Source organism: Mirounga angustirostris, unplaced genomic scaffold (assembly GCF_029215605.1).
Source record: "Mirounga angustirostris isolate CCGP_5_RB_7025 unplaced genomic scaffold, mMirAng1.0.hap1 SCAF_4, whole genome shotgun sequence".
Lineage (NCBI taxonomy): Eukaryota > Metazoa > Chordata > Mammalia > Carnivora > Phocidae > Mirounga > Mirounga angustirostris.
In genome coordinates, this window is record NW_026991712.1 from 167,890,023 (window position 1) to 168,033,801 (window position 143,779).

The window sequence follows — 143,779 nt, forward strand, 5'->3', positions numbered from 1 at the left end:
CCAGAGCGGCCAGGTGGGCACAGAAGCCGAGTGGCTGGAGCCGAGTGGGGCTGCTTCCTGGTGGGTTGGTGTGTCGGGGAGCAGGGGTCCTGCAGGCTGCCGGCCCCTTCCCTGAGGGCCAGCTCCTGCCTGGGCGTCGGGCCTGTGGACGCGGCCTGTAGGGGGAAGCCAGAGACTGCAGAAGGTAGGGGGAGGCACGGGCCTGCCCCAGATCACCAGGGAGCAGAGGCAGAGCCCGCTCCGCTGCCCCCCACCCCGCCCGGGGCTCTGCACGGCAGCTGCCCCCCTGGGCACACCGGCCAATTAGCACTGGGTCTCAGGGCTGCCAGGAGCAGATAAGCAGGATCCAGAGGGAGGAGAGAACAAGATTTTCCAGGGCTCCCTTACTGAGCCTGGCCTGAGGCCGGGCACCTGCAGGAGAGAGCCTGGGAGTACGGCCACTGCGGAGGCAGGGGCAGTGGGGAAGGGGGTGGCCTGTCCAGGGCACTAGGCTTGACTCGTCCCTGCCCTCGCTGCACACCTTCTTGATGCAAACATTTAACACCATCATTTGTTACATGATTACCATGTGCCACCATCCATTAGAACATTAATTACTGAGCACCTACTGTGTGCCAGGCACTGTTTCAGCACTCGGGATTCATCAGAGAACATTTGCTTCTCAGAGCTGGAAACAGGCCTAGGTTCCTTTTCACAGATGAGGAAACTGTAACTCATGGACTTGACCATGTCACTCACCTGATAAGTGACAGGGTCTGGTTCGAACGCAGGCCGGGCCCATCATGGCCGGGGATGTGAAGGGCCTCATCAAGTAGCAAGTCCCTGTCCTCACCAGCTGGGGGCCTGGGAATTGCCTCTAGTGGGGGAGGGGAGGTGGGGCAGGAGCTGGGATTGGCCCAGTGGGGGCGGGGGAGAGGGAGGCTGTCATCCACGACAGCAACCGGAGTGCTGGTGCTCGGGTCTTTCCACAGAATCCTCACGGCCATGCCGAGAAGCACGCACTGTCATCCCTCCCGTGTTACTGATGAGGAGACCTAGGCTCAGAGAGGTGAAGGGACTGGTCAGAGGTCACAGGAAGTGCCAGAGCTGGGGTTACCCAGGCCCCGTCTGACGGCCTGGTCTCCTGATGGTCCTCTGTGTTCTGCCTCTGTCTTCTCTGACTCTGCAAGCCTTCCAGAACATTCCCTGCATCCGTGCCTGTTCTCCCTCCTAGCAGAGCAGGCTCAGGGGGCCCCAGGACAGCCCAGAGGATGGGGGTCTGTCACCTCCTCCTCCCGGACCCTCTCCTTGCATCCACATCACCCAGTGTCGCACCAGCTTTTCCAGCAACCACACCCCCGTTGGCTCAGGGGCAGCCTCCAGCTGGGCTTTTCCAGGAATCGCGGACAAGACGGTTGTCCCGCCCTCTCTACTTGTGCCGTGAATGTTTGACCCTGAACGCAGAACCTTTCCCAGTGTCTGATTGCCCTCCCTCTGCTGACTCACCCTGATCAGCTGCGGCCGGCAGTGTTCACCGTCCCTCGGGCTTCTGTCTTCTGTGGAGCTGGGCGCTTGGTGTGTGTAGTTCTTCTTCCCCGTGAACTGAGAGGCCTGGGCAGGGAACAGAGCCCTGGGGCACACCGCTGGAGACTGCCTTCTAGGCACAGCTTGACTGCTGTCCTCTGTCCACGGCCCTCTGTCCTCCCTGTGGTTGCTGGTGTCTGCCTGTCCCTCCCTCTCTCTGTCCCCTTCCCCATCTCCCTCCTTGTCATGGTCCCTTTACTGTCTCTCCTCTTCCCCCTCCTCCTTCTCTTATCCTCCTAATTCCCTTGCCCCTCCTCACCTCTCTCTCCTTCTCTCCTTCCCCCTCTACCTTCTCTCTTTTGTTGATGGTCAAGGCCACCCACAGTCACAGAGGCTTCTCTTCACCTGCCCCCAAGAGGGTCCTCGGCTCTGCCCTGGGCCATGGTGAGGGTGATGCCCAGAGCCTGCGGGTGGGGCAGGGAGTGGGGGAGTGCTGCTGGGTGAGCAGGGCATCAGAGCAGCCTTGCCATTTACTGAGCACCTGCTGGGTGAGCAGCAGGAAGACGATGACTGAGAGGGAGCGACCTAGAGTCTGTCCCCGGGCTTGCTTCTCAGACCGCCTTGGCTGTGTGACCCAGGGCAAGTCCCTCACCCTCTCTGGGTATCCGCGTCCTCACCTGTAAAACAGGTAAATATCATAGCACTTCTGTGAAGACAGAATGAGATGGTGCGTGTAAACCACTCGGTGCCATGCGGACTCCAGAAAGCGCGCGGGCCTTCCTAGCTGCCATCATCGGTGGGCGCCGGGCCTTACTTTGCTAAATCTCTTCTTTTTTTGATGAAATGTTTCATTTGTGTAAAAGTTCTATATAACAAGTGTATAAATGATGAAGCATCGTAATATAATAAACTGCCACAACGTGGAGCTTGGGAAGCAGAAAGTTTCCAAGGCAGCTGAAGGCCGGCGGTGACCGTCCCTGGGGCACCTCCTCCACCGGCTCCCAGAGGTGACCACTGCCCTGCAGTTTTGTGTTTATCCTGTCCCTCTTTTCTTTGTGGTTTGACTGCCTACGTCCGTGCCACCAAACAAGGAGCTGTCCTGTTGTGCCTGCACGTGATCTTTATAAAAATGACTTCGCTGTGTGTGGATTTTCTGTGCCTTGATTTTTCGCTCAACGCTGATTCTAGATATGCTCGTGGAGATGCGTATCCCTGTGGTCATTCATCTCGCTGGTGCATGGCCTCTCACGTATGATATATGACAATTGGTGTGTCCCTCCTCCTCTCTGGGGATAGGAGTTGTTTCTGGATCGGTTCAGTTTGGGTGTTTGTTTGCTGGCTACGACAAAGAGAGCTGCTGTCAACATTCCTGCACACATGTCCTGACACATCTGCATGGGAGGTTCTCGGAGGGTATATTCTAGAAAGGGGATTGTTAACTTGCGGGGCGGGGGGCGGTGTGTTTGCTCAACTTTACAAGACAGCACCCAACTGTTTTATAATGTGGCCACGACCACCCCCAGCGGTGACATGGAAAAGTTTCCGCTGTTCCACGTCCAGACCCAAACTTGTCAGGCTCCTAAATTTTGCCAGAATTCAGTATCAAGTGGTGACTCTTTGTGTCCCTAATTTTCATTTCCCTGCTTGCTAATAAAACTAAACATATTCTCAAAGGATGATTGGCCTTTGGGTTTCTTCTGTGAAATGCCTACTCATGTCTTTTTCTAATTTTTCTATTGTTTGTTGCTATCCTCGTGATTCTTTAGCAGTCTCTTATCCATTTAGGATACATACAATAGCCACGTATGGACTCCATGCTGTAAATCTTCTCCCCGTCTGAGACTTGTCCTTTCACTTTCTCCATTGGCCCCGTGTGGCCCAGCCCCCACCTCCGTCTTTCTCTGACACCCCACCGTGTCGTGGCACAGGGTTTATGCGAGGCACAGGACCTCACCCTTGCTTTACTGCCCTGTTGTCACTGTTTTGAAATAATCATTTTCTCTTTGAACTTGCGTTTAGCAAATGAAGCCCGCAGCGACGGGAAGACGTGTGTGAGCCGAGCTGAGCCGGGCTTAGATGTGCGCCCCTGACCCTTCCCACCCCATCCGCGCATAATGTCCACAGTGCCGCCTGCGCACAGAATCTCATGGACCCGGGATGGGTGGGCATTCAGCAACCTTCAGTAAGTACCAAGTACCACTTCACACCCATTAGGAAGGTTATTATATATTAAAAAAACAAAAACAGAACAACAACAGACAACAAATGTTGGCGAGGATGTGGAGAACTTGGAGCCCTTGTGCGTTCCTGGTAGGAAGGTAAAGTGGGGCGGCCACTGGGGAAAACAATGTGGCGATTCTTAGAAAAAATTAAAAAGAGAATTACCATATGATCCAGGAATTCTGGTTCTGTGAATGTACCCCAAAGAATTAAAAATAGGGACACCAGATATCTGCACACCCACGGTCACAGCAAAATTATCCACAGTGGCCCAAAGGGGGAGCAACCCGAGTGTCCATCCAAAGATGAATGGATAAAACAGAATATGATATATCCACACGATGGAATATTATTCAGGCTTAAAAAGGAAGGAGATTCTGATCCATGCTACAATGTGGATGAATCTTAAAGACGTGATGCTCCGTGAAACAAGCCAGTCACAGAAGGACAAATACTAATTGATTCCACTTACAAGAGGTACTTGAAATGGTCCAATTCATAGAGACAGAAAGTGGAACAGAGGTTTCCAGGGGCTGAGGGATGCTCAGAATGGGTGTTCATGTTTAATGCGTTTGGAGTTTCAGCTGGAAAGGATGAAAACCTTCTGGAGGTGGATGGTGGAGATGGCCGTGCAACAATGTGAATGTATTTCACATCAACAAACTGCACACTGAAAAATGGTTAAAATTGTAAATTTTATGTTATACATATTTATCATGATTTTTATCTTTTCATTTTATTTTTTTAAAGATTTTATTTATTTATTTGAGAGAAAGAGAGCACGAGAGAGAGCACAAGCAGGGGGGAGGGGCAGAGGGAGAAGCAGACACCCCCCTAAGCAGGGAGCCCGACGCAGGACTTGATCCTGGGACCCTGGGATCATGACCTGAGCCGAAGGCAGACATTTACTGAGCCACCCAGGCGCCCTTATTATGATTTTTAAAGTGAGTACAGGTAAATATGTTACATCTATGATGAAGTAGGGGTAGTCACAGGCCTGAAAAGCCATGCTCTCCATTGGGAATTAGGGTTCTCCAGAGAAGCAGAATCAATAAGGTATATGGAGGGGTGCCTGGGTGGCTCAGTAGGTTAAAGTGTCTGACTCTTGATTTCAGTTCAGGTCATGATCTCAGGATCATGAGATAGAGCCTCACATGGGGCTCTGTGCTGGGAATGGAGCCTGCTTAAGATTCTCTCTCTCTCTCTCCCTCTCCCTCTGCCCCTCCTTCCAACCCCCCCCCCATGCACTCTCTCGCTCTAAAAATAAAAAATAAAGGAATTAAGATACATGGAGACATATAAGAGGAGACTTATTATGGAAATTGGTTACACCATTATGGAGGCTGGGATACACCACCTGCAAGCTGGATAGCCAGTGATAAAATTCACTCCAAGTCCAAAGGCTTGAGAACCAGGGGGCTGCAGGTCCATGTTCTGGAGTCCCAGGCCCAAGAACCAGGAGCTCTGATGTCCAAAGGCAGGTGCATCCCAGCTCAAGAAGAGAAAGAGAAAATTCACTCTCCTCCACATTTTTGTTCTATATTGGCTCTCAGTGGATTGGAGGATGCCAGCCCACACCAGAGAGGGTGCATCTTCTTTACTTAATCTACTCATTCAAATGCTAATCTCTTCTAGAAACACCCTCACAGACACACCCAGAAGTAATGTTTTACCAGCTATCTGGGTGTCCCTTAGTTCAGTCAAATTGATACATAAAAATCATCACACAGTAGAATCAGAACTTGATTCAACTGCAGAAAGAGATCCATGGCCTTCTGAGAAACATGAAGGACCAAGAATGCTAGCATGTCCTTCCTCACTTGTGTTACTTCCTTGCATTATGCTTGTGTTGAAAATGATGGCATAGAAGCAGAGGGAAGGACCTGGGACCTGCAATTCTTTTGCCTTTCAGACCTCCCTTCTCATCCCTGAGCTGAAAGCAGAAAGTGTCAGTACCATGTGTATATTTCAAGAAGTGAAATAAGCACAGCTGAGTTAGTTGTGTGCACCTTCCACCATGAAATGATACACATGTTTCTGATGAGCTACATAATACAGACTAATTTTGAAGACCCTGCATATGAGTTAAATGCTCTTATATTTGCATCCAAACGGGCATTATACAATATAAAGGTGAATAGTAAAATTTATGCTAATGCCTTAAAATTTTAATTGTTTCTTTACCTAGTATGACATTAAGAATCAAATAAAAATATCATGATGAGGCCAGTGTTACTCTAATATCCAAATACAGTAAAGACATTGCAAAAGTGGAAAACTATGAGCCAATGTCTCACATGAACATAGCCACAAAAATCTTCAAAAAATTTATTAGAAATCAAATTCAACAATGTATAAAATGAATTTTACACCAGGACCAAGTAGGAATTATTCCAGGCATGCAAAGCCAGTTCAACATTCAAAAACTAACCAGTGTGATCTACCATATCTATAAGTTAAAGAAGAAAAATCAAATATCAGAAAGGAAAAATCATATGATGCAGAAAAATCATTGGATAAAATCCAACACCCATTCATGATAAAAAAAAAAAAATCAGAAATCTAGGGCTAGAGGAGAATGTTTTCAACTTGGTAAAAAAAACATCTGCCAAGGGGCGCCTGGGTGGCTCAGTTCGTTAAGCGTCTGCCTTCGGCTCAGGTCATGATCCCAGGGTCCTGGGATCAAGCCCCACATTGGGCTCCTTGCTCAGCAGGAAGCCTGCTTCTCCCTCTCCCTCTGCTGCTCCCCTTGCTTGTGCTCACACTCTCTCTCTCTCTCTGTCAAATAAATAAATAAAATCTTGAAAAAAATCTGTCAAAACCAAATAAACAAAAAACCCAACAGAGAGTATCATACTTAATGGTGAGACACTAGACATTTTCCCCCTAAGACTGGAAACAAGGCAAGGATGTCCTTTCTCGCTACATTTTTAGGACTACTAGAAGTCCTAGCTAGTGCAATAAGACAAAATAATAATAATAATAATAATAATAATAATAATAATAATAGGTATACAGTTTGGAAAAGAAGAAACAAAACTGTCTATTTGCAAATGACATGATTGTCTACACAGAATATCTCACAGAATCTCAAATTCAAAAAAGAAACTCTTCAAACTAGGAAGTGAGTATAGCAGAGTTTCAGGATACAAGATCACTATGTAAAAATCAATTGCTTTCCTATACAGCAGGAATGAACAATTGAAATTTAAAATTAGAAAAACAATACCATTATAATAACACTAAAAAGAGAAATACTTAGGTATAAATTCAACAAAGTATGCACAAGATCTACATGCAGGAAACATATAAACACTGATGAAAGAAACTGAAGAAGCTCTACAGTTGAACAATAGAGTATTTGATATAGAAATTTTACTAAATAATATTAAGATTAGATGTTACAGGAAAAAAGATGAGTGCACTTAATGACCTATAATAAAAACTATCCAAATGGAAGCAAGAGAGAAAAAAATGAATGCAAAGTAATGGCAGAGCCTCAGTGATCCATGGGACAATATCAAGAGATCTAACATAAAATGGAAGTCTCAAGTAGGGCAGGTGGAGGGCGGTGAAGGGAGATATTTAAAGAAGCAACCATATTTGGGGCAAAAAGTCTCTAAGAATGCCCTGGGGTTAGAATACACAGGAGTGAGAGGAGGCGGAGCAAACTTAAAATATGCCCCGAAGTCCATGTTCTACAACTGGGGAGGTGGGGCTTAGAGGTGTATTTTATGGATTGCTTTTTATAACCCGGCTTACTTTAGTGCAGAAAAATAAACAGAAGAAGCAGAAACCACCTGTCATTTTACCTGCAGAGATACCTCCATGGGGAGCATGTGGTGCAGGTTTCATTTTCATGTCACTAAATATGCTTCATAGTCGTGATTGTTGCTGGCTGCATGATATTCCATCCTCTGGATCCCAGATAGTTCACCTCTCTGTTCCGCTATTGGACATGTGGGTTGTTCCCAGCTGTTGGCCATCATCGTCCACACAGCAGTGAACATGCTTGTTTGTAAACCTGGGTATTAAGCTTTCGTTGTGCTTTCTGATGGTAGAAGGTTTGGGTAAAAAAATGTAAGCGTTCTTAAGGCTTATGATACATACTGTGGGATTTACATACTCCTAAATTTGGTATCAGGGCAGTTTCACATTTGAGATGTTGCATTTACCCAAGGATAGTGGGTAAATAGTTAAGTCTCTGTGACTTGGAAAACCCTCTGAGTTTGAGACCTCCTTCCTAGATTGTAATCAACTAGTAATAGGTACCTGACTGGTCAAACTTCTGCATGTGAGCGTGTGTGTGTGTCCAATACCCTTCCCATGTACATGGTGCATTTCTCATCCACACTATCCAACCCTCTGAGGTATATGAGGCGCGTATGGCCCTCCCATTGTTCAGGTGAAAAGGCTCAAGCACAGAGGTCGTGTACCGTACAATAGAAAGAAGCATGAGCTTTGGGGCAGACACACCTGGGCTTGACTCCATTCTGCCACTGGGTGAGCTTGGCCTGTGTCTTCCCCTGTATCCCTGAGCCTGTCCCCTTGTATACAAAATGCACACAGAAACGCCTGCCCACTGTGAAGATTAAGTGAGGGGTTGGATGGAAGCTTTTGGCACAAGCTGGGCACAGAATAAGTGCTCACACACTGGGGGTTCTGGTCATTGTTAGGAAAGCTAATTTTCCAAAGTTCCAGAGGAAAGACATGGATGCTGATCTCCTACCCCAAGTACAGAAGAGGAGAAAACTTGGCTAACTGTGCATATGGGGTTATCCGTGGTTGGCTCCCAAAGGTTCCCCAGCTGAAGATGAAAGGAGACAGCTTCCCTGCCCAAGCCAACCTTTAACACAATACAGCCCAATGAGGCCAATGGTAGTCACCTGGTGGCCCACTAGGACTAGATTTTTTTCACGTTGAACTGACCCTCAGCCTGTCTCAGTGTCCTCCCAGCCCCGTACATGACATCCTGCCCATTCCCAGATCCCGGACCCAGGGAACTAGGCAAGATTTGATGCCAGCAGGGAAGAGAGGACCCCTCCTCCACCCAGATCTCTGGGAAAATTATTCCGGCTGCCAGACCAGACCATCCAGGGTAATGGACGGCGTCTCTTTAATGCTCTCTGGGAGATGGGCCCCTCCTTAATCTGTTGCAGTGTCATTAAGACAGAAAACATTTGCTCCATGGCGCTCCTGATGGTCTTTAGAAATTGCAAGTTAAACACCAGCCAGGAAGGGAGGCTCAGAGCTTAACCCTCCCCTTCCCGGAGAAGGCCCAGGCCTTGGCCCAGTGGGGCCACAGATCACTGGCCTGGACTCTCAGGAGCCCCGGGGTCTTATTTCCCTGCTCTTCCTAGCCTACAAGTGAGTGGGTGGGTGTGAGGGCAGGGAAAAGAGGAATCCTTGACACATGAATCACTTAGTCAGGTGTTTGTAGACGGAGGACCTTCACCCAGGTTGGGCAGAGAGCAGAGTGCTGGGGAACCCACCCTGGGGGCTGGTGACTTTGGGCCACTCCCTGAACCTCTCTGTGCTGGGTTGCTACAGGGTGGAGGGGCTGGATGCGCCTCCCAGCTCTGAGGTTCTAGGGTCCGTGTTTCATAGCAAGTGGAGACTGGTGGTCTTCCCAGAGAGGACTGACGTGTCCGTGTCCCCCGGGTCCCTGCACTGAAGCCTGTTCCCCACTGGGGTACATGTTACAGGTGGGGAGGCCAGCCCTGGGGACAGAGGAGAGCAGGTGACCTGGGTAGGCTGACAGAGAGGAGGGAGCCCCTGTTACCCAGCATCCCCTGGGAGCTCAGCAATATGCTGGGACTCCCCCCACCACACGCACACACACACACACACACACACACACTGCCCAGGGCCAGTCTCACAACACAAGAGAGAGAGAGAGGTCTCACCTTGACCCCTCTTCTCCTCCCTCCCTGCTTTTGCACAAGCAGTCTCCCCTTCTCTCATGCCTTCCCCTCCTCTAGCCAAATCCTACACAGCCCAAGGCCTGCCTCCTCCAGGAAGTCTTCCCTGATGTCTCATAGCCAAACCCTCATGGCTCCACCCAGCTGGCCTGGTTGTTTCACTGCCCAACCCAGTTTTAGATTTTGTGCTGTGAGGCCCAGACCCAAACATCAGCCTGTCTCATTATCTTCTCGGGTTAATCGATATTTACGGGGCGCTGGCTTGGAGCCAGGCAGTGTGGGGGCCACAGAGGGGATGAGAATAAACACCCACCAGGCACCTGCAGATGTCCCCAGCCCGGTCAGCCCACGTTGGGTCCGGGCAGGCTCCTCTCCCTGTTGGGAGGATGAGGACCCAGGCCCAGAGACAGGAGGGGTGGCTCGGGTCCCACAGTGAGGCAGTGGCTGAGACGCCAACCCAGGCCAGACTCCACCCCCACCCGCATTACCCGCCCCTGGAACTCTCTAACGCCCTCGGCTGGGGCAGGATTGGTGCTCTCGCCTGAGCTGTCTGGTCATACAAGGGGGGCTGGGGTGGCTACAGCTACGCAGAGCAGGGGGCAGGACAGGGAGCAGCAAGGCGTGGCCCCTAGTGACATGTGGGGCCCTTAGGTGGGACGGAGGACCTTCACCCAGGTTGGGCAGAGAGCAGAGTGCTGGGGAACCCACCCTGGGGGCTGGTGACTTTGGGCCACTCCCTGAACCTCTCTGTGCTGGGTTGCTACAGGGTGGAGGGGCTGGATGCGCCTCCCAGCTCTGAGGTTCTAGGGTCCGTGTTTCACGGCAAGTGGAGCCTGGTGGTCTTCCCAGAGAGGACTGACGTGTCCGTATCCCCCGGGTCCCTGCACTGAAGCCTGTTCCCCACTGGGGAGACGGTGTGTGCGCGTGCCCGCGTCCCGGTGAGACGGTGTGCGCGCGTGCCCGCGCCCACCTGAGACGTGTGTGCGCGTGCCCGCATCCGCCTGAGCCGTGTGTGCGCGTGCCCGCGTCCGCGGGTCTGTGCGCGCGCGGCTCAGGTGAGCACACGGCTGTCCCGAGTTGTCCGTGACCGTCACGGTGCGGGTGGATGCAGCCCGGCCCTGGCTCTGAGCTGGTGCCCCTTCTCGGGGAACTCGCTGGTCCTCAGCTGGCGGCAGGCGGGGCCCGGGTCGGGGCAGAGGGCAGAAAGCCCACTCTCCTTTATTTGGCTTTTAGATTAGGGAACGAAAATTAGATTTAAGCTCTGCAGGGAGGTGATTCTTCCTAATCACCCCCCCTGCTGCACACATCTCTACAACGTGGTGACGTCTAATCAGATTAATTGGGTGGAGTGTGATTTCTTTTCTCTGAGAATGGGAACCCCAGAGAAGGGGCCGTTGGGGGCCGGTGACCCCCTGACCCCCAGAAGCCCTCCCTGGCCTCCCTCTGGCCGCCCCTCTCTCTGCCTCTCTCCTCGTCACCTGCTCTTTCTGTCACCGAGTCCCTCCCATGTCTCTGTCCGCCCCTGTCCCCAGCTCTCTCCTGCTTTGGGCTTCTGTGGCCAAAGGTGTGAGTCCTGACTGTGCCGGGGTCCCCCTCCTGCGCCCCTTCTCTCGGCCAGGAGCTGAACTGGGGGCTTCCCTACATTCCCGACACTGATGCTCCCTCTGCACGAAGAGGAGGAAGAGGCACAGCGGGACTCGCCCAAGGGCACCTTCCCTGGCAGCGGGAGGCTGAAGTGCGCGGGTCACTGGACCTACAGTCAGCCTGAGCGCGCACAGAGGGCGGCCTGCGGGGCCAGGCTGGGCGGCATCAGCTGCGGGGCTCAGGGAGGTTCCGGCTGCGAGAACGGGGTCTGGGCAGTTCCGAGGGCGGCCGGGCCCCCTGTGCTGGGGCGCAGGGCAGCTGAAGGCCCGGCTGCCCCCTCCTCCTGTGGCCCAGGCTGGGCACCTCCACCCGCACAGGCCTGCGGCTGAGCTTCCCTGGCCCCAGACACTGCGCCTTCCCGGGGTCCCGGCCGAGCTCAGCACTTCCTTCCCTTCCGCCGCCCCAGCCAGAAAGCCGGGCCTCCCTGCAGCCCCCGCCTCCTTGCTGTCTCTCCCCCACCTCTGTCCCCTGTCCCCACGGTCCCCACCTAGTCCAGAGCATCACCCTCTCTCCTCGGACACGGCACAGACACCTGGTGTCCTGCACCCTCCCTTCCAGCGCCCAGTCCACAGCTCACGTGGACATGCCAGGCCCCCTCTCAAACACCTTCCGTGGCTCCCCTGCTCTGAGGACAAAAATCCCCACAATTCACGTGAACTACCGGCCCCGGTGGGCTTGCTTCCCAGACCTCCCCAGCCCCATCTCTCCCTAGCCCCGGCTCACACGCTGACCCCCCAGCCCCAGCGGCGTGCAGGCCTCTGCATGTGCGGTCCTCCCTCCTGGAGCTGCCTTTCCAGGCCTGCCCCCGCCGCTCCCGCAGCCCCGACACCAGCTTTCCCCACAGCTTCGCTCAGCCGTCGGTACTACCAGCTGGCATGCGCAGAGCAGTCACCATGCTCCGGGCTATGGGCCCTGTATGACTGTCTCATTTAATACCCCAACAACCCTGGGGGGAATTATTATCCTCATTTTACAGAAGAGGAAATGGAGGTTCGCAGACATGAAGCTCCTGGCCGAGGTCACTAGGCTGGGAAGTGGTCAAGCTGGGATTTGAACCCAGTCCTTTGTGTGATATCGACTCTCCCCGTCCCTCCCACCCCTCCCAAGTTAGGGGCCCCTCCTGCACACTCCTGTGTGTCTCCCAAGCATCTGCCTGACCGTTTCTCCATCCCCTCCATCAGGCCTGGGCTGTGAGCCCCCCCACGGCCACCCTGGGTCACACCTGCCTCTGATCCCCAGGCCCTGCATAGGGCCAGGCCTGGGGAGGCCAGGGTCAGCTGAGTAAGGAACTGCAGTGGCAGGCCTACTGACTTCTGGGCCCCTCCTGCTCCTAACCCTCAGCCCTGCCTGCTGCCAATATCCTCATTCGCAAGGCCTTTAAACCAAATAGAGTTTTACAATTCATTTGAGTTCATTGCAGCTGCCCTTTCTGGAAACCTCTTCCACAAATTGTCTGCAGAGAGGCGGTCTGCTGGCAGTTCTCCCTCCCCAGACCTGGCTCCATCCTAATGCCCCGGACCCCCAGAAGGGGGCAGAGGGGCACCAGAGGACTGCCTGGGCAGTATGGTCACATCAGGCCCAGGACTCCACCAGATCAGGAGGTTGTGACCCTTGTGTCCTCATGGGGTCTCTGAGGCAGAGAGGATTGTTTCGTCCCTGAGCAGAGCAAGAGCCTTGGGATGAGCGTGGTAAAGTCCCACTTACCTCTCAAGCCTCACCTCCCACCAGCATCCCCAGGCCCAGACCCTTGGGCTGCTTGCAGTGCCCCTCCCACACCCAGCCCTTCTCCCCAAATCCCCGTCCTCCACCTGTCACTTGTCTAATTCCAGCTCACCCTTGAAGCCTCTGCTCCATAGCACCTCCTCCAGGAAGCCTTTCCTGACCCTCAGGCGAGGCTAGGGGCCCCTCCTCTGGATCCTCACAACCTCTGGGCTTACCCTGCTCCTAGCACTTCACCACTGGGTTGTGATGGCTGATCTAGCTCTTGTTCTGCTCGCCACTCCCCTACACCTCTAGCCCAGGGGGCTCCTCAAGGGCGGGGATAGCCTGAGATAACCCAGATCCCGGGGTGGAGGCTCCCACAGGAAGCACCCAGGTGCGGGATCTCGGCTGCCCCACCCCCAGCAGCATGGCGGTGGGTCAGGATCCAGAGAGGTGGGGGAGCCCAAATCTGGCATGCTGAGACATGAGCTGGCTTCCCAGATGACCTCTTATTCATCTCTCTTTCTATCGGTATGTCCTAAATCACTAGCTTTTACACCACAAAAGGGATGGTGGAGGGAGGAACAATTCCAGGAAACCTAAACTCTGGCTAAGGAATTCAGAGACTCGGGAGGGACTGGCGCCTGGCCCTCTGCCCCAACTGATCCTGGGCATCTTAATGGATGTAGGTGACCATCAGGGCCCATCAGACACTGTCCAAATAGCTTCAGCAAGCTGTCCCTCACCCTCCCTACTGCTGAGGCCACTTGGCCGCACTGGCAGCCTCACTGCCCAAGCCCTGGATCAGCCCTGACCTGTAGCAGCAGAGTCTGATGGCTCCAGCCCAACCGCTGGGACTCCTCACCAATTCCTGCACCCTAAGCTTCATCTGCTGAGCCAGATATCTTGTATTTGCTATCTCCAGTCTCCCAGCTCCACCCCAGCCCTCCCTGCATTCACCATGTGCTCAGTGAGCTGGGGCCCTGTATCGGGCAGTGCTCGGGCATCAGAGATACAGTGATAAACAAGACAGACAAAAGTCCCTGGCTTCTTGTTGCTGGCATTTCCTTGAAAGAGACAGACAAGCAATCACAGTGGGGGTGGGGGGACGAGGAAAGTTGGAGCGTGGTTGGTACTGGGAGGGAGCAATATGTCCTGTGTCCAGAGAGCTGCAGGCACACAGGTGAATGCCAGGGGCAATGGATGACATTAGAGTAGGTTCTGCAGGACCTTGTACGCTGTGCTAAGACTTCCAGGCCCTACTTAGTATGTCCCTTAACTGTCTTATCTCTCCACATTGACTATACCTCCTTGGGGACAGGGACTGTGCTTTCTCTTCTTTTAAATTCAGGGATGAGAAGATTTGGTTAGGAGAAAAGGCCAATAGAGTTGTAGCCTCACAACAGGACTGCTGGGCCAGGGCTCAGCTGGGACAGCTCATGGGACAAGGGATGACCTGACATCAGGTTGGAACATGAGGTGTTATTAAGAATAGGCAGAACCAAGGGGCCAGGCTCAAGGAAGATGCACCGAGATGGGCCAGAGGGAGATAGGGCTGCATTTCAGCACCACGGAGAACTCTGGGGCCTATGGAAGGCTTTTGTCTTCAGAGTTGTGGGGCCATTCACTGGTTTCTGTCTTTAGGTGGAATTATGTGGCTGCTCAAGGAAATTTGCTCTTGCAAAGAATACTTTGTGATCAGAAACGGGGACACAGATTCCGGAGTCAGACTACCTACACTTCACGAGTTGTGCAAACTTGGCCTCATCTCTTCTATGCTTTGGCTGCTGTCTGGCAAATGATGATAACAAGACTACTTACATTATAGGGTTAAGAGGTAGAGGGTTAAAAGAAATGAGAAATAAAGAACTTAGCCCAGAGACTGGTACATGGTAAGTGCTTTAAATTTTTGTCATTATTATCCCCAAGAGCTTTTCCATATATAGTAACAGGGAGGGGAGGTGCTACAGAAGGCATTCACATCCTCAGGGGTCTGACAATGCCGTTGGGGGATGTGTATGTTTGAGGAGGGACATTGGGATATATCTTACTCAGCTCAGGCTGCTTTAACAATACCATAGACTGTGCAGCTTAAATAAGAAACATTTATTTCTCACAATTCTGGAGGCTGGACAAGCCAAGATCAAGGCGCTGGGAGATCTGGTGTCTGGTGAGAGCCCACTTTGCAGCTTGTAGATGGCCACCTTCTCATTGGGATCCTCATGTGACAGAGAGAGGAAGCAAGTTCTCCCCTGTATCTTCTTGTAAGGGCACTAATCCCATTGTGAGGCTCCACCCTCATGGTCGAATCACCTCACCAACGCCTCATCTCCAAATGCCATCACACGAGGATTAGGGTCTCAACATTATGAGTTTGAGGGGTTCAGGGTGGGGGGGGCGGTTGGGACAGAAGCATTCAGCCCATAGCAGGATATCTGATGGAATAAGAGATGCTAAGCCAGGATCCTGAAACCAGCTACTTTCAATGGCTATGTTACCTGAGATGAGTCATAAACTTTCCAGACTCCATTCCCCTGTGAAAACAAGACTTCTTGTTCAATACAGGTGGTTAGAATTCCTTTTTTCCTTTTCTTTTTCTTTCTTTCCCCCCCTTCTCTCCCTTCCCTCCTTCCTTCTTTTCTTCTCAAAGTATATATTCATGTATTATTTGATCAATTAGAAACAAAACAATATGTTTCTATTCATATGCTTCCATTTGTATTCATATTTTTCATATGTTGAAACTCTAACCCCCAATGGGATGGCATCAGGAGGTGGGGCCTTTGGAGGTAATTAGGTTTTGGTGACGTCATGAAGGCGGAAGCCCATGATGGGATTAGTGTCCTTATAAGAAGAGAAAGAGACCAGAGCTCACTCTCAGCCAAGTGAGGACCCGAGACAGCAGCCATCTGCAAATCAGGAGGAGGGCTCTCACCAGAACCCAACCATGCTGACACCATGATCTTGGACTTCCAGGCTCCAGATCGGTGAAAAATAAATTTCTGTTGTTTAAGCCACCCAGTCAATGGTATTTTTGTTATAGCAACTGAACTAAGACAATGGAGATATTAGACTATGTGGTACAAAATGTCCTTTCTAGTCCTAACCAACCCTGGGTCTTTGCTTCTGCCTTTCCAAGAGCACACAAAGTACTGGGCTAAATGAGAAGGAAGGCCTTTAGGAAGGCCAGGAGAGGCACCTGCTGGAAGGAGTGAGATGTCTTTGCTTTGGGCATGCCCAGTCTCGTAATCCAACATTGAACCTCCCATCGTTTTCCAGGTTATGTTCAAGCTCCTTGGACCCTCTGAACTCACATACACAGACAGTCATCACTTTCTACTTGCTCACCATGTTTCAGCCACATTGGCATTCTTTCATAGACCATGATTTTCCCTGTGGGCCTTGCCATGTGTTTCCCTTTGACAGGAATGTGCACTATCACACAAGATTCTTTCAGTTGCAAAGGACAGAAACCCAACTCAATATGATTTAAATAAAATAATGAAATATAGGCGGGGAGGGGGGGCAGTTCAACTGGCTCTTTTGCCTAAAGTGTCTGATTCAGGTACAGCTGGAACCAGGGAGTCAAATGATATTGTCAGGACCTTTCCTTTCCATCTCTTAACTGGGTTTTCTATTGCATTGGCTTTATTTTGCAGCAGGGTTCTATCCTCCAGGTGGGAGATGGCCACAGGTAGCTCCGAACTTCTGTCATGAGGGTTTATCACACTTCTTCACTGATAACTTAAGCAAAAGCTTCTGGCACTTTCTCTTATTGATCTGGCTTGGATCATCTGCCCACCTCTGAACCAGGAGTGGCCACAAATGGAATTCACTAGTTGGCCAGGCCTGAATGGTATGTTCACTCTGGAGCAAGAGCTTGGGGTCAGCCCCCCCTCACATGGACTGAAGGCAAAGGGGGGCATTGTTGCCCCCCCAAATTAGGGGTATGTTAACTGAGGAAGAGATAAAGGATGCTGAGCAAGTAAAATAAAAAAGTGAGAAACTAGATGCCCATGGCTTTTATTTTGTGTCCCTGTGACTGATTTCTGCTTATTGCTTCAGGTTTCAGTTTATATGACACCTTTTCAGGGCGGACCTCTCTGACTTACTGATCGAAACCAGGACCCTTCAATCTTTTTCTTTTCCATTTTAGGTCTTATTATATTAATAGCTAACATTTATTGAGCACTTGCTATATACCAGATACTGTTCTGAGCGTTTTACATGTATTAACAAGTTTAATTCTCACAAAACCCTAATAGGGAGTTACTTTATGATTTCAATTTTCTAGATGAGGAATTAAGAGCTAGTAAGGTCAAGCAACTTGCAAGAGGTCTCACAGCCAGGACCTGGCAGGGCCAGGATTTAAAGCCAGGAAGGCACACTTCAGAGCTCACCCTCTAGGAAGGCTGTCTGACTTTCTTACAATAATCATGCAACCATCAGACAACAATCCCACAGCTTGCTTGTACAGGTATTGTTGGCGTGATTATTTGCTCAATGTCTGCCTCCTTCACCAGACTGAATACCATGGGGGCAGGTACCTTGTCTGTCTCAACTGTTTTGAGCTCTCAGTACCCATCAGCATGCACAGAGTAGGACTTGGTGTCCTCACTTTTCCAATGGGAAGAATAAGGCTGCCCGACCCTGTCTTCCGTAGGTGGGGGATTTGGAGAGACAGATATAAAACTGGTCCCATATCCACCTCCCCCATTCTGCCTGCTTCCTTGTTCATCACCCCTGTCCTCCTCGCCTCTCTCTCTCTCTCTGTCCCTCCCTGACATCGTCTCTCTCACCATCTCCTGCTTTTCTGCCTGTATCCTATACTCTCTCCTCTCTTCCCATCCCCCACCCTCAGCTAATTAAATGATACCGTGGAACATGTTTCATTTGCATTTGGCTCAGAGGCCTTGGTGCCGTTGGCTGCATGTTCATTAAATGGCTCTTTGTAGAGGGATGTAATGAACTGGTTTTATTATGATCGTCATCTGCCCATCCTGGGAGGCAGTTATGTATTCATTGGGAAAAAAGAGAACTACAAACCTCAGCTGCTAGCGCCTGGGGTTTAGGGGTGAGAATGGGAGTCGAGGGGAGAGCCCAGTTCTGGTGCGGGGAAGACGGTAGGGAAAGGGGAAGGAGAGGCGGGGGCTGGTGTTGCCCCATTACCACAGCAACCCCATAACCATGAGTGGCAGAAATTCCACTGGCTTTGACCAGGGTCCAAAACTTCTCAGGGTGGTTATTGCAAGGGATCCCCACATTCATCTCTGTGCCCAGCACCATCTGCAGACGAGATCACTGGCTTGGCCCACTGGGACCGCTATTCCCTCACCTGTGTGCATTATGGTGGTTGTGATAACAAAGAAATCCTTTGACAAGCATCGAGAAAGCGTTCCAGTGCGCATTTTCCCACCGTATCTCTCCTCACTGCATCAAAGATGAGCAGGGCCAAGCTGAGCTGGGCCCTAGACTTGGTGCTTTACCTGGCTTATTTCATTCAGCCCTCACAACAAGCAGACCGGTTAGGTGTTGTCATTATCCCCATTTTATGTATGAGAAAACTGAGGCCCAGAAAACGGGTATTTCCGAGGCCGCGTAGCCAGGACACAGTGGATTCCGAGTTTGAACCCAGGTCTGTCCACCCCAGAGCCTGCTCTCTACCACCTGCAGCTTGTAAGGACAGCCGGTATAACACAGGAGTGCTACATCTTATTTTATTAATGCTAAACAAGGCTCCTAAAGCTCAAATACCACAGTGGTCATTGGTGGCTTCTGCAGAAGCTTCATCTTCCTCTCCAGGTTAACTTGGGTCGGGCCTTAACAGCATCTGGGTAGAAGCAATGAGTATGTGCCCGTGCGTAAGGGACACGTGGGGCCCGGAGGCCACATACAGACAGCGGGGAGGGAGGAGACAGTCTTGGGCTCTGATCATCTGAGGGGAAGAGCAGCTGGAATCACTTTAAGCCCTGGCTCTGCCTAAAACTTGCTGAGGGACATTCAGGAATTTTAACACATAGCAAATAGTGAGCCCCTGTTATACGCCAACCACTGCTATGGGCTCGGGGAGACAGCAGCGCATAGAACAGACCAATGATCCCTCCCTCAAGCAGCTGACAGCCAGGGTGGGGTGGACTCATGACACGCCATTCCTCCTCGGGCTCAGTTTACCCATCTGTGCAGAGGGCAGGCTGCGGTCTCTGCAGTGAGGTCACGAGCTCAGATCCTAGCCAGGGGCCAAGTAAGGGACACAGTGACAGACGTCAGCTGGTGGGGATGATGCAGGGCCAGGGCCGTCACCAGAGCCTGCTGCCCCTCGGCACCAGTGACAGTCACCGGGGGAAGTGCAGGCCCAGTGTGTTGGCTTCTCTGATGCTATTGTACGTGAAATCTTTAGATTTTTTAATTTTATAAAACGAACCAGAAAATACAACCCATTTTTTTTTTCTTCAAGATTCTATTTATTTATTTGACAGAGAGAGACACAGCGAGAGAGGGAACACAAGCAGGGGGAGTGGGAGAGGGAGAAGCAGGTTTCCCCGCTGAGCAGAGAGCCCGATGTGGGGCTCGATCCCAGGATCCCGGGATCATGACCCGAGCCGAAGGCAGACGCTTAACGACTGAGCCACCCAGGCGCCCCAAATACAACCCATTTTGTAGGCAAAAACCCCTCGCGTCTGTAAGGGGTCTGGCCTGCAGGCCTCTATTTTGCAATGGTCCTCCATCAGAAACAGACCTGGAGCGTCCTTCAGGGAAGCTGGAACATAGTCGGGGGGTGACAATCATGAGCCTCCCTCCCTTTAAGCAGCGGCAGACTGGACTGCTAGAGTCCAAGCTCCAGAAGAGATGGGGCAGCTTGGGGCGGGGAGGGTTGACACAGCCCGAAAACCCCCGCCCTGCACCCACACTGCTGTGAGGACGGGCCGCCCTGGGCAGGGAGAGGCCTCCGTATGCTTTGTCAACAGGAAGGAGCCTGAGGTGGCCCTGCGCCCCCTGAGTCAGGGGCCGGGAGAGAGGGGCGTGTGTGCACGTGTGTGTGTATGCATGCGTGTGTGTGTGCATGCGTGTGAGTGTGTGTGTGTGCATGCTTGTGAGTGTGTGAGAGATGGTGGTGGTGGGCCAGGAGTTGGAGCAGAAGGAGAGCAGGGCAGACCCAGAGGAAACCATGAGGTCTCTAACAGACCTGGGGGACACGAGGGCGGCGTGCAGAGGTCTGGAGGGGCCAGGAAGGAAGATGCTGGAGGGCCCTGGAACAGCAACGGCAAACAACCAGAGCGAAGCTGACCGTGACCACCGGGGCTTCCTGAGCGCCCCTCCGCTCTCCCGCTCTACATGCGCAGCATCTCAGGAAACCCGCACCACCCCTGTGAGGGAGGGACTGTTATTATCCCATTTCACAGAGAGCAAATCAAGGCACAGAAAGCATAGGTTGCTTCTTCAAGTCGTGGAACTGGTGCCCACTGGGCAGGGACCAAATCCAGCAGTCAGCTCCCAAGTCCACAGCTGACCCAACTCTCCTTCGAGCCTCTAAAATATGGTTCCACGTACTGACAGCAGTCCTCTGCGGACGACCCGCTATGTGTCGGGCACCGTGCAGGGCCTTTACTGCCCACACTTACCCCTCGCAACAACTACATGAGGGAGGGACCTCTGCTCCCACTTTATGGGTGAAAAGACAGAGGCTCAGGGTACACAGGGATTTGCTGCTGGGGTTTGCTCAGAGCCAGCCCTGGGTCTCAGGTGTTGTTGGTTCTGGCAGGTTCTGGAGGATCTAACCGCAGAGCCCTGTTCCTCCAGAACAGTAGCACTGTTCCTTGGTTTCTGGTCCGGCTCAGTGGGGTCCTAGTCTGGACTCTTTCCACTCCCTGCAGGGTTCTGAGCCCAGCCCTGCCGCCGGACCCTGGGTCATCTAACAAGGCCAGATCCCCACCAGTCCCTCCTGCCTTCCTAGAAATCAGAACGTTATAGGATTCTGATGCCCCCTGAGATCCAGCAGAACTTTGGACCCCAGAGGCCCCTTACTCTGCCAAGAGCCCATTCCAACAGTGAGATCTGTTACTTGTTAGCAGAGAAGCAGCCATACTCTAAATAATCCCCGAGCATATGAGCCACCATCTGCACCCGGCGTCCTGGGCACGCTGCAGCCGCGACAGTCTGCTCCTACCAGCAGAGCCTCTGGGGCAGGGCCTTTGCTACCAGCCACAGCGGACTGAGGCTAAACATGCGAGATCCACAACCCCTGCGAGCAGAAGGGCCTATGCAGGGAGCAGGATTTGGAGGAAACCTAGGAGGGAGACGTAGAGGAGGTGATGTTCAGGGCAGACTCACTGGACTAGGGGCAAGAACTCAGATTAGCTGAGCACTTACCGTAATGGTCCCTTTTCTGTGACTTCGCATCTAAGCCTCATCACTTTATGGAACAGATATCATTGTTCCTATTTTGCAGATGAGGAAATTGAGGCCCAGAGAGGTTAAATGATCCGCCCACAGTCAAGCAGCTTGACCGGGGTTCAAGGCCAGGCCCCTGGTGACCCCCAAGTCCATCTTCTTCCTCCCAACCACATCGTCTAGGTTAGCTCTTCACAGTATGGGGTCCCTCCACCTCTGCTGCCCTCTTGCCAAAGCTAACAGGTGGCTCCCCCTGGGAGAGGGAAGCCTCAGTAAAGCCTTTGAGGAGTAGTGGCCAAAAGGGTCCTTCTGGAGAAGCAAACATTTTGGAGCAGAGTAAATCTTTGGGCCTCTTAGTAATTACTGATGCAGACAGATACCACCCTCCCTCCCCAGCATGTCTGTAACTCAAACCTTTGACCTGGACTTGCAGCATCTGCTGGGGGAGGTGCAGCAGGAAGCAGGGGAGAAGAGCAGAGTCCCTAGTCAGGCCCTGGGGGGCTTCTTGGCTGGAGGGGAGGGGCACAGCATGGCCACTGAGGGACCATTGCCCCCACCTGTGCCCCCAGGGGGATGGGCCAGATGCTTCCTGGGGCCCCTGCCAGCCCCAACATTCTGCGGGTCCCTGACCCCGTGTTGGGGGCAGCTGGAGCAAAGGGTCTGGGCTCAGGGATGAGGCTGGACAGGGGCCTTGGGGTCGGCAGCATCTCTGAGCTAAGCCCTGAGTGGGGGCGATTGGGAAGAGGGGGCTGGTGGCCGCTGGGGACAGGCCTGGGGGTCAGTGTGCCCAGCAGGGGTCCTGGGCCAGGGCAGCAGGAAGGAAGCCAGAGGGGCAGGACTCCACACCCTGGGCTGGGAGTCAGAGCCTGGGTGGGTTCTGATTATGGGTCTGACCCATTATGTGACCTTGGACAAGTCACATGGCCTCTCTGGGCCTCAGCTGTCTCATCTGCACAGTGGGGATGACCATTCCTGCCCTGGATGTGGGGCTGCTGAGAGGACTGACGGAGGTCCAGGCGGGAAGCACCGGCCAGGAAGGTCTCAGCACAGGGGGCCAGGCCTGGCCCTGCTCCACCTGCCTCTGCTGCCAGCCTCCTGGTGATTGGCCAGGCCCTGGCGTCCCCGCCCCTGAGAGCCCAGCTGATTGGAGGAGGCGGAGCCTTTGTGCAAAAGAGGCTGCTCCCTCCCTGCCCCCGCTGCTCCCCCAAGGCCACCAGCCCTGGGGCCTCACACGTGCTGGCTTGTCTCCCCAGGAACGGCTGGACCCTGGTAAAACATTGGCTTTATTGTCTAAATGCAGGACCTCTCTGGCTGTGTTTCCCCAGGACCTGTGCTGCTCCCCCCGCCCCACCACGACCCTCCCCTCCTCTCCCCACCTCCCCACCAGCCCTGTGACGCTGGGCAAGTCCTTCACGTCTCCGAGCCTCAGTCTCCTCCTCTGTTGAATGGCGATGTGCATGCCCACCTCACGGATTTGTCCTGCTCATGGACACAGCCCTGTGGTCCTTAAACACGCGTTTCTGGGGGGGGCCTCCTGGGTGCCAGCCCTGTTCTGGGAGCTGAGGACAGGGAGGTGGGCAGTGGAGACGAGGCTCTGCTTTCTCAGAGTTCCCTTGGGTGGGTCAAGTTGTACTGCACTGAGGACCTGGCTAGAAAGTAGTCCATGAAGTTGCTGAGAGCCATGACAACGCAGAGTGGACAAGTGACTCACTCAGGGGCACATGGAAGCACAGAGCCAGGGTGGCCCTGAGCATGCAGGTGCCTCCATGCTGCAATGGTATCTACCATGAAGCCCCACTGACTTCCACACCCCACGGCCTGGTGAGCTCTCCCCCTTCTCTGGGAACATCCAGCTCCCGCGCCAAGCATCTCCTGGTCACGGGAGGTCCGGCCCTGCTGGCTCCTTTTGTCTCCATGGGGCTGGCCAGAGGATCTTAGACCAGCCAGATCAGGGTCGCCTGTCAGGTCCCCCGTGTTCCTGTCTCCCTCCACCCTCTCCTAGCCTCAGAACAAGTCAGACACTCTCCCTGCTCCTTGTCCTGTAGCCAGCAGTGAGTGCCTCCCCCTTGCCATTCTGATAAGCAAATTTGTAATTATTATAATTATCACCTGAAGAGTCAGGTTCCTGCCATAGACAATTAAAATGAGATTCAGCGCTGCTTTGTCTCTCTCCTTTCGGCTGGAATCGGATGGTGAAATACGTAGCACACTTGGAAACAAGAGTTAGGGGAGACCAGTGAGGGGAGAAAGGAGTCTGGTGGGTGGGGGATGAATGTGGATGTGACGGCATGTCCGGGACGAGGACCCCCACGTGTGTGTGTGTGCATGCACGCGCCTGTGCATATGAATGCATGAATGCACCTGAGCATGTGCATAGGTGTGTGTGCTTCTGAGCATGCTCAGTGAGGGAAAGGGGGTGACAAGATGCAGGCAGGACACGGGAGGTGGGGTCTGCTGACTGATAATTGTGTAAGGCTACTTGGTGAGTAGGTAATGGGGTGCAGGTGCAGGTCTGTCCCTGGAGGTGTCAGCAGGGGCCCTGGAGGCCAGGGGACCCCTACTTCCTGGTCGTCAATTTCCCCTCTCTGAGCCTCCTTTTGCTCACCCGCAAACAGGGCACAGTGCCGGTTCCTCCCGCACAGGACCATCAGGTGTCAGAATTAAGTGCAATGGGCCACGAATTCAGCACGCACAGGGTGAGTGTTCAGGGAGGGTTAGTTATTAGTACTCACCCAGGGTGGCAGCAAGGGGGACAGTGTGGTGACCACACAGGTGACAGGGTATGACCATGGGTGATGAGGTCCTGAGGTGTCAGGGCCCAGCCCTCAGGCCTCTGGTACTTGGCTTGGCTGGGGACCTGCTGTGCTCCTCAGAGACCTGCCCATCCCCCAGGGGGTGGGCAGGGTCTGCATCTGGCCCCAGGTACCATCATGGGACCAACTTGTGGAGTGGGAACTCATTGGGGAGTGCGCACAGGGCTGCTTGGCCCCAGGCACCTGAGCCAGTCCTGAGCTGAGCCACCCTCTGAAGTGATGGGTGGGCAGTACTGGAGGAGGCCACGGGGAAGTCTGAGGACCCTTACTTATGGGCTGAGTGAAGAGAAACTTCTGGAGCAGATCTGAGGTAGAAGGTAAGAGGAGAAAAGGTACCCTGAGACCTGTCAAGCTCTCATTCTACACCCCACTCAGATCTAGCCAGGGACCTCTAGGCTCCAGTATCCCCCAGTGGGAGCTTAAGACCCCACAGGCCTGCCAGATCTCACCTAGGCCCTGGGGGGGAGCCTTCATGCCCCTCTTCTTCTCTAAGGGGTTGGAGCTGAGGAGAGAGTGTGAGCAGGGCAGGCAGCCCCTCCCTTCCACCATGTGAGGCTGGGAATTCAATTTGCATTTTAGGTCAACCACTTGCAAGATGAGATTCTGGGTTTGTTTCTCAGCAATCTCAGCCCTGTGGCTATAGGAGGTAACAGTCCCTTCAGGCAGACTAGAAGATTTCATGTCATTTATAAGGCACTTGTGCTGGGAATTAGAATCCCTGAGCTCATTCTTTTCTTTTCCCACTTTGTCCAGTGACATTAGGTGCAACCATCCAATCTCATTATATTTATTAGTTTAACAAGACTGTTCAAATGTATCTTATCCGTGGTCACTCAGATCCTTGCTTTTTATAAGTGCTCAGTTAGGATTATCCAATGGTGATATTTTGCGTATTTCTATTGCCAGATCACACCACGGACTATCAGTGCTATCTTTAATAATGACTAGAGTCATTAGTGTCTTCAATCAGATTAGAAAGCCAATTCCAGAAACCCCAAAATTAACTCAGAAAATAATTTGTCCTTAAGATTCTGCTCCTCTAGAACCACTCTCAATACCAAAACATGCATTAGTCAGGGTTCTCTAGAGAAAGAGAACCAATGGGATGTGTTTATATAGCAAGAAAGAGAATTGTTAGCAGGAGTTATGGAGACTGCAAATCCAGATCTGCAGTGTGGGCCAGGCAGAGACGCAGGATAGCCCATGATGCAGGTGGAGTCTGAAAGTATTATCTGGGGTAGATGTAAGAATGTAAGCCTATAGCAATAAACAAAGTTAAAAAAAAAAAAAAGCTTCAGGGTTTTGTTTTGTTTTAGCAAATCCCAGGCACTCATAGGAAAAATCAAGGAGATTCCTCCTGAGAGAGCATCCTTGAGGTGCAGGCTAGGGAAGGGGTGCTTCCTACTGCAAAAATCCACCCAGGCCAATTTTCTCTAAGGACCATAAACCTTAATCTGCAGGGCAAAGAGAAACAAAAACTGTTGCCTTAGGGCACTGGTGGAAATCCACTGCAACTGAAGAAAGGAAACAGGATAAAAATAAGTACTAGCTGTGGGGAGGGGCAGGAATGTATGCTTAAGATAGGCAGCTGGAGGCAGAAACACTTGTGAAGTCCACACCTGAAGACACAAGGCCCTAGTACTTGCCTAAGACTGAAAATTAATCACATCAGAAATATACCCTCTCACACTCCTCCCACACTGGCTAACAAGCACTGAGTAAAAATAACAATGGAATATGTCTAGGAGAGCTTTAAAAGACAAATCATCTGTATAGTGCAGCACAAAGGAAAGACCCAAAGTCAGGGACCTGGGGAGCAGACATTGGAAACTAACCTCTGAAAAAACAGCCCAAACCCTAAATACAAGGTGTCACTAGATGAATTTGAAGGCTGTGGTATACTGAGAATAACCATAGCAACTACCGGACCTCAAACTAAGCCCCACTCCTGACTAGATTAACACCTACTTCTACACAAAAGTCTAGCAGAAGAAAAGGTGTGCATATCTCCAAGCATGAAAAAACATTTACCTCAGAATTTATCATCCTAAAAAAGATGTCCAGTTTTCAACAAAAAATTATGAGGCAGATAAAAAGGCAAGGAAAAAACTACCAAAAAAAGAGACAAAGCAATCATCAATGCCAAACTTAGCTCTGACACAGATGTTGGAACTATCAGACAGGGAATTTTAAATTACTGTGATTAATATATTAAAGGTTCTAATGAAAAGGCTGACAATATGCAAGATCAAATGACTAGTTTCAGCAGAGAAGGAAACTCTAAGAAAATATCAAGTGGAAATGCTAAAAAGCAAAAACACAGTAACAGAAATGAGACATATCTCCCATGGGCTCATTGGTAGACTTGAAATAGCTGAGAAAAGAATGAGTGAACTTATAGATAAGTCCATGAATTACCCAACTGAAACAAGAAGGAAGGAAGGAAGGAAGGAAGGAAGGAAGGAAGGAAGGAAGGAAGGAAGGAAGGAAAGAAGAAGGAAGGAAGGAAGGAAGGAAGGAAGGAAGGAAGGAAGGAAGGAAGGACAAAAAAACAGAACAGAACATCCAAGAATTGTGGGGCAATATCAAATAGTATAATATACAAGCAATTGCAATCCCAGAAGGACAACAGAGGAAAACGAGCAAAAGAAATATTTGAAGAAATAATATCCAAAAATTATCCAAAGTGAATGACATACACCAAACTACAGGTCCAAGAAGCTCAGAGAACATCAAACAGAATCAAATCCAAAAATTAAAAAATAAAAGAATATATAAACAAAACAAAAAATATAGGCAAATAAATTCAAATTCAAATAGCTGAAAACCAAAAACAAAGAGAAACTCCTACTAAAGAGAGCCAAAGAAATAAGACGTATATACAGAGGCAACAGGATAAGAATGACAGCAGACCTCTTGTCAGAAAACATGCAAACAAGAAGACAATGGAATGGTAACTTAAAGGTGCTAGAAAAATAACATATAGAAAGGTGTCAACTTCAAATTCTATACCCAGTGAAAATATCTTTGGAAATAAATATTTTCTAAGACAAACAAAAACTTAAGAACTTTATTGCTAGTAGACCTACTCTGATTAAAAAATATTTAAGTTCCTCAGGCAAAAGGAATTTATCAGTATAATCTCAGAACTACACAAATAGAGTATCATAAATGAAATAAATGAAGACATAATTAATTTTCTTTGTTATTTCAATTGTTCTAAAACATAAATGTCTAAAGAAAAATAGTAACCATGTACCATGTGGTTGTAGCATATGGGACATCGAAATACATGACAAAAATAGTACAAAGGGTAAGAGGTAGGAATTGGGAATATATTGTTTTCATGTCATTATACAATTCATGAAGTGGTATGTTATTTTAAGATAGTCTCAGATTAATTGAAATGTATGTTATAAACACTATGGTAACCACTAAATTTTTTTTTGAAAGGAGGTAATAGAATAGATAAAATGGAATCATCAAAAATGTCACTTAAGAGAAGACAGGAGAGGAAAAAAGAAACAACAAATGGAACAAATTAGGAAGCAGCTAACAAGATGATGGATTTCAAACCAACCCACCTCAATCATCACCATAAATGTGAAGAAACTAAGCCCGCAAGTTAAAATGTAGTTTCAGGTTGAATTAAAAAATCAAGACTGAACCATATGTTGTCCACAATAAACTCTCTCTAAACATAAAAGCATCAGGTGCTCAACAGTAAGAGGATGTAGAAAGAAATATCTTGCAAACACTAAAAGAAAGCTGGAGTGGCTATATTAATATCAGAAAAAAATAGACTTCAGAACAAGAAATATCATCAGATATAAAGAGGAACATTACATAATGATATGTGGGACAATTCTCCAAGAAGACCTAGCAATCTTAAGTGTATGCACCTAACAAAAGAACCTTAAAATATTTAAGGAAAAATCAGATAGAACTGAAAGTTGAAATAGACAAATTCACAGTTATAGTTGGAAATGTCAACACACCTCTGTCTGTAATTGATAGATTGAAAAAGCAGAAATCTGTAAGGATATAACCTGAAGAACATTATCAACTAAATTGACCTTGCTGACCTATATAGACCCCTCTGCCCAGCAACAGCAGAATACATTCTTAAGTGCACATGGACACTTCATCAATATAAATCGTATTCTCAACCATAAAACACACTTAAAAGAATAGTAAAACAATATAAATTATATTCTCAAATGAGAATAGAATTAAACTAGAAATCAAGCATGGAAATGCAATTGGGAAATGACTAAATATTTGGAAATTAAAAAATATATGGGTCAGAAAGGAAATCTTAAAGGAAATAGAAAAAAATTTTTGAATAAAGAGAAAATAAAAATAAGGCAGATCAAAATTTGGAGGACATAGCTGTATTTGGAGAGAAATTTATAGCACTAAATGTATGTATTCATCTGCTCAGGCCATCATAACAAAATGCCACAGACTGTGTGGTATAAACAACAGAAACTTATTTTCTTACAGTTCTGGAGGCTGGAAATCCAAGATCGGGATGTTGGCAGAGTTAGTTTCTCATGAGACTTTTATTCCTGACTTGTAGACGGCCACCTTCTTGCTGTGTCCTTATGTGGCCTTTCCTTTGTGCACACACACACTTGGTTTATCTTCCTCTCCTTAAAAGGACACCAGTTCTGGGACACCTAGGTGGCTTAGTTGGTTAAGCATCCAACTCTTGATTTCAGCTCAGGTCATGATCTCAGGGTCATGAGATCAAGCCCCGCATTGAGGCCCCCGTTGTTATGATTCTGTCCTTCCTCCCACTCACACTCACACTCTCGCTCTCTGTGTCAAAAAAATAAATAAATAAAATAAGGACACCAGTTCTATTGGAGAAGGACCTCATCCTTATGACTTCATTCCCAATCTTAATTACCTTCTTAAAGACCCTATCTCCAAATATAGTCAGTTTGGGGGTTAGAGCAAAAACATACAGACTTGGGGGGAGGGGCATATAATTCAGTATACAACATTTCAGTACAAAACTAGAGAAAAACCAGCAAATTAAACTCAAAACACACAGAAGGAAACAAATGATAGAGATAAATGATAAAGATTCATTGTCTGCATATCAAAATCAAAGACATTGGAAAGAAAATCATAGACTAATATCCCATATGAACATAGATGCAAAAATTTTAAACAAAATTTTAGCAATTATAATTCAATGATAATATAAAAAAGATAATACCTCATGACCAAATGGGGTTAATCTGAGGACTGAAAGGTTGGTTTAAAAAAATAGAGCCTACTGGGTATGAAGTATATGGGATTTTCCATACTATTTTCACAAATTTTCTGTAAATCTAAAACTATTCTAAAATGAAAAGTTTATTTTTTTAAAATGAGCTGAAACTTTAAAAACTGAATGAATTATTGATGCACACCACAATATGGATATATCACATAATAATTATGCAGATTGAAAGAACCCAGACCAAAAAGAGGACATTCTAAATGATTCCATTTACATATAATTCTATATAATCTATAGTAACAACAAGCAGATGAGTGGTTGGCACAAGGGAGAGATTACCAAGAGGTAAAAGGAACCCAGTTGGGGGGTGATGGTTACATTCATGATCTTGATTGTGGTGATTATTTTATAGGTGTATAAGTTTGTCAAAACTTATCCAATTGTATGTTTTTTATATGTGTAGTTTATTGTAAGTCCATCACACTTCAATAAAAATGTTTTTTTAAAAAAGGCTTATCAATTTCTATGCTCTAAATATAACTGGTTTATTGTAAGTCAATTATACTTCAGTAAGGCAGTTAAAAATCAGTAAATAAAGCCTACTCTGCAGTTTGTGCTTTCCCTAAGTCCCACTCTCTGCCCACATCAGGTAATCTTGAACAGGTGTGGTATACTGTCATCTCCCTGAGGATGTTAGGATTGGATTTTTATGGAGATTGGTACTTTCAGTAATTTTCCAGTAAAGGCAGGTGTTTCCTGTGAGATGCATATATTTGCAGGGTTCCTGTTGGGCCCTTTGCAGGTAAACTCTGCCTTCACCTGTCCCAAGGACTCTGCAGGTAAACTCTGCCTTCACCTGTCCCAAGGACTCTGGATAGGCTCAAGGCATGGCTGCCTTGGTGACCATGGACCCTGCCCTCTGCTGAACGCTTGGAAATGTTAATAACATTTCATCCCCAGCACAACCCTGCAACATTACTCCCATTTTACAGACAATGAAACTAAGGACAGAAGAGGTGAGGGAACACATCTGAGGTTCACAGCTAGGTCAAGGTAGAGGTAGGACTCCAACCCTGATTCCATCAGGGAGGGACTGCTGGAACTTAGCACACCCTATCTCCACGCCCACCCCCACCACCTTACATAGATGCATTATCTAAGGTAAAGCAGTATGTTTGCTATTACAAGAGCAAGCCCTGGCTTCCCCCAAGATGTGCCCCACTCAAAGTCTTCCCCAGTGATTGATTTCAAGGGAGCCTTGCTCCAAAACCTGGGCTCCTCTCCAAGTTGTCCTGGGCTTGGACTTCACAGGTGGACCTCCAAAGACCTGGTTCATGGAGGCTTGCTCTTGTGGCATCCCTGGATGACTTGAGAGTGGAGCTTACAGAGGGGTGATGGCCCCATTGTTTCCCAGGTGCACTGAGAACCTAACCTAAGAACCAATGATTTGAAGGTGATGGTTGGAGGCCATCTCTGAGGACAGGTGGTTGCTCAACAAGCCTAGAGCATATTCCACTCAAGATCTCTCTGAACTGTTTTCTCTTTGACCTCCTTAGGACCACCTTGGGAGCCTACCCCAGTTGTCTCTCATTTCCAACCCAGAGGGCATATTTAGGGTCCTGGCCCTTTTAATGAACTCTGTCCCCATCCCTTCTCCACGGACAGTGAGCAGGAAATGTGGAGGCACAGACTACCAGGCTCCCAGTCCTGCTTGAGTGGGGGGAGGAAGCAGGACAGAGTTTGCACCTTCAATTTGCTGTAGGACACAGGTTACAATGAGGTAAATTGCAGCTCATCAGACACTGAGCAACCTTAATTCTGTTCAGCTGTGGGTTCTGCATTGGCTGCACCTGGACCGTTATTTCAACTCTTCATCTTGTTCTCCTTGAACTGAGAAAAAAGAGAGATCTACATCCCACTCTGATTGGATTCTAGCATCAGTGGAAACTCTGAAGGGAGCATCACTGGTGGGAGCTGGATGTTCCTGGAAGTCATGTAAACTAGAGCAGCTAAAAAGCATAATCATTCCTATTTATGGAACTTCACGTCACCCTGCATACCCACACCAGCTACCTCATTTCACCAGTGCCCCACAGCCACGCTCTGGGACTTGTGTCCTACTCCACTGCCTCCTGGCTGTAGGACTTTCCCTTCCCTGAGCTTCAGTTTCCTTATCTGCAAAATGGGAATCATAAGAGCACCTCCCTCCAAGTCATGCTGAGGATTCAGTGAGATAACCCTCGTAGAGTGCCTGGCACAGGGCTCTTCACTAAAGGTGGCAGGTGTCACCCAGGACTGGGGTGTCTGAAGGGACCTTTTAGACCATGAAGTTCTGGATCCACAGGAGGGTTGTGATTCCTACAACTATCGTTCACCCTGGGTGGACTTTCCAGAATCCCACATAGGAGCCCACAGCTGTCCCACCCCTGATCCCCTACCATCTTGTGTCTCTCTGTCCAGTGTTGACGAGGGCAGGTCTGGCCTGAACTCAGTCTGCAGAAATGGATTCTCTGTGCTCATAAAAGCTGAGGATTCACCTGAGGATCATAGAAAACAATTTTCTTTTCCACTTCATGATGGGAGCATAGACCTGGCAGGGTCCTGCTTTGTGCCTCTACGAACAATTCAGGCTGCACACACCCTCCCCCACTCCCTCCTCATCAGTGAGGGGCTCATCGCTGCCAATTTGGGAAAATGAAGCCAAGCCTTTTAAGACACATTATATAGAAAGCAGTTCCCACTGTACAACTCCTTCCCTTCTCTTCTTCCTTTTCTTGAAATGACAAAATCTGTTGTTCACTCTTCTTCTGTCTTGGGAAAGACCCGGAAAGGAGATGAATCTATAAAATTCATGAATGCCTGGAAGTTGTGACTCTTAAAATTGTACTCATTTGCAACATGAAATACCACTGAGTGTGAGTGTGCAAACCCAGGCAATTTCATGGTGCAGTTTAAATTGTTTGCTGTAGATCTGTCTGTAAGTACCTGCTCCTAACTGGTGCCCATGGCTTCCATTGCAAGCTGTGATGCTCAGGATGGTGAGGCAGGTGTGGCTGGATCTGCCAGTCCTCCCTCAGCCCTGTCAGGAGGCCCAGAAAGGTGCCACCTGTACCTTCTCCCCTGGTTAGGTGGACTCAGGAGGAGGCAGGGGCGAGGGGAATGTGGTTTTGTTTTGAACACTCATCCCCGCGCCCAGACCCCTTTTCTTGCCAACTCTATCTTTGAGGCTCCATGGTCCAGCTATGGTCCCATTTCTTGACCTTTGTATGTGGCCTTGGCATTGAGCCTATGAGTCTTACTTTCCTAACGGTTTGCTCCAGCCTCTTGGGTCCTTCCCACGGCAGAACCAGGTAGATGGCCCAGCAAGTGGAGTAGGGGGCTAGATGGGCTAGATGTCATACCGTCCTCAAACCTGGGCAAGACAGACCCCTGGCCTCAGCCCTGCTCTTTAAAGGACTCCATTCTGGCCCTCTCTGGCTGTGCCTCTCCCCATGGAACATGGAATCTGCATGGCTGTCTGACCTGGGTCCCTCTCCCATTTTTGCTCACAGTTTGTGTACCTAGGATGCCAGAAATCCCTGCTCAGATGGACTGGACCCCACTTTCTGAGCCAAGTGAGCCTCTTCCGTGGATCTGTCCTCTTGAGGGTGGATTGTGGTGTGGGGTAAGCACCCCAGGCCTGAGGGGTACCAAGGGGTGGCTGCTTGCAGAGGCTGGGGGAAGCACTCGGATGCCCACGTGCATGTATGAGGCTTCTGGTGGTGCTGGGTGAATCCGGGGGTGGGAAGACGAGGAACAACCAAGAGCCAGTTTCCCCTGTGCCTCTGAGAGTGAGGTCCCCCGAGCTGGTGGCTCAGTTCAAAGAGCTCAGGGGACAGGCCTTGTGGAAAAAGTGGGAGAACTTTCCAGTGAGTTTCTCTGGCTCTCTGCTTAATGGTGGTAAGAGAAAGAAATTCTGGAGGGACTTGAGTCTGGGACCCAACCCCCACCACAGTGCCGCTGGAATCTGGAAGAGCTACATGCCCCAGGCACTGGGTCTGTGCTAAGGCTGTGGTCTGTGCTAGGCTGCCTCGTGGGCTCCCAGAGAGACTAATAAGCAGTACAAGGGCGGATGCTTTAAAATATCCTGGGGCTGGGGAGACAGATACTCATCACACAAGCAAACCACAGCAGGAACCAATCAGTAACTGCTTCCAGTTAGCTGGACCAATCAGATGAATTCATCTGTTCGGCCAATCACATGTTGAGTGCCACCATGAGTTCCTATTAAGAGACAGGTGGGCTGGCATTGGTGGTGCCTCCAGGTTCCCAAAGACCTAGGACCTCCAAGGGGGTCTCCCCACCTCCCCCAGCAGGGGGCATGTCCTACCTAACACACAGAGAACAAAAGGGCTTCCTGTTGGGTGGCCCACTTTAGAGGCATGCAGGGGAAGGGCTCTTGCCTGACACTCAGTGGCACTTTGATACCCTGGCTTCACCAGGCCCCTGATGATGTCAAAACGTTATGATCTTCCTGGGAGAAGTAATGAGTGGAACCAAGTGGAATTAAGTATAGGCCTGAAATGGGACGTGGGTTCCTGAATGTGTCGCTGGGATGCCAGCATCCCTGCCGACTTTCCCACTCACTAGAGGGGACATGGGCATTTGGGGGAGAAAGTACCTGTCATGTCTTCCCGGGAATGCTGCCTCTGGGTGTCTGTCTCACTCAGCAACCCTAAGGACCTTCAGCTTTGTTTATTCATTCCCTCACTCATGCATTCCCTTTGCTTTGGTTCTATTTTGTACTAGGCACCGTGCACAGGGTGCTTCCTGCCCTCACTGAGCTCATATTCTAAGGAGGTGGCAGAGAGAACTCGACAAACAGATAAGTATATAAATGGAAACTGGGATGTGCACGAATAAGGGAAGGAATGAGACAATACTCAAGAGAGAACAACAGAATCTGATTTGTCAAGAAAGCCTTCCCTGAGGAAACATCGGAACTGAGACCAGACCGGTCAGAAGGAGCCAGCAGGCTAAAAGGAAGGGGAAGAGCTTTCTCGGTGGCAGGAACTGCCTGTGCAGAGGCCCTGAGGCAGGGAGGAGCCTGGGCATCCCAGGAATAGGCTGCCACCATGCCCAGGAAGAGCCTGGGAACCTGCAAGGACCAAGTCAGGTGGAACCATGTGGGCTGTCCCAAAGTCCAGTGGCTTATCCGAGGGCAGTAGGGGCCGTGGGAGCCGTGGAAGCTGGGTTGTCATGCCAGGGATTTATGTTGTGAAAAGCTCTGTGATTGGGCGCCTGGGTGGCTCAGTCTGCTAAGCATCTGCCTTCGGCTCAGGTCGTGATCCCAGGGTCCTGGGATCGAGTCCCGCTCAGTCTCCCTGCTCAGCAGGGAGTCTGCTCCTCCCTCTGCCCCTCTTCCCCTCCCTGGCTTGTGCTCTTTCTCTCACTCACTCTCACTCTCTCTCAAATAAATAAAATCTTTGGGGAAAAAAAAAAGTTCTGTGATCTGCACCATGGAGAGTGAAGGGGGAGGGGCAGGAAAGGAGAAGCCTGTTCCAGGAAGAAGGAGCACGCAGGTAAGGCCTGAGGGGCAGGACCTGTTCCAGGAACTTCTGGGAGCAGCCAGGGAGGAGGAGATGCAGAGGCTGAGCATGGGGGATTTGGGTGGGGCCAGGCTCCTTTCCAAACTGGCAGGAGGCAGTACGTGTGGGGAGGGAGGGGCTGGTGGGGATTAAGTGGCCTTGGGGGGGTGAAAATGCTGGGAAGACCCACTTGTGGATACTCAATCACCCACTCATGCTTTCACAGCCCAGCTAGCTCAGGGCAGCAGTAGCTGATGTAGGAAAGACATTCGGGTCCGAAGCCGACGGCCAAGAAAGAATTCTTGAGACATCTTTGGTGCAAAAAGGTGGTTTTATTAAAGCACGGGGACAGGACCCGTGGGCAGAAGGAGCTGCACCCGGGTCATGAGGAGGGGCCCATTGCATACTTTCAAGTTGGGAGGGGGTTAGAGATAACAAAGTCTCCCAGGTATTTTGGAAACAAGGTTTCCAGGATCCTGAGGGGCTAGCTATTGTTTGGGAAAGGTCATTTATTACTGTTTAGTAAAAACTCGGTCATGAGACTCTTCAGATGTCTATCGGTAGGTCATATGCTTGGAGGATGATTGCCAACATGTATCTTGGGGGGTAGACATAAAGGAAGTTTCCAAAGGAACTTTTATATGTTAAAATAGACTTATAGGATCCTGGGGCGGGGGTGGGGGGGATGGGGGGATGTGAGGCTAGGATTGCCTCTTGCCCTTACCAAAGTATTATTTGGAGGCAACTGAGTCCCTAGAGGAATGTCACTCTGCCTGTTTCAAGGACTTGTCAGTGGGCTGTAAGTAGTAAGGAAATTTAATAATTTTTCTTCTGCCTTTGTTTCCCACATCAGTACAATGGGAGTCGATTTAGAAGGTGTAAAAGTTGGAGAATACACAGCTGGACCTGGGGAAATTGTCTGCCTTGGCCTCGGTTCAGAATCCTGCCTACAGGAACATGGAGGATGGGAGCTGAACCCACACAGAGTAGGATGCACGTGTGAGTGGGCAGGGGGAGGCAGCTCCCTGGTCTCCCAGACGAGGAAAGGAGGGAAAGAGGGATCCAGCAGGGGTGAGGTTTGTCCTCAGTGCTTGGCCCAGGGGTCAGGTCCTTGGCACTCAGGAGCCAGGCCCTCCTGGGGAGCCTGAGGCAGAGGCCCAGAGTATAGGGCCGCACACTAGGGAGTGGGACAGGCCCACAGAGCATCACACCCAGCACAGCACCCCTGTTTTCATCCTCCACCTACACAAGGGGTTCAGGCAGCCAGGGTGCTCTCTACCCTGACCTGGAGACTCAGAGCCTCCAGGTCAAGTGTCTGAATGACATCAGGTGGGGCTCATGGGCAGGAGACCAGGCTGAAATCCTGAAAGACTGCCCTGAGGAAGGGGCCTCTGAGTACAATCAGAGGTTAAGCAGGAAGTTTTCAGAGGTGGGAGAATGTTCTCTTTAGAAGTCATGCCAGAAGCAGGAGGGGCTACAGGGAAGACACCTTACAGCATTGTTTTGGTTGCAGGTAGGCAATAAGCAGCGCATGTCCTGCTTGGGACTAGGGTCTTTAGTTCTTACTATAGAACATTTATGTTTATTATATCCGGCCTTTCTGGTTTCGGGGGAAGCAGCCCACTCTGGCTGACATAAACAAAATGCAGATTCGTTGAAGAGGTCCTGGGTATCCAGGGGCTGAGATGAAGGCCGGGAACGGGCTGGCAATGGCAAACCCAGAAAATGTTCTCCTGGTCTGTGTCCCCGTTTCCATCTGAGAAGCTTTTTTTTTTTTTTTTCTTGCTTCGTCTCCCAGATAAGTGCCCTCTGTCCCTCGGCCTACCTGGAAGAACAAGGCCGCACTTAGCCCCCAAGCATACAAAAGACAAAGAGGGGTCTTACCTTTTCACATCCACCTCCCAAATCCCAGGACGGTGCCATTGGCCCAGGCTGGAACAAAACTTCTGTCCAGAGCGCGGGTCCCTATCCACACATATGGCAGATTCTGAAATGACCAGGCGAACGGGTGGGAGAGAGAGGAAGAGAAAGGTTTCAGAAAGCTGGTTAGGGGGCTGAGCTTTGCTAGTGCTGCAGTTCATCTTCCACAACCTTATTTCAAGGACAAGAGAGGTTAGGTCACCTGCCAGACAGCGAACAGGTAATCAAATCAGCACTAAACCCCAGACCTAATCGAGTGGACAGGGATAAGGCACCTGTCATCTCTGTCATTGGTTTCCTTTGACTGTTTTGATGATGCTGGACTTGGGGCAGGATTTAGTTTCTAGAGGAATCTTCCCAACTCAGCAGTCCCAAAATTCCAGGGAAGAATATAGACAAGTCAGGGTGGGCTCTTTTTTGTGGCTCCTGGGGGTCCTGCTGCTCACTCAATGACCTAGTTACATGGAGGTAGGAAGGGCAGGGGGCCTGAGTCCCAAGGAGCAGGATGTGTGTCTTCTAGGACCAAATCGCAGCCAGCTTTTCAGGGAAGGGAAGCTGGGGATAAGTTTGTGTGCTGTGGGCACATATGAGCTGTGTGGCCTCAGGCAAGTGACCCAGCTTCTCTGAATCTGTTCCTTCATTTGTGAAACGGGCTTCATCATATATAATAACATATGAACACCATCTACCATATCACCTGGCACATAACTCAGTGTATGTGGTTCCCTTCCCTCATTATCAGACCCCATTAATTCTGATGTCTGCCCTTCCCTGGAACATACTATTTAAGTCCCCACTCTTGATTCACCGAGGTTCAGGAACCGGGTCCATGCTAGAGTGAAACTAACTGGGAGTGGCAAAGGATGCCATGGCAACGAGCATTTCACAGTTGCCCTGGGAACCCTCACTGATGCTCTTGGGTCAAGCCACACAAAAATAGGAGGTGCAGTCCCACTGTATGAGCCGGAGGCTCATACAGCAACATTTCGGGCTGTGACAGGTATGGGGGTGGGGAGCGGTAGGTAGTTCAAGAGAAGGATGGAGATGGGCAGGAGGCCATCACTCTTTTTTTTTTTTTTTTTTAATAGACAGATCCCAGTTCGGCACCAGGAACAGAACCTGCCTTCTTGGAGAAGCTTCTCAGGGAAGCAGCCTGAGGAGGATCAGAGAAAGGGGACCTGGTAGCTTTCATACTAATGGCACCACGTAAACCCCAGGTCAGGAAGAATAAACTTCGCCCAGCCTGCAGCATCTAGGAAATACTTTATCAAGACCACTCCATACTTACAAACATGCAGAAAAGCCCATTAGCCTGTCGTGGAGAAAGAACCAGGAAGGAGTCAGGAAGCCAGATTCTCGTCCCTGTCTGAGACCACCGGCTCCCCCCCAAGCCCTTGGGCAAGTCACTCCCTCCAGCGTCAGTGTTTCATCTTTAAAATAAAGATGCTACACCACATGATCCCTGGAGGCTTTTCCAATCAGGACGTTCGATGATATCTAAGGGTCCTACTATGGAAATATGGTTTTTTCCCTTTCAGCTTTCTGGCCTTATAGACAGGGCCCCTGGTTGTATGACTTTCCAACCCATCAGGACAGCATGGAAGGTCCCCTTGCCCCAGCTGCCTATACCCCTCATTCCGGCTGCTCTAGCCCCCAGTCTCCAGTGCCTGGCACAAAGACATGGTGTTGGCCAACTTCTAATGAGTGATCAGCGTTCACACCCTCCCCTCCCTTCTTCCCTCTCTCCCTCATCCTCCCTTCCCCTCCCGCATTGCTCCTTGCTCATTGTCTAACACTGCCAAGGCCCTTGGACTTAAAGGCTGAGATATGAGACTCCATCTCACAGGTGGAAATAGTGAGGGCGCCCTGGCCTCAGGGACCACCTCCAGGGACCTACATCCCACCCTGAGGCCCCCTCCCAATAGTAGATCTGCCAGCCTGGAGGGGAGTGACACGCTTGTTTCTCCTTTACTCTGCCCAGTGCTCATATGTGGACCCAGCTCTCCCCTCAATACCCTCCCCCACCTTTCCAGGGTCTGCCTCCAGGCAGCTGCGCCCAAGGAGCTTCTTCAGGAACCCCCTTGATCCTCACAGCACCCGAGGAGGTAGAGCATCATGCCCACTTGAAAGATGTGGAAACAGACTGTTCTAGATTTTTGGAGCTGGAAGGTCCCTTAGAAATCATATATCATGTCATTTTATAAATAATGAAACTGAAGCCCAGAGAGGGGAATAGACTTGCCCAAAGTCACACAGCAAGCGAGGGGCAAAGCCAGCACCGGACCCCAGGTTCCCTGATTCTTGGGCCAGCGCCTCTCACTCGGTGTCAGGCAGGATCCCGCGAACCAGTCCAGGAAGTTTCTTAGAATCCAGGAGGATTCCCACCCTGCCTGCCCTTCACAAAAATCAGGGGGCAGAGTTGTCCAGGTGCAGACTCATCCCCAGCTCCACCACCAGCATGTGGCATAAACTTGGGTCACCGCATCCCTTCTGCAGCCTTTTTCTCCCTGGATAATGACCATTGGTGGAATGAGGGTGCTGCGTCCGCGTGCCCCAGGCCTCCTGGCTGTGCTCAGAGGGTCTGAAGTGGCCACTTCCATCCCTTCTAATTGTTCCTCTTGGAATCCTCCATGGATCCATTTGAGACAAATACACTGATTTGTTGAAATGATCATTCCTCAGTGCTCTTCTCATTGGCTGCAAACAGATGGCTCTTCTGGGTGCTTCTGGATGAGACCTGAGTCCAGCTGAGACAAATCCATCCCTCTACAGTGACATTGGCTGGGAGGCGGCCTGGCGGTATGTCAGATGATTGTGGTGTTTCATTGCGTTCCTCTCACTTTTCGTCACCGGAGTTGGAAGCTCCCACTGGGGGGCTCGAGGCTCCGAGGATCACCCAGCAGGAGGGTGCCCTGGGCTGTGCGGAGCAGCTTGTCCTGCAGGGAAGGGGGGAGGGGGCTGGAGAGCAGAGTGAAGGGCCCCCAGGACTGGGCGGGCCCGTGGCAGTCGATCTGCAGTTGGAGGATAGCTTTGAGAGGACCAGACTGCCCTCCGGGTTGGCCAGAGGGCCCGGATTGCTTTGAGACTCATTTCTCGTTCATTCAATGGTTCACATTCTCACTCTCTCTATACACCCTTAATAACCGTCTATCTTCCCGGGCACTGTGCTCGGTGGCAGGAACACAGGGACAATAAGAACCTGACTTTACCAAGACGCTCACAGTCTTCACGGGGCATAGCAGGACCTGCTGGGCTCCAGAGAGCACAAGGAGGGAGCACCTTGGAGGTCAGGTGGGGCGGTCCTCCGTCTCGGGGTGTGTACCCCCAAGGCAGACCCTGGGAAAAGAGCTGGGGTTCTGGTGGTTCATCTGGGGCTGCTTCAGGGAGGCCAGCGAGGAAGTGCAAAGCCTGACACGGCAGGGAGACAGGCCACAGGGGGAGCTGAGCGGTTGCCTCTGTGGGTCACGGGACTCAGTCCCCCTGGGGCCCTCTGAGGAGCTTCGGAGAGACACCTCGGGACCATCGTCCTGGTGGCTGGGGGGCCGGGGCCTGGATCCACCCACCCTCACCGCCCACAGTGCGAAGGGTTCAGGGCCCTCCACTTGGACGTCGTGCCTGCCCACGGGGGAGCGGGCTTCCGTGTTGCTGGAGAAAGCACGCAGGCAGAGAAGAAGAAGGAAGAGGACATTTCACTCCCTGAAGGAGTGCCGGGATGGGCCGCTACCACGGGACAACCCGGATGGGCCAAGGGGACACGGCTGAGGGAGCAGCAACCTCTGCTGTGGTGCTTTTAAAGAGGAGACATCGGAGTGGGGTCTGGAAGCATCGGTAGGCACTGTAGCCAGCAGAGAAGAGCTTGGGGAACAGTTTCTCCAGGCAGCTGGAACAGGGAAGAAGCCCAAGCCAGGCAAGTGTTCACCGGGTGGACGTGAAGGGGGAGTCGGGGTGTGTGTCAGGAGACTCAGAGATTGTCTCCGAGAGTGAGGGATGTGCAGAGAGGAGCCCCAAACCCCGTCCCTCACAGCCACAGGGCAGGCCGGGACCCATGTGTGATTGGCCAACAGAATTTGTCCCCTCGCCCTTGGAACACCAGTGTGGAGACCGTCGAGTGCGAGGGAAGAGGGGAGCTACCCTGCTGACCTGGGCCCCACACCTGCCTCTGCACTGGGCTGATTTACTCGGGTCCCTCGTCAGTGCAGACCTGGCCCCCAGAGCTTTGTGACCACACTGCGGCGTGAGCAGCGGGTTCCAACTAGCAGGTGTCTCTCCTCTGCTCACACATGGCCCTTACGCACCTGGACTCAGTCATCCCCTCTGCCCCCACTGGGTCCCCCGCCCACACGCTCTGCAGGAGCCCCCATACTCCGCGGGCCCCACACCTGCCCGTACCCACCTGCCTCTGTTGGGGAGCCGCTTATTTTTCAAAATTCTCTTGGACATTCTAGTCCCACAAAAAGCAGCTGGCTTCGATATTCACCACGTCATGTCATGCAGGTCTCTGCATATCCTCTCTCTCCCTGTCTCTCTCTCTGTTTCTCTGTACCTCCCTCTCTCCTCTCTCTCTCTCCTTTCCACCCCACCTCCCACCAACAATACGTCCGGACGATCGGTCCCCTCGAGCAAGGACAGTCATTCAAGCTGCCTGCGGCCGCACCTTACCCAGTTCAACACTTGTCCAAATCTCTGCACTTGTTCTGCTAAAAACAACGTCCCTTCATGATGGGCCTTTTGTCTTTGCAGGAGGCTGGGGCTGAAGGCGGGGGGTGCCCAGGCGGGGCTGCAGGAGGCTTGGCTGTGGGTGTCATGGCCTTTCTGCCCATAGCCGTGGACTTGAGGGGTGTTACTGACCTCGCAGAGCCTCGGCTTCCTCGTCAGCAAAGGGGGGCGATCACAGCAGCTGCCTTGTCTGGAGGATTCAGGGAAAGGGACAAGGAGCATCAGCACCATGTCAAGAAATGACGGTTCTGGATGGAGGAGCGGATGCCTTCTCGTTTGGTCCTCAGGCCAGTCTGGGAGGTGGGTGTCCTGAACGCATCTGGCAAACAGGAACCTGAGGGTCAGCAAGATGAGCTGGGGGGCCCGGGGCACACTTCCTGGTGACAGGAGACACTGGGACTTGAACATGCTCTATTCACCTCCAAAGCCCATCCCAATGGCTCAGGTGCGTCCATGGAGGGGACACCTGGCCCCCTGGGATGCTCAGCTGCTGGGGAATCCCGGGCCACCATGATGTGAGGTTGGCCGCTCTTCCTCACCTGAGCCCAGGCAGAGGCTGCAGACCACAGCAAGGACAGCTCTCCATCCAAGGGGGCAGATTCGGGACCTTGTGAGCCACCAGGGCACTAGGCTCCTGGTCCTGGAGCTGCTCCCTACTCCCAGGGGGACCTTGGGTGAGAGCAGCCTGATTCTGAGCCCCCTGCATTCCTGGATGAACTGGCGTCCTGGTCGCACGTGGTGTGTTCGCCTCCAAAGGTGAGCCTTCCCGGTCAGGGACTCCCCAAGTTACTGGTGTCGGGGTGGCCGTGTCTCTGCTCTGACTCTTGGGTCCGGGCCCTCGAGTAGGACCCCCGATGGCATCCTGACCTCCCTGCCACTTGTTGGACATTTCTCTATGAAATGAATCCCACGGTGCGCCTGGAGCCAGGATTAACTAGCCTTATGAGGGGTCACCTCTGGATATAGTAAAGTTCCCTGAGTTTTACCTGTTACGGGATTCCCCGCTGGACGTGGACACAGAGCTGGACAGGACCACAGGGATTATCTGTTCAACCACTTTGTTTTAAAGCTGGGGAAACAAGGGGGCCTCTGCCTCAGCCCTAGGCCTGGTCTCTGCATCTCCTGCAGCTGCCGGGCTCCCCCTTGCTGCCCGGGGGCTCCCCTGCCCCACCCAGACCCCCACAGCATCACCTGGTCTCGGTTTTCCGACTGGTCCCAGAGAGCGCTGATTCTGAGTCTTCACCTTTGGGCGTGAATCATCCTGGAAGCGTCGCAAGCCCTTTCTGGGGCCCCGTGTCTGCTCTCTAGTCCTCATGAGAAACAGGTTCCGAGTCGTTAGTCTGTTCACAAGAAAACCGAGGCCCAGCGGGGCGGGCCCTGCTCAAGGCCACACGGGGCTCCTGGCCCACTTGTCACCGCAACCCGATTCACCTGCCGAGCCTCAGTGAGGCTTTGAGACTCCGTTTCCCCGTGGGGGTCATGAGGTCAAGTTCACCGGTTCCCCACCCACATTCTGGCCCCAAGTACAGAGGCATTACGGGGTTTCTGTAGGGCTCCCCAGCTTCCTCTTCTGATCACTTAAAATAACAAACTTCATTGTTTTCAAACTTCATTGTGGTTCATTCTTGCTGCAAAAAAATAACACCAAAAGACAAAGAATCTAAAATCCCTAAAATGCACCCCAAGTAACACTTAACATGTCAGGAAGACTCTCTGCCTGGCCCTCGCCTTCACCACTTGCCGCCCCTGATTCACTTCCACCCGCTCTGTCCTGCTGGGCGCAGGGAGGAGGCCTGGACGGACCGTAGTGGGGGTTCCCGGCAGACTGGCGTTCTTGTTCTTGGACCAGCGGGAGGCCCCCTGGGAGTCCAGATGGCGGGAGGAGAGGGGGGTCAAGGTCTCTCTTCCCTGCTCTGTCCCCACCTCAACCCGCCGCCTGCGCCCTGCCTGAGACCCCCCGCTCCTGGGGTGGCCCCTCCCCGGCTCCCGCTCCCACGGGGCTCCGGGAGCACTGCTTGCTGTCCCCGTCCCGTCAGCCGCGGGGGCTCACGGCTGCCTGGTGCCGCTGCCCTGGGGGTGCCTCCCCTCCCTGTCTGCTCCCTTAACCGCGCCGTCACCTCCACAAGCAGCCCCTGCATCAAAGCCTCTGTGTTTGAACCACCCAGGGTGAATGTGCTTCCTGCAGGGGCTCTGACTGATACGTCAGCCCTCCGCGTAAATATCCATCACTGTGGCTTATCCAAACGAGATCTTGCTGCACCTCTTTCCATGGTAATAAATATTGATGTTCACCATCATTTTTTATGATAATTAAATGTGCTGACTCATATAAAGTATTTAAAGAGAGCCTGAAGATGCTGAGTAGCCCCTCCGGGACCACAAGGACTGTTTCCGCAGGAAAAGCCAAGATTCTGTTAACACAGGAAGGAGAATAGATGCCTCGGGCACAAGCAGTAAATACCATTAAAGAGCAGGACAGCTGCATTGGGTTTTGAAGGATGAATACAAGTTCACCAGATGGAGAAGCATTTGGTCATTCCCAGCAAAGGGAGGAGAATGGTCCAAAACCAGACAGCACAAATGGGCTCAGAGCAAACTGTTTGGGATCATCCTCAGGTCAAGCCCAGGAGATAAGGTGAATTATTACCCACGTGTTTCGGATGGGGAATCTGAGGTTCAGGGAGGTAAAATTTTGTGTCCACCTTGTTATACAAAAAGTGGCCAAGCCAGGATTTGAAGCCTAGTCTGTGTCCCTCCCAAGCCTTGCTCTTTCTCCCGCCCCATTTCCTCTGTCATTGTCACCAGTGAGGCTGATGACTCTCCGCCTGATTGAGTCCACGTGATGGACTCAGGCCTGTCTGCAACGTGACCATGTGTGTTCCCAAGGTGAGCCCGATCAGCGGGGTGGGAGTGCCAACACACCCTGCAATGTAACTTGTTAATAAATTTTCCTACAACAGACCGTCGGGCCCACTGGCTGTCACCCGGGCTTGCAGGGCTGTGCTGTAAGGACTCACCCAGGTCCCCAAATCTCATATTCTGTGGTATTGCCTGGGGGATGAGAGGGACCTGGAGCTTCGAGCAGCACAGGATCTGGTGGGAACTGGGACCTGGGTCTCTTCCTGCTGCAGGGCCAGGCCAAGTCCCCACCAACCCCCAGGGGAACCCTTCTCTTGCTCCACCCCTCCCCCTGCTCACCACCCTCTGCCTGGATCTCTCAGACCTCAGGAAAGGGGGTCATAATTGTATCCTCCTTAGTTCTGTGTCCCAGTGCCTGCAGCATATGGCCCAGAGGATGATGGAATCATTGCATGAACATCCCTTCCGGGGCCCTGATATCTGGGCTTTCTGCCTCAGCCTGGATTTGCAGGCATCCGGGCCCCCCAGCGGGACTCCTGTGTCCTGGATGCAGGTGCTAGCACAACGGGACGTCCTGAGAAGGCTGTCCTCCAAGGGCCAGAACTGACCCCCAACTGCCAACCCACCCTCTCTCCCCACCACCTCTTCCCCAGGCCACCCTTTCTCCCCATCACTTCCTCCCCAGCCACCCTCTCTCCCCACCACCTCCTCCCCAGCCCACCCTCTCTCCCCATCACCTCCTCTCCAGGCCACCCTTTCTCCCCATCATCTCCTCCCCAGCCCACCCTCTCTCCCCATCACCTGCCCTGCAGCCCACCCTCTCTCCCCACCACATCCTCCCCAGCCACCCTCTCTCTCCACCAACTCCTCCCAGCCACCCTCTCCCCCCACCACCTCCTCCCAGCCCACCCTCTCTCCCCACCACCTGCTCCACAGCCCACCCACTCACCACATGCCCCCAGCCCACCTTCTTTCCCCACACTTCCCCCCGACCCACCCTCCACATAGCATAATTATGATTTTTTAAAATGCACATCCCACCAAATCTGTTCAGGGCTTCCTGCCCCCCAGGGCTCCCGCTGGACTCAGGGCCAAGGTCAAATCCTTCTACATGGGCTCCTCAGATCCCTTAGGATACAGTCTCACTGCCTCCTCCGTCTTCTCAATCAGGGTCACCCCCACCCTCCACCACCTGCCTGGGCCACACGGACCCACTCACGTCTTGTTGACCTGTGTGTGTGTCTCTCTCTCCCACTTGCCCTCTCCGGGCCTATTGTACCAGCTGGACCCTCTGCCCTGAGAGCCCTTCCCCCTCCACTGACCATCTACCCCTGGGCCTCCAGGTGTCTACAGGATGTCCTTCATCAGGGAGGCCTGCCCGGACTGTCCAAGCTCCACAGCCCCATGTGCCCATCCCCACCATACAAATGACCACCCAGAACGAAAGGGCCCATTTGTCCTTCTCCCTCCCCACCGAAGACAGAGGTACACCTCACTCCCCTCTGCAGCCCCAGAACCTGGCTTCAGGCCTGTCGCAGTCAGGGGCTTCAGTGCACAGGGGGTAGAGAACACCGGGCTGTCAGAGGACAGAGGGGCAGTGTGCTCTGATGGTTAGAGTCTGTCTGACACCACCCATCACTCATCAGTACCTCCATCTGTTCAGACTGTGGCAAGCAGTAGCTGGGATCCCCTGTTACTTACCTTTGGAGAATGGTTTTGTTTGGCCTAAACCAGCCATGGAATCTCATCTCCTTGGCCAGTGATTGGTCCAGGAGTTGCTGTGTTTCACTCAATGAAGCAGAAGCAAATCCCTCTTACATGAGTGTTCTAGGAAAGATTTCTTTCTCTGAATAAGAGAGACAGACTCAGTTGGTACAATTCTCTTAGCCTTCCCCCAAACCCTTCCTTCTGCCTGCTATCCAGATATGATATCTGGAGCTACAGCAACCATTTTGTCACCATGAGGCTACAAACCCAAAGACAAGAAGCCACATGTACTAAAGATGGTAGAGCAGAAAGAACCTGAGTCCTATGTGGCATCATGGAATGCTGAACCAGGGCCAGCAGTCACCCACATCTGGACCTTTGTTCAGGTGAAAAAAACAGACTTATCCAGAGTCTCTCTTACTTGCAACTAAAAACAGTTGTAACTGATATAGACAGGTCTGGACTCGAGTCTCTTCTCTGCCACTGACTAGCCAGGTGACCTGAGTAAGACAGTTAGCCTGTCCAACCTTTCCAATTTTCTCAAAATGCAGTATCTTCACCTGTTAAAATAGAATTTACAATCCCTGCCTTAAAGGTACATTCCATGAGAAGAGGGGCTGAGTCTGTCTTGTTCCACACAGGGTCTCGTACAAAAGGAAAATTGCTAAATTTATCAAGAACTTACCATGGAACAGGCATCAGTCTCAGCAGTTTGTATGAAAGATCTCCTTCAATTCTTCTCACATTCCTATGAGATAGATATTAATATGTCTCTCTGTGTGAATGGGAAAACTGAGGCACAGAGAAGTTAAATCACCTGCCGTGGGACACACTACTGGTAAATGGCAGAGATGAAATATTAACCTGACAGCCAGATACCAGAGCTCACACTCATAATCCATTGTACTATGTTGGCCTAGCATACAGTAGGTGCTCAATAAATGCCTGCTGAATGTTGCATGACAGATTGAGAGAGGTGCTCGAGGACATGGGCTCATAGTCCAGTTCCTTCTATCGCTGCCTTGGCTTGTGAGGGCCCCTGAGGAGACCCTGGAACAAGTGGGCAGCGAGTGGAGCTCCTGAGCCTACTCCCCCACCTCCTTGCCCCAAAGCTGCATCTTCCTGGGGCTCCTGGGGCCTCAGGTGCATCTCTGGGCTAGGTCCATTTCACAACTCAGGTACCTTCTTTGTTCTTTCTGTGATTGAGATAACACATTTACTTTCATGTTAACTGTTATTACTTATTGATTTTATCTGCCCTGTCTCAGCCATATCCATTTTTATCTGCTCAAAGTAGAAGCCATTCAGTAGGAGAGTAGAGTATAAAATATTATGACCACAGACAAGGACCCATATTAATGGTGCCATTGCTTATGAAGGGGGCACGAGAAAGGGCCCACCCATTACTCTGGCCATAAGTGCTGGCCTGAGAGAGCCTGAGAAGGGGGCTGTCATCTGAGCTCCCATCAAGGGGGTGAGGGACTCCTGGGAGGAAGCCACTCGGTGAAGGCCCGGGTCTGGGTCTAGGATGGGAGTATCATCTAGGATAACCAGAGGAAGATGATGGCCCTGAGGGTAACCGCATCCCTGCAAGGTGGGTCTTATCCCCCCTTACAGATGGGAAACTGGGGCCCAGAGAGGGGGACTAGAGCCAAGGTCAGGGTCACTCCCATCTGGGCTCAGATTGTGCACCATCCCTGCACCTGCTGTCATCCTACCCACTGCCTCTGGGCTCTGTGCCCCCTGGATCACTAATGTCACCAAGCACTGCCTCTAGTACCTCTCAAAATGTGCCCTATGGCCTAAGTCCCTCAGTCCTCACAGCACCCTCCAGGAGGGGCCATCAGCGTCCACAGAATGAGGCGTCACCCAGCACTGACCACCAGGTGCCACCTCGGCTGCGTCACTCTGGTGCCTGAGCTCCTAACCCCGAGCTTCACTGATGCACCTGCTGTGTCTCTCAGTGTAGCCTCCACCAGCCCCACAGCATTTCCATCAGGAAAAATACACTCTTGCTTCAAGGGCCAAACCAAGTGCCACCTGCTCTGGGAAGCCTTCCCTGATCTCCACTCCAAGAGCACCCCATCCCAGGGCAGAGTCCCTCTGTGAAAGCATCCACTTCCCCCTTGCTTAGGGTACATCCATGTGTCCTTCTCCCCCTCTAGACCATGGGTCCCCAGAGTGTGGCCAAGGTGGCATCCATCAGCCCTGATGGGGGATCTCATTGTGTAATAGGAACTGCACGGCCCCGGGGAGGGGGCTGGTTGGGGGTCTGTGGAAAGTGGGGAGAGTAAACCCTGAGCTGCCCCCAGGCTGGGTTGACGACAGGGGTTGGGGGATGTAAGGGATCTCCTGAGATCTCTTCCATCGTGGGGTTTACAATTCTGTTCTTTCTGCAAAGTGCCCATCCGAGAAGAGCTGCAGGGGGGCTATGGTAGAGGAGAGGTGGCTGCAGGGGTAGCAGGGCCAGACCTTGGAGGAACATACACGTCAGGCTGCACAGCCAAGCCAGGCCAGGCCGGTTCTGGAGCGGGGCAGGCAGACCGCCCCCCACCTGACTGCACCAGGGAAGCTGGGGATGAGAGCGGCACCTCCATGCCCTGCGGCGGGCCCAGTGCCCCGGTCACACAGCTGGGGGGAGGCTGCTAAATGGGAACAGCCGATGGGACCTGGCAGGGAGGCCCCGAGTGGAATCGAGCCCAAGGGTGCAGACCCTGGTCCCGACTAGCTGTCTTGCCATCTATATAGCCCTTTGCTGTGTCCCCGTTGGCCCTTGCCACAGCGTGGTCACAGGGGAGGGGACCGGGCCCCGTGAGGTCATGCCAGTGACAACTGGAAGGCCGTGTGTCAGGAGGGGTGACCCATCCAAATGCCAGTCAGTAACATGTAGGTCACACACTGCTTCTTTCCTTCCTGCTTCTCTGTTCTCCATCCGAGCACGAATCCCACTTTCCCACCACCTCCTGTCTGCAGCCACCTGCATCCTCCCTTTGCCTCCCCCAGGACAGAAGACCCACGTCCTTTGGAAAGAGGAGGGACAAACAAGAGCCCACACTCTGGGGACCCATGGTCTAGAGGGGGAGAAGGACACATGGATGTACCCTAAGCAAGGGGGAAGTGGATGCTTTCACAGAGGGACTCTGCCCTGGGATGGGGTGCTCTTGGAGCAGAGATCAGGGAAGGCTTCCCGGAGCAGGTGGCACTTGGTTTGGCCCTTGAAGCAAGAGTGTATTTTTCCTGATGGAAATGCAGTGGGGCTGGTGGAGGCTACACTGAGAGACACAGCAGGTGCATCATTAAAGCTCGGGATTAGGAGCTCGGGTGTCAGAGTGACGCAGCTGAGGTAGGACCTGGTGGTTAGTGCTGGGTGACGCCTCATTCTGTGGACCCTAATGGCCCCTCCCAGAGGGTGCTGTGAGGACTGAGGGACTTAGGCCATAGGGCACATTTTGAGAGGTACTAGAGGCAGTGCTTGGTGATATTAGTGATCCAGGGGGCACAGAGCCCAGAGGCAATGGGTAGGATGACAGCAGGTGCAGGGATGGTGCACAATCTGAGCCCAGATGGGAGTGACCCTGACCCTGGCTCTACTTTCTCTGGGCCCCAGTTTTCCATGTGTATGTGGGGGATGTGAGTCAGACCCACTTTGCAGGGATGCTAGGCACATCAAAAACAAAATAGCAAAGCACTGGAGCTCAGAGCTCCTGACCATTTTTTGAGGGCCTGGAAGCAGGCAGAGCCCCTTGGGGTGCAAAGGGTTTGGGAATTAGTAACAGGAAGGTGATAATTGAAATCTCAGGAGTGGAAGAATCCCCTAGGAGAGAGTGTGGGAGGAGAAGAGATGAAGGAAAAGTTTCACCAAGGGGAGCCCTGGAATCCCTAGCTGAATTCTGCTCATGGACTCCTCTGAAGTCAGAAACAGCAAGTGGACTATGGCTGCAGCAGGGGTGTGAGCAGTTAGACACAGAGAAGAACTTTCTCACCATGAAGACAGAGAGTGCATTGGTTAAGAAGGTGGGTGTGAAGCCCAGCTCCCCCTCTTACTCACCATATGACCCTGGGCAGGTGACTTGTTCTCTCTATGACTCAGTTTCCTCATCTTTAAAATGAGGATAAAAGCTGAACCCATCACATGGGGCTGCCATGAGAAATAAATGAGATAATCCATGGAAAATGCTGTGCTCAGCACAAACCACTAAGTTAAACCATAGTGATGATGATGATGAAGGTGGTGATGATGTTCATCATTGTCTCATGATTGTCCCATGGACGGCAGGGTCAAGTACATGTGCATACACACACACACACACACAACTGGTTTGGATGTTGAATCTAATGATGTCATAAACACACCAACTGAAATATTTTTTTACTCACATAATGAGGCTTTCTGGGGAGAGCAGGACATGTACCCAAGCTGTCCATTTTGTTTGTATAAAGAGAAGGGTGAATGGCTCTGGTTTCTATCATGGTTAAGGGTGTGGCCAGATTGAGAGTTCCGTGCATGGGATATGGTTTGCTTGGTTTGAACTTCTTGCCAGGGTCAAGGGGGGGAGCATGGGCCTTCCTATCAGTTTGTCCAGATGAGAGACAAGAAAGGGTAAGAGGAGTGTGACCCTCAAACTGTCAGAGATCCAACATAAAAATTGGAGTCAAGGTCTATTACTATGGATATGATGGTAATGATGGAGATGATGATGGTGGTGGTGGTGATGATGATGAAGACAGATCCTGTATCCAGGAACTTCCCAGCACCCTCCTCTGTTTTGGCAAGATATGCCCTCATGGTCCACCCTCCTGTCCCTCTCCAGGATTTGAGGAACAAACCTTGTCTCCCTCACAAAATGTGAAGAGGGAGAAGACAGATTTGTTCCTCAAATCTCAGAGACTAAAATTTGGGGAACGGGGAGGTTGAAGCTCAAGAGAGGCTGAAGACAACACAAATGTCAATCTCCTTGACCCTGAGGGGAGAAACCACGTGGATGGTCTGCATAAACCTAGACTGTCACAGGCCATTGAAGGTATAGGAGTGTGAAAAGAAAGCTTGACCTCTTGAAGGAAGTGGCCAGTTTCTCCCAGCTTCCCCAAAGCTTCTGTCCTGTAGATGGCTACAAACACAAACTGCAAGGCCCATGGAGCCCAGATACTGAGTTTTCACACATGGGTCAGCTCCCCCCAGGGGGGAGCTATTTCCATGTTTCAGATGAGCAACCTGGAGCTCAGTTTTGGACTACAACCTACCTAAATTTGCCCTAGTCTGATCTGAAGCCAGAGCTGACACTGTTCTCTGAAGTGCACTGATGCTCCACAAACAGAACAGGTTTTAGATTTTTATCTCATGGAATCTAGTCCCTTCCCTGCAGGAGAACCATTAGTGGAAGGACTGGTGAAAAATGGTGTGTGGAGTTCTGCATCAGGCAGAATTAATTGGAATTTGATTTTTGCCACTTGGCGCCTCTGAGCAGCCTCAAAAACATAGCAATATACATCAAAGTTTAAAATTTCTGTGCATCAAAAGACAATTAACAGAGCAAAAAGGCAATCCATGAACTGGGAAAAGTATCTGCAAATCATATATTCAATAAAGGGTTAACATCCAAAATATATAAATATATAAAGAGTTAATATCCAAAACATATATCCAACCAGATTTTAAAAAGGGCAAGGAAGGGCGCCTGGGTGGCTCAGTTGGTTAGGCGACTGCCTTCGGCTCAGGTCATGATCCTGGAGTCCCGGGATCGAGTCCCGCATTGGGCTCCCTGCTCGGCGGGGAGTCTGCTTCTCCCTCTGACCCTCCCCCCTCTCATGTGCTCTCTCTCTCTCATTCTCTCTGTCTCAAATAAATAAATAAAATCTTTAAAAAAAAAAAAAGGGCAAGGAACTCGAATAGACATTTCTCCAAAAAAGATCTACAAATGGCCAATAAGAATTTGCAAAGATAGGAGTGCCTGGGTGGCTCAGTCGTTAAGCGTCTGCCTTCGGCTCAGGTCGTGATCTCAGGGTCCTGGGATCGAGCCCCGCATCGGGCTCCCTGCTCCGCGGGAAGCCTGCTTCTCCCTCTACCACTCCCTCTGCTTGTATTCCCTCTCTCACTCTCTCTCTCTCTAATAAATAAATAAAATCTTTAAAAAAATAGAATTTGCAAAGATAATCGACATAACTAAATAGGGAAATGCAAATCAGAACCACAGTGAGACACCACTTACACAAATTAGACTACTGTTAAAGAAGAAGGAGAAGGAGAAGAAGAACAACAACAACAACAAGAACAAGAAGAAGGAGGAGGAGGAGAAGAAGAAGAGAAGAAGTCTTGGTGAGATTGTGGAAAAATTGGAACCTTACGCACTGTTTGTGGAAATATACCATAGTGCCGCTGCTAGAGAAAACAATATGATGACTCCTCAAAAAAATAAAAATAGAATAAACATACAATCTGGCAATTCCGATTCTGGGCATACCCAAAAGAACTGAAAGCAAGGTCTTGAAGAGATATCTGTACTCCCACGTTCAGAGCAGCATTATTCACACAAGCTAAAAGGTAGAAACAACCCAAGTGTCCATCCATGAATGAAAGGATAAACACAATGTAGTGTATACATATGATGGAATATTACTCAACCTTCAAAAGGAAAGAAACTCTGATACTCGCTACAATATGAAGGTCCCTGGAAGGCATTATGCTAATCAACCAGTCACAAAAGGACAAATACTGTATGATTCCACTTACAGGAGGAACCTGGAGCCATCGGATTCATAGAGATGGAAGTAGAACGGTGGTTGCCAGGGGTTGGGGCGGGGGCTTGCAGAGTTAGTGTTTAATGGGAACAGAGAGTCCGTTTGGCAAGACTGATGGTGTCCTGGAGATGGACGGTGGTGACAATTGCACAACGTCAATGTATTTGATGCCACAGAACCGCCAACTTTGTAGAGGTTAAGATGGTAACGTCTGAGGTATTTGTATTTTACCACAATTAATAATTTTTAAAAAACAACAATAACATGGCAGCAGATCCACAGTCATAAAGCCCCTGGAACCACAAGACTGAGCGGGATGCAGCTCTGGGCCATGCAGGCTTGCCAAAGCCTCAGACAGCCCAGCCCAACCTTTACTCAGGTAAGAAAACTGAAGCTCAGAGAGGCTGAGTGAGCCCCCTGAGGTGGCACAGCAGGTTGGAAGCAGAATCGGGCTCACACCTTGCCTGTTCTGATTCTACACCAGTACCCCCGCTATTATTCCCAGCCACTTCTAGAAAACATTTACCAGGATCCACATTTATGTTGATATTCATGACTCCTGAACCAACACCCAGAGGTCTCCAGGCCCAGTTGTCCCTGCTGGGCATGTGAGGCCCCTTTCCCATAGTCCTCTGCACACGCCCAGCATCTTTCCCTGCAGCCAGCCCCTGACAGTGTGGGCCCCTCATCTCCCCTCTACTTCCTGCCCAGACCTTGTTCTACATCCCGGGGCTTCCTCCCCGTCTGTCACATGCTACACCTCATTCAGCACACCCTGTGTCCCCATAGCCGCCTGTGGGGAGGCAAGGGACTGTGGGTTCCCAGCCAAGACCCTGCGGTGCTATCTGCCAGCAACAGCAGACTGCAAGCGAACACTCAGGAGTGACCTCCTGGCCACTCAGGAGCTGCCAGGCTCCCTGGAGGAGGCCGCCATCTTGCAAGCAATACTACCTCTTTCCTGGTGGCTGTCTTCCCATTCACCAGCCCCTTCTCCTCAGCGCAGATAGCAGCCTCCACTCTGATGACCTTGACCCAACAAGGGGATCCTTTCCCAGGGTCTTCCTTTTCCCCCAAAATGTTGTGAAAGAATGCTGACGTTGGGGTCAAAGTTTGAGTCCCCACTCTGAAACTCAGTGTCCTCATCTAAAACGGAGACAGAAGTAATGACTGCATAGTGTGTGTGGATCGTATTAGAATAGAAACATGAAGACAAAGCCCTCTGACTCCTAGGAAGGGCTCGGTAAATGTTCACAGTAAATGTGCCTTCCCCCCCCTTCCGTTTCAGGGATGGAAAGAGCGTGGGTTTTGCCATCAGAGAGCCCCAGGCTTGCCTCTTTCCTCCGCCACCCACCAGCTATGTGAACATGGACAAGTCGCTGAACTTCTCTGAACTTCTGTTAAATGAACAAACATGAGTGCCCCGTCATTGAGTCGTTTCAGTGGAGATCAGATGACTAGCTCAACACACCACCTTGACCCCTTCCCCCAAAGCCCCGGCTCCCTGCTTGCTCTGCTCGGGCCACCTGGATCCCACTTGGCCTTTTCCTTCTGTGTCTGTGCTCCTGGCCACTCAGTGGCTTTCACAGCAGAAATGACTGTTTTTGTAGAAGTGGATTGTGATGATGTCTGAAAACAGCGATCCAGAGACCAAAGGTGGCAGATGCTGCCCAGGCGCACATGGCAATGGTCTCTCTCCGGGGGAGCTGCCTGGGACCTCAAGTGGAAAGGGGTCTTCCTTGTCATTGGGCCCCATGCCCTGAGGTCCTATGGGTCCCTGAAGCAGTGACCCTGTCTAGGGGTCATCCCCTGGGGCTTGGTTCCCCCAGAGATGTGGACTCAGACACACCTAGACCCCAGTTCCAGCTTCTTCACCTGCTTCCTATTGACCCATCACCTCAGTCCCCTGCCCTTGGGCATGCAGCTTCCCTCCTTTCAAATGGTGATGCCAACCACAGCCTCCTTCCCCAGTGGCAGGGGTGAGAAACAAGATGGCTCAGCTCATAGAAAATATTCGGCCCAGTAGACACTGGATAAAGGGTAGTAGGTATTATTGGTATCGTTATATAAATCCAGCTTAGCCCCCCCGCATTATGTGGTGATCATGGATTGTCCCTTACACATTCCGAGCCTCTGTTTCACAATCTGTAAAATGAGGATGAAAATCTTAGCCCTCAAGAATGAGACCAAACGCACATAGTAGGTGCTCAACCTACATGCAGTCCCTCTTCCTCCTTCTTTCCCTCTCCCTCCAGAGGCAGCCTATTATACCCCTGGACACCTTGGCTTATAGAAAGTTCTAGAACGTTTCCTCCTTGGTTCTTGGCCTGTGAAGTAGGAAGGAAACCAGGCAAGTGGCCCCGAGTCACAGAAGCCCAGGTGACATGGCTTTCCCTGAGGAGAGAGCGATCTCTTGAGTCAATGTGATGGAGAAGCCAAAGGCTACAAGGGAGCAGTGTCCACGTGATGTAGGGATGTGAAGGTTATCTATAACCTTGACGGAGATAGACCAGACTGTAGTGGGCAAGAAATGATGGAAGGGGGAGGAGGCGCCAGCCCATGCAGACAGTTCATTCAAGCGGAAGGGGGCAGAGAACTCGAGAGGCAGTTGGAGGGGACGTGGGCGTTTATGTTCCCTTTTGAATGAAATATGGGAGATGTTCCCTGCGTCAGCTTCATGGTGATGCTGTGGGGCTGAGGAAAAGGGGAGCGTGCCGGGGCGTGGGTGGGGTCCAGAGTGAAAGCAGAGGCTTGGCCTCTGGAAGAGCAGAAATATGTGCTCTGGGGGGTCTGAGAACTGATGAGACCCGAGTGGGTATAACCCAGAGGCCGGCTGGGGTCGGCCGCTCACAGGGAGCACAGGGTAACTGGCTCGAGTCCAGCCTTTGACACTGTCCCGTCCCAGGCCTGGATCTAGGCCTTTCTCCCCAGATCAGGCCCTGTGCAAAGCTTAGCCCTTTGTCTCCTCCCTAATACCTGCCCCCACCAAGCATTCTGAATTTACTGGTGTTGGAGATTGGTGGGGTCAGAGGGAGGGACACCGACTGGCCAGCTCTCGGGCTTTGTTCTCTCTGCGCCCCCCCCCCCCGCCCCGCCTTCTCAGGAGGAAGCTGATCCTGATTCGCACAGAGCAGTTTTACCTGCATCCCTCCAAACACTTCGTATCAGCTGCTTCGTGTCCTCAGACTGTCAGCGTCTGATCCTCATGGGCATCTGCCAGAAAATGCTTCACTCTCCCAAAGAATTGTGATGATCGAAAATGTCTTCCTCGTGTTCAAGAGGTTATTATCATCACTACTCTACAAATAAAAGAATGGAGGCTCGGAGAGATTAAGTGATTTGGCCTCTGGCACACAGCCAGGGAGAGATTTGGGGGCAGAAATTTCATCTGGGGTGTGATAGACGAGCCTTCGGGCTCTGCAAACAGGCACACCTGGGTCTGATCCCGACTCCGCCACGGACCAGCTAGGATAGCGGCCACATCCCGGGCCATCTGAGTAAACAAGATGACACATCCCAGGACCTAGCAAAGTCCAGGCATGTAGTAGGTGCTCGAGTAAATGCAGCTGCTATTGTTCACCCTGACGAGCTGACCGCACCTGCTGAGTCTCCCTGCCCCAGGTCCTACACCCCACCTTCCCTTCCCGTCCCACGTCTGTTCTTTCTCTTCTTCCAGAAGCACTCAAAAGCTCCCTCCTTGAGGATGTCCTCCCTGATCTACGCCGCCCCCTCCCCTCCCGTGAATCTTGCCCAGCCACTGGCCACCATGTGGGACTGCAGGAAGAATGAGATCTTGAATGAGTCCTGCCCCAAACCTCTCTTCTTTCACCAGTCCCGGGGCCTTAGGCGGGTCCCCTGACAAGCCTCTGCTTCCTCATCTCTGCAGTGGGGCAGCTCTCTGCACTTCCCAGACTTGTCATAAAGCTCAAATGAAACAGCAGGTGTGAAGGAGCTCTGCAAATGCTGACTGGCAAACCCAGTGCATGGAGGCTGGCTTGTCATTTCCACCTGTCTTCCTTCGCTCTGTGTCCCCTCGGCAACCTGGAGTTTGATTTATGTTTTCCTTCCACATTTCGTGATCTCCCTCCATGCAGAAACGGTGCATAAGAACCAATCAGACAGCCGGGGGTGATGGGCTGAGCCCACCCTGTGGAAGTAAGTGCCCAGGCCAGCCTGCTGGATGGGGCGCAGACCCCAGTCTCCCCCGAGAGTCAGAGGGGCAAAGGAAATACTTGCTACGGCCACCCAGGTGAGATATGCCAGAGACAGGAAGAACTTGAACCTAAGCCTTTCGATACCAGTGCTCTATGTGCTGACAGGGAAACTGAGGCACAGTCGGGGGATGGTGGAATTTTAGGTGTCAGGGCAGCCAACAGGGCAAGCTGTTTTCTAGCACCAGCTCAGCCCCATCCACCAGGTCCATCGAAGTTACCCAAAGATCCAATATATTTTTAGTTAAGATTCTGAGCCCAGGAGGGAAGCAGGAAATGATTCATTCTCTTTCTCAGCCAATGTACACAATGGCACATTATTAATATTTACTCAGGGGCTTCTCCAAGGACCCCAAATAGCAAATCATGCAAGAGAAGGGAATGGAAGATGAGCTTTGCCAAGTTTGCTGGCTGCCTACAGATGGAGTGAAGGCGTCTGCTAAACATTTTGCACAGCACGGCACCCGGGCTCCCAGGGGCCTCAGCTCTTTCCGTCCTCCCCATAGAGGGCAGGGGCTCCTCATGGTGACCTAGCAAGAGGAAGCAATAGAATCTGGGAACATGGAAGGATGGGAAGAGCCTGGGGCTGTGAGCCTCAGGGTCTCCATCAGTAAAATGGAGACATGAACACTGCCCAGGCAGGTTTGCAGGCAGGGATAAAAGGACTACGCACCGCACTGGCCAAGAGCGGGTGCTCCAGAAATAGGGTCAAGGGTGAGCAGTGATGAGGACTGGATGTCCACGCCAGTCCCTGCCCCCCTTGTCCAGGGTGCTTTGCAGTGGCTTCAGGCACCCCTTTCAGTGGGAGAGGTCCCCAAGCTGGGCTGAGTGAAGGCAAACCACGAAGTGGCCCCTCTGCAATTCCATTCAGGGCCTCCCTGCCCCGGAGCTAGGCAGAAGCACTCTGGACCCTGCCTGCCACCCCCCCCCAGAAACCCTACCCCCGGCCCCTTCCCAGCCTCAACAAACAACCCTCACCCTTCTCTATGGCCCCCTCTATGTCACTGCCATGAGAAGTGAGGTCCAGATGTCATTTTCTAAATGGCAGGCACCTGCTGACAGCTTCTGGCTCTTGGGGCTATAACTGCAGTTCCCTCTCTCCCCTTTATGCTCTGTTCTGCACAAACTCCCTTCTGTCTCTGCCAGGGAAGTTATTAAATAGTTTATTAAATTTCTCCGCCTTTGCTTGCAAACGTCTCTTTTAGAGATTAAAAAAAAAATACTAAGATCCAAACAGGAATGGTGAACTTCCTGAAGGCCACACAGCTAGACAATGATGGATCTGGGACTTCGTGAGTTTGGAACTCCAGTGTCTCCTGGCCCTTTTGTGACTTCCCTGGGCAAGGAAGGGGATGGGACAGAGGACAGATGCATGGGACCGAAAGCAGAGGGTCAGAACAGGGATCCAGGCTGGTGTAGGAGCAAAAAGGAGGTTCAGAGGTAGGTGGGGACATTGGGGTCCCTAGACTTATTCCTTCCTTCAACAAATGCTGATCGAACACACCTGTAAGAGGCCCTGGCGATTCAACTATGATTCACAGTCCCTGCCCTCAAAGAACCCATGGTCCAACAGGAAGAGACAGACAAGTAAATACCAATGTGTGCCGTGGTAGGTGAAGTATAGGAGACTATGGACATTCATAGAGGAGATACTTAATCTGGGCTTGGCAATCCAGGGAGGCTTCCTGGAGGAAGTGGTGTCTAATGTGAGACCTGAAATAAGTAGGATATAGTTGTGACACCTTGCCTTTTTGGAGAGAAGAGCTTTGCTGGTGATTAGAGTTGTTACCAGAGACCAAGGCCAGGCTGGTATTCGTGCCAGCATCAGGCCAGGGCAGCCAGATCTCCTAGGGCTGGATTTGAGCTGTGTTGCTCTATGATTGCCATTCAGGAAAATTCTTAAGATCTTGGCCCCTCTTCTCATAAAAAGTGTGAGTGTGTTTGTGTGTGTTTATAGACACACATATTTTAGGGACTAGAAAGGTGTTTGAGGCTGTGTAAGCCGTGGGCGGTGGGTGATGCTGTGCGTAGACAGGAAACTGTGATGGGAGAGAAGCAGAAAGGGAGGGGGCAGAGCCTGGGTTCTCAGGTCCCTCCCGGAGCCCCCTGCTCCCCCTCCAGTTGGCACAGGAGAGACCAGGGTCCTCATACTAAACTCTCCTTTCCCTGCAACTAACTAGATTTTGCTCCTCGTGATGGAAGGAGCCCTGATTCCAGCCAGGAGGAGGGACTTCCTGATGGTCACAGGGGTCCAGAGCCAGGCGGCCAGCTGACCCTGATCAGGAGGGAGATCACAGCCGGGCAGGCAGTGCTGAGGCCCCCAGGGTCCCTGCATACCTGGGGCCTGGGTTCCTCAGTGCCTCTCTCTCAATCCCTTTCCTCCCTGCTTTGTGATCTTCCCCCTACTCCCCGTCTCTCTTCCTTTGCTCCCACACTTGGCCCCTCATCGGATCATTCACGCATCCCACAGGCACCCTCTGCAGCCCACCTTGTCTGTTCAGCCCCTGGGCTGGCCCCAGGATGCCTAGGGGGATGAGGTGAGTCCCTGCCTCAGGGAGCACCCACCGCCCCGTCTGGCTGGGGAAACAGTGGAACCCATCACAACCCAGAGTCATCAGTGCCCAAATGGGGGAGATGCAGGAGGGCCGGGGAGCCCAGCGGAAAACCGGACCCTGGACAGCAGTGTCAGGGAGGACCTCTGGGAGGAGGTGATCATGCTGAGACCAAAGGAGAAGGCTGGGGAGCCAGGAGGGTAAATGGGGGACAAGATTAGTACTGGCAGCAGCAACCTGGCACCCGCAAAGGTCCCACATGGAGGGAGAGGGGGGCCCCTTGGAAGTGGCAGGTGGCTCTGCCTGGCTGGGGCCTGGGGTGCAAGGGTGCAAGTGGGGGGTGGGAAGGTGGAGAAAGAGGAAGCTGAGGGTGCACTGGGGTCAGGTCACAGAGGATGGGTGGGCTGGGCTGTGCAGTCTGGACTTCATCCTGAGGGCCCTCGGGAGCCCTGGACAGATGTAGGGAGTTAAGGGACAAAGGGACTGCTCTGTAGTCATGGGGGCCTGTGGGGGGCGGAGTTCCAGGAGGATCTGGCTCCTCCAGCCCCTGACCTGGAAGAAGCCCCTCCTCCCCTCCCCTCCCCTCCCTAGCATTTTCTCCCGTCCCTGCTCTGGACTCCCCGCCTCTCTCAGTGCTCTCCTCCATTCCTTCAGCTCCCCCCTCCCCCCTCTCTCCCTCCCCCGCCCCTCTGCTCCCTCCGGACCCCTCCCCTGCCCAGGCGCCCGCGGGCTCCGGGCGGAGCGGCACTTGCGAGAGCCTGCAGCGCCACCTTGGGGCCGGAGCCGGCACCGCCGCGGGGGCGCCACCCCCGGCGGAGGGAGCGGGTCCTTCTCGGCCCCGGGAGCAGGCGCCCACCCGCCGGCCCCGTCCCAGGGCCCCTCCGCCGCCCGCAGCCCGGGTCCGCTGCTCTGGGGCGGCGCTGGCGTGGACTGCAGCCCGCTCTCCGTCTCCCCTGACAACCCTCATTACCCGCTTGGCTCCTCTCCCCAGAGACCGGGCGCCAGAACTGAGGAGCCTAATTAATGAGAGCATCCCTTCCTCGCACTCAGGTGCCTGGGCCGCGGGCCTAAGGACACCAGCGTTTCCTGTGCTCCCGGGGTGGAGGGGGGAGGCCACAAGGTAGCACACCCATATCACAGATGGGGGACACCGAGGCTCAGACAGGGCAGTCGGGGCGGATCACGCAGGACCTAGACCCTGGCACCGTGCCTTGTTTATCTGCTCCGTAGTCACTCGTGATCACCCACGCTGTGCCACATGCAGCTCTGGGACCAGGGACACAGGGAAGGAAAGACAGTGGCGGAAGTCCCCGCCCCAGGGAGGGGGGTATGTAAGTGATGGTTCTAGTGCTGGGTGATCAGAGATTTGACAGGAATGTATCAGTTACTGTGGGAGCCCAGAGAAGGTGCTGCAACCCGGGGAGGGGCGGTTCCGGGAGGGGTGGGGAGGGGAGGTCTGAACCGGCTTCAAGGAGGAGGTGGTGTCTGAGCTGATTCATGGAGGCAGAGTCCGAGTGTGCCGGGGGAAGATGATGGGAGGACCTTCCAGGCAGGGGAACAGCATGCCCGATGGCATGGGGGCCCGAAAAAGCAGGAGGAGGGGAGTTCTGTGTGACTGGAGAGATGGCGGGAGCCCTGAGGCTGCAGAGAAGGGCCAGACCAGGAAGGGGTTTGGGCCTCTTCCTGTAGGCTTTAGGGAGATGAGGTATAATAGTAATCGTGATCACAGTGTTATATTAATAGTCACAGCTAACACTTACTGAGGGCTTCCTGTTTGCCAGAAATATTCTGAATACCTTAGACATTTATTTCTTTCACTAATCTTAAAAGGATTATTGCCACCTCTATTTTATAGAGAGAAGGAGACACAGAGAGGTTAAGTCACTGCCCCGGGTCATTCAGCTGGTAGGTGGCAGATTTGAGCCCAGCATCTGGCCTGTGCCCTCACTGAGGACATTACAAAAGGGGGTGCAGGGCTGCGGGGGGAGCCGACCCCAGAGCTCTTTAGGCGATAGGGCCATCTGGCTGGAGCCACTGATCAGATGTGGGGGGAGGGCAGGAGGAGGCCTGGCTGACTCCCAGGCTTGCTCTGATGGTGCCATTCAGATGTCTCATTCAGAGAACAAATACTTGCATCACATCTGCCCAGGCTTGGTCTCTGCCCTCAGGGAGCTGACATTCAGCAGCCAGAGGAGCAATGAACCTAAACACAGGCCTAAGGAAGGTAGCCTCAGACAGTGACCCTGACTCTGAGGACAATTGGACAGAGGGGTCCAGTCTGGGAGGTGGGGGGGTGGCAGAGGACCACTCACCCAGGACCAACCTCCAGGGACACACATTGTAGCTCTTCCCTTCCAAGGACCTGCCTCCTCCCCCACCCCCAGGTCCTGTGAAGGCTGCAAGGGGGAGGGGTCCCTGATGGCTCACATCTAGGAAAATGCCCCTGAAGACCCCCTCTCTGCTTTCTGGGCCAGTCCCTTCCTTCCCCATACATTGGCTCCCAACCATCTTTTGGAACATCTCACATTAATGGGCCTAAAATAGCAAAGTTTTTGGCTTCCCCTGCCTGCCTCCAGGGCCAGGGGCCAGGAGGGACAGCTGAGACCTTTGGAAACAGAGATTACCTCTCTCTTCCACAGGAAGTTAAGGACAAACAATTCCCTGCCACACACTGTTTGGTTTTGAATAACCTCCAGGGTTACCTATAAAATATGAGACACAGAGAATCTTAGAACAGCAGAGTCTTAGATCCTTAGACTTAGCATCACATCATAGACTTGAAGGCTCTTAGAATTATGGAATGTTAGAAATAGAACACCTTAGATTTATGGCATCATTAAATTATGGATTTTTAGAATTAAAACACAAGATCTGAAAAATCTCAGAAGCCTTGAACGTCATGGCTCCAACTTTTACTGGCTGATGTCTTTAGGCATTCACTTCACTTCTCTGTGCCTCCATTTCCTTTCTTTTTGTTAAAAGTAGACAGTAATAGTTTGCACCTGCTAGGGTTCTTGCGCGGGTTCAACGAGTTGCTACTGCAGAGAGCTTGGCCCAGTGCCAGGCATTGGTAAACTGTGAGCTCTACTAAATAGTCTTACAACTAGTCCAGTTCACCTGCCCTGTAACGCAGGTGAGCCAGCTGACGTTAGGAGGCCAGCCAGCCTAGATAGATTCCCTCCTGATCTGAGATGGCCACCTTCACAGGAGGCACCTTTGTCCGGCTACATGGGACTGGGTCCCAAGCCTGCTGCCCCACAGTTCTCCCTGCCTTACATGTCCCAATCCTGCCCTCTAGTGATGGAGACACCCCCCCCCCAAAGACGGGAGGGGGGCTTGGCCCACTCAGCACCTTCCCCTGGACAGCCGGGGGAAGTGGTGCAATTTGTCCGGAGCCCTCCCCAGTCCAGCTCCCCTTTGCTGCCTTTCTCAGCAGCCCCTTCAATCTCCAGGTTTCCCAGGTGCTCATTTAACCTGCCTTCTGGGGAGAAAAGCATCCATTCATTCTCCTGAGGTTGGAAAAAACGTGTGCTTTATAAAGGCAACCTGGATTAGTAACATTTAAGGTAAAACCACAACTTGCAGGTGTTGGGAGCTCAAGCAACACCTGGGGGCCTGCGGGACCAGTGGGTTGGATCTGGAAGGAGCACAGAGCCCTGCCTACCGGACCACAGCACTGAGGGGCTGGTGCCTGGGCTGGGCGCTCTGCCTTCCTGCCTGCATCTGAGTGCAGGACCACAGCCCGGACTTGCCCAGATGAGGACCCACATTCTGATCTGCACTCTCGCTGGGATGCAGGTCCCTGATCCCTCTGCATTGATTCAATATCCGGCACCAATAAATCCCCAGCTTCGCCTCTAGGGGCTCCAGGAATGCGCTGCAGCCAGGGAGCTGGGTGTTTGCAGGGCTCCCATCACCAGCCTGAAGGCTTTTTCTGGCTGGGCAGAAGAATGGGTGTAACTCCCAAATTAGGCTTTCAACTGCTCGTCTTTCCCTAAAGGAGACACGGGGGCTGTTTCAGCAGAAACATTGAGGAGAGGGAGAAAGAGAAGTAGAAATTGGTTCCTTTCTAGAAATTCGGTGAAAACAGTCTGGGCTGGTTTTGTATTTCTACATTTTTTAATCTTCCCCCTGCCCCCCACCTTTGCCTCTGATGCCAAGGTCCCGTGAGCAGATGTGGGTTCCCAGGACCAGGCAGCTGGAGCCAGGCCTGAGTGGTCAGTGGGGAGACCCAGAGGGCCTGGGGGAGACCCAGCTGGGCTTGGGGCCACCACCTGGCCCAGCTCTGTGAGAATGAGGGTGGAGCCGGGCCTCAATGATGGGGAAGAAGGTGCCAGGAATGGAGAGAGGCTCAAGAAGGGAAAGAACACCTGTGCTTCTCCTCCCCGCCTGCACCCCACTTTCTGCTGCCCGCAGAGTGAGTGGTCCGGGTTCCTCAGGCCCTGCCAGGTGATGGTCCTTTCCACATGCTGTTCCCCTGCCAGGAATGCCCTTCCCTCTGCTGGAGAAGCTTCTGCAGCCTTCCAGCCCCATGCCCCTCCTCCGAGAAGTCTCTGCTCTCCCAGCCGCTGCCCCTGCTCACCCCACCCTCCCCCACCATTGTTCTTTTAAGACCTTTCCAGCCCCAGACCTTCATGCTTTGGGAAGCTCCTTCTTCCATGGGAGCACACGGGTTAGATGGGCTCCCACATTAACTCCTTGCGCAGGTAAGCATGTGAGAGCCGAGCCGAGCCGAGGGTCACTCTTCGACACATATCAGTGTCAGTGTGGAACTTCCTGTTTGTGTTTTGATCCCATGACTTTGTCCAGACCTTACACATTTTCACAGGCCCCCAGGAGCCCAGAGGTCCCAGCACTGTGGCTGCAGTAGAGCATCTGCTGGAGAAAAGGACCCCCTTTCAGCCTGTCCAAACCCACGCAGAACGGGAGCCTCGTTCACAGTCTCACAGGGTGACGGGATCATCACGGTCTTCACCGGACAAGGCGCACCCTGTCATTTCCAGGTGCCACGTGGCCAGCCCAGGGCCGGCCACAGAAGGATCGGTAAAGTTGCTGAGAAACAGTAAGCAAGCAGATAAGGTCTCCGGGCGATGCAGGCCTGCAGGGGCAGCAGACCAGAGGGTCTGGGTTTTGTGAGTTCGGGAACGCAGGACTGGCCTTCTTAGACCCCACCTCTCAATGCTTGCCATACCAGGGAGCAGATTCCTCTCCCAGGGGGCCAGGTTTTTCTTCCCCCGGAGAATTTGCAGGGATGGGGCATCACTGAGGCCCTCCTAGGAGACAGGGTGGGTGGGACCGACAGTCTCTCCCAGTGAGACTGCTTTTTCCCCTCTCCCAGTGGGCCCGGATGGTATGGAGGGGAGAGGGTGGGGAGCAGATGGGGGCGACTCTGCAGGGCATGGACATTCCAGCAGCAGCTGGGCTGTTTGGACCTGGGTTTGGATGTCCCCAGTCACATTCTATCTGACCCCTAAGGGAGTGATATCCCCTACCATCATGTCTCTGCATCCCTCAAAGCTAATGTCCCCAGACCCACCAGACCCTTCCACCCCCATTTCATGCCACGCTCCCCGTCGCTCACTCCACCGGCCACACCGGCCTCCCCAGTTCCCCGTGAACACTCCAAGCCCACGCTGACCGCAGGGCCTTTGCACTAGCTGCTCCCTTTGCCTGGAAGGCTCTTCCTGCAGATACTCACGCACTTCACTCCCCGACTGCATACCTCCCCAGAAGGGTCTCCTCCTCCCCTGACCGCCCCATCGAACAGAACCCCTTCCTTGGGGGTTGGCAGAAGTTTCAGTGAAGGACTGTCAGCTTGGGAATCTCACGGGAAGAAAAGAGATGAGCCTGTGCTGAGCACCTCCTGTGTGCCAGGCCTTCGGTCAGAGCCGCATCTGTGACCTCATTTGATCACAGGGGTCCTTTCAGAGAGGACCATATCATCTCCCCCTGTTTACAGGTGAGGGAACAGGCTCAGGGAGGGGAAGTGACCTGCCCGAGGCCTCACAGTATGTAAGGGCCAGAGCTGTCCCCAACCCTCCATCCACGGCCCTGGAGACGGAGGCGCGGGGCCCTCGGCACCGGAGGTGGTAGCTGATGCTGTGCGTGCAGATGAGGCTGTCCCGAGGGAGGGTGATGAGAGGCACAATGGTAGAAGTGGTGTATGTGAGGATGAGTTGAGAAGCCAGCAAAGTGGGCCGAGAACAATCCATCAGAGGTGAGAGGGGAACTAAGACAGGGGAAGAGTGATGTGTAGAGAGGGGAGGGGAACAGAAAATCAAGACGTGGGTGCCGGACATGGTCAGTGGCAACAGTGACAGTCAGCAGTGACCCATGGCAGTCAAAGGCAATCCATGGGGTCAGCAGCGACCAGCATGAGCACCGACAGCCAATGGTGATCAGTGTTCAGTGGTGATGAACCATTGAATGGGAATCTGTGGTGGCCCATCGTGGTCACCAGCAGGTGATGGTCTGGGAGGGATCCCTACAGGGCCAAGAGAGGGGACTGAGGGAGAGTGGGCAGAGAGGCAGAGCAGAGCCCCGTGACGATGCACAGCATGAGAACCGAACTAGGGAGAGGAAGCTCATGTTGGGGGAGGCTCCCTATTTCCTATTGTCACCTGCCAAGAGGGTGGCTACTTGGGACAGCCGTGGGGGTGGGGAAGGAGAAAGAGAAGATGAGGGAGAAGCCCAATGACTGTGAAACAGCTAAGGGGACACCCACTGCACCTCACCCCAGCTCTGGCTTTATCAGGTGGCTTATAGTAAGGGAGGCAGAGGACCTCAGTGGGAAGGATTTGGAATTAGGAGTCCAGGCAACATGGTCAGAGTCAGGTTTCACCCCTCACTAGCGGAGTGACCTTGCTTAGCCTCCCCAGGCCTCATTCTTCTCATCCTAAAACTAGGATCCAGAATGCCCATGCTCACAGCAAAGTTCTAAGTTCTTAGCACAGCGCTCATGGTGACGTGGTCAAGAACACGGGCTTTGGAATCAATGTCACTTCCTGGATTAGGTGACCTTGGGCATGAGGCCTCAGTTTCCCCAGAGGCAAAATGGAGATGTTAACTGTGCCTACCCCATGGCGTTGCTTTGAACAAGGCAAGGTCTGTAGGAGCCTGTAGGAGCCTGTAGGAGCTCGGCATAGCCCCCAGCGCAGAGAAGCGCTCACTCGAGACATAGAACAGCAACAGAAGTGCGTGGGGTTCCCTGCCCCCTCTCTTCTGGGGGGATTTTTTTTCTCTCTGCTGCTTCATCTTCCTCTGTGGGTGGGGGCTCAGACTGATCTCGGTACAGTGGGGTCTTAGAGGTGGCAGGGCGCCTGGAGATCATCTCTCGAGTCCAGCTTTCTCATGGAAAGATGGAGCGTCAGGGTCAGAGAGAGATGAATGTGCCCGAGGTCACACGGAGAATTCTGGTGGAGCCCAGCGGGCACTTATTTGATCATCACAGCTGTCCTGGATGTGGCGGCTTGACTCCAAGACCAAGGCCACATCCCCCAAGTTCACTGTGCGGGACCTAGGGCCAAGGACTTGGGGGCTCGCCTAACCCTCCACAGTGGACCTCAGAAACCAAACCAAATGCAGATAATGAAGTAGCTGTTGTGCTCTGAAGGGTCATGTTTCTGGAACACTGGGCTGAGCACGTGTCCCATCCCTCTCCGTGGCCCAGCCACACACAGCACAGGCTGGGTCCATGGCTGAGCCAGGAGTCTGTCCCAGGCAGTCTGGCACTAGAACCCACAAGGCCACTCCCGTTCTGTGTGCCTCAGCAGAGGGAAAGCAGGGAAGTGGGGGGGTGGGGGCGTGTCGGGGAGAAGCTCCAGCCCCTGGATGTCTGGGGGAGACCCAGGCCATGTCTGTCACATGGCAGCACATTATATGAGCTCATGTGTGTGGATGACCCGACCCTCTGTGTTTGACTTAAGGGTGTGCCCTGTCCCTGAGCAAACCCATCTGTCCCGGGGAGCTCCAGGGGAGGGCGCTGGCTGCTTCCCTAACGGAGTGGGCACAGCTCGGGCAGAGGGGCCGAGGGGAGAGCAGCGCCAGACAGACCTGCCCGGGTCCCCGTGTCACTAAGTCTGATCTGCTCAGAGATGAACAAAGCTCCCCGCTCCCCGGCCTCGGCCTCAGTTTCTGCATCTGCAAAACTGGACACAATATAACCACCAGACTGCGGCATTGTTGGGGGATGCAGATGAAGTAAGAGAGCGATGGAGGTTGGTGCTCAGACATGGTAATGTGCCCAATGCTGCCCCAGCTGGTAAGCTCCGAAGCCTGGACCGGAGGCTTTGCGGCCGCCCTCCGTTCCAGTCCTGTGTCGCCCACTTCCCAGCCGTGGGGCCAGCAATTTTATCTTCTAAGCCTCGATTTTCTCATCTGAGGAATGGAGATAATGATACCCTCTTGCAGGTTTTCCTCCAAGGCTTGCAATCTTGTGTTTAATTTGCCTGGTGCCCGGTAGCATCTGTGACCTGGCGGCCGAGATGATGAGGGTGGCAGTGGAAACAGGCGGAATAGAGCAGAATGAGGAGGAGGAGAGCTGGTTAGGGAAAGACCTGTCCTCACCAGGAGAAGGGATGGGGCTGACTCTCTGTTGATGCCCCCATCTGTCTCTCAGCCCCTGCCAGGCAGGAGAGTCTCTGGAAGCTTCTGAGGACTCTAGCAGAGGTGGCTGACTCCCCCTCTGAACATCGGCTGCTGCCCTTCCTCCCAGAGATGGGGCAGTCATGGAAGACATGAAAAGGACATCTGGGTCTGCGGTCCCCTGGGGGCAGGGGCTGGAGACCTGAGGATAGGGGGAGCGGGGGGGCAGGGGGCAGGGGAATGCAGGAGGGGCTCCACCTCTCTGCTTGTTTAGTGGGTGACCCCTCAGCAGCCCTGTCCAAGCCCAGGCTCTTTTCCTGATCTAATTAGCCTCACTGAGAATTAAACTGCACAGCCCTGAAGTGAGCCCGCTCCCCTGAGAGCGTTCCAGAACTAATACTGATTAAATATGAAACAGTTCCTTCTTCAGGCTGAGTCGAGGAGGCACGAGCCAGAGATGGGAGCTGTAATTACTAGTTCTGGTGATGCACCGTGCATGTTTAAGAAGAGAAGGGAAGGGAGGGGAAGAGAGGAGAGGTGAGGAGGGGAGGAGAGGAGAAGGGGGTAGAGGGGAAGGGAGGGGAGGGAGGGGATGGGAGGAGAAGGGAGCGGAGAGGAGAAGAAGGGAAAGGAGGAGAGGAGGGAGGGGAGGAGAAAGGAAGGGGGAGGGGAGGGGAGGAGGGGACTGGCATGTACAGGAAGCTATGTGGGAGGGTAACAAGAAGGACTAACTCAGGGGAATCCAGAGCCTATATTTATGTGGAGCCTCTAAGGGCATTTGTACTTAGTGTTTCCTTGGCCTGGGATGCCCTTCCTCAGATACCCACCTGGCTCCCTCCTTCATCTCCTGCAAGGCTTTGGAAAAACATCAGCTTCTCAGGCCTTCGACCACCCTCATTTTAACCGCAGCCCCCTGACTTCCTTATGCTCCTTTCTCCTTTGCACTTGGCACCGTGGTACATACAAACTACATTAGATCTCCATGTGTCTTGTCCATCTTTCCCAGTAGAAGATAAGCTTCCTGAGGCCAGAGACTCTTCTAGCTGCTGTTTTTCACTGCTGTGGCCCCAGCCCCTGGCACAGAGCAGCGCTCCTGGCACGTGCATTCATGGAACGAGCATCCACGTGACTCATGTGAGGGAGCACGGGCCTTATCCTTGGGGCCAGGAGCCACCCTGGGCTCTGAAGGAGGTGAGCGGCTGGGTCCGATTCAGGAAGATCTTGTCCCACGAATGGAAGGAGCCTAGCGGCAGCAGGGATACAAACTAGTATCTCAGCAAGAAAGATGGCAAGAAGGGACGGGAGGAGGAAGAGGAGCCGGATGAGGGTGACACCCAGGGAGGCTTGGCGCTCGATGGGCTTGGGGGGCTGGCGGGAACGTGGGGTGGGAGACTGCAGGTAAAAGCCCAAGTTCCTGATGATAGCGACCATCTGGGAAGCAAGGTGGCAGAGCGGTCTCCAGGCACAGTGGGCTTCAGACTTAGGCAGGCTGCAGGGGAGGGGCCTGCGGTCAAGTCCAGGATAGCCAACAGGATGAGGACTGAACCAGAAAGGGGGAGCCAAGAGAGGCGAATGGTGTGTTAGGATTCATAGGCTGCAAAAGCACATGAGGACCCATCTCCCTGCTCTAAAACCTCCCTGATTTGTACCAGCAACAAGCAGGGGCAGAGGACGCCTGGGTTTGTAATCACCCCAACACATCACTGGTTATGGACGCCAAGTCCAAGTCGAGGCCTAGCGGTAATGATGGCCTCCTCCTACCTGCTCCTCTGTGACAAGGGTACATTCCCTGGATGGGAAAGCTGGCCCTGAGGCTGTCCCTTCCCACTGGCAAGAGTAGGGCAAGGGGGTGGGGGGAGGGGCCCAGCCTGGCCTGAGGGCTCTGGTTGCCACGGAAACGGGGTGGCTGGGGAGGCTGGCCCTGAGGCAGAGGCCCAGAGTCAGGCTCCAGCCTCCAGAGCCAGGTGTCCCTGAGCCCAGGCAGGGTCAGGGTCGGGCCCTCCTTCTCCCTCCCCACGTCAGAACTCCCAGGGCAGATGAGGTCACCCCGGCTCCTTCTGGAACAGCTTCATCTGTCCCCCCAGGTCCTGCCAGCAGAGATGAGAGCAAAGCTGTGCTCGGTGCCTTTGGGCTGAGACCAGAGCGCTGGGGCTGCCAACGGACTGCTGGGGGTGGGCTGGGGGGCCAGAGACCCGGGCCTGGTCTGCTCCTTTCCTGGATGGGAGAGCTGAGGCCCTGAGGGGCGCAGCGTTCCCACAGTGCCTGGCATGGGCCCGGACTTCCTGCAGATGCTTCTTCCTGATAAAGCCAAAGTCCTCAAAACCTTTTGGGGTCTTGGCCATATCCCGCTTTCCTCCCTAGCAGGTGGGCTCTGGGTTGGCCATGTTGGTGTGGATGCAGGGGCTGCTGGCTTCTGAGTGACAGCCCAGACTCCATTACTCACAGGGTACAATGAACTCCAAACCACCCCAACCCTGCGCTGAGCCTGCTCCCAGCCCTCCCTCCAGGCAGCGAGGTCTGTGAGCTCCGAGGCTGCTGCCCCCCAAGCTCAAGAGCCCAGTTTGGGGGCGGTGGGAAACGGGCAGCACTTGTGCGTAGCCTGAGGTTTTCACCATGTGTTTTTGGTGCCCAGATGCAGGTAATGATGGAGATGCAGGGAGGGCCTCAGCACCCAGTTCCGTGAGCCAGGCTCAGCTTGTGGAAGCCATCCCAAGGCCTGTGGAAGCATGAAGGATGCTGGGCAGGGATCATGGGACTGTCCTGTGTTTGGACGATCATTATCTTGTGGCCAGGGTATCAGTGCAGGCTAGCCCCAACTTGTATGCAGCCCGGGGCCAGAGAAACAGTGAGGCCCACAGACAGTGAACTAAATATCTCAGTTATAAATCAAGTAACAGTCAAATAAAATTAGTTTACCCTCCTATCTTGACAAATTCTTGATCTCTGCACTAGAATGTGGGGAGCAGAGAAAGCTGGCCCCTGACCCCTGACCCAGCCTAGAGCGAGCCCTCCCTCCCTGCCCTCCCTGGGCTCAGCCCCACCACAGCCTCACACACAGTGTGCAGACACCCCAGTCCCCGGGTCCAGGCTCTGGATCCCCACAGACAGTTGCGTGTTGTGGTTCTGAGCACATGCATGCGGGGTGTGCGCTTCACCCTCAGGAGAGCAGACCCAGGGACGAGGCCCATGCGGGCCCTGGAAGCAGGTTCTGGTCAATCAGGAAGGGGATTGTGGGGTTGGGGCACCAGAGCTTGTCCCCTCATGTCCCAGTGGGAGAGGCACCACTGGAAGAGGGTAGAGCCGGGCCCCCTTGCTCAGGTTTTGGGGTCACAAGGTGGATGGACGAAGGGGCAGCAGTGGGGCTGAGGGACCAGGTGAGAGGGTGTGGGGACTTCTGGGCCAGAGATGACCCGGGCCTGACATAGACTGCAGAGGGGATAGGAGGGAGTCCGGAGGTTTGAAGATGTAAAAATGGGCAGGACTGGATGGGCCCTGGGGTGTAAGGAAGGCAGGGTCAGAGATGACCCCCTTGTCTCTGATCTGGTGAGCAGGTGCTGCGGGGGAACCCCAAGATGGGAATGGTGGAGAGGAGCAGGTCTGACAGGAAGCTGAAGGGTTTGGCTTTGAACCCAAGGGGCCGGAGGTGGGGCCCCCCAGGGGGCAGAGGCTACAGGAGCCCGCAGACGGGAAGGGCCGGGAGGTGGGCAGCCTGTCCAGCTCGGCACTGTGTGTCTAGGCCTCAGGACGTGCCGGACACATCAGAGCCCCTCGCTGTGGATCACGGCTCAGGGGACTGGCAGGACACAGAGCCCTGGGGCTGTAAGCACATGGACAGGGATGCACCCTCAGGCTCCGGTGAGCTCACGCAGGGAGAGGGAGAAGACAGGAGGGCGAGGGGGAGAACCTGGGATACCCACCCTGGTTTCACCCGGCTGGGTCCTCAGAGCTGACTGGCCTCCAGGCTGAGGGCAGCAGGAGAGGAGGGGAAAGGAGGGAGCGGGTCCAGCACCTTCGCCTTCCATGCACTGACCCTGCCGGCCAATGAGCATGGCCCATCAGCGTCCTGCCTCTGAGCAGTCAGGTCCACGCAGCTTCCTTCCTTGGGGAGTGTGGAGGGTCTTGGACGGACACCCGAGGTGGGTCTGCCATGGGATGAAGGGCAGATGTTTCTCTCCAATAATGAGTTAAAACTCTGATAAGTGCTATAATCATGATTTAAACAAAATCTGCACAAAACACAGAGGCAGAGGGTGTTCATTTCAACTGGGAGATGAGGAAAACCTCGTGGAAGGTCTGCCTCGGACTTTGGCCTTGAAGGTGTGGGAAGATTCCAAAGAGGGGGTTTGGTGGGGAGGGTGGAAATGCAGGAGACAGTAGGCTGGGGGGTGGGGGGTTGTACAAGTCAGCGGCAATGGAGTAGACTGGAATTAGCAAAAGGGGTCCCCAGAGAAGTGACGATGGGCCAGGGGGGGATACAGATGGAAGATGTGAAGATGAGGGACAGAGATAAATGGTCCCAAAGCAGCAGACAGCCCATGGTGGGGACAAGCCCCACTGATGGAGCGATGGGTCTAGAATGCGAATCTGAGAATCACACAGCTCTGTGATTCCTAAGGAGCCTTAAATGAAGAGAATAACAAAATCATAATATCTTAAAGCCTTAGAATCCTAGGGAATCTTAGGATAATTGAATGATTGGGTCTCGGAGCCTCAGATGTCTCAAAACTACAGCAACTTGGAATCTTAGATAGTTCAAGGTGTCACAACCCAGCCCCTCCACCCCAGCTAATGACAACACGCCTCTCCCCCGCCATCCTCCCCGCCCCCCCCCGCCCTTGCTTTGCACACATCATGTTCTTTTATCTCCATGACAACCCTGGGGATTGGGAACTATTACTTTGCCTGATTTTTCCAAATGAAGAAATGGAGGTTTGGTGAATATAAGTTGTTGCAGAAGATTGAAGATGGTCAGGACTCGGCCCACAGCTCTCAGCCTCTTGGCTAGTTTGCCTCCTTGGAGGTCTCTCTGCTGAATGCTCACCTGTCCTCCTTGCACACCTCCAGAGATGGGGAGTTCATTACCCCTCCCCAGGGCCATGATGCATCCCAACATGTGGACACATCTCTCCTTCACATAGGATCCACCTGTGTCCCCACATCTGCCTTGGGAGACCCCAGAAGTAGACAAACCTTCACCTGGGACTCCTGGCGGGGGGCGGGGGAGGGTGAGCAGCTTACCTGAGGTGCGGCAGGGACCCCACAGGAGGGAAGAGGCTCAGAGAGGAAAGCCCCAGCTGCAGCCCCTCCCTGGTAAGAGAGAGCGGGGTTCACCTGAGGGAGGGAGTCAGCAGAGTCGGTAGGAGCAGGCCCACTAAGGACTAGAGAGAACAGAGCCCCAAGCACCCAGCGGAGGGGTGAGGGATGAATGTATAATACAGAAACAACCCTCCAGCAGTCAGAGTTATGCGGCTTCATAAGAGTAGCATCCTAAGTGCTGTGCCTTTAATTTCTTGGCACTTCTCCCTGAAAACTTATTCTACAAAATCTGCCTGCGCCATCCATCCTCCCAGATGGCTTTTTAAGTGAAGCTGTTTGTTAAGTTGGAGAAGACAAGGGAGGGGCAGGGAGGAGCGGATGGAGGCTCCTCAGACCCCAGGAGGAGACCAAGTGGGAACTGGGAGTAGGGACGGAAGGAGGGGCAGGGAGGGCCCCCGTGGTCCAGGAAAGGCACAGAGCACGGCCTCCCAGTGTGGGAGCTCAGGCACAGCCCAGTGCACGTGACCAGAGTTCCAATGACAGTGGCCAACAGTGTCTGGCCCCACCAATTCGTCCTCACACAACCTGTGCAGTGGGTCCCATGAACATCCTCATCCCACAGAGGAGTAGCTCAGGGAGGTGCAGGCACTTGCCCAAGGTCACCCAGCTTATGAGAGGCAGACTCGGGATTTGAGCTTGGGACTGTGGTAGTCCAGAACCCCAGCTCTTAACCAGGATATCACACAGTCCCTCCCAGGCTCTTAGCTGGAAGGACCGTGGAGATCAGACCCACAGTGGTACTCAGACCCCCAGGGCCTCAGTTTCTCCATCTGTACCGTGGGGCGGTTGGTGTAGCTCCGTAGTTCTCAAGCCTCATTGCACATCAGAATCTCCCAGGGCTTTTCAGCAACACTGAGGTCTGGGCCCTACCTCAGGCAGGTGGAGTCAGAATCTCTGGGAATGGGGCCCATATATCTAGATGTGTTTTTCAATCCCACCCAGACAACACTAACTGCTGGAAAGGAAGCAGAGCGACAGGAATTCTCACCCACTGCTGGTGGGAAAGCAAAGTGGTAGAGCCGCTTTGGAAGACAGTTTGGTAGTTTCGTACAAGGCTAAACATAGTCTCACCATACGATCCAGCAGCCACGTTTCCAGGTATTCATTCAACTGCTCCGAACATTTATGAACACACACAAACCTGTATCTGAACGCTGATAGCCGCTTTATTCATAATTGCCAAGCACAGAAACAACCAAGCTGTCCTTCAATAGGTGAATGGATAAGTAAATCGCGGTACATCCCTACAATGGAAAAGTACTCGGTGGTAAAAAAGAAATGAGCAATGGAGCTATGCGGAGACATGGATGAATCCTAAATGCTTATTGGTAAGGGGAAGAAGGCCATCTGAAAAGGTCACATGGATATGACAATCTGGAAGAGGCAAAATTACAGAGATAGGAAACAGATCAGTGGTTGCAAGGGTCTCAGGAAAGGGGAGGATTGAAGAGGTAAAGTACCGAAGATGTTTTTTATCAGGGCAGTAAAACTTTATGTATACTACCATAATGGTGGATAAATGACACCACGCATTTGTCAAAATCCATAGAACTTGACCATAGAAAGAGCGGCTGTGGGCGCCTGGGTGGCTCAGTTGCTTAAGCGACTGCCTTCAGCTCAGGTCATGATCCTGGAGTCCCTGGATCAAGTCCCGCATCGGGCTCCCTGCTCGGCAGGGAGTCTGCTTCTCCCTCTGACCCTAACCCCTCTCATGTGCTCTCTCTCATTCTCTGTCTTAAATAAATAAATAAAATCTAAAAAAAAAAAAGAAAGAAAGAGCGGCTGTTAGTTAATGTATGCAGATTTCAAGACATTGTCTAGGAGACTAGGGGATTCCAGGATGGGATTCAGACTGGGACGAAAGAATCTCGCCATATTACAAACGTAGAGAACAACCTCAGGGAAGCAGGTGGAAGTAAAAGGTGCTGATCTAGGGAACTTTGGAAATGAGTGGAGCCCGTAAGACAAAAAGCAGAAGGAGGTGCACAGAAGAACCGGACTCTGGTGGATAGAGTTGCTTCCATGCAGTAGGGGCTAGCAAATCTGAAATCACTGTGTGTATACACTGGGAATGAACATTCTTAGTGTTTGGAGGGCAGAGGGTGGGAGCCAGGTTTCTCACTGCTGAGGTAGGAGTTTCCAGACAAACAAAGGGAGAAGGCTAGAATGATCCATGAATTGGAAACCTCAGTAGCAACTCACACTTAGCTGAATGCGATACAGATGTTTATATATATTAATATTTATACATCCGTGTATAGGCATGAATTAGTGTAGCTGTATTTCCTTGCTCTGTGAGCTGACAGGGCCTCGCGGCGAGGATATCCCAGTAGCTACAAGCATGCCTAGCACCCAAATCTTGGTTTGTCATACGATTCTCCAGTAACAGAATCCAGGGCTCCTTGGAGAAAAGGCTGATTCTAGAACTAGGGCAGCAAATGGACAAGATGAGCCTGGCGTACATTTTAGTGCCCGAAAGTAAGGAAGTGCTAAAAAATAAACCTCACCACGATGGGCAAATATCAAAGGGACGCAAGAGCCAAGTGAAAGTGCTTTCAATCGCCAAAGCTGGAACAATTTGAGCAACAGAATAAATAAATTAGTATTGGATTATAACCCAAAGCATAAAATAAATACCTGTGAGTCCAAACTGATAGGAACGAATGAATAAAAAAGACAGATCTCACTTGCAGGAGAATTCCAGATAATTTATGTAGAAGTCCGTGATGTCACCTCTCTCATTCCTGTTATGGTAACTTGTGTCTCCCCTTTTTTGTTTCCTGATCAGTATGGCCAGAAGTTTATCAATTTTATTGATCTTGTCAAAGAACCAGCTTTGGTTTCATTAATTTTCTCTATCGCTTTTCTCCCCTGATTTCTACCCTGACACTTATTTCCCCTCTGTTATCTACACTGCATTTAATTCACTTTTCTGCTTCCAGTTTCTTAAAGTGGAAGCCGAGGTCACTGATTGAAGACATTTCTCCTTTTCAAATGTAGGCGTTTCATGTGATAAATTTCCCCTAAGAACTGCTTTAGCAACGTCCCACAGATTTTGGTATGTTGTTTTCATTTTCTTTTGGTGAAAAATACTTTCTAATTCCCCTCTGGTTAGTTCTTTAACACTACGGGTTATTTGAAAGTAGCTATTTAGGTTCAATATATTTGGAGATTTTTAAGAGATCTTTATGTTAAGTTGCCGATTTCCAGTTGATTTCTGTTGTGGTCGGAGAGCATGCTCTCTACTCGAGCCCCTTAAATTTATGGAGACTTGTTTCACAACCCAGAATATTGTCTCTGTAGCATATTCAGATATGCACAAGGGAAAGAATGTGCACTCCATTGTTGCCTGGTGGAATATTCTATGTCACGCAGGTCAAATTGGTTCATGGTGTTCATCAAGTTCTCTGCATGGTTTATGTCAATTTCTGTCTGGTTGCTCTGTCAATTATTGAGAAGGGGATGTTAAAGCCTCTGACTATTACTGTGCTTCATCCACTTTTTGTTTCACGTATTTTGAAGTGCTATTAGGTACATAAATACTGAGGATCGGTAGGTCCCCTGGATGAATTCACAATATTATCTTTACCTCCGGTAAAAATCGTTTGCTCTGAAACCTCCTCATTAGACATTACTATAGCCGCCCACCCCATGTGTCTTTGCAGACACTGTGAATGTTACCTTGTTGGGTACTGGGTATTTTTGTTTTGCTCTAAATATTCTCAGCTTTGTTCTATAATTCGAAAATAGTGTGATATCTTTAGAATCTTGCTTTACTATTTCTTAGGTGGGACCAGAGTGGCTCTCAGTCTAGGGCTAAATTTTCCCCACACCCAAGGCAAGCCCCTTCTGCACACTCTCCAGAGAGTTCTCTCTCCATGCCGCTCTCCTCCTGGCACTGGGTCCTGCCAACTCCAACCACCCTAGTCTTCTGGAATCTCAGCTCTACCTCCTTGACTCTGGGACCCCCAGGCTCTGCCAGGGTCCCTCCTCCCTGTCCCAGGGCCTGGCAACTCTCCCAGGGCCGGAAGCCAGGACATTTGTGGGGCTCCCTTCATCTGTCTCTCATCTCTCATCTCTCCTTCGTTGCCTGATGTCCAGGGTCTTGTAAACCATTGTTTCATAATTTCATTTTTTGGTCACTTCAGGTGCGTAGGTAAATCCAACCCCTGTCACTCCATCTTGCCTGGAAGAGGAAATCTCCACAGCTGGAGTTGAGAATCCCTGAGCTACACGGATCACCTCATTGTTCAGACAGGCAAACGGGCCATGGGTCACATCACAGGTTGGAGGGTCCAGAACGTGCACCCCTATTGTGAACCCCAAGGTGATTTCTGTTGGAGATGATCTGTTTCCTGGGCAAAATAAAATAAAATGGCTTTGGCTTCTGCTCCTCCCCCAGAGGGAGCAGATCTTTGTCCCAGGGCCCTGAGGGTGACAGGTTCCTAAAATGGAACTGAAGAGTTTTAAGGCTTAGCTTCACAGGAGAGAAGGGTGCGGCGAGTGGGAGGGTTTGCACCCCTGCGCGCTGAGCTGCAAGCTGGTGACTCTCACAGACCCATGTCCCACCCCCAGTCTCTGCCGGGCACCATAGGAAATAGCTTCTGGAATGAACGTGAACGCCCCTTGCGGCTGGGGCTCCCAGGAACACAAAGCTGTCATGCTGGTCCACATTCAGCCTTTAAGAATTCATCAAAATGTTAGCTGTTTGTTCCTTACCGGCCTTGATGGCAGCCGCCGTCTCCCTCCGGGGCTCTGCCGAGGGGTAACGGGTTCTGTGTTCTGCCTCTTCTGAGGGTCTCATTATCCTGCGGATTTCCGTTCACTTGGGTGCCTTACAGCCCCAGCTCCCTGGGGGGTTAAGAAAAGTTATGATTTTGTAGACTATCTGGCTTTTTCTCATTTTCTCTCTTGTGTCTTTTCATATCCTAAGGAGAAGCAGAAATTCATGAGAAGACCAAATAGGTCAATAAAATGCTAGGGCGCCTGTGTGAAGGTTAAAGGCTGCATAACGAGGCAGCAAAGATTTCCCTTTAGAAAGGTCAGCTCGGTCTTAAGGTTTCTTTGACCAATATTTGTTGTATGCACATCATGTGCCAGGCACTGTTTAGACACTAGACAGATTGGAGGGAGGGGCACCAGCAGGAAGGCTACTCTAGTAGATTGATAAACAAAGGCCCAGAGAGAGCAATATAAAATCCCTGGGTCACACAGTGAGTGAGCAGAGCTGGGGAACCCAGCTCTTTGACTCCCTGCCTGGGGTTACCCTGTCACAGGCTGCCTTTCATCACGAGGCTTGCTGAAAGCCCCTGAATGTAATTCGATGATCACCCAGCCAGGAAATAGAAGCCACAGGCCAGGGCTCTGCGTCTCCAAAAGACAATGAAATACAATTTGGGGTCCACGGAATTAGTAAAGACTAAATAAAAAGAGAATAATCGATGCTGGTAAATGTGTGGTGCGACAGAGACTCTCCAGCCCCTGCTGGAAACCTTTCTGGCAGGCAATTAGGTAACAAAGATCTTGAGCCGGAGAAACACCAGCTCCAGGAAGTGGTCAGGGATCTGAGCAAGGATTATGTCTAGAGATGTTTATTGCAGCTCCATGGTAAGATTGAGAAACTGTAACACGTTGTTTACCCAGCCATAAAGGGTAACAAATTAAATGATGGTGCATCTGGATGAGGGACTATTATGAAGCTGTTAACATCTTGCTCTTGAGGAACTTCTAATGATGTGAGAAAATACAATACCGTGATAAGCAAAGAAAGGAAACTGGATGTACAGTAAGATCTCAAGTATATGAACTATACTGTATAGAAACACCTACAATCCCTGCCTATGGAAAGGCTAGGTGATAGTACTGATAATAACGAGAAGAAAAGCTTTTATTGGAGCCCTTAGTCTATGCCAGGTACCATGCTAAAGGCTTTCACCCCAAATGGACCGAGGTGGATGGAAGTGAGGCACAGAGAGGTTAAGCGGCAAGTCCAGAGTCACAAAGCTGAGAGTCCTTACTGGGATGTGGACTCTGGTTTGGAAGACTCCCACCTCTACTGTGAACTGCCGAGGCTAAGGGGGAGGGGGAGCCACAGTCTTGTGTGCCTATCCTTATCCCAAGCCCCTGGAGAATCCACGCGCTCTGTCGGGGAGGCTGTGGGGGCTGCGTGGACTGCCCTGATGACCTGAGGTCCAGAGCCCACCCTGACTGCCACCCACCCCCCAAGCTGGTGCAGGCCCTTGCTCTCGGTCTGGCTGCATCTGCCTGTCCCCCAAGCCCCAGTCCTTGCAGAGAATGGGAGTGTTTCCCCGATGGGCCGTGCTGACGGCTGGGAGATGGTGGAGATGGACAGCCTTGCAGATGTATCTGGGGCCAGGTCCCCACTCATTAGAGCTGCTTCGCACCCATCACCTTCAGTGAGAAGCAAAACCCAGGGCAGGAGGATCTGGGAACCATCAGTCAAGGTCTCCACAAATAGGGAGGGGGGTTGGTTCTTGCCCTGGTTTGTTGATAAATATTTTCTTTAATGCATTGGTTTCTGGGGCCCCAGCCGGGTTGGGCCACCACATCTCTCCCCACCTAGCCCAGGGCTCTCGGGAAATAGATGGCCTGTCTTGGCCTGCCTGCTCACTCACACACCGAGTGGGATCTCGTGAGGCCCTCCTAGACTCAGCCTCCCCTCTCCCGCACATGCCGCTAGCACATCCATGGATCGGGAGGTGTTCTGATCTGAAGCGTGGCACAGCAACCTGAGCAGGGGAGGCTTCCTGGAAAGAGGGGAGAGAATGGAATAGTGCCCCCACCGCCCCCTCTCATCCTGCCCCGCCCTGCCCTGCACCTCTGCCTCCTGCACCTCCCTTCTGCAGGGACCTGGAAAGGCGGGCTGAGCAGGACATGCTGGTGTGTTGGCCTCAGGAGACAGGCTGCTAACGCCTCTTTCCCAGCAGGATTCTCCAGCCAGGCCCCCTCCTGTAGCTCTCAGCATGTACCGTAGACACGGGGGCAAGCAGAGAGGTTGTTAATGAACAACCTCTGTGTGTGTGTATGAGTGTGTGTGTGTGTGCATGTGCATATTTTTCTTTACAAAGCAATCTCCTATCCATTCTCTACATCCCTGCAGGGCCAGAGGATTTATTGGTCCCATTTCATAGAGGAGAAAACCGAGGCACAGAGAGACTAGGTGTTCACCACCCAGTTACCCGCCTGGGTATTGAGTCCCAATGATGGGCATTGGACTCAAACTCCGGTTTGATAGATGCAAAGTCACCGGTTTCCCCTGCGTCACAACATGGATCCTAGAGATGGATTTGGGGGTGAGAGACATTTATTAGGAATCAACTGGGCAAAAGCAGGGGGAGGAAGCAGGGCTGGAGGGAAGGAAGCCAAACTGCGGTGCGGGTCTGACCACCTCTGCCAACCGGGTCTGGAGTGGGGAGCCAACCGCACGAGGCAGAACTGGCCGGGCCCCTCCGCCTCACTCTGCCCTGAGTGGGCCCCCAAGAAGGGAGCTCTCTGCGGAGGAGGCCAGCCTGGAGGAGCTAACAGAGTGAGGCTCTAGGTTGACAGTATTCTCCAGAGCTAGATGGCCAATCCCTCTGTGATGGAGCATCAGAGGTACCCACCAGATCATCAGGGTTCCACACATTTTCCTCCCCACCCCAGGGCCTGGCAGCAGCCCTCCCCTCTGTGAGCAAGAGTAATTGATCTGCGTCAATGACCCTTCTCAAGACAGTGCCCGCCCCCCCCCCCCCGCCACCTTCTTGCCATCTAGTCCCTGGGTACGAGGGACCCAAATCTCCTAGGCAGCCACTGTAGTAAACCAACCAGACTCTTTCTGTGTTCCCGGGCCCATGTGGGTCCTCTGGGGAGCAGGACATCTAACCATGCAGAGCCCAACATTGCAGGGATGGGAGTCACCAGGTCCCCCGGTGGCTCACTAAGTGATAAGTGAAGCTACTTTTACTTCCACCTTAACCCCTTGTATTCTTCTCATTGGGACGCAGCCCCTTATAAAAGGCTTTGATTCAGTGCACATAGTGCATCCTGCAGGATGGACCCTGGTCCTCACAGCATTTCCTCCCAAATGGCATTTTAGCGGGGCCCACGGGAGACCATTCCAACACCCTGTGCGGTTGGCAGGTTCTGGGTGGACCGCGTGGGATACAAACTGGCCCCTTGGCCGTGAGCCTGTTCCTGCCCCTCTGTCACACAAGCAAGCCATCCCCGGGACTGATGCACTGTTATGTGAGGTCCCAGGCCAGCAGATCAAATGCTCTGTAAACCCCCAGATGGTGGTGCCAGTTGAGACCCCACAGGCAGGACAGGCAGACCTCCGCCAGGAAGCTATGGCTACTCCTAGGAGAACAAACCGGGCCTCTCCACACACAAGGGATGCAATGTGGCCAACTTGCCGGTTGCTCTCCTCGAGGAATGGCGCCATTTCTGGGGCTCAGCCATGGTCTGTGTTGCTGGCAGGATGGTTTGCAGAAGCAACAACGCTAGATCATTCTTGGGTAGTGGAGTCGGAGCCATTGTGCCCACGCGTGGCCTCCAACTCTGTCATACCAACACTGGAGTGGCCAGTGGCTGGTGTTAGCCATTGGGTCACTGTATTTACTTGGTCCTTTACTGCCTCTTCCTTGGGGGATGCTCTCTGGTGAACATAACCTATGTGATGCAAAGACTTGAGCACCTATTGAGCCTTTACTGTATACTAGGTGCTGAGCTATGAGCTTTACATCTATTATCTCATTCAGTATAAGAACTCTCACCATCCTCGGTTTACAGTTGGGGAAACTGAGGCACAGAAGGGTCAAAGAACTTGTCCAAGGCTACTCAGCTAGGGAGTGGAAGAGCCAGGTTTAAATGCAGGCATCTGGTTCCACAGCTGGGGTGCTGACCCACTGGGTCACATGCTTTTCTGAACACCCACACAGATGCTGGTCCTGCCTTCTCCCCCTAAAGCACCCCTGACCCAGGGACCCCCAGTAGAGGAAAGTGGACACAGTCTGCACACCCTCTCCCCAGTGGACTCAGCCAGGGCCCAGTCACCCAGAGGTAATTGGCCATGGATCCCGCCTTACAGAGCAGTTCCACTGTGGTCGGAGGAGCCATGTAGCCCTGTGGGGTAGAATCACTGAGCATCTACTAGATGCCAGCCTCTGTACTGGGGATTCATGAACAAACAACAGCAGATCCTCTCTTATCCTCCAGAGTTCCCAGTAGGGGTAGCGATCAAGTTTAAAATGACAGTCCTGGCGGGTCTCATAAGGCAAAGCAGATGGAGCCATAAGGGCCTGTGATGGGGGCTCTGAACCAGTCTGGGTAGTCAAGGAGGGCTTCCTGGAGGAGGCGATGCTGGGACAAGATGCATTCACTGCAACATTGTGGAAGGGACTAGAATGCCAGCTGGGTGTCTGGGCAAGATGATGGGGAAGATCCCGAAATCCTAAAACCCTATGATTCTGACTGAATATTTTACAGTTTTAAGATTCTATTCACTAAAGATTCTAAGACTTTGGAATTGAAGATTCTGGGAGTCAAGGACTATTGGGTTCTAAGGAGCTGGGATTCCCACATGTGAGTCTTCGCTGCTAGAGAAGCACCAGTCCAATCTTCCATGGGCCAGAAGCTGCCTTTCCCCCTTCCTAGGCCCCAGCCAGGCTCATAACATGGATATAAATGTGGCTCTTGCAGTTCTGAGAATGTAAATTTATTCTGCACTTCCAACATCAGGCACTCACCTTATCTGCATGTTCCAGTCACCAGAATAAATATTAGGAGACAAGTGTGTGGAGATTTTCTGTGTGTACACGAGTTAAATCCTCTAGCCAGTGGTTAATCCAGACAGGGATTTCAACAGAAATGCTTTGCTTATATTAATTCAAGGAGGGGCTGGTAACTGGGCCTCTGTTACCATCTGAAGAGGGGCCCTGTCTCCTGCGGAAGGGACTGAGAGGGCCTTTGTGTGCAGGCTTCAGGCCAAGGTCGGACTAAGCAAGGGAGAGAGCATCCCCCAGCGGGCCTGGGCCATGTGGGCGCAGATGGGGCCATTCTCCAACGGGCATTTGGGGTCTCCCGTGAACCCCTGGGTCTGGGCTCACTCAGGCTGGTGCAGTAAGAGCCTCCCCAGAGGGCTGGGAGGGGCAGGGAGGCCCCACCACGGGGCAGACACTGCACTGGGCACCGGGTAGGCTCCCAAGTCAGACAGACGGGGGCAGATCTCAGCTCCCATGCACCAGCTCCACCATGTGACTTTGAAGAAGCCAATTCACTCCCTGGGATTCAATTTCTTCAACGGGACCAGTGGCCCTGATCACCCTACCACCTGGCAGTTCTCAGGATTAGTAACTGAGCATCAGTCCCAACAAATGCTCTCACGATGCCTGCTGGGGGCCAGGCACAACTTGAAGGACTTTACATAGGTTTGTCCTCACCCCAGCCCAGGATGGGGAGCCGTCACTGTCTCCACTTCACAGATGAGGAAACTGAGGCACAGAGAGGTTTGGTAACTTGCCCAACATCATATAGGTAAAAAGTGGCAGAGGCCAGATTTGCAATCAGGCAGTTGGCTCCAAAATCCATGAACTTAAACCCTACAGGTAAATGTTTCCAACAACCTTATTAGCTGGGTTCCCAGGAATTAGCCCACATTTCAGCAAAGGCACCCTAAATCTGACCCTCGTTCTTTTGCTATGATTGATGCCCTGGTTATAACCAGGCAAGAATGAAATACAGTTTATGCCTCCAGGCCTTTGCTTATGCTGTGCCCTCTCCCTGGAATACCCTTCCCCTGCCTTGTCAACCAACATTCACTGAATTTGGCCCCTGTCTTAAGACTCATTCAGGAAGAGAACACCAACACTGATGTTGGTATCATTACCCCCATTTTAGAAAAACTCCTACTTATAAAGGTTTTGTAATTCCCTGAGGCCACAAGCCCCACTAGAAGGTAGCAGTCTGGGATCTCGGACCCCACTCTGGGCTGCCAAGATCACCTTGGGAGTTTAATGGAGAAGCCATTCCATTCAGAGGCTGTGAGACGCCCCCTCCCCTCATCATTGTCAGTCCCTCCTTCCTACAGCCCTGAGCATGGGAAACACACTTCCTTCTACACAAACCACACCACTAATATTTAGTCATGTTAATTAAATATTGATTGTCAGAACATTACTTGAGATTTAAAAGAGACACACTTAAGAGAATGATGAAGGGAGAACATAACAGAACACTTGCTTTGACAAGTTTTTTTTAGAGCTAGCCTCACTAGGAAATTAAGGACTGAATTTTTGAAATTTTTGGTTATTGTCTCTCCCAACCCACTACCCCCAGTTCCAGAACATAAACCCCACGTGGGTGGGAATTTTTGTGCATCTTCTTCACTGTTGAATCCCAAGCACTAGAACATTTTGTGGTGCACAGTACCAAGATAATAAAAATTGCATAAATGAAAAATTAATAAAAATAAAAGAGATACATTTAAGTGCCAGGTAATTAACTAAAAAAATTTAAAAGTATATTTTAAAAATTTTAGAAAGGAAAATCAATTGAGAAAATCAATGAAACCAAAGCTGGTTCTTTGAAAAGATCAATATAATCAATAAGCCTCTAGCTAGGCTAAATAAAGAAGAGAGAAGCCACAACTTATTAATACCAAAAATGAAAGAGGGGACATCAGTACAGATCCCACAGAAATTAAAAGGATGACAAAGAAACATTATGAACAACTCTATGCCCACAAATTTAATAACCTAGATGAATGGACCAATTCCTGGAAAAACACAATCTACCAAAACTCACACAAAAAAATTAGATGCTCTGAATAGGCCTGTATCTATTAAAGAAATTAAATCAATAATCAATAGTCTTCAAAAACAGAAAGCACCAGGCCCACAGGGTTCATAGGTCAGTTCTATCAAACATTTAAAGAAGAAATGATACCAACCCTGTACAATCTCTTTCAGAAGACAGAAGAAAAAGGACTATTTCCTAACTTATTCTATGAGGCCAGCATTACCCTAATACCAAAACCAGGAAACATTACAAAGAAAAAAACTACACTCATGAACACTGTTGCAAAATCTTCAGTAAAATATTAGCAAATTAAATTTAAAAAACCATTAAAAGAACTATACACCACAATCAAGTGGGATTTATCCCAGGTAAGTAAAACTGATCCAACGCTTAAAAATCAATGAATGTATTCCCATCATATCAAAAAACTAAAAAAGAAAAATCACATAATCATATCAATAAATGCTGAAAAAGCATTCGACAAAATCCAGCAGCCTTTCATGATAAAAACTCTGAATAAACTAGGGAAAGACAGGGGAACTTTCACAACTTGACAAAGACTATCTATAAAATCCTACAGCTAACATTATTCTTACTGGTGAGAAACGTTATATGGAGAGGCAAAAAACCCAGCATAGCCGATACAGTATTAAAGGAGAACAAAATTGAAGGATTGACACTCTTGACTTCAAAGTTACCATAAAGCTGAAGTACTCAAGACAGTGTGGTGTTGGTGAAAAAATAGACAAATAGATCAATGGAACAGAGTAAAACACCCCAAAGAGACCCCCATAAATATAGTCAGCTGATCTTTGACAAAAGAGCAAAGATAGTCTTTCCAACAAATGGTGCTGGAATAATAACATCCACATGCAAAAAAAAAGAAAAAAGAAAAAAAGAATCTAGACCCAAATCCTACACCCTTCACAAAAATTAACTTGAAATGGGTTTTGGACTCACATGTAAAACACATAACTATAAAACTCCTGAAGATAATAAGGGAAAACCTAGAAGCTCTTCGTGGTGATGCCTTTTTAAATACAACACCAAAGACACAATCCATGAAAGAAACAATTGATACCTAGGCTTCATTAAAATTAAAAACTTCTGCTTTGTGAAAGACAATATCAAGAGAATGAGAAGATAAGCCACAGAATGGGAGAAAATATTTGCAAAAGACATCTGATAAAGAACTGTCATCCAAAATACACAAAGAACACTTAAAACTCAACAATAAGAAAACAAACAACCCAGTTGAAAAACCAACCAAAGACCTTAACAGACACCTCACAAAAGAAGATATACGGATGGCAAATAAGCATACAAAAAGATGCTCCACATCATAAGTCATCTGGGAAATGCAAATTAAAACAAAGAAATACCATTTATACCTATTAGAATGGCCAAAACCCAGAACAATGACAACATCAAATGCTGGTGAAGATGTGGAGCAACAGGAACTCTCAGACATTGCTGATGGGAATTCAAATTGGGACAGCCACTTTAGAAGACAGTCTTGCACTTTCTTCCAAATCTAAACATGCTCTTACCATATAATCCAGCAGTCACACTCCTTGGTATTCACCCAAAGGAGTTGAAGATATAGGTCTACAGGAAAACCTGCACATGAATGTCTATAGCAGCTTTATTCATAGTTGCCAAAACTTGGAAACAGCAAGATGTCCTTCAGTAGGTGAATGGATTAACTGTAGCACATTAATAATAATAAATAAATAACAAAATGTTATTCGGCGTTAAAAATAAATGAGCTATCGAGCCATGAAAAGACATGAAGGGAACTTAAATGCCTACTACTAAGTGAAAGAAACAAATCTGAAAAGGCTACATACTGTATGATTTCAGTTATATGATATTCTGGAAAAGACAAAGCTATGGAGATAGGACAAAGATCAGTGTTTTCGGGTTGGGTGGGGAGGGAGATGAATACGCAGAGCACAGAGGTTTTTTAAGGAAGTGAAAATACTCAGTATGATATTATAATGAGGATATACATCATTATACATTTGTCCAAACCCACAGAATGTCCAACACCAAGAATGAACTATAAGGTAAACTACGGACTTTGAGTGATCATGATGTGTCAGTGTAGACTCATCCCTGGTAAAAAAAAAAAATGTACCGTTCTGGTGAGTAATTTTTTTTTTAAAGATTTTATTTATTTAGAATGTGCATGAGAGCAGGGGGAGGGGCAGAGGAAGAGGGAGAGAGAGAATCTCAAGCAGACTCCAGGCTAAGCATGGAGCCCAATGCGGGGCTCAATCTCACGACCCTGAGATCATGACCTGAGCCGAAATTAAGAGTCAGAAGCTTAACCGACCGAGCCACCCAGGCGCCTGGTGAGTAATTTTGATAATGTGGGCAGGCTACACATGTGTGGGGGCAGGGAGTGTGTGGGAAATCTCTGCACCTTCTTCCCAATGTTATTGTAGACCTAAAGGTGCCCCAAAAAAGGTCTTCTTGGAAAAAACACAGGCAATAAGTGCAGAACCATATTAATACAATAACTGGCAGGCATCTTTAAATTCTTTTTACCCTTTCACTTTGAGTCTCATAGTGGCTGCCCCAATTCTTACCAATTAGCGAACCTTTACAAATTGACGGCCAGTTGCAATTAATGAGCCACACTGAGGGGTGAATTTGACCCAGGCCAAGAGTTCTCTGGAGCAGTCCAGGTGAGACAGGAATGGGGTAAACTCTATAAAGGAAGGACCAGCCACACCAACACCTGGGGGTCACGTGCCTCAGTGTCCCTCACAGGGTCTCCATCCAGGCCGGGGTTCAGTGCTCGCTCACCTGCACCATGGCCCCCGCCTGCCATCTTGCCAACCCCAAACCCAGCCCCCAGCCCAGCTCTGGGACCTCCTGCCCCACCCGCCCCACCCGCTCTCCAGGCTGTGTGCTGAGGGCATATGGAGGGGTCAGGACAGGTCTCACGGTCGGACGAGAGAGTGAGGACTGTGCACTCTCAGCCCTTGTAGGGCTCCCACTTGCCTTAATTCAAACCATTCAGGGATTTATCAAATCATTTGCCTACCGTATGCTCAGTGCTGAGCAGGACATAGTGGGACAAAAAGACAGTGCACCTCTGAGTTCTTACCCAGGTAGCTGTAGGCCACTCACTTAATCTCCCAGAGCCTCAATTGTCTTATCTATAAAATGGGGATTTGGGATTTAAATGCCCACCTCACAGAGATGGGGTCAGCTGAGACTGTCCTTTACATGTCCAGTGCTGGCACGCTAGCCCTGCCCGTCGCTGCGGCGTCCGAGCCGGTGGGAGGGCCGCGGGCAGCCCAGGGCCCCTCGATCTGGTCCTCGGGCTCGCCGTGACACGAAGCTCTTCGTCTCTCTGAGCCTGGTCTTCCTCGTCCTCAAACTGGTCACGTGGGGATCCGATGAGGACACGTGTGTGAAGGCGTCTGTGGACCCACACACCGCACGCTGGTGCCAGGGTCGGCCCCGGTCACCCCCAGTGATGTGGGCGTCCGCAGGCGGCACTAACACGCTGTCAGGCCCCCACTGGCCCTGCCCCTGCTTTCTCTCGTTCACCCACATCGCAGTCCCAAGAGGCAGGTGTTGTCATAATCCCCATGTGGCAGATGAGGAAACTGAGGCACGGAGGGGCTGAGTGACTTATCCAAGGTCACTCAGTGAGTGCGGGGCAGAAATGGGCTTGAACCAGGGCGTGTCTGACCCCAGGCTGGGCTTGTGCCGCCCCCATCATCCACCCCCCCATCACCCACGCCCCCAACACTGCCCACACGCCCCACACCCCCACATCCCCACATCTCCCCTCCTCCATCCACGCCACCCATGCCCCCACACCCCCCACATCACCCCACAACCCCCACACTACCCACACCCCTTCCATGCCCCCACACCCCCATGCCCCCCACCACCCCATCGCCATCCTGCCCACACAAACCACCCACACACCCCCACATCACTAGGAGGGGGCAAGGAAACTGCCCTAAGTTGGGTGCAGGATGCAGGCATGGGCACCCCTGTCTCCAGGGACCAGCCCCTCGCTTTCCCAGCCACCTCTTCCTCTTCCTCTGCTCTCTCCGCCACCTCCAGGGCCCTTCCCTCTGAAGGCTCTCCACACTGCGGGGCTGCACTCAGCCTCCAAGCAGCCCTGCTGCTACTACGGGAGGGGCACAGTCTGAGGATGAGCCCCTCTCCAGCAGCCAGGAGGCCTTGTCCCTCTGTTCCCAACTCCTTGGGGGCTGCAAACAGGGAGGGCAGCTCAGAATCGGAGTCTGGTCACCATGGATCCCAGTGGCTCCTGGGCAGCATCTCATGGGGACAGGGGACCCCAGGGTCTTACAGGGCAGGAGAGCCTGAGAGGGGGCCCAGGGGGTCTGAAGCTGGGGTAAGTGGTCTCTTCCCTAACCTGATAGGAAACACTTATTGAATACCTACTGTATGCCCAGGCCCTTCTCCTAACAAACATCCATACACTCTGCCTGCATGAGGCTCTGTCCTAAGCACCTCATAAGACTGGATTCAATTAGGGGCGCCTGGGTGGCTCAGTCGTTAAGCGTCTGCTTTCGGCTCAGGTCATGGTCCCAGGGTCCTGGGATCGAGCCCCACATCAGGCTCCCTGCTCCGCGGGAAGCCTGCTTCTCCCTCTCCCACTCCCCCTGCTTGTGTTCCCTCTCTCGCTGTGTCTCTCTGTCAAATAAATAAATAAAATCTTCAAAAAAAAAAAAGACTGGATTCATTTAATCCCCACCATGACCCTTGGGGGTGGGCACCCTCAGAATCCCCACCCGTGGATGAAAAACCGAGGCCCAGAGAAGAAAGTGGTCTGCCCGAGGCCCCACAGCCAGGGAGGCGCAGAGCTGGGTTTGCATCCGGGTCCATGGGGCCTCACTGTCTCCTCCATGTCAGGGGCCCTTCAAGGTGAGGCCAGGCCCCTGTCCTAGGTCTTGTGTTTCCCTCCACCCGATCCCCAGTCTGATCTGAGGAGGAGCTTTGGCTACTGCATCCTTACTGGGCTCAGGGCCCAAACCTGAGAGTCACCCTTGAGCCCCCTCTTTCTCTCAACTCATAGCTAGTCCTTGGGAAACCCTGTTGGCTCTGCCTTCGGTGACTACCCCCACGGCCTTCTCCCTGGTCTGAGCCACCGTCCCCCCTCCCCTGGTTTCTAGCCCAGTCACCAACACACCCCTCCACCTGCCAACACACCTCCTTGTTTCTGACCCTGGACCATGGTTATTGACTGAGTGATTGTTATCTCCCCCAAAATTGATAAGCTGAAACCCTACCCCCCACTGTGATGGTATTAAGAGGTGGGGCCTTTGGGAGGTGATTAGATCATGGGGGTGGCGTCCTCATGAATGGGATGAATGCCCTTATAAAAGCGACCCCTGAGAACTCCCTCGCCCTTCCCCCATGTGAGGACACAGGAGAAAGAAGGCTGTCTGAGAACCCCAAAGTGAGCTCTCACCAGACAGCAGATGTACCAGCACCATGATCTTGGACTTCCCAGCCTCCAAAGCTGTGAGAAATAAATTTCTGTTGTCTATCAGCCTTTGTTACAGCAACCTGCGCCAACTAAAGTTATTTCAGTATACAGCCAGAAAGAGGCTTTTAAAAAATGCAAGTCAGACCAAGCCACTCTGCTCAGCCCCTGCCCCGGGCTCCCACTTTCTCCCAGTAACATTCAAGGCCCTACATGATCTGGCCTGTGTTTCCCTGTGACCTCTCCTCCTCCAGTCTCCCCCTTCCTCCTCCCATTCCTCCACACGTACCAGCCTGCTGGCTACTCCTCAAACATAGGGATCTTCCCACCTCAGGGCCTTTGCTTGAGCTGTTCCCTCCACCTGGCATGCCCTCCCTGCTGTCACCTCTTCCGGTCGCTGTTCCTGGAGGCCTGCTCGGCCCCACGTTACTGAATATGCAACCTGCCCCCGACACATGCACCCACTCCTCTCAGCACCCCATGCTTTGTCTTCTTTTCCACAGTGCACACCATCTGCTAACATCCTGTAGAACGTATTGTATTTACCATTTATCATCTGTCTCCCCATGAGGTTGTCAACAACACGAGGGCAGGGATCTCTGCGTTGTTTCTAAGCGCTCAGGACAGGGCCTGGCATATAGTCGGTGCTCACAAACACCTATGAGTGAATGACACCTGACATGAGATCTGAGACATTACAGTCCAGGTGACAAGCTCTGAAGCTGGAAAGCTCAGGACAGAGGGTGTCCATCTCCTTCTCGTCTCCCGCCCTGGGCACTGGCCTCTTCTCTCTGGGACAGATCACCCCGTTTCATGGGCCTGAGATGCTTTCTTCCCCCCACCAAGCCCCCCACCAGAATCCCCTCCCCATCCAGGGGCAGCTCCTGCAGCCCCCACCATCCAGAGGATCACACAGCCTTTGTTGGGGGTGGGGGCTGAGACACTGAGTAAAACCACCCCTGAGGCGGACAAGGAGGCACACCCCGAAAACATAAAACATTAAATGTGCCCGATTTCCCAGGGAGCTTATTAAACTTTCATCCGTCGGGAAGAATGACAAACCTAGACAAGTACAAATAAGGGAGCGTGGACCCGGCAAGCTGCGTGAAGGCACTGGAACCCAGGGACCTGCAGGGCAGAGGAACCCCTGGTTAACAGCTCAGAGAGCTGGGACCCAGGAGCTCTGCACCCCGGGCACTACAACAGAGGGAGGGGCAGACCTTCCATATCTAGAGACGGTCAGGCCCTTCCCAGAGCAGCTGGCCCTGCTCCAGTCCCTAAAGTTGGACACGCCCTGGCGGCTTGGCTTCTCTTGAATTTGGGAGAAAATCAGGAAGCAGGGAATGAAATCGTCAGCAGCACAGCAAGTAGGAAAAAACAAAATCAAAAAGAAGAGAAGGAGTTGGCGTGCCTGGGTGGCTCAGTCCGTTAAGCGTCTGCTTTCGGCTCAGGTCATGATCCTGGGATGGAGCCCCGCCTCGGCTCCCAGCTCAGCCGAGGGGAGTCTGCTTCTCCCTCTGCCTCTCCTCCTGCTCATGCGCTCTCTCTTTCTCTCTCTGTCTCAAATGAATAAATAAAAAATCTTTAAAAAAAAAAAAAAAAGAGGAGGAGCGGAAGTGGGGCGGTGAAGAAAATTCACACTGATGGTGATCTACGGCCCACTCTGTCCGGCAGGCGGGAGTCTCAGAAGACGAGGAGCGCCACAGGGAGGCCCTGGGTCAAACCTCCACTTCCCCACCCACTCAAAGGGCAGATGACAGTCCCCTCCGTGGCTGTGGCAGGGACGACGGGCAGGAAAGGGGGCTGGAGCATTGACTGTTCTCATCACAGGCTGTGGCTATAGCCTGGGGGTTGGGGGTGGTCCTCAGTCAGGGAGACAAAGAACAGAGGGCCAGAGCTCCCAGGCACCCCCTCTTTCCACCCCCCGACTGCGGCCCCGGGGCCCAGCAGCCCCACACACCTATACAGACAAGGACACTGAGGCTGTGAGGGTCGTGCAGCCCCCCGGCTGGAAGCACGGAGTGTCTGGGCTCCAGCAGACCCGGGTGGGCACCGCTTTCTCCTGCGGGCCCTGGGCAAGGGACCCCACCTCTCAGCACCAAGTTCCTCATCTGTAACATGGGGAGATTCGCGGGACTCCCCTCCTAAGGTTGTTGTATGGAATTAAACCCTATTAATGATTAGGAAGGACTTAGCACTGTGCCTGGCTCCCAGGCTGTGGCTCAGTAAAGTTAGCTGAAAGAATGATGACAAGAATCATTAATGTGGGCGCCTGGGTGGCTCAGTTGGTTGAGCGACTGCCTTCGGCTCAGGTCATGATCCTGGAGTCCCTGGATCGAGTCCCGCATCGGGCTCCCTGCTCGGCAGGGAGTCTGCTTCTCCCTCTGACCCTCCCCCCTCTCATGTGCTCTCTCTCATTCTCTCTCACATAAGTAAATAAAATCTTTAAAAAAAAAAAAAAGAATCATTAATGTTATTTTACTGCAGGGACTTGGCCTCACTTCGGATCTATGGCCTGTGTGTAGGCTACACCCGACACCCTGGGGGGAAGGCAGCACCATATTCATCCACCTGCTTTCTGCCCCTGCCCTGGTTCTCAGAGACCTCCACTCTCGGCTCCACAACCTCTGGGCCATTTTGTTTCGTTTCTAAGAATGACTGGGTTTGCCTGATATTGACATTGTCACAAGCCTGTGAGTCTCCATTCCTTAGAAAACATTTCTTTCTGCCGAGGCTCTCCCGCGCTCAAGTATTGGGTCTCTGATGCTTAAAGAAATTATGGTATGACTTCTTTTAACTGTTAATAAATCATTGATTCAGCTTATGTGGGAGTTGATCTCCCTAAATAAGATACACATTTTAAAAAGTTAGTCTGAAAAATCTCACAATCGGCAATGCTACTTCCCGCCCTGCTCCCACGCGGGGCGCACTGCACGGTGGAGCTGCCGGGGCTCCTGCTCCCAGGCCGATTTCACGGGGGACAGCAGTGGGGATGGAGAGGAAGACGGAGGTTCACATGCAAAGGCCCAGAGGTAAGGAGCCTGGCACGACGCGGGTGCTGGGACAGTAACAGAGACGTTCGGGGCTGTGGAGGGTGACCCACAGGGACCCCACAGGGCCACATGTCACGAGGCCCCAGAAGGCTGAGTCAGGATCCTGTTTTTTATCCAGAATAGCAGGTTGCCACTGAAGACTAGATGACCCTCATCTCGGGTTGGGGCCAATCCTTATGGAAAACAAGGCAGGCAGTCCAGACCTCCCAGCAGGGACATGACCATGTACCTTGCCCCTAAAACCAGACCAAAGCTGACAGCGGTGGCCCCCATCATCTCCCACCCAGACAGGGCCTCCAAACACACCAGCGAGAGTCACCCTCCTTAGACCACCAGCCCCTACAGTGTCCCAGCCTCTGCGATGTCATCTACACATGAGAAACACCCTGAAAGAAAAAAAGAAGGCAAGTCGACAGACCAGGGTTGGGGGACTGTGGTGTTCCCGCTGGTACTGGGATGGCCCTCAGGGACAACACCGTCATTTCTGGATTAGGAAGCAGGGCTTCAGCTTTGCCGTGCCTCTGCGGGATGATTTTCAACCCCAAATGGCAGAGGAACGGAGCAGGCACAGGCATGTAGACTCTCAGGAAAGTCCAGCCAATTCCGTGAAATTCATTGCTAAATCACACTGATTTTTAAATGCACTTTAAAATTGGGGTCAGGAGAGTCATTTGGGAGGTGTTAATAGTTGGCAACTCTGTACCAACAGGCTACATTGACCTTTTTTTTTTTTCCCCTCGTTTTATCGAGAGCCTGTAGCAATTTCATCCCAGGCTGCCATGACTCAGGTTCAAGTCTGTCCACTGGCTTCAGTGAGGACTGTTCAATCACTGTCCCCTCTGGAGGCCGAGGGGCTCAGCATGAGGCATTCCCTCCATGGGCTTGATTTCATCCCCTCCACCCAAGTCCACACCTCCCACCCGACTCCCCGTCCCTTGTCTATTTAAGCTGGGGATTTGGGCACAGCCAGCCCAAGGCATGGGATCCATGTGGCTCAGGCAGACAGATCCATGTGGGTCAGGAGTTCAAATTCTGATCTCTGTTCAGTAACCAACTCACCACGTGACCTTGGGCAGGCTGCCTCCCCAGTCTGGGCCTCAGTTTCTCAACTGTACCACGAGGAGTTTTAACCAGATGATATACCTGGTTCCTCTCCACTCTACTGGTCCAAGAATCTATGATTTTGTGCAGGAGGGTCTTGCCCAGACATTTGGAAACAAATGACATGGGGTCCATTGATGAGGGTCTCTGTCTGGGAGGTGAGAAAGGAGAAAGCATCAGCCCATGAACCATAATCAGAAACCAAAAGCCACACCCTCATGCTGGTCCCCACTGACCTGACATGGATATTTTTGTTCCCACAGTGAATAAACTCTGCTAAACCAAGATGACATGCTAAGACAATAAAAGTTCTTCCCCAACTCAGATATGTGGAGTTTAGGATTAACTGAGCCAATACAGGGAATAAAGCCCCTACTTGATATAAGAGTCTGGAGAGGGATGGGTCAGGTGGGCGAGGGGTGGGTTCTGGCTTCTGATGATAAGGGCAGTAGGAATGGAGGTGGGGGAGCATATAAATAACAACAGTAATAATAACAGCAAATCCATATCACTGCAAAGCAGCAAGCCCAGGGCCGGGCATATGGTAGATGTCCACCCAGGCTGGACCGATGGATCCAGCAGCCACCAGTGAGGTCGATTTTGTTGCTGCTGAAAAAGTGCCTCCTCTTCTATCTGCCACGGCAGCCAGGTCTCAGGGAATTTTTAAGAATAACGAGGTTCCAGGGGAAAAAGAACAACCTCCACATCCCCAGCACAGGAGCATTCACCTATGCCTCTCCACTGAGAACACGAGGCTGCCCTTCCCAACGCCAAGGTCAGAAGGTGTCTTCACATCCTGAACACAGGCGCCTCTGAAAGGCCTAGAATAAATCCCACCTGTGCGTCCCTGCCCTTCTCGGGCACCTCTCAGGCCCCAGCGGCGACAACTGCTCTGTTTCCATCAAGGACCAGCTGTTTTAATGGAGGTTTTAAATAACCCCTCTGCTGCCAAGAAATTTATGTCCTGCAGAGACGTGTGTGGCTGTGAACAGACGCTGGAGAGAGGTTCAAGGCCCAGCGGCTGTTGGACAACAACCAGGAAGCGCCCCCCTGTCCTGTCCTCTGGGATGTCGGTTTCCAGTGACTCAGCAGATGTCCCCACCTAGCGCCAGGCCACGTGCAGGGCTCTGGGCCCAGAGAGAAAGATCAGTCATGTTCCCGTGCTCGAGGAGGCCACAGTCAGATGGGGAAGGCAGACCTGCCAGCAACACACGCCATCCGGCTGCCGGCGGCAAAGCCGCAGACTGAAGGCTGCCGCTCCATGAGCACCTCCTGTATGCGACAGTGCCTCGGATGTGCTGGGTCCGAGGCCAGGTGATCCACAGGTTGTCCAGCCCTCCCAGCAACGCCCCCTGCTGCAAGGCCATTAATCGTTCCCATTTTAGAGATGAGGACACTGAGGCTCAGAGCAGCTGAGCAACTCAGGTCACACAGCCAGGGAGGGAGCTCGGGTCAGTGTGTGCTCTGGGCACGGCCAGCTTCAGAGCGGCTCTGCCCACCCACGGCCCCCTCAGACGGAGGCCAGGTCTGCTGGGAGGACCAGAGGCAGGGGTGGTCACCGGATCCAGGCGGGCAGAGTCTGGAGGGGGTGCTAGATCGCAGGTGCACCGTGTCCTGATTGTGGAGGTTCCTCAAGGCCGCCCCACATTAGCCCAGTTGAGTTGGGCTGTCTCAGGCCAGTGGCCAAGGAAAGGGCGCCTGGGTGGCTCAGTTGGTTAAGCGACTGCCTTCGGCTCAGGTCATGATGCTGGAGTCCCGGGATCGAGTCCCGCATCGGGCTCCCTGCTCGGCGGGGAGTCTGCTTCTCCCTCTGACCCTCCCCCCTCTCATGTGCTCTCTCTCTCCTCTCATCCTCTCTCTCAAATAAATAAATAAAATCTTTAAAAAAAAAAAAAAGACAAGAATCAAATTTACTTTGCGTCACTGTCCTTCCCACACCCTCAACCCCATCTTTCCCCAGTACCAGGTGGTTTGGCTGGGGCTGAGCCTGGACCTGGTTTCAAGGGTGAGCATGTGACTCTTCATATGGTTAGCCAATCAGTAACTTCCTCCCCTTGGCTATTGTGATTGGCTAAGAATGGGCACATGATCCAAGTGGGTCCAATCAGAATTCGACCTTGGATTTTTTTTTTTCCTGAAAAATTTAGGAGTGCCTATATTGGTCAGTATGAACCAGAGTTGCTGGAGAAGAGCCTCCCTAAGAATGAAGACAAATGCAGCTCTGAAAGATGGAGAGAGAGAAAAAAGAGCTGGCTGGCGTGAGTGTGTGTGTGCACGTTTATGTGCATATGCGCCCAGATCACACTGACCACAAGCCCAAGGCAGGCAGACTGTATGTTCTGCTTTGCCCCTTGCTGTACTCCCAGCTCTGGAAGGCTGCCCAGCACAGAGAGGTTGCAATTATCTGAGGCCCAGGGTCAAGACAGGCCTGAAGCCAGAAGCCCCCCCGCCCCAGGCTTCCCTGAGCAAATACACTTTTTTTTCTATTTAAGCCAGTTTGAGTTGAGTTGGATCATAGCTCTGTGAGTCCTAATCCTGCACTGTAGGTCTCCATTCCTACACACCTGGAGAACACAGTGTCTGGCCCATGGTCCATATTTGTACAGTGAACAAAGAAGTGAATGAACTTGGCCATTTCCCATTCCTTGGCCCCCCTACTCTCTACTTCCCTGAGAGCTACCCCCACCCTCCCAGGCAACAGAGGGCCTCACTGGGACCACCGATCACGGGTGTATAAAGGAGGCTTGATGAGCAAGCAGCTGCTTGCCCCCACGGCAGCAGAAGGGGCTGGTCATCACGCCCTTGGAGGAGGACGGCTGGCCTCAGGGAAGTGCTTGGTGTCACAGGTGGGAGCAGCACTCCCAGGACATACCGGAAATGGGCTCAGAGGTGCCAGACTGGGGACGGGGACCCTGCCCTCCCGGCCAGTGGACACCAGAGTAGAAGGATGATGAAAGTAACTGCGCACATCCCTGGACAAGTCCACATGCAGTAAATGAGCCTGTTGGAGGAGGCTGAAATCCTGGCTCTGCACCAGCCACGTGACCTTGGGCAAACCCCAACTCCTCCCTGGGTCTGGGGTTTGTCACCTGCTAATGGCCTAGCTCACGGGGCTATTGCGAGAAGGAAACAGGATGAGGATTCAGTGCCTAGTAAGTGCCTAGTAAGTGCCTAGTAAGTGCACAGTAATAGTCGCTGACTCATGGTCAGCCCCACTCTGCTCTGCCACCTACGTCCCGAGCTCCCAGGAGAAGGTAGACAGGAGGCTGCCTGAAGGAGTGTCAGGAGGAGCAGGGACCCAGAGTCTCCCAGGGCCACTCGGGAGCGGCTGCCTGAACATGTGTCCCTCGTGGGGCCCCCGGGAGGCCCAGAGGCACTGAGCGTTCTGCAGAGCACACTGAGGGAGGACCTTTATTCATTCATGAAGGATGGCAGGAGAGATGGGCCCTGGGCTCTGAGCTTTGGGAGGCGCTGACTCACCTCCTCTCCCGGGCTCCTCGCTCCTCGCTCCTCACCTGGGCCCTGAGGATTGATGCTGCTCCCCCACACATAGGGTGAAACAGGCTCAGAGAGGTCAAGTGCATTGCCCGAGGGCACACAGCTAGCCCAGGAGAGACCATCCTCTTCCCATGACCACAGGTTGCATTTCTGGCCCCAAAGTCACCTTCTTCAGCTCTTGGGGTCCTATCTCTGAGGGTCAAAAGGGCCTCCCTGGCCATTCCCCAGGAGCTGAGCTGCCAAGCTCATCTTCCTTTGGGCCCTGACCCAGCCCTGTTCCAGGATCCCCACCCTTCCCTCCACCTGTCTAGGGCCTCGGTCCCCTCCCCTGTAAAAGAGGACAATAACAGCCCCCTAGGTTTGTGGTGAGGATGGAGGGAAGTCATTTGCATAATGGTGGCCAGCATGGTGGGGGAGGGGCCGCACCTGCCTTAGTCTCTGCAGCAAGCTTCTCCAGCCCTGCTGCTCCCTCCTCAGCCACTGCCCAACCTCTCTCCCCAGGCTCCCCCCATGGCCTCTCAAGCCAGCATCTGTTTCTCATCATCCTATCTTCCTTCATTTTTCCCTAGCATTTTTCATACCATGTAAATTTTTTTGGGTTCATCTACAAGTTTTGCTTGGCTGTCTCCCCAGTGGCACCCAGGAGCTCCCCGAGGGCAGGAGCCTGGGGGCCTCGTTCGCGGCTGTGTCCCAGTGCTCAGCACCCCGAGGGGGCACCCAGAGGAGCCTGACCAGTGCCCGCTGGATGAAGGGCCGGATGAAGAGTAGGCCTGGGTTGTATCGGTCAGGACAGGTGAGATACTGTGACAAATAGGTCCATATCCCAGTGGCTTCACCCAGGAAGAGATGGTTTCTCTCCACGTGAAGTCCAAGTGGATGTGGCGGGTCCGGGGAGCTCCTCCGGGGAGACGCTTCCTCTGAGCGAGGATGCGGGGACCCAGGCTTCTTCATCTGTGATGACGTCATCTACACACAAGGCTTCCAGGGCTCCCAGGGAAGGGCAGTGAGTGAGGGGCAGGTCACCAAGTGATTCACCAGCTCAGCCCAGAGGGGACCACATCATCTCCAGTCACGTTCCACTGACCACAGGTGCCAACTGGCCCCACCTGGATGCATGGGGGGCGGGGGGGCTGGGCAGCCATCTATGAAAGGGGGTGTGAACTAGTGGGCAGCAGCTGTCTCTGCCCCTCTGGTGGCGATGGATGACTCCTTTCACTTTGATTCCCTTCCCGAGGCCCCTGGGCTCCGAGCCCTCTCTCTGCTTCTGGCCGACGTGATGCTGGGTCAGAAGGGCAGGAAGAAAGGGGCAGTGACCCCGGAAGGGCTGCCCATGCTGCTCCCCACACTCGGCTGGGGAGGGAAGTCGTTCTGGGCTGTTCCGAGCTGACTATGTTGGAACCTTCTGTGTCTGCTGAGCTGCTAATTCCAGAGCCATCTGCCTCTGTTCCCAGCCCCAAAGCCCCGGGATAAATACATTTTCTTCTGTAGTTCTTAAAGAAAGTTTCAGCGGGGGTGGGGAGAGAGAGGAGGGAGGTCTCGGAATCATCTGGTCTCTGAGGAGGAGGCCCTGGCAAGGGATGGGACCAAAGTGTGCTTGGCACAGAGCCCTGAGCCTCATAAGAACCACCTGAGGTTGCTATGATTAGCCCCATTTTACGGATGAGGAACCTGAGCCCCAAAGAAATTAAAGAGTTTGCTGAAGGTCAGACCTTGACAGAACTAAGTGCCATGTCTCTTCATGTGTCAGTCCTTTCGACTGGAAGGACCTTGCCCCTCGCCTTTCCGATGGAAGGTCCTCCCTCATTTCAGAATTCTGGGCCAGAAAAGCTCAGAATTGAAAAGCAGGCTTGGAGGGGTAGCGGGCCTCAAGGGCAGGGTCACACAGCGAGGTGAGGCTGGGAGAGGTTACAGGGGTGCCGGAAGGGCACAGGCCTTGGAGAGGTAGAACTGAGGGTGAATCCAGCTCCAACAAGAGCTGGCTCCATGGCCCTGCCTGGCCTCAACTTCTCTGAAACCACAGTAGAACCTCTCCCTTCTCACGGTGGAGAAGGAAGGCCTAGGTGACATATTTGTTCGCCTTCCGTTCAGATGCGCGAGGAGGGGCTTCGACCATGGTTTCTGGGAGCTCTGAGCCTCAACTCAGCCCCGCCAACAAAATTTTTCAGGACATCTCCTCACTTTTCAAGGTGCGGTGCAAACGTCACTGTGATTCAGGTGAATAATAGTCACCCGGATCCATATGGAGCCTGCAGCCCAGATCTCAGCTGCCTTGTTTCTGGAGAAAAACTGATGGGACAGGGACCAGCTCTGTCCCTCTCATGGTGTGGCGTTACCCTAAGCCACTTCACTGTGCTTAACTGGGCTTATTCATAAAATGGGAGTGACAATGGAATCTCCCTCATGTTTTATTTAGGAAAAAAAACAAAAACAGAGAAGTGTAAAAGTCTTTAGGACTCGGCCAGAGACAAAATATTACAATAGCTAAGATCTATTTTAACAGACTTATTGGGATGTGACTGGCATACAATAAACTGCACATATTTAAGTGTAGAATCAGATAAGTTTTGACATATGTGTACGTCGGTGAAACAATCGCCACAGTCAAAATGATAAATGTATTCTTCACCCCCAGAAGCTTCCTCGTGCCCCTTTGTTAGCCCGACCTACAACACATGCTCACCCCACTCTGTCCCCAGACGACCACCATCTGCTTTCTATCACTCCAGTTTGGTTTGCATTTTCTAGAATTTTATAGAAATGGAACTATGCCAGGGCGCCTGGGTGGCTCAGTCGGTTGAGCGACTGCCTTCGGCTCAGGTCATGATCCTGGAGTCCCGGGATCGAGTTCCGCATCGGGCTCCCTGCTCGGCGGGGAGTCTGCTTCTCCCTCTGACCCTCCCCCCTCTCATGTGCTCTCTCTCTCTCTCATTAAAAAAAAAGAAGAAGAAATGGAACTATGCCATATGTAATCTTTTCGTCTGGCTTCTTTCGCTCAGCATAATTATTTTGAGATTTATTCCTATTGTCACATGTATCAATAATTTGTTCTTTTTTATGTATGAGTAGTTGGATAGAATTTATTTATCCATTGATGACCCGGCTGATGAACATTTAGCCTCCAGTTTGGAACTGTTGTAGACAAAACCACTCTAAACATTTGTGTACAATTTCCCTTTAATTTCTGTTTTAGCAGCCTCTCACGAATTTGTCTACGTTGTGTTTTCATTTTCACTCACTTCAAGATACTTTATAATTTGCGTTTGGATTTCTTCTTTGTACCATAGATTATTTAGAAGTGTGTTTTTAGCTTCCAAATACTAGGGTATTTTCCAGACATCTTTCTCTTATGGATTTCTAATTTCATTCCAGTGTGGTCAGAGAACATACATTGTGTGACTTGTATCTTTTTAAAAATTTGTGAACTTGTTTTATACAACCCAGAATATCATCTGTCTTGGTGAATGTTCTGCGTGCCCTTGAAAAGAATGTGTATTGTGCTGTTGCCCGGTAAAATGTCCTATAAATGCCAATTAGGTGAAGTTTGTTGCTGGCGCTGTGCAAGCCTTCTCTATCCTTGCTGATTTTCTGTCCATTTGTTCTCTCTGTCGCTGAGAGACGGGTGTTGTGATCACCTTCCGGGGTGATTTGTTTATTTATCTTTGCAGCTTCCTAACTTTTCCCTCATGCATTGTGAAGCTCTGTTATTATGTTCATAAATAGTCATGGTTGGTACAGCCTCTGCATGCATTGACATCTGTAACATTATGAAATGTCCCTCTTTATCCCTGGTAACATTGTTTGCACCCAAGTCAGCTTCATCTGTTATTATTCTCGCTCCAGCTTTCTTCCAACTTGTGTTACGTGGTGTATAATTTTCCACCCCTTACTTTTAACCTATTGCTGTCTTTCTACTTAAAATGGGTTTCCCATAGGCTGCTTGTAGCTGGGTCTTGCTTCTGTATCCAATACGACAATCTCTGCCTTTTAATTGGATCTATGTAATGCTATTACTGATGTTGGTGGGGTTTAAATTTGCCATCCTGCTTTTTATTTTGTTTCTTCCATCTGTTCTTTGGTCCTGTTTCACCCCTTTTCTGCCTTCTTTGGGATTAAGGGGGTAATTTTTATGATTCTAGTTTATCCCCTTTGCTGGCTTCTGAGTTTTAACTCTTTGTTTTGTTATTTTGTTAAACATCTTTTCTTTTTTATTTTTTAAAATTATTTATTTATTTATTTATTTGAGAGAGAGAGAAAGAGTGAGCATGAGCGGGGGGGGAGGGGGCAGAGGGAGAGAGAGAGAGAGAGAGAAGCAGACGCCCCACTGAGCAGGGAGTCCGATGCAGGGCTCAAACCCAGGATCCTGGGATCATGACCTGAGCCGAAGGCAGACGCTTAACCGACTGAGCCACCCAGGCGCCCACATCTTTTCTTTCTTAAAGTAGGCTCCACGCCCAGCATGATGACCGTGCGACCAAGACCTGAGCTGAGATCAAGAGCATTACTCTTAACCAACTGAGCCACCCAGACACCCCAATGGATCGTATTTGTTTTAACCTCCTATGGCCAACTAGCAAGTGATAATAAACAACTTCACATTCAGTGTAAGAATTGTACAACAGCCCCTCTCACCCTCTGTGCTAAAGGGGTCACACATTGACTTCTACATATAAATCGTGAACAGCCAGTTATCTTTTAAAGAGATTTAAATAATGAGAAAAATGTCTTTTCTGTTTACCCCCATAGTCATCATTTTCAGAGCTTTCTCCCTAGATGTCCAGACTCCTATTCCCATCTGTATTCATCTTTCTTCTGCCTACCTTGAAGATCTCTTGTCATGCATACTGTTTCATGATGAATTCTTTCAGCCTCTATAGCTGATAACATTTTTTGCCTTTATTTGTGAAAAATATTTCCCCTAGCTATAGAATTCTAGGATGTTTTGGTTTTTTCCTTTTAGTGTTTTAAAGATACTGTTCTACTCCCCCTGGTCTACATCGTTTTTGATGAGAAGTCTGCTATCCTCCTTATTTTTGCTCCTTTATCAGTAACACGTCTTTTTCCTCTGGTTACTTTTAATATTTTCTCTTTATCACTGGTTTAGAGACATTTTATTATGATATGCCTTGGTATAATTTTCTTCATGTTTCTTGTGCTTCAAGTTTGTTGCACTTCTTGGATCTAGAGATTAAGAGTAGTCAACAAATTGGGGAAAAAATTGACCATTATTTCTTCAAGTGTATTTCTGACCGGCTCAGTTATGTGTATGACAGGCAGCTGGACGCCATCCCACAGTGCACTGATGATTTGTTCATTTCTTACATTATTCTTTTTCTGTGTGTTTCATTTTGGGTAATTTGCATTTCTATGTCAAGTTAGCCAATCTCTTTTTCTGCAGTGTCTCATCTGCCATTACAACAATCTAGTATAGTTTTCATCTCACACGTTGTGATTTTCAACCCAGAAGTTCAGTTTAGGTCTTTTGTACATCTAGTGTGGCTCTAATTACCATTTCTTATCTTTCTCCTGTATTTCTAAATGTATTCAATAATGTGTTAACAATTGGTTTTACTGTCCTTGTCGGCTAATTTTATCATTTGTGTCAGTTTTAAGTCCATTTTGATCGATTGGTTTTTACATTCACTATACATCATATTTTCCTGCTTCTTTGCTTGCCTGGAAATTTTTTACCAAATGCTAGTCATTATGAATTTTTCTTTTGGGGTACTTGATATTTTATTCTTATAAATAGTCTTATAGATTATGTAAGAATAAATATCCTATTCTTATAAATACTCTTAAAGATTGCTCTGGGACACAGTTAAGTAACAGGGACACATGTCTTTTTTTTTTTTTTTTTTGGTTACCTCATTACTGTTTTTTTTTTATTCTTATGTTAATCCCCATACATTACATCATTAGTTTTAGATGAAGTGTTCCATGATTCATTGTTTGCGCATAACACCCAGTGCTCCATGCAGAATGTGCCCTCCTCAATACCCACCACCAGGCTAACCCATCCTCCCACCCCCCTCCCCTCTAGAACCCTCAGTTTGTTTTTCAGAGTCCATCGTCTCTCATGGTTCGTCTACCCCTCCGATTTCCCCCACTTCATTCTTCCCCTCCCGCTACCTTCTTCTTCTTTTTTTTTTTCTTAACATATATTGCATTATTTGTTTCAGAGGTACAGATCTGAGATTCAACAGTCTTGCACAATTCACAGCGCTTACCAGAGCACATACTCTCCCCATTGTCTATCACCCAGTCACCCCATCCCTCCCACCCCACCCCCCACTCCAGTAACCCTCAGTTTGTTTCCTGCGATTAAGAATTCCTCATATCAGTGAGATCATATGATACATATCTTTCTCTGTTTGACTTATTTCACTCAACATAATACCCTCCAGTTCCAACCACGTCGTTGCAAATGGCAAGATCTCATTCCTTTTGATGGCTGCATAATATTCCATTGTATATATATACCACATCTTCTTTATCCATTCATCTGTCGATGGACATCTTGGCTCTTTCCACAGTTTGGCTATTGTGGACATTGCTGCTATAAACATCAGGGTGCACGTACACCTTCGGATCCCTACTTTTGTATCTTTGGGGTAAATACCCAATAGGGACACATGTCTTTTAAGTCTTGCTTGTAAACTTTGCTACACATGCACAAAGCAACATTCAGTCTGGGGCCGTTCCCCACATCTGACGCAAGACCCTTCTGAATACTTCAACCAGTGCCCATGCCTGGCCTGGCTTTCCAGGCAGGTGGGAGTGGAACTCTTGCATTTCAGGATCGTGCCTTAACTCCTGTTGGCTGTTTTTCCTCAGGCCCAGGCAGTTTCCTCACACCCCAGCCTTAAGCAAGCACTCTGCAAATCAGTGATGACTCTCCGTGCTCTCATCTCATCTCCAAATTCTCTCATCTCTGGTATTCTGCCTGTGACCCCAAGCTGCCCCCATTTTCCCCCTACATTCTACCTCAGTCTCCTTAGACAACCCAGTTCTGCCTGACCCCTGGCCTCTGATCTCTCTCTCTCCGGGCTCACTCTCCTTTGTCGTTTGATGGCTAATGACTTAGAGAGTATTCTTTCATCTATTTTGTCTTGTTTTCAGTTGTTGCAGGCAGGCAGGTTAGTACAGCCCCTGCTGTTCCATCTTGGCTGGAAGCAGAACACTTAGTGACATTTACTGAGCACGCACATACGCCAGGCTCTATCCATAGCACTTGTATGAACGCACTTTATCCTCACAGCAACCTTCATACAGGACCATTATGGTCCCATTCTACAGATGAGGAAACTGAGGGGCAAGTGTTGGAATTACTTGCCCAAGGCCACACACCTGGTGAGTGGTCCAGCCAGGATTCCTACCTGGCGAGGCTGCCCCATAGCCTGCCCTCTCCACCCTCCCCAGCACTTCCTGCCCCTGGTGCCCCACATGCATTCTGCAGGGGCTCCACGTACCCAGGGTTCAGACTGCTGGGGGTGTCACAGCGTGCTGGGGAAATGATGCCATTTCTCCAGGTAGAAAGTACAGCTGTGCTCTGCCAGGTTCATCCTCTCCAAGCAAGCACTCAACGCAGTAGCTGTCCCTGTTGCTGTTGCTGTTGTTATTGATATTTTTATCAGCAGAGCCATGATTCAGCACGGCGCCTCAGGCTGTCTCCACACCCCAGCAATTCAGGAAAATGCCCATCATTTAAGAGCCCATAGGTAGCAGCTGTAAATTCCCATGGGGGCTCCTGCTCTGGGGAACTGGACCAGGACACTTCTGACTCTCCCAGGTTCTGTGTACCCATTAGCCCCAATTAGGAGTGGGTCCTTCCAGGTGGCTCCGGCCCTCCAAGGAATAAGGCCATAATCTTGTTGCCGGAACAGGTTTGCTGCTCTCGCCGTGAGTTTAAGGAAGAGCATTCATTACATGGACTTTGGGGTCAGAGACCCATAAGCTCAAAGCCTGAGTCCTCCTGAGCTCTGTGACCTTGAGCCTCATTTTCTTCATTTATAAACAAGGAGTTCTAACAGGTGCCTTATCCGCTACAGTGAGGGTTACACCAGATCGGTGGGGAAGGGCGTAGCACAGGTCTGGACCAGTTTGTCCTGGGCAGATCAGCTGTTGTGATCACCTACTGGCCTGGTGACCCCAGATAAGTTGTCTCACTTTTCTGAGACTTGGTTTTCTGATCTGTAAAATGGGGGGAAATAACACAGTTTTCCTTGTCATTGAATTGTAAGGATGAAATGAAATAATCATATCCCCCTGATTCCTACATCACTCACCCCCACCCCTTTTTTTTTTAAGAGTTCTTTTTTTTAAAAAAAGATTTTATTTATTTATTTTGAGAGAGAGAATGAGAGAGAACACATGAGAGGGGATAGGGTCAGAGGGCAAAGCAGACTCCCTGCCGAGCAGGGAGCCCGATGCGGGACTTGATCCAGGGACTCCAGGATCATGACCTGAGCTGAAGGCAGTCGCTTAACCAACTGAACCACCCAGGCGCCCAACCCCCACCCCTTTTGTTTCACTGACCGCTCCCCCGACCTCCAAGCCTCCTTTCTTAGTGCCACCATCCTGGGGATCACCATGCTCTGAGGCTTGGGAGAACAGAGGCAAAGAGTGTCTGTGTGTCTGTCTCAGAGCAAACTAGGCGGCCCCCGGAACTGGAGCTGGTTCAATGCTTTACTAACTTCTCATAGAGCCAAACAGCCTGTCACAGAAACACTGATGTCATCTCTAATTTTTCTGATGCTCCATTTAAACACAGCATTACCCAAGGCTTCCAGGTATTTAGAGAAACAACATAACGATATGGCTACTGCCTCATGTGCATGTGGAATTATGCTTTCCCCGGAGCCTTGTGCATGCTACACATGTTTATTTGAAAACCAGGTGAGTCTCAGCTATAAAAGATAGAGAAGTCTCTGCCCCAGAAGAACATCTGGATGGGTCTGAGTTGGCTGGAGGCTCAGGAGCAGACATTGCATGAGACTCACAGAATGGCCTGGCAACAACATCCATCAAATGGTTAGGGATCACATCTAGCATTTTGTCCAGGCCAGGAGGTCAGGTGACATGGGCCAGAGCCCCAGAGTCTGCAGATATAGCCATCAGCAACCACAATGTGAGGTCAAAATCAGCCAATAATTCCTGAGTACTTACCGTGTTCCAGTCACTGTTCATTGTCCCTGCTTAGCAGATGAGAAAACCGAGGCACAGAGAGGTGAAATGACCTGCCCAAGGCCCCACAGCTGATAAGTAGCAGTGCTGGGATTTGAATACAAACTACCAGGTTCCAGAGCCTTCAGTAGGATCACTGTAATGAAGTTCAGATCCCCCAACCTAGCCCAGAAGTCACCTCCCCCCACAGTTTTTCTCCCTTTCATGTGTATCAGTTAGCTTTTGCTGTGTAAGAAACCACCCTGAAACTTAGAGCTTAAAACACAAACATGTCTATTTCCAGTGGATCTGTTGTCAGTGAGACAGCTCTTCCAGTCCAGGCTGGCCCAATAGGGGCTGGATGGTTTCGGGTGGCCTCAGTCACCTGCATGGGCCTCAAGGGGAACTGCTGAGATGGCCAGGGCAACTGTCCATATAGTCTCGCATCTTCCAGAAAGCCAGCCTGAGCTTGTCCAGTTGCGTTGGTCACAGGTCTCCCAGCAGCAGGAAAGGGCTGGTCCCGTGCACAGCACTTTTCAAGTCCCTGCCTATGTCATGCTATTACTGTCCCCTTAGCCAAAGCATGTCACCAGGCCAGGCCCAGACTCAAGATGGACAAGCAGATCCGACCTCCTGACAAGAGGAGCAACAACACTCCGTAGCTAGGGGCATGCGTGGGGCAGAGAGAAGTGTGTGGGCATGCCACCACCCCCTCCCTGTCTCCAGCTCCACCTACTGCCCCCCTTCCTCCCTCCCTCCGCCCGTCTGCTGCTACAGCTGCAAGAATGCTCTAGACACCCACACAGGCTGCCCTGGGCCTGGAGTGCTGTTTCCTCAACTTCTCCTGGCAAGATCTTCCGTATTCTTCAAAATGCAGCTCGGGGACAAAAGCCTTCCCTGACCACCCACCCCAGACACCCAGCAGGCTGCTCTTCTCAAGGCACTCAGGCACTCATCAGCCCGAGGTGAGCGTTCTTCCCAGGAGGCTGGGAGCCCTGAGGTCAGGAGAAGCATCTGAGAGCCCCAGGGCCCTAGAATAAAGGATTAGTTCGGCAACTGCTTTGGGGCTAGGAGGAAGGGAGGGAGAAAGAGAGGGAATGAAGAAGGAAGGAAGGAAGGAAGGAAGGAAGGAAGGAAGGAAGGAAGGAAGGAAGGAAGGACGGAAGGAAGGGAGGAAGGAGAAGGCAAATAAATGAGCCCTGGGTGAAAGGGTCTAGGGTCAGATGTCAAGCGAATGACCAGGCAGGGCCAGGTGCAGGTCAGGTAGTAGCTGACCCACCAGCCCTAGCACAGAAGAGCCTGAGCTCAGAGTATGTGCCCTGGCTGGTGAATAAAATATTTACTAGCTAACCACAAAGTTAATTTCCATGGGCAGGAGTGCTGCCAAGGAGAAGGACAGGCTCCCAAGATGGGTCACAAGGCTTGATCTGGTCCTGGGTGAGGTCCAGGGAGGCTTTGTTAAGGAGGTGACATGGTAACATTTGATCAGAGACTGGGGTACAACAGGTTAAGTAGAGGGGGGTGGGGTGCAGGCAGGAGGAACAGCAGGGTTGTCCTCTCTAGAGGGGAGAGAAGCAGAGCTCCCTGGGACACAGACGTGCCCTGTGTCCTCTGATGTTGTGTGTGGGCAGGAGGGAGGCAGGCGGGAACTGCGAGGCCGGACACTGGACACGTGGGGCCCCCCGGGAGCAGGACGCTTACCTGGGAGGCCCGGGGACAGACAGCGCGGGGTGCACGGGAGCTCCGAGCGGGAGGCAATGCTGGGTGGGCCTCAGCCTGTCAGCACTGGCAAGAATTAGAATCCTAAAAAAGACCCCATTATTTCTCCAGGGCCCGGGCAACCTTTGGAAAAAGGGATGTTTCCTGCCAGATCGCCCCCTGAAGATGCGTTTGTCACAGGCTGTTGTGTAAATCCATGTTTGGCCCATTTACGAGACGTGATTTCTCCACTTGACTGGCCTTCATGCTCCTTCTCCAAACTCTCAAAATGTGGCTGCTATTAGGGGCCCAGAGAGGAGCCATAAAACACGGCGGGGGAGGCCCCTGCCACGGGCCTGTGGGCTCTGGGCCGCCTCCTGCTGCAGAGGAGAGCCCAGGAGGGGCTGGGGGGCCACGCCGCTCTGGACAGGGTCGGTCCCCGGGGAGAATCGGTGTGACGCCAGAGAAGGGCCAGCTCGGGTCGGCTCCTGCCACTAGGCTCACTGAGGCCCTACTGTGCGCGGGCCTGCGTGGGGCCTTGGGGTGCACGGTGAACAGAGAGGAGCCTGTGTCTGGAGCACGGAGGTGGGAAGGACAGGTGAGCAATGCGGGACGGGGTGCGCCAGGCGGGAGAGGCGCTGAGGAGAAAGTACCGCAGGGTGACGTGTGGAGCCCGGCTCTGGGCGGGGAGGGCAGTGTGCCTGGGGGGTGGCGGAGGGGGGGAAGCATGTCAGTGAAGGTCTTTCCCATGAGTGAACCTTCAAGCTGAGGTCTCAATAAGGAGATGGAGGACTAAGCAGTGAGTTCTGCCTGGAGATAGGGGGGAATGGTTCCAGGGAGGAGGAGACACAGGTGTCTATGCTTGGCAGATGCTTAGATTCACAGCAGGTGGAAGAGAGGAAGAGCACTCCGGGGCAGGTGCAAAGGACCAGAGCAGTGCAGGTTTACAACATGCTGGGGAAATGTTTATTGTAGCCAGAAGTGGGGCTGGAAGTGACAGACCTCAGATCTGTGCTGAAGAGCTGGGCTGCTGCATCCTAAGGCGAGGGACTCCAGAAATGTCAAAGCTGCAAGCAAGCCACACCTCTGAAGCCGATCACTCATGACTTTTAACGCCCCTTCCAGCTGGAAAGCTCCATGAGCCAGACCTACAAAGGCTATTGACTTTAGTTGAGTGGAAACTAATAGACAGATACTCAAATAGATTTGAGTGTCAGGAAATCCTGGGGTTCATCGAGACCAGGCCTGGTCGGGGAGAGTTGGACCTCAGGAACCAAGCCCCTCTTGCAGGGTCTTCACCCTGATGGACACAGTCAAGGGTGGAAATTTCCACCCTCCTCCAAACAGGGTCTCACTCAGCTCTTTCCACCCAATAGAAGTGATTGCACCTCCCGGGCCTCCCACTGGTCCTGCCCCGATCCCTCACCCAGCAAGCACCTTGCGGGGCAGCCCCCGAAAGTCCGCCCCAAATAACCAGCCCTGAACCAGGTCAGCTTTCCTCTCCTATTTTAGATCAACCAAGCCAGGCTTGATCCCTTTGGGAGCAGCAGATGCTCATGTCTCTCCTGGGCTCACTAGATTGGTGAGACCCTGAGACTCTCCCAGCAGGCGACCGAGGGAAAAGTTTTCAGAATTTCAGGCCCCACGATGGCGAAAGTCTGCCTGATAAATAATTGAGAGAGCCTCCACTTCCTGAGAACTGTGAGGAGCAGTGAGGGCGTCCCAGTCCCCCCAGCAAAGCAGAGCTTCGGAGCGCTCCTGCAGAGGGGCAGGAAGCCTCTCCTTCCAGATGAGTCAGGAAAGGCAAGAGGGCTGGCGTGGGAAAAGCCCACGTGTGCCGAGGGGGCACCTGCTTCAGGTAAGGATGTAACCAGGCAGTTAGTGGTTACAAGCATGCGCTCCACAGTCAGACAAACTTGGGAAGGAGACCCATTTCCATGGACATAATACAAGGTCAGAAGCCCAGCTCATCCTTTTTCCAGATGACCAGACAGATGGAAGGTCATAGCCAAAGGTAGCACCACGTTTTCAGCAGCCAGCGGAATCAGAGCCTTTCCCTCCCCGTCATCCATTCATAAAACCCCAGAGAAGGGCTCTGATTGGCCTGGCTTGTGCCATGTGCCTACCCCTGCACCAATCACAGTAGCCACCTGGGTGGGGTACTGTGAATGGTCACTTCTGGGTCACATGCTCACGCCTAAGTGGGAGGGTGGACGTTGATTGGCAACCAACCAGACCCGAAACACAGAGAGTGGGGGAGGGGCGAACTAGAAAGGAAGGAAGGGCTGGTCGCAGAAGGATGGTGTGAGCTGGGAGTGTTGCTGAGCGTTTGGCCAGGTGTTCAAATGCCTTCCTGATCTGGCCCCAGGCTACCTGTTGGGCCCCTTCCAGCCACACCCCTCCTGCCCTCGGTATTGGGGACATCCGATTGTCTGCAGGGCCCTGGCGCTGCACTCTCTCTCTCCTTACCTCCCTGCCTTGCGTGTGTTCCGTCTGCTTTGGATGACTTCCCCACCACCACGCACAACAAATACAGTCGCTTCTTTAAGTCTCGGGTGTCACCTGCGCTGCTAACCCTTCAGTCCTGCCCCCTGACACACTATTCGATCCCGGCAGCACCGTGTAAAACAGTGATGGTCATGAAGATGAGGATGAGGATTATGTGGCTTTTCCCCATTGGTTTGCCTCTGGTCACACTCCCAGCCCTCCTTGAGAACAGAGATTTAATCTTATGTTCCCCTATTATTTCCCGAGTGCCCCTAAGGTCACCTGGCACATGGTAACCATCCATGATTGTCTTTTGAATGAATCAGTTGATGAAATAATTGCAGCTATTGGCAGATCCGGTCTGGGAAGGACAGCTGCTCTCCATGTGCTGTGTGGTTTCAGGGGCCTGGGGAGACATCCTTGTCCCAGATGATATTCCTAAGCGCCATCTCGGAGAAGTCCCTTCCTGTCTCTGATCTCAGCTTCTTCATTTGTGAAATGCGGGGCTGGGCTTCCTGACCTGTAACTCTGTAAGTGTGGGGAGGACTGGCCTTGGGAAACACCAGGCCAACCTAGGGGGCCCTGGGCAGCCAGGAGGGCCCTGGGAAACCAGGCAGCACAGAGCAGGGGGCCGGGATGAGAGAAGTCACCAAGTGTGTAAAAGAGAAATCCTGCTGAATTTACAATTTTGCTAATATCGGCTGTCAGATACTCCCCAAATTCAAGAAGTTCTGAGCCTGGAATTCACCTTTGCATTTTTATGGAGAAATTTAGACCTATCTCTGGAAGTGTAGTAACATCTGGTCATTATTCTGGGCACATTTGCATTAGCTAGGGGAAAAATGTTTTGCTAAATCCATTAATAATAAAAGCAGGACTGGAAGTGAGAGTGTTTCCCCTATAAAAATTAGCAAATAATTTTCAAGCCTCTTATTCACAAATCTGTGAGTCTGGAAAGGACCTCAAGATCGTCTGGCAGCTCATGTCTCTCATCCCGCTCACACTCCCTGTAGCCAGGTGAGCTCTCAGAAACAGGGAACAGTTGCGAAGGACCTCCTGTGTGTTAGCAACAGGGCGCGGCCATTTGAATCCTCACCATTCTCCCTCTCTGACCTCATCCCCTATGGCTCTTCCCTCCCTCTCTCGGCTCCAGCCCCAATGGCCTATTCTCAGTTCCTAACACAGGTCCAGCTGGCGGCCACCTGCCACCCTCGGCCTGGAGCTCTTTGCCTCCCAGTCTCTTCTCACTGTTCAGGACTGCATTCAAATACCATCTCCTCCAGGAAGCCCTCCCTCCTGGTGCTAGCACGCATTTCCCTCCTCCTGTGCCTGGTCCAGTACAGTTCTTCCTTCCATAGCCCTCATCATGGTCTGAAATCAATCTACTTGTTGACCTGCCTCCCACTCCAGAATGTCAACTCCTGCAGGGAGGAGCCCCTGTCTGTCTTTCTCAAAGTCGCATTCCCAGAGCAGTGACTGGTGCATAGCTGGGACTCCAAACCATGTGTTCTACAAGGCGATGAATGAATGCTTACATGATTTCCGTTTCCCCAAGCCCTAACCTTGCCCATGGCGCTTTCCAATCAATGTTTATAATGCGTAGGAAACGAGGTAGCCCTACGGGGCTCGGAACATATCGTGAGCCAGGAGTGAGGTTTATCTTTACTTCATCTACACGTTTCCTGAGTCATTTGAGGGATCACAAAAGGCATGCCTATCCTATTGGAAGGAGTGCCTTGTTTTCTGGCCATTTCAAAATGGCCCTAAATTCATCACTTGAAAAGGATTTTGGTGATCCCATAAAGACCACGGGCTAATTTAACAGATGAAAAACTGACCCTCAGAAAGAGGGACAAGGACACAGCAAGATCACGTGTGTGTCAGAACAAGACCCAGGACAGGAAGCCAGCTCCCTCCATCCTGTGGGCTAGCACGCACACCTAAAACCCTCAGGAGGTGCTACCAGTCACAAAAATTGGCATCGCTTTTTTGGAGGTGCTCCGAGAATAATAATAACATGATAACGGTAGTGGCTAGAGTTTCTGGAGTATTCTCTGTGTGTTGGACAGGGTATTCTTCACAACAACCTTAGAGGAGGTGGGTACTGTTATTATCCCCATCTTCCAGAAAAAGAAACTGGGAGCCACAGAGAGAGAAGTATTTTGCCTACGGTCACAAGGAGAATAGATGGTGGAGCCAAGGCTTGAGCAGAGGCGTCTGGCAATGTCATCAAAAGCATTTGGTTTCGGGCACATGGGTGGCTCAGTTGGTTAAGCGACTGCCTTCGGCTCAGGTCATGATCCTGGAGTCCCGGGATCGAGTCCCACATCGGGCTCCCTGCTCGGCGGGAAGTCTGCTTCTCCCTCTGACCCTCCCCCCTCTCATGCTCTCTCTCTCTCATTCTCTCTCTCAAATAAATAAATAAAATCTTTAAAAAAAAAAAAAAAAGCATTTGGTTTGACAAATCTACTCCTGGATACTTCTCTTAAGGAAATGGCCATGGTCCAGGGAACAGTGCGTATTTAAAATGAGTAGCCGTCTCCAGGGGCGCCTCGGAGGGCTCAATTTCGACTCAGGTCATGATCTCAGGGTCGTGAGATCAAGCCCCCATCGGGCTCTGCACTCAGCATGGAGCCTACTTGAGATTCTCTTTCCCTCTCCCTCTGCCCCTCCCCCCACCCCCACTTGGACACTCTCGCTTTCTAAAAAATAAAATAGAATAATAAAATAAAATAAAACAAAATAAAATAAAATGAGTGGCCCTCTCTGGTCTGCTCCCTTGCATGAACTTTGAAGCTGTCCATGAGGAGCTGGGAGGGGCCAGCTCTGCTGGGGGAAGTGGGGGGTGGAGGCATGCGCTAGGAGGCCAGAGCCCTCCCCCAAACAGGGTCCTGCGGGGAGCCCCTGACACACTTGCTGCCCGAGGGCCGGTGTGGGGCCTCCCTTCCCGCCTCACCTGATCTCCTTTACAGAGACGTAAAGAAGCACCAAATGGCGGCATTCACTGGAAGTTCTCCTCCTGTGATTTCTACTGAAAATTATGCCTCTTGCTTATCTTTTTTTCCTCCTCCTAAAGTGTCAGGTAAGCCTTTTCTAGAAGCGGTGAATGGAAATAAAGGGGATTAGCAGATCATTTTATTCCATTTAAAGCTAACCTGGGGCGAATGGAAGTAAACAGACCCAGTAGGCAGCCTCCTCCCACCCCTTTTGCCCTCCAGGCCCCTGCCCTCCTGCTCCCCTTCCACTCCTCAGAGGCCCCTGGGGCTCCCCACACTGGGAGGAATCATGCGTCCACTTCCGGGCCCTTGCCAAGGCCCACCTTCCAGAAGTCTGCTTCCTACACTCATCTGGCGGGAGGCAGGTTGCCTGTGAAAGGCTCTGCTCTTCTGGAAAGGAAAAGGGAGGAGTGCCCTGGAAAGAAGGCAGAAGCCCCTCAAGCCTTGGCCCCGGGGCTGACTTTGTCAACACTTCTGTCCACAAACGCACACTTCACAAGGAACCTACGCCGGGAGGGAGGCCCGCATCTGCTGTTCCCTGGGTTCAGCTTACCTGCACTGGGCGACTTTGCGGCCGGACACCTTGTGAGAGGTGCTTCTGCCGCCCTGGCCAAGAGGCCAAGCTGAGAGTGGGGGACAGGGTGACAGAGGCCGTTGGGGGGTGGTGGCTAGTGAAGGCAGGGGCACAGAGTTATGCAGGGACACCAGAAGGAGGTCCATAGAGCTGGAGGCTGAAGGATGGAAGGGCATGGACAGGTTGGGCCAGGCGATGAGGCTGCAGACTTTGGCCAAGGACAGATTTGAAATGCCAGGCTAAGGAATTTGAAATATTTTCGGGAGACCAAAGATTTTTTTCTGAAGTGCTCCCTCCGAAGTGGCTCAAGGGTTGGGTTGCCAGATTTAGCAAATAGAAGTATAAGACTGACTCTCAGTTACACTGAATGTCAGAGTCATTTTTTAGTATAAGTATGACTCACTCAAATTTGGGATATACTTAGTCTGTGTGTGTGCGTGTTTTTTTTAAGTCATTGTTTTTGTGGAATTCAAATGTAACTGGATGTCCTGTATTTTCTCTGGCAGCCCTTCTTGGGGGCAGAGCAGGGGGAGGGGACACCAGGTGGGGGCAGGCTCTTCCTCTCCCCCCCACAACTGCCAAGGCTTTGCTACTGTCAGTGTTAGATTTAGAGGAATCCGTGTCGGTTTCCATTTGAAACAAGTGTCTGACTTTTAATAATAATATTAAAATGCACACCCCTCACAACCCCGGGGCAGCAGCTCTTTCTGCCCACGGGTCCTGTCCCCATGCTTTAATAAAGCACCATTTTGCACCCTCTCCAAAAAAAATAATAATATTAAAATGCAGATAAAACCTCTGCATAATTTATGCGTAAGATACTCTCCAGCAAGTGTCTACACAACGGATCCACAATTTTTTTGTCTATCAAGGGCCACATAGTACATATTTTAGGCTTCGTGGATCATATAATCTCTCCTCAGTGACTCCTCAGCTATGCAGAGGTAATGTGAAAGCAGCCTAAGGCAGCCCAGAAACAAATGAGTGCAGCTGTGTTCTAATAAAACTTTATTTACAAAAACAGACTATAGGGCCAGATGTGGCCCACGGGCTATAGTTTGCTGACTCCTGATCTATACTTCCGGGCACCCTCGGGGTGGCTGAAGGAAACCGTAATCTTTCTCCAGCTCTGTGCACAGAGACATCTCCCCTTCAAGAACTGATAATCTAACTGGGGACATCAGCATCTCTCTTTCAGCCACCAGCTTGTGGGGTGACCATAGAAGAGGCTGCCTTTCTCCTCCCTGGGCTTCCAAGGCCCCATCTCCCAGACAAGGCAGTTGGACCCTCAGGATCTTCCCCAGATCAGAACTGATGACCCAGTCCCACCCGAGAAGTGGCAGGTGCCTTTCTTCCTGCCTCCTTTCCTGGAACTCCCCACTGCCTGGGCACCAGGTTGCAAAGACATCCTTTACTTATTCTGTCCACTTCTGCCTTTAAGGACAATGTTGTTGGGTTTTCTTTTTTTTTTTTCTCCAGGGCCTGCAGACCCTTGGGAACCCTCCACCTCTGCCACCTCCTTAGCCACCTCCTTAACCACTTAGCTGGGGGGGGAGCCCCAGGACAAGATCACTGAACCTCCCAACAACTCCTCTTGTGCAAATAAATAGGTGCTAACTCACTGCCCGTGGCCAAGGGCCCTCATACCAGTGAACTTGGACACAGCTGGAGATCTCTTTAACCCGCTGTGGAGGGCTTTCCCCCTATTGCTCTGTGATACAGGCCAGACAGTGTAAGGCCTAGAGTTACCAGGTTTGAGATGTGAGGCCAAGATTAAAGCAGGGAAGCGGGCCACAGGGCAAGGGGGCGGGTCCTGCGATGCACCTGAGCTTCCTGTTCTCCCGGGCGCATTTCTTTGGTGCCTCCATGGCCATCCGAGTAACAGCAGATTTGTATCTAGTGAGGACGCCTTAGTCAAAAGATCAATGATGCTCTCAGAACCGCTCTTCCGGTCCACGGGGGCGGAGGAGCCTGGTGAGAAGCCCGCAAAAATCCAGCTACAATTAGGCAGCTGCCCATAGAGGCCGGGTCTGCAATCACAGCACATCAATTTCCAAAGTGATGCTCAAACTGAGAGAGTTTCATCGGCCTCCATGTCCTGCCTTTGTGGAGAAGGGCCTTCTGTAATGAAGTGGTTCCCCTTCTGGGGAAATGGAGCTTTTTAAAGGCAGGCTGGGGATATGGCAGATCAAAGGGGCAGGGGGAGGTGGTGAGGGTGTCAGGGTTTGTTCATGCTCCTTTAACCCAGAGCTCGGAAGCTCATAAAGAAATGCAAAGGGTCACATGCGGTAAGAAAGAACTGAGCTACTGACCAGCGGAGTAACCATGGGCATCAACCTCCCAGGCCTCCACATTCCTCCTCTGTAAAATGGGTACCTCATCCCTTGCTACCATCCAACGGTACCTCACCAGTTGTTCTGAGGATTCAGTGACTGAATTCATGCCAAGTGGCTGGCAGGGGGCCTACGCAAAGGAACCACTCGCCATCTGAGGCCTTTGCTGATGTCCTGACTACATACCCTCAATATCACACACTGCACCTTGCATTTCCTTACCTAACCCCATAGTCACCTTAGGAGCTGTGGTTTTCTTTAAGCACGTGAGGAAAGGTTAACCAAATTCAAGATCTGCTGTGAAATGGCAGGTCTGGGTTGTAAGCCCAAGTCTCTCTGATGCCAAAATCCACATGTCTGGACCCAACCCACCCACCTGAGCTTCTCCTCCTTATCCTTCTCCTCCTCTTCCACATCTGTACTGCCAGGCCAACTTCCTACAGCTTCTCCATCCCCTGGGCCTTCTCAGCTCCATGGGACACCTGCTGGCCCTTCCCTCTCTCCAGCCTTTGGGAGTCCATCCACCTGTCAGGTCAGGATGGGCCCCTCCTGAAACCACCCCCCGTTCTGGGGCTCACACTGGCCTACAGTACTGACTGTCCCTGCCTTGGTCTCCCTCTTGCCTGGCCATATAGCTGATGCTTTTGAGGCGCGCCATGGTTCTGGGAGAAGAAGACTGGGCTTGAGCCAGACAAACCTGGATTCCTGTCCCCGCCCAGGGACTTCCAAGCTCTGTGATCACTATCAGTTCATTTAGTTGCTGACTCTCAGTCTCTTGGGATAGTTATATCCTCAAGCCCACCAGGATTGAGTGGGAAGAAAATCAACGTGGTCACCTTGCTGAAACCATAAGCCCATGTCTTCTTGCCCCACGGTCAGCTCTCACCTATTCCGCAGGAGCCCGCTCAGAGGCCCTCCTCTCTAAGCCCACCTCCCAGTCACTAGAAGAGCTGCATAAATGTTTGTTGTTGGGGGTTTTTTTTAGTTAATTTTTTTATTTGAGTGTAGTTGATACACAAAGTTACATTAGTTTCAGGTGTACAACATAGTGATTGGACATGAAATGTTATGCTGGGCTCGTCACAAGTGTAGCTAGCCATCTGTCCCCATTCATCACTCTTATAATGTCACTACTGTATTCCTCACGCTGTCTTTTATCCCTGTGACTTACTCCTTCCAGAACTGGAAGTCTGTAAGTCTCTCTCCTCTTCACCCATTTTGTCCATCCCCCCACTCCCTGCCCCTCTGCAACCATTGGTTTGTTCTTTATGTTTCCAGGTACTGCTGTTACTATTTTTAACTGGTTAGTCCTAGGCTCACACTGAGGCTCTGCCACTTCCTGGCTGTGCATTCTTGGATAAGTAACTCAAGCCCCTGAAACCCCATCTCCCTCCGGGGGGCTGCAAGGGAGGAGTGACAGTGGGAAGCATCTCGCTCAGGACTGGTTCCAGGTGTGGAGCTCTGGGACCTGCCAGACCCCCACCCCCGGGGGCCTGAGGGGCCACGATGGGGTGAGGCATTCGTTTGCAAGAGAGATGGTTGGTTATTCCAGAAAGGACGCAGGGGAAGGCAAAATAAATCACAGCCCTCCCACCTAACTGTGTAAGCATTATTGATTTGAGGCGAGAGGCAGTGTTGCAGGTATATTGATGGATTGGGCCAGGCCGAGGCTTTCAGGGCTCTGTGAGCTGCATACACAACCAACTCTGTCCCTGCCCTTCCGGCACACTGGTTATGAGATTAAAGACACCCACAGAGGGGCACCTGGGTGGCTCAGTCCGTTAAACATCTGCCTCAGGCTCAGGTCATGATCCCAGCGTCCTGGGATCGAGCCCCGTGTGGGGCTCCCTGCTCAGGGGGGAGCCTGCTCCTCCCTCTGTCCCTCCCCCCACTCATGCTCTCTCGCTCTCTCTCTCTCTCTCAAATAAATAAATAAAATTTTTTAAAAAGGCACTCACAAGGCTTCAACAGGCACGGGCTCAGCTGCCGGTTGGGGTGGGAGCAAAACAGGGTATGTGCAGGAGCGACAGTGGCACCTGAAGGAAAGACAGCGCTCAGCCTGATGTGCCCCCATCCCAAGAGGGATGCTTATGCTGAGATCAGCCTTGCAGGCAGAGGAGGAAGAAAGTGAAGAAAATGAACAGAATTCCCTGCCCACGTGGAGCTTCCGTTCTGTGTTAGTCTATATAAATGTGACTCTGCACATTTCTCAAGTGAATTTCCTCACTCCAGAAGATGTATTCTTTGAGGTCAAGGTACAGATCTGCTTCCCTGGGATACAGCTCTATGCTTGGCACATAGCAGATGCCTACTAGTTGCATAAAGTGTTTTAGCTCGCGTTTGCCTGGAACCTCACATTCCTGGAACATTCAGACTATAAATGTCAGGGATGATGTAGGAGTTTCTGAGGCTCAGGGAGGGGAAGTGACTTTCCCCAAGCTGCACAGCAAGGTACAGGCCCATTCAGGACTGAAACAGGGGAATGCTGACTCTCGGCGCGGGGTGGGGAATGCTCTTCCCGTGCTGCTCACATCCACTGGGCACATCCAAGGCTGCGGAACAGCAATTTTATTAGAGCATAAAAACAATTTATTTCCCCCTAAAAATAACTGAAAAATAAATGACCGAAGAAGATATCCAAATGTTTATAAATGTGCTAAAACCGCGTTATCAGCACATCAAGTGCAGAGGCGTAAGCGTGGGAAGAAGCCTCCCTCCAGCCCACCAGGCAGCAACTTCTGCATGGAGACGGAGCCGGCTCTGCAGGCGCCCACGAAACCCAGTGGGAAATCAGGAGCTGAAACCCCAGCAACCGAGTTTCAGACACCTTCACCATTCCAGCTGTACGCCAACAAGAGTAGAAAAATCTACATTGTCTTGTAAAGGTACCAAACTTGCATCTTTCACAGAAAATCACAAACAACTTTTACTATAAGGGGAAAAAAACTGGCCGCTTCTCATGTAGCTTTGGACAGCCTGGGTCTTTCCATGACAAAAGAGAGTGTGGTTTAGAACAAGGAGAAAAAGCATATAATTTATTGCAATTCTACCGGGTCTGACACAGATTGGCACTTTTAATTCACTGTCTAAATCCACCCACAAAGTGGAGCGGATGTTATTCTTCCCAAAGCCCCGCTCTGCGCCTGCCCCACTAATCTCTGCTGATATCAAAGCTCCTCTGTTTTGGGGCGCCTGGGTGACTCAGTCATTAAGGGTCTGCCCTCGGCTCAGCTCATGATTCCAGGGGCCTGGGCTCGAGCCCCGCATCGGGCTCCCTGCTTGGCGGGAAGCCTGCTTCTCCCTCTCCCACTCCCCCTGCTTGTGTTCCCTCTCTTGCTGTGTTTCTCTCTGTCAAATAAATACATAAAATCTTTTAAAAAAACAAAGCCCCTCTGTTTAGCTGGACCTGTTCATTTCACTGGATGGCAGAACAGAGCCGCTCTCTCCGGTGGCATCTGTCAGCCAGGTGTGACAGTGTCTGTGTCCACAGCTCTCTGTTTGCTCGGCTCCACATCCCAGCCTTTCCTGCATCCGAGGAAGGAGGGAGCCACCCACGAGACTTCTCCGGCAGGGGGCAGGTGTGACCCAGGCCCCCGGGGCATCAGGAGAGAGACAGGGCACTGAATCTCTCACAGCTGGCCCCGCCCGTCTTCCCCACCTTGGACGAGATGGCAAGGTTCCACGGACAGGGTGCGGGCTTGAGTCTGCAGAGGTGTGTTCATATCCCGCCTCTACTCACCGCACAAGCTTTCCCGGGGCTCTCTGACCCTCAGTTTCCTTGTCTGTAGAATGGGAATAATACTACCTAATTTGCAGGATAGGTGTGAGGACAAATTAAGATGACAGATGCTAAACAACTTGCTTGGTCCTTGGCACTTAGTAGTTGCATATAACTGTTGCTTTCTTTTCTTCCCCTGTCCATGGCAGGAGGAATTGTGCCCCAGCCCCAAAGATGTCTGTGTGCTAATCCCCGGCACCAAGAACACGTCATTGTGTGGCAAAGGGGACCTCTGCAGGCTGGCTCCTAGCCCTCGGTGTCCCCTCTTCTCTGGTGAATCTGCTCATCTTCTAGGACTTAGCCCAGAGGTGACCCCTGCAGAGCCTACCCGACTTCCCCCCGGCACCCTCATCAGGGTAAAGGTGTCCACTTTGCCCCAACAACACACTCCACCTGTCACAGTCCCGGAGCCTCGTGTGTGAACACGGAGGGCAGGACCAGCCTTTCTCCTCCGGACCCCTCGGGATTTCTCAGCCCAGAGTCAGCAGGGCCAGACCCAGTCACCAGCTCTGCTCCGAAGGGCATCTCCAAAGCACCACAAACCCCTGAGCTCCCCCTGCAAACCTGCCCCCTTCTGGGTGAGCTGGGGCCCGAGGGCCGTCTATGCAGCAAGGCCTCCCAGCCACCAGTTCTCGACACCGATGTTCCGTGGCATCTATATGCCAGCATGTAGGCGCCTCTAAAGATCCTGCTAATGACAGAGGAGACACATACCCTGAGACCTCTCAACTGATTTCTCAGCGCCCGAGTCTAGACGCTTCTAAAGACCCTACTGTGGGCAAGAGACACATCAGCTGCACTGTCCTCGGCTCCTCCAAACCCAGCCCTATTAGCTCTTCAGTGAGGATCCCGGGAGCATCCACACGGGCCTGGGGCTGGGCCCACACCACCCTGGTTTTGAATCCCTCAGCTCTCCTGCCCTCGGCAAACACTGCAGCCACAGATCAGAGCCCCTCTCGCCTCCCGCGGGCTCCTTTCTATCATGGTGGAGGTGGAGAAGGTGGGGGTAAGCAAACCAGGGTGGGCCAGAGCCTAGGGGGAGGGCCCAGGGTGGAGGCCGGCAGAGCAGGGCTGAGGCCTGGGCCATGGGCCCACGGGCGCCCTGGGCAGGGCAGGATGTTACTGCCGTGAGCAGCGCGGGACCACGAGACATGGATGTGTCTGTTGGGACAGGGCCCCCTGGGGGCGCACACCACCTGGAGGCAACGTTCCTGGATGGCCCAGGGGGGCGGTGCTGGGCGCAGGGACCCAGCCCGACAGACCTGGGTTTGAATTCGGCTCAGCCATCTCCCCATGGGCGGCCTAGGCGAGTCTCATCGCCTCTCTGAGCCTCAGTTTCCCACCTGGGTGAGTGTGGGAGGGGCCGCAGGGGGCGGGGCGGGAGCCGGACTCCCAGGATCCTGAACAGGCTCAAGGTCAGGTCACTGCCATAGGAGCAGTGGGGCCTCTGAGGGGCTCTGAGCATCTGGAGGACAGGATGCTCCTGCATTTCAAACAAACCACTCAGCCCCCTGTGGGTTATGGGGACAAAAGGGTGACCGGCTGTGGAAAAGCTTAGACCCTCACAGCTCAGCAGCCACCCAGGAAATGGCATCAAAGGTGGGGGGCAGGGGGGCAGAGACAGTGGAACCAGACAGACCAGCGGCTCCCAGGTCGCCTGCCCGTCACCCAGCATCCTGCACCCTGTCCTCCTTGTGTCCCCCCAGCCCCCAAGAGGTGGGTATCATCACCACCCCCTTTCACAGAAGGAGAAACTGAGGCTCAGAGGAACCCCAGAATGGGAAGGACCCGGGAGAATGGCCCTCCGGGCACAAACCCACTTCACAGAGCGGGAAACTGAGGCCCAGAGATGGGCAATGGCTGGCAGAAGAGAACGGCCCTAATGCAACGCTAAATGGAATAACTCAGGCAAAGCCCCTGGTGTGGGTCGGGAGTGCACCCGAGGATCTGTAAACAGGGGTTTCCCCTCTGCTTCCCTGGCCCCTCCAAGGCCGCTGTGTCGGAGCTCCGGCTGGGGAGCATCCTTCGAGCACCATCAGGATATAAACTGAAATGTGGATGGATGATGCCAGCCGCCAGTCCTCCCTGTTCTGTGTGACCCCCAGCCCGCTGGGGCCCGTGGTCTGGCCCAGGAGTGACCGGAGCTCTGGCTGACTCACAGCCCGGCCATCCCCCCCCTGGCTCCCGATGCCCAGCTGTCTCCCCAGGCCTCTGAGGACAGAAGCCGGGCTGGGTCCCCACCCCTCCCAGGACCCAGATCCCAGGGACAGGGCAGGTGTCGGTCTCGGCTGGGGGAAGTCGGGGCCTGCTGGGAGCTCAGACACCACATCCCTTTCTCCCAGCGCAGCAGGAAGGACCCGCGGACACCCTCTCTGCTGCTTCTCCCGTGCAGGGCTGGGTGACAGATGACCTCAGTGGGAGCGGCAGGCCTGTAAGAAGGGAGCGCAGGCTGTCCCCTCCCATGCGGCAGGAGGGCCCAGCCCCTAGCCCATCACTAGAGACCACTCGAGGCTCCTTTGCGCCTGTCCTCCTTAGAAGCTGTCCCATGTGCCCTGGGTCCCATTCCACCCATGTCAGAACAGACCCGAAAGGTGGCCTCTTCTAGTAGGGTCCTAACTCCATCCCCATCAGGGAGAGCCTGGAAGCTGCCCCTCCAAGAGGCAGACCGGACTGGGCCTAAGAGGAACAACACTTAGAGCCATCTGGTCCACTCATCTTCCCCCATTTTTCAGAGGGTGAAGCAGTTTCTCAGGGACCCACGACAATCTGGGGACAAGATGTCTCTTTTTCTCTCCTCCTCTCACTGCTCCACCTCTTTCCTCCCCGCCCCCCCCCGCCTCCCCCCCACACACACATTTTTTCTTGCTGTCTCGTGTCTGTGTCTGGCCTCACATTACACAGGGGACCGTATTGTGTTTTTTTGTTTTTTTGGTTTTTTTTTTTAAAGATTTTATTTATTTATTTGACAGAGAGAGACACAGCAAGAGAGGGAACACAAGCAGGGGGAGTGGGAGAGGGAGAAGCAGGCTTCCCGCAGAGCAGGGAGCCCGATGTGGGACTCGATCCCAGGACCCTGGGATCATGACCTGAGCTGAAGGCAGTCGCTTAACCAACTGAGCCACCCAGGCGCCCCGTATTGTGTTTTGATCACAAGGCCTCAGGAGTCTGGCAGACCTGGTTCAAATCCCAGCCCCGCCACCTCCTGGCCACACCAACTGACAGGGTCTCTGAGCTTGTTGGAGCCTCGGTCCCTCCCTGGGAAACGGGGCGAATCTCAAAGAGACAGAAAGAGAGAAGTGCCACTTGGGATAAAGTCAGAACCAGGGCTCCTGACCCATCTTCCTCAGCTGCTACGGTGCTGAAGGACCTACCGTGCACCGGACCTGCCCTAGGTTGTGTTTCAAAGGCGCGTGAAGGACACTGGGGGCATTTTGCCCATTTTAATACTTAAAGAGGGCTCAGTGACTGCATGACAGTGACAGAGTTATGTTTCAACTCCAGCTTGGGGGGTAACCGCCCCCTCCCCTCGCCATCTGCCTCCCCGAGCTTCTGCTCATCCTGGAGTAGCAAGACCCCTACCCAGATGCGCCCTGATAGTTGCCCTGGGACACAGGGGATGGGGAGGAGAGAAGAGGCAGATCCGGAGTTGTAGCTGCCAGTCTTCCTGTCCCTCCCCGTCAGGAGGGTCTGTCTGGACCAGCAGCTTGTGAAGAGGCAGGAAGCAGCATCCTGTGTTCTGTGCAGTGTGGCTGGCCTTTTGCTGGGAATGAATCTCTCTCCAGTGCCAGGCAGCTTGGAGTCCAGGGACAGCCAGCCCACGCACTATTGCCATTTCCTGATGGAGCAATAGGATGGAGCATGAAGGGGGTGAATGGTCTCAGGTGGTTAAGGAAGGCCTCTTGGAGGAGGTGACATTTGAGCTGAGACGGTCATAGAATCTCAAGGCTGATTCTCCAGCCCAGGGTCACCACCTGGAATCCTCCCAAGGGTCAGCGGTGGACAGGTTCAGCTGACAAGAACGCAGCAGGGCAGACAGTCTCGGCCTCAGAGCTGAGGGACCATCAAGAGAAGTGAAGACTGAGTGTAAGCAGTGAGTCCCATCTGGGGGCAGAAGCTGCCCAGCTCCAGCCAAATGTCCAGGCCATACCTGGGGTGGTTAGACCTCTTGATTTTTTAGGAGAAAAGGAAATCGAACGTTTATGTGTGATATTCCAATTTTTAGACTTTGCCAACTCATTCTATTTTTTCAGAAGACACTTTGGGGGGAAACAAAGCCCATCCACCACTGGATACATCCTACAGGCCACACTTTTACAACTCTTCACCTAGTCTAACCTCTCCATTTTACATGGGGTAGTGGGAGACTCCGTCTCTGTCTGTCTCTCTGTCTCTCCCAGCCTTGGCACCTCATCTCCACGCCCCGCCTGGCTCTCCCCCTCCTCCCCCCGTGTATGCCAGGTTTATTTTAAGAATCTCCGAATCCTTCCCAAGCCTCTGACATTTACTCTTTGGAATTAGAAAATTTTCTATTTCTCTTTCCCAGAGCGAGGCTGGCGGAAAAGGTTTCCCCGGGGATCTACCTGCCCTTCCGGAGGTGAAGTGCCGGGGGCAGAGCTGGCTTATGTCAGCCCGGCACTGATCATGCCAACCAGCAATTATTAGGCACCCTCTGTGCACCAGGCCCTTCTAGGAACCACCACAGTCAGTGTGTCTAAGAACCCTGAGGGGTTGGTGTTACCATCTGCATCAGGCAGGTGCACCGGGCAGGGAAATCACAGGCTTGGAGCAGATAAATAACAAGTCTAAGATCACCTGGCAAGTGAGAGGCGGAACAGGGATGAAACCACACCTCTCAGGTTCCGAAGTCCATTTCCTTCCTCTGTGCTCTCCCTTCAAGGTCCACGGGGGCTGGGGCCCTAAAGGATGGACAGCATTTGGGCAGAAGAATTTGGAAGGGGGCACTCCAAAGAGGTAACTTCCAAAACAAAGGCACAAAGGTAGAAACAGCACATGTCTGAGGGACCAGTGGGAGAGGCTAGAGTAGGGGGGTCAAGTTCAGGAGCAGGAAGGGACCAGCTCAGCTGCAGAAGTGGACTTGGCCTGTGTGGGTCAGGGCTCCTTGATCGCAGGTGGCAGAAAAGCCAGCTCATCCCGGCTGAGTTTGAAAAGAAACACATTAGCTCATCCGAGCTGGCAGTCCAACGGTGAAGCAAGCAGGGGTGGGAGGAGAAAGGGCTGCTTCCAGAAGGGAAACATCCTGGTCAGACAAAAAGAAGGAAGGGGAGGGTGGAGAAGGAGAGGGAGGAGAGGGACAGAAAGAGGAGGAAGCGAAGGGACAAATCACAAGAACAGGCTCGAACTGAGGGCTTCTATGGACAGGGGTCTGCTGTAAGCATTTTACATGCACTAACTCATCTTTCCTCAGAACAACTGCACAGTATCGTATTGTCATTACACCCACTTTATAGATGAAGAAACCGAGGCTCGGGGAGGTTAAGTAGCTCCTTCAGAGTCACGGCCGATCCAAGATTTTGTAGCCTGGCTTCAAAGTCAAGGTCTTAACCACTGCAGGGTGCAGCCCGCCCGCAGGACCAACGAGGGGCAGCGGCGCCCAGCCCCCTCCGCCAGCCCCGTGCCGTCATGGCCACCGCGTCATCATCACTGTATTAGTTTGCTGGGGCTGCTGTAACAAGACGCGGCAAACTGGGTGACTTAGAACAACAGGAACTTATTTGTCTCCTCGTTCTGGCCAGATCAAGTCCCGTATCAGGGTGTCCGAAGGACCCTGCTCTCTCTGAGGGCGCTGGGGGAGGATCCGCCCCAGGTCTCTGAAGCTTCTGGGAGCTCCAAGGCATTCCTTGGCTGATGGACGGCTACCTTCTCCCTGTGTCTTCACCCTGTCTTCCCTCCGTGTCCATCTCCGTGTCCAAAATTCCCCTTTATAGAAGGACGCCAGCCATATTCGATTAGGGCCCACCCTAACCATCTCATTTTAACTTGGTTACCTTGCGGAAGACCCTATTTCCAAGTAAGGTGACGATCTGAGAGAATGCGGGTTAGGATGGGAGCACATGACTTTTGAGGGACACCATTCAGCTCATGACAATCATCGGCCCCACTTGGTAGCAACACTTCGGCGCCGCATTCTCACCGTCCTGACTGACGACATCTGGGCCTGGAGGCAGGCAGATCAGTGGGTTAAGAAGCTAGGCGCTGGGGCGCCTGGGTGGCTCAGTTGGTTAAGCAACTGCCTTCGGCTCAGGTCATGATCCTGGAGTCCCGGGATCGAGTCCCGCATCGGGCTCCCTGCTCAGCGGGGAGTCTGCTTCTCCCTCTGACCCTCCCCCTTCTCATGTGCTCTCTCTCTCATTCTGTCTCTCAAATAAATAAATAAAATCTTTAAAAAAAAAAAAAAAAAGAACCTAGGCCCTGAGGCCAAGAAGTGCATTCAAGCCCTTCTTCCAAAGGGGCAGCCTCCCTAAGGAGGAGACCTGCATGGGGCCCGGGGGGAGGGGGCAGGAGGTGCGGAGGAAGGGCGTCAGCTCAGAACTTGGCATTTCCAGCTGGTCTTGAATGTTGCAGATTTTGAAATGTGATGCACAAAAAGAGAAGACACTCAATTGAAATGGAAATGTGTTATGGTGGGCAAAAAGGAAAGAACATGGAAACTGCATTTCCCTTCAAGATGTGTTTATGTTTCTCCTGAAAGGAAGTCCCCTCACCCAGCAGCCCCGACACTGAGACGTGCAGGTGAGGGAGCCGGGCTCCCGGGTGGAAAGATGCCAGCAGTGATGGGGCCGATGTGGCGGTCGCCGTGCGTCCCAGCTGCTCGGGACACTGCCCAGGGAAGAGGATCTCATGGTGACCGTGGGGAGCCTGGGAGGAGCCGACTGGCACCGACTTGCCGAGTGACCCTGGGGACGCCACTCAAGGACACTGCACCTCCCTCCTCACCCACCTCCAGCAGCCACACTCAGGCCCAACCTCCCCCGCTCCCCAGGGCAGAAGGTAAAGGGCCACGGGGCGGCCACGGGCGGTGCAGAGGAGAAGGGGCACCGGGATTTAGCGACGCGGCAAGCACCTGGAGGCGGCTGACTGCTTCACCTCCACAGGCGTCAGCCACAAGCGTACTGAGCCCCCCACCCCACGGGAGACCCCAGGCCCCAGGGCTCACCTCTGACATTGCCCCCCCAGCAGGCAGCCTCCCGCCAGGTGGTGACCCAGGGCCCAGGGCGGCCCCTTCTCGCCTCTCAGGAGCTGATGATCCCTACACAGGACAAAGGCGAGTCTGTGGGGTTGTTCGGTGGTACAGTGGGGGACGATGTGGGGCAGCAGACTCACGGTTCTGCAGGGATCACCTGTCATTTCTCCACGTGGGTCGCTCTTCTATCCCTCCCAGCAAACGCACACTGTCCGCATTTTGCAGATAAGAAAACTAAGGGCAGTTTTCTGGGGAGGGCAAGAGATGTGCCCAAGTCCCACGGCAGGAGCATGAGGATGCAGGTCTCTAACTCCCACCTCCTGGCTCCAAAGCTGGCGCCTGGTTCAGCCCAGCCCTGGAGCTCCTTAGGAGCAGGCATCTCCCCTCCAGCCTTCATGCCCCCTGAGGGCAGCAGCTCTGCCTCATTCACCTCTGCGTGCCTGTTGAGCTGCTTCCCAAGCTCCAGACCCAGGAGCTCCTAAGCCAGCTTCCTCTGGGAAGCTCATTAAAGATGCAGATTCTTGGGGCACCTGGTGGCTCAGTCGGTTAAGTGCTCAACTCTTGATTTCAGTTCAGGTCATGATCTCAGGGTGGTAAGATCAAGCCAAGTGTTGGGCTCTGCACTCAGCGTGGATCCTGCTTAAGATTCTCTCTCCCTCTGCCCCTCCCCCATCCCTCAAAGAAAAAAAAAGATGCAGGTTCTTGGCCCCTCCCACAGCTGCTGTATCAGCATCTCTGGGGTGGGGACCCCACATGCAGTTTTTAAAAACTGCCCAAGGGAGTTATGTCCAAGCACCTGTGTCCTAAAACTTTAAATGCCACTCTCTCTGACTATGTCTTTGGGCTTGAGGAGCAAACTTTGGTGCTGAGTGCTTTACATACAGTGATTCAATCAAACCTCACCAGTGAGGTCTATCCTTATGTCCCCATTTTATAGACAAGGAAGCTGAGGCATGGGCTCATTGAGTAATTTGCCCAGTGTCACCCAGTTGGTGGGCCGGCACTGAGCCTCACAACAACCTCGGACACACAGCAATAGCCAACACTTACTCAGCACTTCACATACACAAGCACAGCAGCCTCGCCCCGCGGCAAAGTCTGACCGAATCTCCCACCTCTCGGAGTCAGCTATCATTAGTAACCCCATTTACATTCAGAAGGGCTAAGTTCCCTACCCAAGCTCACACAGCTGGTGCTTTTCAGAGCCAAGATCTGAACCCGGGTCTTCCCAACAAATCACAGCCCGACTATTCTCTGCTCCTCTCCAGCCATGGACCTCACTAACTCTTCTTAGATAAAGAGAAGTAACATGTACTGGGCATTTACCATGTGCTAGGGACATAGAAATTAATTCAGTGCCTGGCATATAGTCAGCACTCAAAACACATCTGTCGATGGACTCGCTTTGCATATGTGAACTCATTTAAGGCTCAGATCTCCTCATCGAGCCTCATGACCACCTGGGGGGGTAGGGGTTGTTATTACTCAATTGTGCATATAGGGAAACTGAGGCTCCTAGAGTCAGAGGGTTCGCCCAAGATCATGCAACATGAGTGCTCAGTAAACACTGGTGGTGTCCTCTTCTTCCTTCCCCTCCCTTGGATCCAAACTGACACCTTGCTGGGGGTCCATTCCTTAATCCTCCCCAAATCCTGGAATGGCTCTTGGGCTACAGAATCAACCAAACCCAATCCTCACCCCTGCCTGGATTCTCATCACGTTCAGTGATGAATGTCATTATCATGCAAGCCATTTTGAGTGTGGTTTCATTGACTTGGAGTCTGAGCATCATTACAGATACAAGGATCATGATAATGTGCAGGAAATGTAACGTGATCTTTGAAAGAGATTATCAGTGGAGGAGGTTGGGGCTCAGGAGAAAATAGAATCACCAGTGTGATTGGGAACACTCACACCTGTGCTGCCCCCCCCCCAAGTCCTTGTCCCCTCTTGCAGTGCTCCAGCCCTCGGAGCATGCTGTGCTCTGGATGCCCACTGCCCCCCCCCCCCCCGCACTAATGAGGAAACAGATGTTTATGGAGGTGAAGTCATGGACTAAGATGGCCCAGCAAGTGGGGGACAGAGCCCAGAAGTGACCCCAATGGGTCTGGTGCCAAACTCAGCGGGCGTTGCCCTGCACCATGAATATCACAGAAAATCAAACCTCATTCAATCATGTGGATTACAGAAGGACAATGTCAATTGAATTCACTCATCAAACATGTCCCCCCTCCTCCCTCAAAAGAAAGCAAAGAAGTGGAAGTTCAGGTGGGGGCTCTGGACAGGAGTGCCAAGAGGGTGGAGGCTGGACCATAGGCCGTGGTGCCTTTGGGCTTGAGAAGCAAACTTTGGTGCTGAGTGCCAAAGTTTGCTCCTTTTTAAAAACTGCATGTGGGGTCCCCACCCCAGAGATGCTGATACAGCAGCTGTAGGCTGTGGTGAGTGGGCTACACTTGTACCTGAGTCCACAGCCAGTGGCAGGCCCCCTTCTGCCCCAGTTGGGAGAGCACACGGGAACACAGAGAAGAGGCCAAGGAGACAGAGTGGATGCCCGCTCCTGGGAGAGCCCGCCCCGGCCTTCCTGGAATGGGGATGAGTGGTTTTGCAAAAAGAGAAAGTGATTTGGCTTTTTGTGCCCTGAAAGAATTGATCTTTCTCTTTTCATGCTGAGGCTCAAAGGGCCAAGTTTAATCCAGAGAAGCCTTTACACTCAGTTATCGACAAGAGTGAGGTCAGTAAGAGCTAATGGGGACTATTTCTACCTGTGCACATGGTCACACAGCAGCCAAGAGAAAGATGTTAGCAGCCAGAGCCTGTTTGGTGCTTGACCAAGGATGGGGGGCATAACTGCCCCTAATGCTTTGTTCTGGATTCTTTCTTCCCCCAGGAGCTGCAGTGAATCTGGCTCTAACATGCCCAAATCCAGATGCATGGGACCCCAGGGAACAAAGTCAGTTGAGGACAGCAAAAGAATCACAAAGCTTTCAGCTCTCTCGAGAAGTGGAGGAGGGTCTGGGAGAATGTCGAACTGTGAGACCCAAATTTCCCTGTTCAAAGGCCTGACTAGAGAGACAGAACTTCTCAACATGGCCAACAAGGCCCTCCCTGGCCTGGACCCAAACTTGCTCCAGCCGTACCTCCCCACTTTCCCCTCCCTTTATCTGCTCCAATCACACTTGCCTCCTGGTCCTCCTGACCTGCTCACCCCAGGGCCTTTGCACATGCTGTTTTTTTTTTTTAAAGATTTTATTTATTTATTTGAGAGAGAGAATGAGATAGAGAGAGCATGAGAGGGGGAGGGTCAGAGGGAGAAGCAGACTCCCTGCCAAGCAGGGAGCCCGATGCGGGACTCGATCCAGGGACTCCAGGATCATGACCTGAGCCGAAGGCAGTCGCTTAACCGACTGAGCCACCCAGGCGCCCGCACATGCTGCTCTTTTTGACCAGAATGCTTTTCTCTCCCCTCTTACTTGACAAACTCCCATTTATCACTTCCTCCAGAAAGTCTTCCCTGACCACTCACTGAAGCTATAATTGTGCATGCATTGGATGATCGATTTTTTTTTATATCGTCTGCTCCCACTGTAGTCTAAGCTCCAGGGCGCAGGAACCATACCTGATTCTTTTCTCTGTTATATCCCCAACACCTAGCAGAATGTCTGTCACAGAGTGAGTATCCAATAAATATTGAGTGACTGAATGAATAAGGAGTATCAACAGCGGTTGCCACAGATGGATAAGGCTCTGTCCATGTAAACATTAATTATCTAAAGGTTCAGGTGGTCTCACTAGTTTGAGGGATCCCAGAGCTAACTGGTGATCCAGGGAGCACTTCGGGAGACCCAAATGAAGGCAATAAGAGAACCACATATCAATGTCAAGGTTGAGAAAGATGGCAGGGAAGGAGGAAAGGTGGAGAGAACAGAATGGCCCATCTCCTCCCTCCCCACCCCCGCCCCGGCCCACCACTGCCAGCCCCACACATATTCCCAGAAACACTCCCCTCTCTACATCCTGGAGTGCAGTGAGTCTGCCAGGGCCCCGCCAATAGAGTCTCCCCATCTGCCTTTAATAATTGAACCTCAAATTTCAGCTTTGTACCTGGCGGCTCTGACTACATTTCCCAAGGCTGAGAAAACCTTCACCTCAGCCCACTCCTGCCACCGCGAGTTGGACCCAGCCATCCACAGAGCAGGGGAAGGGGGAGGAAAGTTTCTGACACCACTGATGGGGATGACGGTTATGAACGACTGGTTGTTCCGCTGCCGCCCGTCACACCCACGGGGAGAACCCTGGGGCGGGCGGCTCAGGGACCGAGTCCTCCTTACTGCAAGGCACGCTCAGCCCTCGGCACCAGCCTAGTGGAGTCATCAAATAAATCCAACATTTAGAAAAGGAGGGTGGGATGGGGGATTTCAGCAGACACTTTCCTGAAATGTAATGGCAATAAAAGAGAAAAATGGATCAGTTGCTCCAGATAACCGGCACCAGGGAAGTAATTATCCCACCCTGGTCCTCAGTCAGGATGCTGGTGGCGGAGGCACCTGCCCAGGTAATTCATCAGCCGCAGATTTATGGACTCCTTGGGAGCCCCTGTATAAAATCTCCCCTCCAGTTAACTCAAGACAATGCTATTTAGATTTTGTCAAGATTATTGCTCTTCTCTGCCATCCCTGAGTGGTCCCAGCGTGTGTGGTCCAACTGAATATGGGTTTGCTGGTGCCAGCCTGGAGGAAAGTGTCCACAAGTGAGCCCATTGTTTCCAGCTGCCCGAAACCTGCCCAAGGCCTTGCTTTCCCCCAGGAATCACTGAGCTGCTGGGGTCACATCAGGCAAACAGAGAGCCCAGCTGCACGATCATAGTGGAAAAGGCTGTGGTGTGTAGAAGTACCATGAGCCTCAGTCTCCTCATCTGTAAAATGGGAATCAGCATGGATGATGGGGGCTCTCATTGTCTCTGTTGTTTGAAATTTTAAAATGAGTATATGTTGCTTTTGAAAGGAGAAAATGAAGCACAACGAAATGGAAATAAAATGAAGATAGGAGTCCATACCTCATCAGTCTACAGCGAGAGTTGAACTGGATGGGACTCAGGGCGCCCACAGCCCACCGATGGGCACATGCTGGGCACACGAGGCATGTCGCTGCCAGGCTGCTCCTGTTACTGTGGCTGGTGGCGGCTGTTCTGCTGGAAATCTGGGTTCTTGGCAGGTGTTGACCATGTGACTTTGAACAGAGAGGATGACCTCTCTGATTCATCTATAAAATAAGACACTCTTTTCCTGCCTAGAGGCGGGGGGATGGACCAGAAGACCTTTTCCTGCTATTTCCAGTCCCAGAAACCCCGTTTGTGTCACGGCAGGGTTGGGGGCCATGGTGTTAACATTTCAAGAGGACGGGGAGAAGCTGAAGCAGCCCCTCCGCTTCCCCCTGGCCCCCCGCCTGCACTCACACACTCACTCATTCAGGCACCGGGAGCATTTATTTAGCACTCAGGAAGCTGCGGCCCAGTACCCCAGGAGCGCTGAGCCTGGCGGGCGAGGGACACAGGGACACGCAGGGACACGCAGGCATGGGCGAGTCTGGCACAGTGGGGGGCAGTGGCTGGGGCCCGGGGACGTGCAGGGCTTGTCTGCATTGCCTGCGGAGGGCAGGCAAGCTTCCCAGAAGAGCTGACATTGACCTGAGAAGGGGGAGGAGGCGTTTGTCAGGAGGCATGGTGGGAAGGGCACTTCAGGCGGGGGAACAGCATGTGCAAAGGCCCAGAGGCTCGGAAGCATTTGGGCTGTTCGAGGAAGAGCACCCAGCTCAGGATGGCTGGAGGATGGGGGATGTGCTTAAGGGGTGGAGCCAGAGGTGAGAGATGAGGCTGGGGAGCCCAGTGCCAGGGTCCTTCTCCCTGTCCCCACCACTGACACCCACAGCACTGCTTCCTGCATGTGAGTTTAAGTCCCAGCTCTGCTTTTGATCCACTATGTGACTCTAAGCAAGTGGCTTCACCTCTCTGAGCATCAGCTTCCTCAGTGATAAGATGAGGATAGGATGCCTCATAAATGTGTAAAAGAAATAAAGTTCTCATTCATTCATTCATTCATTCATTCATTCAGCAGCTAGGAGAGCATCTGTGCACTGGAGCATTCTCAAGCCCTTGATAATCCTTGGCTGATGAGGCCTCACTATTGCTGTGGTGACTCGAATGTGACCCGTGGACATGGCCACCCTGGCCTGGCCGCTGGGCGAGGAGGCAGCTGCCCAGGGAAGGAGGCAGGATTCCTGCCATGGGAAGGGGTGGGCTCCCCCTGAAGGCCCTCCTCCGGTTTGTCCCTGTCCTTCACTGCCCCTCAGGGCCCCTCGTCGCCCTTGTCCAGGGGCTCTACTCAACAAAGAAGCACAGGGTCGTGGCTGAAAGCTCTAACCCTGGAGGAGCCAGACCGACTGCGAATGTTAATGCTGCTTCCTCCGAGCTGGGAGACTTCAGGTAGTTCCCTCAGCTCTTGGAGCCTGTTTCTTCATCCGTAAAATAAAGGCGATAACAGTTCCTTCCTTATGGAGTGAAGTGAGATTAAGCATACCACTGTGCAGAGTATCCAGTAGACACTCAATAGTTGCTTACTATCATCGGTTGGTCTGACAGGTTTTGAGCTCCACCTGAGCTCTTCTCAGGTCCTCCCTCCGACTGCCTCATCCCATCCCCCTGCCCTGAGACCACTGCCCCCCAGCCTGGGCTGCAGGCTCATGACTTTGCCCCAGAGAAGCTGAGCATCTCAGGCCTGGCCCCAGGCTTGGCAGGAAGCTCAGCACCTGCCCCGTGGTGGGCACTCGATGCACGTAGGTGAATGGTGTTGTGGGAACGACGTCCTCCTCCCACTGCCCGGAACTGCCTTGCCTCAGCGGCTGCCCTGTTGGATAACCAACCCCACCCTACCCGGGACACCCGTCCCCAGCCTGCAGCTCTGCTCACAGTTCCATCCCTGAGCCACTGGCCTGCGTCTGGGGCCTGCTGCATCCCAAGGACCTCTGTGATGTCACTGCCCATCTGGATACCCAGGCGTCACTTCCTGTGGATCCCACCATTCTGTGTCCTCTTGTCTGACTGGACAGCCCTGCCATTTATCTGGCACTGACTGTACGTGTAGCAAGGCTAACTGTACTATGAGCCGCAGCCAGCTGGTGTCTAGGTCTTAGGAAAACTCGGTCTTCCTAAGGCCAGCTCAGGACAAAACATGCCACAATGAGGTCCTCCTGATTTCCTAGCTCTGCACAGCCTCAGAATGAGGCCATTTCCAGGAAAAAGACACCAAGAGAAGGAGATAACAGCCAAGGTGGTGACAATAAACTACAAACAAATGGCTATTCACAGTAGCATCTTTAATAAGAAAATACTCAGGAATAAATTTAACACGTGAAGGGCCAGATTTGTACACTGAAAACATTGCTGAAGATCTAAATAAACAGTGAGACATTTCATGTTCAAGGGCCAGAAGACTCCGTGTTGTCGACTTGGCAGTTCTCCCCAAAATGATCCACAGATTAAATGCAATCCCTATCAAAACCTCAACAAGGTTTTTTTACAGAAATTGACAAACTGACCTCAAAATTCATATGGAAAGTCAAAGGACCAAGAATACACCAATTTTGAAAAAGAACAAAGTTGGAGGACTTACCCTACCCAATTTTAAAACATACTATGAAGCCCTGGTAACCAAGATAGTGTGGCATTGGGGTGAAGATGGGAAACGGAAGGAAACTCAGATTCCTAAAATAAGCCATTAAATTTATGGGGAATTGATTTTCAACAAAGGTGCCAAGGCAATTCGATAAGGAAAGGACAATCTTGTCAACAAACAGTGCTAGCCATGTGAACTCAAATGCACACTTCATGCCATACACAAGAATTAACTCAAAATGAATCAAAGTTTTAAAAGTAAAAACTAAAACTATAAAACTTCCAGAAGACAATAAAGGAATAAATCTTCATGACCTTATATTAGGCAAAGAGTTCTTAGAAATGCCACCAAAAGGGGGTGCCTGGGTGGCTCAGTTGGTTAAGTGTCAAACTCTTTGTTTCAGCTTAGGTCATGATCTCAGGGTTGTGAGATCGAGCCCTGAGTCAGGCTCCACATTCAATGCAGTCTGCTTGAGATTCTTTCCCCAACCTTCTCCCTCCCCCTCTGCTCCTCTCCCTGCTCATGCTCGCTCTCTCTCTCTCTCTCTCTCTCTAAAATTTTAAAAAAAAAAATGCCTACAAAAACATGATCCATAAAAATAAAAAAAATTTTAAAAATCAGCAACTTCGGGGTGCCTGGGTGGCTCAGGCATTAAGTGTCTGCCTTCGGCTCAGGTCATGATCCCAGCGTCCTGGGATCGAGCCCCACATCAGGCTCCCTGCTCAGCGGGAAGCCTGCTTCTCCCTCTCCCACTCTCCCTGCTGTGTTCCCTCTCTCGCTGTGTATCTCTCTGTTAAATAATAAAAAAAAAATCTTAAAAATCAGCAACTTTACCTTATCAAAATTCAAAACTTTTGTTTCAAAGGACACCATTAAGAAAATATAAAGACAATCCATAGACTGGGAGGAAACATTTGTAAACTGCATGCTGTGAAGGTCTTGTACCCAGAGTATGTCAACAACACTTATAATTTAATAAGAAGAAGACAAACATCCCAATTTAAAAAAAATGGGCCAAGACTTGGGTAGACATTTCACTAAAAAAATATATGAATTCTAATTCAGTAATAATAACATGCTCAAATGTTCAGCTAATGACATTAGTCATTAGGTTAAATGCAAACTAAAACCAGCAATGATATCCCAATACACACCCATTTGAATGTCTATAATCTTTTAAAAACACAATACCATAACAATGCAGAGAAACAGGGAATCTCATAAATAGACAAATATATAAATATATAGATAGATAGATAGATATATCTTCTGTTGCTGGTAGGAATGTAAGATGGTAGGTACAATCACTTTGTCAAAACAGCCTGGCAGTTTCTTAAAAAGTTAAACATAAACTTACCATAAGACCCAGCAAGTCCATATTCCCAGGAATCCCCCCAAGAGAAATAAAAAACATACGTCCACCAAATGATTCATGCACAAACATTCATAGCAGCATTATTTACAATAGCCAAAATGTGGAAACAACCCAAACATCCATCCACTGGTGAATGGATACATAAATGTGGTTATCCATCCAATGGAATACTACTCAGCCATGAAAAGGAAGACCCACTAATACATACCACACTTGGATGAACCTCAAATCTGTTATGCTAAGAAGCCAGATGCAGAAGACTACATGCTATAGGGCTCTCTTTATTTGAAATGGCCACAAAAAGCAAATCGATAGAAACAGAAATCAGACCAGTGAATGCCTAGGACACTGTATGAGTGTATTGCAGGAAGAGGGGAGGGTAGAGGTGGGGCTTAACTGCAAAACAAACACAAGGGAGCTTTAGGGTGATAGAAATGTTCTAAAACAGGATTGTAGTGATAACTGCTCAACTCTGTAAGTTTACCAAAAATCAGTGAATTGTACTGTTAAAATGGTTGAATTTTATTGTGAATTATACCTCACTAAAACTATTTACTTAAGAAATAACTCACTCGGGATCCCCGGGGTGGCTCAGTCAATTAAGCATCTGACTCTTGGTTTCGGCTCAGATCATGATCTCAGGGATGTGAGATGGAGCCTGGCCTAGGGCTCCACGCTCAGCAGGGAGTCTGCTTGGAATTCTCTCTCCCTCTCCCTCTGCCCCTCGCCCTCATGCTCTCTCTCTCTCTAATAAATAAATAAATCTTAAAAAAATAACTTACTCATAACTCTGCACCCCATAGAAATGGCTAAATGAGGAAGACGATAAGTAACAAACACAGTTCTCTCCCTTCTCTTTCTCTGCCAGCTCTCATTTCCTTCTGAGAAAAGAGATGGAATGGAGAGCAGCCTAGTGATTTGCACCAGTCTTAGCATGGAGGCAGAACTCCAGCATGGCCAGGCCCTGGCCCTCTCTTCCTTCAACCCCCTCTGCTCTCCCATGCCTTATTTCCACCCTAAACACACTGGCTTTCTTTTGGGACTTCAAAGCAGCAAGGTTCTTCCCACCTCAAGGCCTCTGTCTGTGCTAGCACCCTGTGAGGAATACATTTCCCTCCCTGCCTAGTTCTGCTCAATCCTTAGGCCTCAGCTCAATTGCCTCTTCCATAGGAAAGCCTTCCCTGAGCCAGGCCAGATCCCTCTATGAATTAATATCATAGACCATATTATATCTTTCTTCTTGATGTAACTTACCACAGTAGCAACTTTGCATTTATTTAAGACATCATTCGATTCATGTTAGTCCAGTCCCCATGAAGACAGGGACCATATCCACTTTGCTCACCATTATACCTGAGGGCTCACCACAGTGCTTGGCACATAGTAGTTGTTCAGTTAATTGCTGAAAGTTAAAATTCTAAACTTCTTAAGATCAAGAGATTATAGCATTCAAAACTGTTTGTTATTTTGAAATATGATAATCCATCACATTATGCAATTATTATGTTCCCAAAATATTTCATGTGTCAAAGAACAAAAAAACTACAAAACACTAGTAAAACCTGACCTTGCAGTTTACCATTTTATCATTTAAGGAGCTTTTTTTCTCCTCTCTAGTCAGGCTAAACAAGGACAAAAAATGTAAGAAAATACAAATTGCTAATATCAGAATGATCATCACTATTGGGCCCACTGCCATCAAAAAGATACTAAGGGAATAACTCTGTGTGCACAAATTTGATGATTTATATGATATGGGCAGATTTCTTGAAAGATGCAAACTACCAAAACTCACAGAAAGAGAAATAATCTGAATAGCCATATATCTATTAAAGAAATTTAATAAATAATTATTTTTAAATCTTCCCCCCCTCCAAAAAAATACACCAAGCCCAGATGGTTTTACTGGTGAATTCTACCAAATGTTTAAGGAAGAAATAGTACCAATTCTTCACAATCTCTTCCAAAAAATAGAAGCAGAGGGAACATGTCTTAACTCATCCTATGAGGCCAATATTATCTTCATACCTAAAGCAGATAAAGACACTATAACAAAAGAAAACTACAGACCAATATCTCTTTTAATATAGATGCAAAAATTACCAAGAAAATATTATCAAATCGAATCTAACAGTGTATAGTAAGAATTATAAAGGACAATCATGTGGGCTTTATTCCAGGTATGCTGGGATAGTTCAACATTTGAAAATCAGTCAGTGTAGGAGCCCCTGGGTGGCTCAGTCGTTAAGCGTCTGCCTTCAGCTCAGGTCATGATCCCCACAGGGTCCTGGGATCGAGCCCCGCATCGGGCTCCCTGCTCAGTGGGAAGCCTGCTTCTCCCTCTCCCACTTCCCCTGTTTGTGTTCCCTCTCTCGCTGTGTCTCTCTCTGTCAAATAAATAAATAAAATCTTAAAAAAAAAAGAAAGAAACTCAGTCAATGTAATCCACTATATCAAAAGACTAAAGAAGAAAAAGCATATGATCATATCAATTGATACAGAAAAAGCAATTGACAAAATCCAAAGCCAATGCATCATCATGAGAGAAAGAAAGAAACAAAGAAAGAAGGAAAGAGAGAAAGGAAGGAAGGAAGGAAGGAAGGAAGGAAGGAAGGAAGGAAGGAAGGAAGGAAGAAAGAAAGAAAGAAAGAAAGAAAGAAAGAAAGAAAGAAAGAAAGAAAGAAAGAAAGAAAGAAAGAAAGAAAGAAAGAAAGAAAGAAAAGAGGGAGGGGGGAGAGAGGGAGGGAGGGGGAAAGAAGGAAGGAAAAGGAAAAACTCTTAACAAACTTGGATTAGAGGAAACTTCCTCAACTCAATAAAGAACATCTACCAAAAACCCTACAGCTAACATCATACTTACTGGTGAGACTAAGATCAAGAATAAGGCAAAGAAATCCTTTCTTACTACTCCTATTCAACATCATACTGGAAGATGTAGCTAGTGCAATGAGACAAGAAAGAGAAATAAAAATATATTATTCACAGATGGCATGATTTTCTATAGAAACCTCTCCCCCAAATTCTGCAAAACCCTATTAGAACTAATTAGTACAGCAGGACCATAGGATACAAGGTCAATATACAAACATTTATTGCTTTCCCATATACCATCAAGGAATAATCAGAATTTGAAAAAAAAAAAAGTATTCTATACCATTCACAACAGCACCAAAAAAAAAATGAAATACTTTAGGTATAAATCTAACAAAATAGGGCGCCTGGGTGGCTCAGTTGGTTAAGCGACTGCCTTCGGCTCAGGTCATGATCCTGGAGTCCCTGGATCGAGTCCCGCATCGGGCTCCCTGCTCGGCAGGGAGTCTGCTTCTCCCTCTGACCCTCCCCCCTCTCCTGCTCTCTCTCTCTCATTCTCTCTCTCAAATAAATAAAATAAATAAAATCTTTAAAAAAAAAATCTAACAAAATATGTATAGGATCTGTGTACAGAAAAGTTTAAAATATGAAAAAAGAATTTTTTAAATCTAAGCAAAGGAGATAGTCCATGTTCATGGATTAAAAGGCCCAATACTGCTAAGATGTTGACTTTTCCCAACTTGATATACAGACTCAATGCAATACCAATGAAAATCCCAGTAAGTTAGTTCGCAGGTATTGGCAAACTGTTTCTGAAATGCATATGGAAGGGCAAAGGATCTAGAATAGCCAATACAATAGTGAAAAAGAAGAATATATTTTTCTGGTTGTGGCTCAACCTGGTGAGGAGCTCTGGTCTACCAACAGTCCGTGCAGGTCCTCAGACGCAAGAAGACGGCCACAGCGGTGGCGCACTGCAAACCGGGCAACGGCCTCATGAAGATGAATGGGCGGCCCCTGGAGATGATCGAGCCACGCACACTACAATAGAGGCTACTGGATGTTCTGTTTCTAGGCAAGGAGCGATTTGCCGAGGTGGATATCCGAGACCGAGTGAAGGGTGGTGGTCATGAGGCTCAAATTTACACAATCCGCCAGTCCATCTCCAAAGCCCTGGTGGCTATTATCAGAAATACATGGATGAGTCTTCCAAGAAGGAGATCAAAGACATCCTCATCCAGGACAACCAGACCTTACTGGTAGCTGTTCCATGGCACTGCAAATCCAAGAAGTTTGGTGGTCCTGGTGCCCATGCACACTACCAGAAATCCTACCAATAAGCCTATCGTGAGGATCAGGTTTCACCTTTATAATAAACAATTGTCACAGTACTTAAGATTATAATAAGAAAAAAAAAAGAACAAATTTGGAGGACTCATGCTATCTTATTTCAGGACTAACAATAAAGTTACAGTAAGACAGCGAAAGTTAGACACATAGATCAGTGGAATAGAACAGAGAGCCCAGAAATAGACCCATATAAATACAGCTGACTGATTTTTGCAAAGGAGCAAAACAAATCAATGGATAAAGTGTAGTCTTTTCAACAAATGGTGCTGGAACATTTAGACATCCATATGTAAAAAACAAACAAAAAAAAAACAGACACAGACTTTATATCTTTCACAAAATTGTCTCAAACTTGGTCATAAACCTACCTATAAAATGCAAAACTATAAAATTTCTAGAAGAAAACACAGGAGAAAAATTAGGGAACCTTGGGTTTGGCTACAAGTTTATAGATACAACACCAAAATCACCTTACATGGAAAACAATTGACAAGTTGAAATGTACTAAAATTGAAAGATCTTGCTGCGAGGAAGACACTGTTTTAAAAAAAATGAAAATATGAGGCAGACATTGGGAGAAAATATTTGCAAAACTCATAGCTGGTAAAGAATTTGTATCCAAAATACACAAGGAACTCTGAAAATTCAACAATAAAAAAACAAACAGCCCAGTTAAAAAAATGAGCAAAAGATCTGAACAGATACTCCACCAAAGAAGATATACAGGTGTCAAGTGGGCATATAAAAAGATGTTCAACATCATTTGTCATCGGGGAATTGCAAATTAAAACAACAAGGAGATAATACTACATACCTATTAGAAAAGCTAAAAATTTTTTTTTAATTAATAATGCCAATTGCTGGCAAGGATATAGAGTAATAGGAACTCTCTCTCATTGCTGGTGGGAATGCAAAATGGTACCGCCTCTTTAGAAAGCAGCTTGGCAGTTTTTCACAAAACTAAACATAGTCGGGCGCCTGGGTGGCTCAGATGGTTGAGCGTCTGCCTTCGGCTCAGGTCATGATCCCAGGGTCCTGGGATCGGGTCCCACATCGGGCTCCCTGCTCCTTGGGAGCCTGCTTCTCCCTCTGCCTTTCTCTCTCTCTCTCTGTCTCTCATGAATAAATAAATAAAATCTTTAAAAAAAAAAATAAAAAAAAAAAAAAAAAAACCTTTAAAAAAAAAAAAAAAAAAAAAAAAAAAAACTAAACATAGTCTTACCATATGATCCAATAGGCACACTCCTAGCTATTTATACTATACTATATATTATACTATATTATACTATAACCACACACACACAAAAATTCATACAAATATTTATAGCAACTTAATTCACAATTGCCCGAAACTGTAAGCAACCAACATGTCCTTCAATAGATGAGCAGAGAAACAGACTGGAATACATCCAGATAATGAGACATTATGCAGTGATAAAAATAAATGGGCCATCAGGCCACAAAAAAATATGAGTGGATTTTAAATATGTATTGTTAATGAAAGAAGTTTGAAAAGGCTATGTACTCTGCATTGATATGACATTCCGGAAAAGGCAAAACTATGAGATGGTAAATGGATGGGTTTCCTCATCATACACAATTACTCATCTCAAAAGCTCCTCAAATGTAATTTCTCAAAGTTCGGGCTGCCAGTCTTCCCTCCGTAGCTGGAGCTCTGTTGTCATCACCTCCATTCACTCATCCAGTTCCTAGAGTAAGAAACCTAGGGGCCACCTTGACACCTTCCTCCCCCTCACCTCCAACACCCCACCCCAACACATTCCCCATCCGCCAGCCATTGTGATGTTGGGAAGGGAGTTGTGATCAT

General features: G+C 51.5%; 1 pseudogene; it reads left to right on the forward strand.

Moving 5' to 3' along the window:
• Positions 1-141,323: 141,323 nt before the first annotated feature.
• LOC123860410 (small ribosomal subunit protein uS9-like) lies at positions 141,324-141,941 on the forward strand (annotated as a pseudogene).
• The last annotated feature ends 1,838 nt before the right edge of the window (positions 141,942-143,779 follow it).